This window comes from Leucoraja erinacea, chromosome 9, assembly GCF_028641065.1.
Source record: "Leucoraja erinacea ecotype New England chromosome 9, Leri_hhj_1, whole genome shotgun sequence".
NCBI classification, from domain to species: domain Eukaryota; kingdom Metazoa; phylum Chordata; class Chondrichthyes; order Rajiformes; family Rajidae; genus Leucoraja; species Leucoraja erinaceus.
The window spans coordinates 44,054,064-44,161,309 of NC_073385.1; the positions used below are offsets into that span (position 1 = coordinate 44,054,064).

General features: G+C 43.2%; 3 protein-coding genes across 5 annotated transcripts in view; all 3 read right to left on the reverse strand.

The window, feature by feature from the left end:
* Positions 1 to 5,079: 5,079 nt before the first annotated feature.
* LOC129700311 (uncharacterized) lies at positions 5,080 to 83,396 on the reverse strand. Of its 3 annotated transcripts, XM_055640684.1 has the most exons (16): positions 83,318 to 83,396; positions 77,722 to 77,838; positions 77,344 to 77,430; positions 72,833 to 72,941; positions 68,766 to 69,004; positions 62,743 to 62,886; positions 60,556 to 60,633; positions 37,454 to 37,623; positions 26,782 to 26,870; positions 26,289 to 26,459; positions 22,541 to 23,227; positions 17,992 to 18,265; positions 17,217 to 17,379; positions 15,647 to 15,708; positions 9,342 to 9,399; positions 5,081 to 5,538 (listed from the first exon to the last, which is right to left on the reverse strand). In XM_055640684.1, exons 3-16 carry the CDS (start codon positions 77,395 to 77,397, stop codon positions 5,395 to 5,397), a joined length of 2,442 nt encoding a protein of 813 aa, XP_055496659.1. In that variant the 5' UTR covers positions 77,398 to 77,430; positions 77,722 to 77,838; positions 83,318 to 83,396; the 3' UTR covers positions 5,081 to 5,394. The 3 variants fall into 3 exon arrangements, with proteins under 3 accessions (XP_055496662.1, XP_055496659.1, XP_055496660.1); XM_055640685.1 differs by lacking the exon at positions 26,289 to 26,459; XM_055640687.1 differs by lacking the exons at positions 72,833 to 72,941; positions 77,344 to 77,430; positions 77,722 to 77,838; positions 83,318 to 83,396 and adding an exon at positions 70,488 to 70,653 and having other exon boundaries at positions 5,080 to 5,538.
* A 6,252-nt stretch (positions 83,397 to 89,648) lies between these two features.
* On the reverse strand, positions 89,649 to 96,172 carry gjd2b (gap junction protein delta 2b). Its single transcript, XM_055640688.1, is given in 2 exon segments — positions 89,649 to 91,861; positions 92,684 to 96,172. Coding segments are annotated over 2 exon segments (969 nt in total). The 5' UTR covers positions 92,815 to 96,172; the 3' UTR covers positions 89,649 to 91,023.
* Positions 96,173 to 102,487: 6,315 nt separating this feature from the next.
* LOC129700313 (actin, alpha cardiac muscle 1) overlaps positions 102,488 to 107,246 on the reverse strand; it is a 6,328-nt gene continuing 1,569 nt past the window's right edge. The window contains exons 3-7 of the mRNA XM_055640689.1: positions 106,528 to 106,852; positions 105,527 to 105,688; positions 105,249 to 105,440; positions 103,614 to 103,795; positions 102,488 to 102,825 (exon numbers count right to left, since the gene is read on the reverse strand). Of these exons, the coding sequence (XP_055496664.1) occupies positions 102,682 to 102,825; positions 103,614 to 103,795; positions 105,249 to 105,440; positions 105,527 to 105,688; positions 106,528 to 106,852 (1,005 nt within the window). The 3' untranslated portion in view covers positions 102,488 to 102,681. The remainder of the gene's footprint in view (positions 102,826 to 103,613; positions 103,796 to 105,248; positions 105,441 to 105,526; positions 105,689 to 106,527; positions 106,853 to 107,246) is intronic.

The following is a 107,246-nucleotide window of genomic DNA, read 5'->3' on the forward strand; positions in this document are numbered from 1 at the left end:
TCAATAAATCAATCTTTTATAGGACCTTTAAGTATTAATTACTATGTGGGCCCACACACTCACTCACACAAGCCGGCAACATGATAAACAAAACAAGAATAACCCCACGTTGCAGGCCTGGTCGAAGCTGGAGAGCGTCGCGGCCAAATACAGTTGAAGCCGACAAGTTCACAGTGCAGAAATTTGAACAAAGACAAGGGTGCATAACTTACTAGCTGCATTGAAGTAAAAGATTTAGATGAGCTGGTAAGCTCTATTTAAGCCTATTTAGTCTCCAACTACCTCACCTGAGAATATTGAAAGTGAACTGGATGCTGGGGTTGAAGCGCATTATCCAGAAACAACAAAGGATAAGGATTAAAGATGGTTAGATAGAATTGACGTGCAGATTAGGCAGGGTATCCATACTGCCAGTACTTTAGATCCTTTAAACTGATTTGTGCTATCTTATTTGCTTTATTTCTTATGCAATGTATTTATATTCTGGACTTGGTTAGTTAACTATTCCTAACCTACCCATGCGCCCGGATTTTTGTTGCACTTTGTGATTCATCACACTTTTCATTGTTGAATTTCTGCTAATTCCATGTTATGACAATTTACTTCTTCCATATTTATCAGTAATATTTTGTTTGAGTGCTTATGGGTACAGGTAATATGTTTTCAATAATCTGACAATTAATCATATTGCCAAATATTGGTGTCATTTATTATTCCTGCACATATTGTTTAACTTGCCCTTTTTGCTCTGACTTAAGTTCAAGGACACACATGGGTTAAAAAGCCTTCCTAATACCTTTGACAATAGTCTTGTAGTTTCATTTTTACGATGAAAATTATAATTTGCTCCTCGGCTTAATTTCCCAATGTCTTCAGATTCAAATTTGCATTTTCTTTGTCTTGCTTCTAGGCTTTACCTTGTTGCTTGCATCTTCTGAACTAATACTAGCTATGGTATGTAGGAAAGAACTGCAGATGCTGTTTTAAATTGAAGGAAAATGCTGGAGTAACTCAGCGGGACAGGAAGCATCTCTGGAGAGAAGGAATAGGTGATGTTGTGGGTCAAGACCCTTCAAACTGAGGTCTGAGGAAGGACTGAGATACAAGCTATAGTATCTCAGATTTCACACACTAAGCAAGCACATCAATTGTCCACTAGTTTAGTGATACTGATCATTTTCTGAGTTTGAAGATGCCAACAAAAGTCAAGCAGGCCACATACAAGGCAGCCTTTCCTCGGCCAGTTTTCTAGTCTGCTCTTGCACAAGTGCATTAAATGGAAAGTCTGCCAAGGTGCCGTGGAAATTGTTTCCCTGCATAAAAGATTTTCATATTTACTTTGCACACCAAAATTAATTTGCTGCCATTTAATTCACTTCACATATTATTTTTGTCTATTAGTTTTGATCATCCCACTCAGGACTCTGCGCCTGCCCGAACTTCACTTTCCAGGTAAGTACACACCCTTGCTTTATCTCAGATTAATAATCTATATCTTGGAAAAAAAAAATTGCATGAAAATCACTATCTGATAGACAGGACCAAACAGAAGGGTTGTTGGTGGTATCCTGGTTGGTGTTTGTCACATTTCTGCCTGTGGTTAATCGGAGCAAACACAATGCTGTTGTGTTTGATACATTAATACCATCAGGAAGTCTGTTACTTTCTTTAGAGATGTAAAAGATATTACCTTAATGCTGATTTTTTAATATTAAATCTGGCAATGTGTAGAAGTTAAATCAGACTGTTGAGGTTGGCTGTTTTTACCACTGATTAGTTTTCCTGCTTCACCCGAGCAGGAATGAAATTCTCCAATTGAGACTGTGCCACTGTTGGAGCAGAAATGTGGCAAAGTTCTGCAGTGAGAAAATTCAGATTCAGATTCAATTTTAATTGTCATTGTCAGTGTACAGTACAGAGACAACGAAATGCATTTAGCATCTCCCTTGAAGAGCGACATAGCAAACGATTTGAATAAATAATAATAAGTGTCCAGGAGGGGGGGGGTGGTGATTGGCAGTCATCGAGGTACGTTGTTGAGTAGAGTGACAGCCGCCGGAAAGAAGCTGTTCCTCGACCTGCTGCTGGTTCGGCAACGGAGAGACCTGTAGCGCCTTCCGGATGGTAGGAGGGTAAACAGTCCATGGTTGGGGTGAGAGCAGTCCTTGGCGATGCTGAGCGCCCTCCGCAGACAGCGCTTGCTTTGGACAGACTCAATGGAGGGGAGCGAGGAACCGGTGATGCGTTGGGCAATTTTCACCACCCTCTGCAATGCCTTCCGGTCGGAGACAGAGCAGTTGCCATACCATACTGTGATGCAGTTGGTAAGGATGCTCTCGATGGTGCAGCGGTAGAAGTTCACCAGGATCTGAGGAGACAGATGGACCTTCTTCAGTCTCCTCAGGAAGAAGAGACGCTGATGAGCCTACTTGATCAGAGTAGAGGTATTGTGGGTCCAAGAGAGGTCATCGGAGATGTTGACTCCCAGGAACCTGAAGCTAGAAACACGTTCCACCTCCGTCCCGTTAATGTGGATGGGGGTGTGCGTGCCGCCTCTGGACTTCCTGAAGTCTACAATGAGCTCAAAATTATGGTGGCACTTTATCTGTGAATTCTAAATGCAAAGTCCACTCTTTTTCTGACGCCACACTGTTTACCTCACCAATGTAATGTAGACAGCAGCATTCCTTGAACGTTGCGATTCTGCTTTTTTTTCCAGTCGATTCCAACGAGGCTTTGCACACAAACAACTGGATCCCATTAACGTTGATAAGTTTCATGTTGCCACTTGGAACCCAATTGGTAGATTTGCTGCCTTACAGTGTCAGAGACCCAGGTTCGATGCTGTCTGTATGGAGGTTTTATGTTTTCCCTGTGACTGTATGGGTTTTTTTCCAGTCAATCCTGTTCGTAAGTTAATTGGCTTCGGTGTAAATTGTCCTTAGTGTGTAGGCCGAAGGGCCTGTTTTCACGCTGTATCTCTAAGCAAATAAAATGAAACTCAGCACCAGTTGCCGTTCCATATCTCAAACGGCAATTAAATAATTTGGATGCAAACTGGCATGTAAGTCGCACATTTGTTACATTGTGGTTACACAATAGAATAATATCAGTGCTAAAGCTGTCCATCTTTATTACAATGTTTGGATTTAAGAGGATACTTGTGATTACTGAGGTAATGGGGTCTTGCTCTTCTAGGAAAATTAAATCAATATTGAAAGTGAGGTGACAATGGGTAAAGTGTAATTAGCTTTGACATGGTCATGAAAGGCATTATATGCCACTGGTTCTTTGCTGTGCAAATTTCAATAGTTTTATAATGAAGTGTATTTCTTGACCAGTCTAATGGAGTCGAGAGACAAATATTATTATACTGATACATACCACTTACAAATATTGAGAAACAGCTCAATGTTTAAAAGGTACAGGTACTTGTTAAAATGTTGCCTCATACATTGTTTGATTTTAATTTTATTTTAGATAATTACATTTCTGAAAAACCTACCTTGTATCATTCCAAGTTAATATGTTCAGTCTAGGATTTGGTGGATATGATTCTTACCAATATACCAACTTGAATCATATCTAAATGTAGATCAATTTATTGTAAAAGAACACGGTGTAATGAGGGTCTCCTCGATATCCCATGCTCCCCCTGACCCAGTCACAACAGGGACAGAGTCCCCCTAGTTCTAACCTATCGCCCCATCAGCCATCGCATACAACACATAATCCTCCAACATTTCCGCCACCTCCAACGGGATCCCACCACAAGCCACATTGTCCCATCTCCACCCTTTTCTGCTTTACAGAGAGATCGTTCCCTCCCCACCTCCCTGGTTAACTCGTTCCTTTTCACCCAAACCACCCCCTCCCCAGGTACTTGAACGGAATCCAGGGATATGGAGATTCTGCCTGTCCCGCTGAGTTACTCCAGCATTTTGTGTCTCTCGTCAGTTTAAACCAGCATCTGCAATTCCTTCCTACACTGTTTGGAGGAGTCCTTTATGGATAAGATTAACTTTTTTGTTCCATTTGTCAAATTGTGGAAAGTCATTGAAAGAGGCTTGGTTGTATTTGCTTTTTACGTCAGAATATCTTCAATGCATGCACCATTTCTCATACTTATGTGGTCATTACTTAGCCTGGATGCTCTGAGATATTATGGACCCAATAAGTAGTGTTAAAATGGTAGGAACTGCAGATCTTGGTTTACAAGAAAAGTTACAAAGTGCTGGAGTAACTCAAGCAACATCTCTGAAGAACATGGACAGGTAAAGTTTCAGGTGAGGACCCTTCTTCAGACTTGGTCTCGAGTCCCAAGTCTGAAGAAGGGTCCCGACTCAATACATCACTTATCCATGTTCTCCAGAGATGCTGCCTGACCTTCTAAGTTACTCCAACACTTTGTGACGTTTTTTTAAGATAACAGGCCTGTTAATTCTTTGCATGTTCTATTTAGATTTAGCAATTGAGCTGCTAGAGTCACACTCTTAATATATTTTGCTTAAAGAAGTGTTTCCCAATAGCTGCTGCAGTCTGATGAAGAGGATCGATTTAATCAGATCCGAGGCACTCGCACCAATGGGAAATGTCTCGACTCTTTTCCAAAATGCAAAAAAGGAAGCAAATTTATGTTGAATCTTACAGATTCCAAGACGAGTTCAGTTTATGGTCCCCTCCCAAAACTATAATTTCAAGAGACCAATATACTTTTCACATGGCCATTGTCATGCGGATAAGATTACAGATGTGACCCGTCAGGCATCATACAAGCTGTAGAAAAATCTTTTTATTTGAGAATGCAAATTATAAAGGCTGACATTTCCTAGGTTTTTTGGTTAGAGTATACAGCAAAATAAATGTTTCCATAGACATTGACCAATGGTGTAAAGATTGCCAGACCCCGAGCCAATGGTCCTTGGCTGCAAAATCTATCAGTATTAAGAAATTAATTACTACCTACATGCTGACACAACAGGTTGCTTTTGAGCAGCTGCTTCTAGGTGACATCTTTCCATGCTTGGTTTGTCTAAGAATATCTTAACTGTGGACTAAACACAGAAGAACATAAAAAAATGCAGCAACATTTCAATGATTTAATTATACTTTATTGATACTGTACACGGTAGAATTTGGTGTTAAAGCATCACATTTCCTAGACTGTTGATACAGCAGTACTGAGTGATGCAAAGTGTTATCGACTGATAACAGTGTATCGAAATCCATCCTGACCATTAAGCAGCATTTCTTGTGTGTAGTTGTGAAATGTTTCAAGTGGCAATCTCAGATCTTTATCCAGCAGGACTATTCGATGGATTCTCGTAGCTTTCTGCTGAAGCTTAATTTGATCCAGAAGGATTCTTGTACAAAATTTGAAGAGACTTGTGTCACTCACACGTAGGAGGTGCATCTGACCTCTTGGAGAATACGAAGGCTCGGTCCCAACGGAATGCCAAGTTTTTCCAGTCTCTCCTCCTGAAGGTGAGGGAGCTCTGTGAAACCTATGCCGGCGTTCCTGAAATGTGGAACGTATTGCTGGGAGCAAGAGGCAGAAGGGTTGCAAACACAGGACATTAAGCAATGAAAGAGGACAATGACAACTCAATAAATACATTATATACAATTGTAGTTTGGCCAACAGTAACTGAGGATATTAACTAATGTATATTCCAATAATTGTATATGTGAAATCTTGATGGTGCACTTCCCAGGGTAAGTGTCTTCCTCCCTCCCCAAGCACCGTGAAACCACCAAACTGTGCAAAGAAGATAGACATACTTCATCTATGAAGGCAACCTCTGACAATATGCACTTTCTCTGCTTTAGCTCACCCAAGCTCCTCACGAGAAACAAATGTTGTCCAAAGCACACACACCTCTAAAGCTTTCTTCATAAACACCTGAAACTTTCTGCCTACATTTGGAGAAAAGTATCACGAGCATCCGTCCCATCAGCGTAACATACCCAAGCTTACATTGCAGACACAGAAGTCTTGCAAGTTTGCTGATTGAAATGGGATAAGACAAAACAATCCAGTCTCTGAAGTTATAACTCAAATACCACAGGGGTACAGAAGTCCCCAGGCATCTGCAGCCACAAAGGAAATGTACTGTCATTGACTACCCCTCTCTAAGGCAACAAATTGGTGCAGCATATTCAAGAATGGTCTGCAGACAAAACAGCTGCTGCAAAGTTGCAGACTGGCAGGACTATCACCAAGTGGTCTGGTGGTTGTAGACCCACCACTGGATGTGTTGCAAAGTAGTTCTGCAACAGGTGGTCTGGAACCAGGACGAGAGAATGAACCTGGATTGCTGAGGCATCACCCACTTTCTCAGTGAGTTTCTCCTTTAACACACCATCTCTCCAATTACTCAAAACTACACTCCCTCAGTGTAAAGTACATACTCCAGTAGATTACATTACAATTGGACACTATAACTCCAAATGCAATCTATCCAAGGCTATTTACAAATGCTCCTGTATTAAAGCCTCTTCTAATGAAGATCAATGTACTGTTTACCTTCCTATTAATTTACTGCACTTAGCTGCTGTACCCAGTAACTTATCTTCAAGGACATCCAGGTCTTTTTGAACATCAATAACATCACGTTCTGTTCAGTAACCTTCCACTGTTCTATTTCTGCAACGATGGAAATAAGTTCAGTATTTTTCACATTATACTGCACACTCATGAATGCTCTGAGAGGCTAGTTATGGAACGCATCAAATCCAGTCTACCAAGCTGCCTTCATCCACTGCAGTTCCCCTACCACTATAACAGGTCCACGGATGATGCCATCTCCCTGGCCCAACACTCAACACGGGAACGCCTGGATAAGAGAGACACCTTCATCAGACTCCTGCCTACAATAGACAACAAATTTGCCATTAACACTATTATCCTATTAAAGCTCATCACCAAACTCGCGGGACGGAGTCAAATGGATCCGCAACTTCTTGACCAACAGACCCCAATCAATGTGGAAAGGGGACAAATCATCCTCTACAATAATCCACAACACTGGTGCTCACAGCCCCCTTCTTTACTCCTTGTACCCCCACGACTCCAGCCATGAACAATCTAATACAATTTACAAATTCCCAGATGACACCACCATTATGGGCTGGATATCAAATAATGATGGGAAGGAGTACAGGAAGGAGATTGAGAACCTTGTGACCTGGTGTAGAGAAAACAATCTTTCTCTCAATGTCAGCAAGACAAAGGAGATAGTGATCAACATCAGGAAGCAAAGCAATACACATACCCTGGCTTGCATTGACCATCACACAAACCAACCTCCCTTCCATTGACTCAATTTACCCTGCCTCGGCAAGGCCACCGACATAATCAAAGATGAGTAGCACCCCAGACACTCCCTCCTCCCCCCTTCCCCATCGGGCAAAAGGTATACAAGTGTAAAAAAACATCTCCAAATTCAGGGGCAGTTTCCTCTCAGCTGTTATCAGGAAACTGAACCATCCTACCAACAACCAGAGAGCAGTCCTGAGCTACTATCTACCTCATTAGAGATTTTTGGACTATCTTTGATCAGACTTTACTGGACTTCATCTTGCACTAAATGTTATTCACATTATTCCCTTTATCATGTATCTGCACACTGTGGATGGCTTGATTGTAATGTGTTGCCGTTTCACTGTACCTCAGTAAACATGACAATAAACTAAACTAACTTTTTCCTATGCAACATCCCTACTCACAATCTTACCCGTTTTATTTCTGTCAGCAAGCTTGTAGATAAGACGTGGCCCCCTCGGCCCCATCAATTGTATTTGTCATAATTGCCTGGAATCCACGATCCATGTATACATGACTTGGGAGAACAAAATTGTTGATGGGTTGGCTAGTAAGTTTGCAAGCGACACATAAATTGGTGGAGTTGCAGACAGTGACTGCTGTGAAAAGGATACTGCTGAATATACCAGTTACAGATATGGGCAGCAAATGGCAGATGTCGTTTAATCCATGTGAGGTGTGGCACGTTGGGAGATCAATTGTTAGGGGAAAGTATATCATTAATGGCAAGACTCTTGCCAACATTTATGTGTAGAGGAATTCAAGTTGATAGCCCACTAAAAGTAGCAACACAAATAGAGTGGCAAACAAGGCAAATGGTATGCTTGCCTTCACCAGTCACAGCATTGAGCACAAGAGCCAGGAAGTCATGTTGCAGCTTTATAAAGCTTTGGTTCGGCTACAACTGCAGAACAGTGTGCAGTTCTAGTCACCCTATTGCAGAAATTATGTAGAGGCTTTGGAGAAGGTACAGAAGAGGTTTACCAGAATGTAGCCTGGATTGCAGGCTTTAGCTATTGGGAGAAGTTGGACAACCTTTGATTGTTTTCTCTGAAGCATCAGAGGCTGAAATATGATAGAAGATTATAAAATTAGGAGAGGCATAAGTCGGTTAGACGGAACCTTTCTCTTAGGGTAGAAATGTCAAATATGAGAGTGCAAAGTTTAAAAGAGATGTGCTGGGCTGGGCAAGACTTTTGCACACAAGCTGCTGAGCAGGCTGCATCTCAGCAATCTTTATGGCACTTCCTACTTGAATTCAGTTCATTCCTCAGATCGTGGAAAGTACTGGGCACTCAGTACAGCTCATGGGTCTGGACAACAGCCAATGTGATTCTCAAGACTGCTCCCCATCTACTCATGACTTCAGCAAAGTGAATTACACAACCATACAATATGATAATGTATCTGCACTCGAGTCACCCATGACAAACACCAAATCTAATCTGGTTAATTACTTTTGCATCAGTTGATTTTCATTCATCTGTTAATTCATGTAAGGTGCCATCGATGGCCCAATAATCAAGCAGCCCTTGTGCAGCAAAACCCTGGTCATCGTTACCATTGACTGCGAACTGTGTGTGACTGGAGTAGGCACAAAATCTATCTTTTCAAATGAATGCCAACTCTGGGAATTATTTATTATGGGTCTCACTTCAATGAAAAAGTACAAACTATTTAATATCTATAGCAACATCCAATTATCATTACCAATGTACAAATAACACTACAGCTTATTCACAGTACAACACTCACATTAAACAAGCTGGTTCAATATATCTCTTGGCAAGCAAGTCCCTCAGCTATGCCCATCTCCATAATATCGTTAGAGAGTGACAGTGATTAATGGATTAATATTCGTGAGAACATCTCAGGTAACTCAACTATTCATCTTCACATTGTGTGCACTGTTACCCCTTCAGAAAATGTCCAACATTATTTTAATCGATTCTACCTTCAGGAATTAGCACACAATTCCTCGACTGCTACAGTTTAGTTATAGTTGTTTTGTGATTACCTCATATCCGAGTTTCTTCAGAAATATTGTCATCATTGTAGGACGTTCTCCACAACTCCTGAAAACAAGTGAAAGCATACACATTTAAACACGCAACCTTAAAGCTCAGATGGATGCTACTGACTTAAGCTTAGTTTATTATTATCATGTGTATCGAAGTACAGTGAAAAGCTTTTGTTGCGTTCTATCCAGTCAGTGAAAAGACTATATACATGATTATAATCAAGCCATCCACAGAATAAAGGGAATAATGTTTAGTGCAAGATAAAGTCCAGTAAAGTCCAATTAATGAGAGCCAGAGGGGCTCCAATAAGATAGATGTTAGGTCAGGGCCTTTCTTTAGTTGGTGGTAGGATGGTTCAGTTAAAGGAGTCTGTTAATGAAGCTGCTCAATAAATAATTTCAATTTACATACAAATATCATGGTGAATTGTTTGTAGGATCCAATTTAAACATAAAGAACCAACAGTTTACTATAAAAATGTCAGTCATTAAGATTGCAAATCCAATTAAGTTACACATACTAGTATAAAGCCATACATCATGGGAACAGGCCCTATGGCCAACTTCCACATGCCTCATCTACCTGACCAAGTTTGGGTCATATCACTCTAAAGCTTTTCTATCCATGTACCTATCCAAAGGTATTTTAAATGTTGCTATAGTACCTACCTCAACTACATCCTCTGGCAACTGGTTTCATGTTCTCCATATATTCCAATATAGGGGGATAGAGTCTTTGCAGGAGGCAGGTTGGGAAGAAGTGTGATCTAGATAGTTGTGAGAGTCAGTAGGTTTCTAATAGACATCAGTCGATAGTCTATCTCCTGTGATGCTGTCAAGATCAAGAATGGGGAAGGAGGTGTCAGAGATGGTTCAAGTGAATTTGAGTGCAGGATGAAAATTGGCAGTGAAGTTAATGAAGTCCATGAGTTCTGCATGGGTGCAGGAGGTAGCACCGATACAGTCATCGATGTCTAAACACCGTTCTAAAATGTCACGGCCTAAACATCCTTCCTAAAGCAGGCTGACAAAAATTGAACACAATACTCTAAGCACAGCCTCACCAACATCTTGTACAGCTGATCAAGTTATCAGTGCATTAACAAAAGCTACAGTAATCTTGTTTAAGTCATCTTTACTATGTCTAATACGTATCCACTTAAAAGCACACGACCATATGGAAAATTAGAAAGCCTTCTGGAGAAAGTTAACTCAACCACATTGTCAGATAAGACTGAACATTGGATGGAGTTATGTCTACGCATGGTGCTTATTCTAATCAACATTTAATACCATTGTTTTCTTTCTTGAATTTTGGTCACCACAGAACATTCCCCTTAAACGTTCATAACTGGTCGCAAAGCATACCTTAAAATAACTAATGCTCTTGTAATAAAACCTTTGTTTCATCCAAATAGTTTAGTTTAGTGATACAGCATGGAAACAGGCCCTTTGGTCCACGCCAACCAGTGATCACCTGTACATTAGATCTATCTTACACAGTAGGAACAATTTACAAAAGCCAAACAAACTATACACATTCACGTATTTTGGATGTGGGAGGAAACTGGTGCACGCAGAGAAAATCCACGCGGTCACAGGGAAAACATACAAACTCTGTCCAGACAGCACCTGTAGTCAGGTTGGAGCCTGGGTCTCTGGTGCTGGAAGGCAGCAACTCTACCTTTGCGCCACTTGATTACCGTTGTTACAATATCTATTTGCTTCACCTCATGGTGAAACGAGGTGGTTCCTATTCGGAGAATTGACTATAACTCATAAGATTATGGATAAAATGCAGAAGGAAACCGTAGCCAAAGCCAGATTCCTACTCTCGGGTTTGGATTAGGTTGGAGAGGTGGGCATAGGGGCTGTTGCTGCACTGATGCATCACAAACGCCTGCGCACAGCGTTTTGCCTTGGAATCATACCCAGGATGGAAATGCTGCTGGCAAGGCCGATCTTTATTGGTCATCGGGTGTTGCCCAGATACAAATGATTTAATAGTGCGATAATTGGGTTTTCTGTGGGATTAGGGTCAAGTCCAGTCTGGGCTCAAATATAGACACCAGATATCTCTCCCTAAAGAGAGAAATGGATGGCACATTGGAGTTGCTGCCTTATAGCAACAGAGAGCCGATTCAATCCTGACTACAGGTGCTGTCTGTACAGAGTTTGTAAATTTTCCCTGTGACTGCCTGATTTTCCTCTGGATGCTCCAGTTTCCTTCCACATTACAAAAACATATAGATATAGTAACAAAGGTAATCAAGTGGCGCAAAGGTAGAGTTGCTGCTGCTATCCAGAGCCCTACCATTCACTGTGTAGGTCTTGTCCATGTTAGACTTCCCAAAATGCAACACCTCACATTTTTCTGCAATACATTCCATCAACCATTCCTCAGCCCACTTGGCCAATTGATCAAAATCCTGCTACAAATTTTCACAACCATCTTCACTAACTGCAAAACAACCCACTTTTATACAAATGCAAACTTGCTAATCTTATCGTGTATGTTCTCATCCAAATCATTGATATAGATGACAAACAGAAACAGGCCCAGAACCAAACTTTGAGGCCCACCACTAGTCACAGGCCTCCAATCCGAGAAGCAACCTTCCACCATCACCCTCTGCTTCCTTCCATGAAGCCAATTTTCGATCCATTCAGCTATCACTCCTTGGATCTCATGCGATCAAACCTTCCAGAGCAGCCTACGATGAGGAACCTTGTTGACTGCTACTGGTCTATATATACACAACATATACAGTTCTGCTCTCATCAACCTTTTTGGTCAAAAATTTCAAACAGATTTGTGAGACACAACATCCCGATTCCGATTCAGATTCAGATTCAGATTCAATTTTAATTGTCATTGTCAGTGTACAGTACAGAGACAACGAAATGCATTTAGCATCTCCCTGGAAGAGCGACCATATGATTTGAATAAATAATAATAAGGGTCCGGGGGGGGGGCTGGTGATTGGCAGTCAACGAGGTACGTTGTTGAGTAGAGTGACAGCAGCCGGGAAGAAGCTGTTGATCCCATGTACAAAACCATGCTGACTATCCCAAATCAGCCTTTCTCTGTCTAAATGCCTGTATATCCTTTCCCTCAGAATACCCTTGAGTAACTTTCCAACTAGAGATGTCAAGCTCACCAGCCTATAGTTCCCAGTATTTTCCCTGCAGCCCTTCTTGAATAAAGGAACAGCATTTGCCACTCTCCAATCTTCCGGCACCTCTCCTGTATTTAAAGACGACTCGTAAATTTCAACCATGGCTCCCGCAATTTCCTTTCTGATTTCCCACAATACCCTCGGATATATATGAGATTTGTCTACCTTCATACTGGATAGTACCTTCAGCACCTCTTCGACTGGAACATTGGTCAGACTTGTATTGGTTTATTTGGATCACTGGAGGTTGTGAGAGAGACCTCATAGAACTATTTAAAATTACGAGACACAGATAGGATAGACAGTCAGAACCGATTCCCCAGGATGGAGAAAACAAGCACTAGAGGGCATAGCTTTAAGGTGAAAGTTTAAAGGAGATGTACAGGGCAAGTTTTATTTCCCCACAGAGGGTGGTGAGTGCCTGAAATGCATTGCCTGGGTGGTGGTGCAGTCACGATATTGGCATTTAAAAGACTTTTGGATAGGCATATGGATATACAGGGAAGATCAAGTTCAAGTGAGTTTATTGTCATGTGTCCCTGATAGGACAATGACATTTTTGCTTTGCTTCAGCACACAGAACATAGTAGGCATTTACTACAAAACAGATCAGTGTGTCCATATACCATAGATAAGGATAATGTGCAGACATTGTACATTGTAGTGCCTGTTCTCATGCAGCTTTTTTTCCTCATACTCCTTTTTTTCCTCGTACCTTTCTTACCCTATTCACAGAGGAGATTTAATCATTTCCTCTTCATCCCATCTGAGAACTTGACTGCCTTTGATTCTATTTTTTTACATTTTTCATTTTCCGAATGTGCAGTCATTCCTTGATTTTTAAAATAATATTTTCTCTTGTTACCCATTCCCTCCGCTATGCAGTCCAGCACCAAGCTGACGCAGAACAGACCCTGAAACCCGACTTCCTCAATGAGGCTTGGGTAGGAAACTATCTAAAAACTTTGGGCCATCCAAAGTATGCCATGTGATCAACACGTCTTTGCCTCCAATGTGGTACAAACAGAAGGTGCCGAGATCTTTATTCTTGCAACACATTAATTCACACTGAACGGTAGGGTCCTGGGGAGTGTTGTAGGATCTAGGAGTACAGGTACATAGTTCCCTGAAAGAGGCATCACAGGTACATAAAAAGTAGGGGCAGGATTAGGCTATTCGGTCCTTCAAGCCAGCACCGCCATTCAATATGATCATGGCTGATCTTAAAAATGTTTTTGGCACGATGGCTGTAATCAATCAGGGAATTGAGTACTGAAGTTTGGACGTTATATTGCAGTCATTGGTGAGGCTGCACTTGGAGTATTGTGTTTAGTTTTGGTTACCAGGCTACAGAAAATATGCCCTTAAGTGGGAAACGATGCAGAGAAGATTTGCAAGGATGTTGCCAGACTTGAGGGCCTGAGCTATAGGGGGAAGTTGGGCTTTACTCCTTGAAGCGCAGAAGGTTAAGGGAGAGGTGTATAAACCATGAGGGCAATAGGGCAAATGCCTAGAATAGTTTACCAGGGTAAATGAATCAAAAACTAGAGGACATGGGTTTAATGTGGGGGGGGGGGGGGGGGGGGGTTAATAGGAACCCGAGGGACATCGTTTTCACACAAAACAGTGGTGGGTAATGGAAAGCTTCCAGAGGATGTAGTTGAGGCAGGTACAATAATGGCATTTAAAAGACATTTGAACAGGTACATGAATAGGAAATGTTTAGAGAGATATGTGCCAAAACGTGGACAAATGGGACCAGCTTAGTATGGTCGAGTTGGGCCAAGGGGCTGTATGACTATAAATTTATTTGACCCTCCTGCTTTGGGCAATCAATACAAAAGAGGGTGCAACAGTGATCTCATGATCTTTTCCACTCCCCGCCAAGGGTACGGTGAGTGCATTTGACCACACAGGTTTGACAGGATCTGTAATCCCACCACTACTCTTGGCCCTTGGTATTGTTCATCAGTCAGCAAGCCAGGCTTTCTGGGGTTAGAGTTGTGTAAAGGTAATTTGCAAAAAAAACGAATTTGGAACTATGACAGCAAATACCCCAAAAGTGGTTGATGGTTCCGGAAGAAAGAATTACAAGGTAAACTAAAGGGGTGGCTGGAGAACTAACCTCTAAAGTAACAAATCCGATTGTCAAATCAGTAGTACATGTTAATAAACATAACAAATTGCTTTCCAGCATACGTTCAGCTAGCAATAGGTATGTGCAGGCTTCAATCAAACATCACATTCCAATCAGTTCAACACAATTGTCCCACAGATGTGTTTTGGAACCTAATTGCACATCATGCACCAAATATGAGTAAAAACTTATAATATACTGTTTAAAAACTACTATTGGCATATTTCTGCGGAAAAAAATAAAAATACAGACAGTAAGATTGGAATTAAAACAACGTGCACATGGTACACAGAAGCTGCAGAAACCAAGAAGAGTTTGGAAGCCGTCTTAACCCAAACATTAATCTGACTGAGATGCTGCCTGACCCGTTGAGATACTCCAGCACTCTGGCTTCTTTTGTAAATTAGCATCTGCAGTGCTGATGAAGCCGAATTTTAGTTAAAAATATAAGAAGATATTAAATTGGTTTCTGGGCTATTGCCTTCTTTCTACATTAATCTGCCTTTTCTCTTTTCAGACAGTTTAGATTAGAGATACAGCATAGAAACAGGCCATTCTGCCCACCGGGTCCCTGCCGGCCAGCAGTCCCGGCACATTAACACTATCCTACATACATTAGGGACAATTTACATTTATACCAAGCCAATTTACCTACATACCTGTACATTTTTGGAGTGTGGGAGGAAACCGAAGATCTCGGAGAAAACCCACACAGGTCACGGGTATAATGTACAAACTCCATACAGACAGCATCCGTAGTCGGGATCGAACTCGGGTCTCCGGCGCTGCAAGCGCTGTAAGACAGCAACTCTACCGCTGCGCCACCGTGTTACCCTTTGCCATTTTCTGCATGTTACAAGAATAGCACCAATTCCTAACGAGTTAATATCTCGTGGTTTGTTGGGACCCCCGGGCCACAGAAAAAATGCAGATTCTTATGTTCCTAATTATAGTTATTAGATATTGATGCTCATACAGGTACTCACAGTGAACACTCTGAAATACTGGAAGAATCTTGTTTAATGGACGACCTGCTCACATCTCCAACCTGCCAAATAGCAATATATATTAAATATTCTTCACTACATTCATTGGATTACATTATTCCAATCACATTATTGAAATAACCAGAAGAATTGTTTAGGATGCTCCAAAGAACATTTTGTATCATATTGTAAACTTCAACATCATTAAAGACAAATTGAATGCAAGTTATGCCTAGTTAACTTTGTACCATTTCAATTGTTGCAGAGATTTGTAAATTTCATCTAATTAAAAATTTGTTATAGTTTCCAAAACACATTCACAAAAATGGTCGATGTATTAAGTCTGTTCATCTGATGCAATCCTCGGCAAACTAGCTGCATCTTTTAGTTTATGACAAATTCAGAATAATTGATGAAGGAGGACGTAAATTTACACTGCACTGTTCAAGATTTGGGATCAGTTGGTTATCTACTTTAAGTAAACACCAAGCCAATTTTTATTGCTGGTGTTTTATCACGTCGTACGTTTGCTAACTTACATAACTACAAAATCTCTCAGATTGCTGACCAGTCCAGTCCACGCTCAATATTTAACATCACTGACTTGATTAGTAAGGGTGGCAGAAGTTATGGGGAGCAGGCAGGAGAATGGGGTTGAGAGAGAAAGATAGAACAGCAATGATTGCATGGCAAAGTAGACATGATGGGCCAAATGGCCTTATTCTGCTCCTAGAACTTATGACTTATAATGACCTTACATCTCCAAATAGAAAACCTGTGAAATGACTCATGCCAATAATTGCCAGTATCAGTGTTTTCGTCTCCACACCATCTTCCACACCAAATGTTCTGTGCAAAGAGAGCACTGAGCATGGAATCAAAGGTTGCAGGCTCAGATGCCGTTGTTACAGCAAGTACGGTCACTCGGAGGCTCTGATAAATCTGTGATCCCAAAATTCAAGCACAGCACAGACACTCAAGACTGCTTATGGATCTAAACCCAGGGCACTCGAGACTGCTCAAAACGTCCTGATACTGAACCCACCACACTCAAAACCAAGCCAGCATCTAAACTGAAGGCACGCCAGACTACGGAAAGACACAGAGTGCTGGAGTAATTCATTGCCAGGATAGCATCCCTGGAGAACATAAATATAACAGTCCTGGAAAATCCTCCTTCAGACAGACCCGCACACACCTATCCATGTTATCCATGCTGCCTGACCACCGAGTTACTCCATTATTTTCGTCCTCCTTGGCAAACTAGCAGGAAGGCAGTTTCTGTTTCTGCACCACCTTAAGCCCGAGTTGGCTAAATCTAATCCATGATATTTTAATTCCAGCCAGGATAGCCCATCAGAGTGGCAAATCTGCAATAGTGTCAGAGGATACTTGCATTAAGCTCAGGACACACTTGCAACACTTAAACAGCTTACAGCTTAACACCCCCTCAGTGAGAACACCTGTATCTCAAAATGGAGTATCTTTTTTAAATTCTATTGTTTTTTGATATTAAAGAAAGTGCAGGTAGTTTTTGAAAATAATTATCTTACATAATTGAGATACCTACCTCTATGTTGCAAGCTTGCAGTGTGCTTTTTAATTCGAGTTGGAATGAATGTATTTTCTGCAGCAGGGAATTCTGAGAGTCGATCTCTTCAGTTAGGTGAGCTACATTCCGAACCAGAAGGAGTACATGGGCCTCCAGATGAGCAAACCTTTGCTGCACTATACTGTAAAGCAACAAACACAAATATATTGCAGATGAAAGCTGAAACAGGCTACAAGTCATTCTAGTAATCTGGGTGTGTTACATATTACCATTTGTGACAAAATAATGCCCCTAGATTATTGGTTTAAGACACTCTAACTACTGTTTCACCAAACAAGAGTGATTACACTTCAAATTAATAGAGCTTTAGGATGTCATGTGGGCATGAAAGGTCATATTATAAATGCAGATTCTGGTCCTGTTACCTGTAACATAGCTTTTCCTGGGCATTGCACCTTGCATATTCTGATCTTTGATCACCTGCACACAGCAAATGGATACAATAATGTAGACTAATGCTTAACTACTTAAAGCAAGATAATATTGCCTGAAAAATTGGCAACGCCGAGCCTACTGGGTATACACTTAAGTACCTGATATTTTGGAAAGAACCGCTTATTATACCACCTTGACAATTTGTGATTGCGCTGTTTATATTCCCTATAAATAACCTGGCATAAATTACTGGGATGCAATCGTTACTTTCCATTATTTTCACCTGAGACTTATATTTTAGTCATGTAACACATATTGCAAAATATTTCTTTGTGTGGTTCTTTGTTTGTATAAATACCAAATATCTTTCTGGCGCTGCAATCTAAGCTGTGCCCACAGTTTGCCATTTTTCACTGCATTCTGCCCTTTCTGTTTTGATTTTCGGGTCAGTGGCAAAGGTCTGCTCTCCCGGGAAAGAAGTGCAACAAGATTCTGGTAATCTGTTTCCAGGGACTGTAGATGTTGCCGGATTGCATCGACTTGCGACATCCTTGTGGATCCAGAGGATACAAAGTTAATGCTTAATGCTGGAGCCTGAGACCTCAGACAAGGAGAGCCAAATTCTCTTTCACCTGCATTGAAGCAAACAGAATGAGCGTTGTGAGGTGAAGCGAAAGCCCATTTAACATATTTGTTATATTTTTCTTGGGTTCTCCCCCAAGCTTCTTCCTTGTATTGCAAAGGAACTGCATTGCTGCAGGTAAGTTTGAACATTATCTGGAAATCTATAGTGAGCCTGAACGTCACAACACTGACAGAAAATGATGTACGTTTTCTATGCGCCTTTGAAATGTGGCAGGCAGTGCAGCATGCTGACGCAGCAGTAGAGTTGCTGCCTTACAGCGCCAGAAACTCAGGTTCGATCCTGACCACGGGTGCTATCTGTGTGGAGTTTGTACGATCTCCCTGTGGCCACATGGGCTTTCTCCTCCCACACTCCTGAGGCATGCAGATGTAGGTTAAGTGGCTTCTGGTGCATTATAAATTGTCTCTAGTGTCCACGATAGTGCTAGTGTACGGAGTGATAGCTGGTTGACACAGACTCAGTGGGCCAAAGAGGCTCTTAGGCTGTATCTCTTTAAAAAAGTTTTTGGTTTATGGGGCAGCATATGCAGCAGCTTGTAGAGCCACTGCTTACCTCGTTATATATTTTTATTTATATCATAATATCATTATATCATAAAAGTCACATTGCAATATTCCACTGGTTGTTGCCCTCTTATCCTCTTGTGTTGCTCCACCCTTGACCATAGTGATATTGGAGACAAAACAAAGAGTAGACATTGCAATATTTATTCTAATGTTTTCTCTCACAAACTCAAGTGTTACTCTATACTGAGCTTTTGTACAAAAACACGGCTGTTTCACGCTGCTATTTAATTTTTACCCATCCTGCCACACCGCCAAAACATGTTCACATGTTTAAATGGTTTGGAATTAAGGGACTCCCGCTCGCAAAGAAATGTTAAAAAATAGTGCCTGATCAAAAAATGAGAAACATTGACCTAGCAACTAGATAGTAGGGGTTTAAATGGGAAAACAGAGCAGGTAAGGCATGCACATTCCACTATAATGTTTCAAAGGCATTTGAACAGGTACTTGTACAGGAAAGGAGTGAAAGACTACGGCCGGGTCTAATGCAAGCAGATGGGAATAGGTCGGAAATTCCATCTAAGTCAGCATGGACAAGGTGTGTAGTAAGGGTCCATATCTGTGATGGATGTTTCTCTGATTCCATTGTCTATCATATTTATACACTTATTGCTTAAAATTGCTTTCCACCCACTGCAGTTGCTTATTTTTTGGCGACATTTTTGAACTTTGACTGTCGACAAAATTAGCATGGTGGGAGGTAGTCATAAAACAATGGAAACATGCCCTTCGGCCCTCTGAGTCCATAGTGTGCATCAACTACCCATTTACACTAATCTAATCCAACTTTATTTTATTCAACTCTCCCCAGATTCTACCTTTCACCCAGCACAAGGGGCAAATGACAGCAGTCAATTGACCTACCAACCTGCACATCTTTGAGATATGGAGGGAAATGGGAACACCTGGAGCAACCCCACGCAGTCACAGGCAGAATGTATAAACCCCATACAGACAGCACCTGAGGTCAGGAATGAACCTGGGTCTATGGCGCTGTGAGGCAGTAGCTTTACAGGCGGAAACATATGCCGCCCCATAAAAAAGACTTCCTGCCACATTTCAGAGGCACATAGAAACCGTACATTATTTTCAGTCAGTGTTGTGACTTCCGGGCTCACTGTAGATTTCTAGATCATGTTCAAACTTATCTAAAGCTATCTGGACAAGCAATCTTGCGGTGAGACCTTGTGCGTTTAAAGAACTGCAGCAATGCAGTTCCTTTGCAATACAAGGGAGAAGCTTGGGGGTGAACCTGTAAGTTTTTGAATGTTTGAGACTGACAATTCTGCTAAGTCAGGCTCTATAATCATTCAAAAACTTACAGGATTGTACACAAACGGCTAAAACAAATACAATTTGTATGGACTTATAAACTCATAAATTAAAACTGTATAAAATTTAAAAGCTTCAATTATAAAATAATATGAATCAAATGACACAAAAATCCTCACAGATGTTCCCACCATTCGTTGTTCAAGTGGATACTCCAACATAACTGCTGGGAAATTATGGAACATCAGGAAGGGAACAGAAAATCACCAATTTCAATGCTGCTGATCACCCATCTGCCTGCAAATCGTGAAGGTACTCAGAGTGCAGGGGGAAATGGTAACTGTTATATAGGAATATGCACAAGCCCGGGGTATGTTACTTACTGGAGCAGTTAGTACTCTGTATATATTAGATTACTGCCTAAACATATTTTAAATCCTTATTTTGATATTTACCATGGCAGTTCCTAATATCCAATTACAAACAGTGCCTTGTACAGATGCAGCTTGCACCACCAATATTTATGCCAATTAGAGCCTGAGAAATACAACATGGGAACAGGCCCTTCGACCCAACATACCCATGCTGACCAAGATGCCCCTTCTATACTAGTCCCACCTGCACATGTTTGGTCCATATCCCTCAAAACCTTTCCTATCCAATTGCAGTGACAACTCTATTTGTCCCTGTTCTGTGATGCACAGTTGTATTACTTAAGGGTGAAACTGGACAAGGGTAGGGATATCAAATGATGCTATTGCTTTGGCTGCCCGTTGAACAACCCACAGAGACACAGTGTCATTAACTGTAACGGAGTCAAATACAGTGCCCTCCATAATGTTTGGCACAAAGACCCATCATTTATTTATTTACCTCTGTACTCCACAAGTTGAGATTTGTAATTTTAAAAAATCACATGTGGTTCAAGTGCACATGGTAGTAGCATAATGAATTCTGAAGTCTATAGACACATCCTATCTGCTCGTTCAAACAAATGCCTCAAACCTCATTGGCCGGCGGTTCATTCTACAGCAAGACAATGATCCCAAACATACTGCTAAAGCAACAAAGGGGTTTTTCAAAGCTAAAAAATGGTAAATTCTTGAGTGGCCAAGTCAATCACTCGATCTGAACCCAATTGAGCATGTCTTTTATATTATGTAGAGAAAACTGAAGGGTACTAGCCCCCAAAATAAGCATAAGCTAAAGATGGCTGCAATATAGGCCTGGCAGAGCATCATCAGAGAAGACACCCAGCAAATGGTGATGTCCATGAATCGCAGACTTCAAGCAGTCATTGCATGCAAAGGATATGCAACAAAATACTAAACATGACTATTTTCATTTACATGACATTGCTGCTTCCCAAACATTATGGTGCCCTGAAATGGAGGGACTATGTACAAACACAGCTGTAATTTCTACATGGTGAAACCAAAATGTATAAAAATACCCTTCAATAAAATCTGGCAATGTGCACTTTAACCACATGTGATTTTTTTTCTATTACAAATCTCAAATTGTGGAGTACAGAGGCAAATTATGGGGTCTTTGTCCCAAATATTATGGAGGGCGCTGATGAGAGAATAACCAACTCTGGAACACAGAGGGTAGTTGAGCAGTTCATTGGCTATATTTGGAGTTTCTGCCTTGTGGCTAAGGGGATCAGGGGTATGGAGAGAAGGCAGGTACGGGATACTGAGTTGGATGATCAGCCATGATCATATTGAATGGCGGTGCAGGCTCGAAGGGCCGAATGGCCTACTCCTGCACCTAATGTCTATGTTTCTATGTTGACAACAAGCAGCAAATGGGATTCTGCCTGTTCTGTACTTCCATTCATCTCAGTCACAATTCACCCATCCCTCTTCCCCTGCCATTGCAACGGCATCTGAATTAATTGCTAGAAATACCATTATAAACATATCACAAAATTTGTTGACTAATGTTTGCAAAGCAATCTCCAAAATATGCAACAAATAAACTAATGAGGCTACATAGAACGAGAAGGACACAAGGTTAACCTTTTATCAGAACTAGAAACATTTCTTCTGTCAGATCTTAAGGAGAGCTTGAAATAGGAAGTCTAAAATAGAAAAATACCGATTAAATGCTGTAAGGCAAATTGGGATGAAATCAGGGCAAGTAAAAAGCAATGCATAAAGGAGTTGCAAGTGAAAATAACAGGCAACACAATCCAGAAAATAGTTGAACTGAAACGGTTGAACTCACGAATGAGTCGAGAAGGTTGTCAATGGCTGATCGAAAAGCGAGATGCTATTGTTCGGACATATATTAAGTTTCATTTTAATAGCATAGGGGGCTGAGGAGAGAAGTAAGAACAAAGTGTGGTGTAGAATTCAAGTGAAGGGTGATTGGACACTCATGTTCTTGCTTACAAACTGAAAAGTGAAATTCTATACCGTCATCTTTGAGTTTAGTTAAAGAGTTTGACTTTAACTGAAGGTTTGGATTGCTGTCTTCGGTACTGTTATTAAATGGTCTTTGGATAACTTCATCAGCAGTAGCTCCCCCTGAATTCATTGACTCAAGTTGACTTAGGGATTTCGCTCTTTGTTTTTGGAGTGAGCACAATACAAGAGATTGGAATGGCCTTATCTCTGAATGATCTATGTCAGCAGCAGAGCCGAGTTGGGATGCAATTTGTATTGTTTGTTGATTGGAGGTCTGGTTTATTCTTGGTGTGTTCACTGGAGAGAAAGGAAATGGACCAGGCTTGAGATTTGGATTCTCTTGAAGTACCAGATCATTCAAAGGCACTTTCCCAGAACACACCATTACTTTAGGCTCTTGGTCACGGTTAACTTCACAACGTATCCCCAAATGTGACACACTTTGATTAGCAGACCAATAAAGAGAATTGATTTTATCCTGTGATACCAAGTGAGCCTTTGAAGCAGTGGACTCAAGAGGTGAACCAGCCCCGCCGACTGCAGTGGGTTCATTTTCAATTTCCGAATTTGCAGTTTTTCCTTTTGCAGAATGTTGATTTGCAGAATGTTGATTTGCAGGAAACGTTAAACGGTGCTCATCGGTTGGATTTTCCCAGATTGTTCTGCCAAAAATATCTCTGTGGTTCTGTGGAAATTCTAAATAAAAATAATTGAAAATATTACAGATTCAACGTATGCAGTCATAAATGTTCCATAAAGCCTAGGTTTAATGAATCTTATATTTACAAGGAAATGCTTATTGTCACCCAGGCTCTTTGCAGAGAAGACGTACGTTGAGCCAGAAGATTCATTCTAAATATTCTACCTTCTGTTACCAAGTTAACAGTTTCTTATAAATGACATGGTCATGATACTTCAATTAATCCGATCCAACATTCACCTACTTGATTATATTTTGCTAAAAACATTAATCCATGACTACACTGTTAGTTTTGTTTAGTTTAAAGACACCCATGGAAGCAGATCCTTTGGCCCACCGAATCCACACCTATCATCGATCACCCATTCACATTAGTTCTATGTTAACCTACTATCTCTACCACCCCCTGCACATCAGGTACAATATTACAGAGGCCAATTAACCTACAAACCCGCACATCTTTGGGATGTGGGAAGAAACCAGAGCATCCAGAGGAAACCCATGCAGTCAACAGGCAGAATATGCAAATTTCAAACAGACAGCACCCAAGGTCAGGATTGAACCCGCGACTCTAGCGCTCTGAGGGAGCAGCTCTACTAGCTGCGGCGCTGTGCCGCCCTTACTATTGTATGGAGGGGGGGAGTGAAGGAGAGCGAGGCCAACAACTATATAATAGCTAAACAAACACTAAACATAATGTGTAAGAAGGAACTGCAGATGCTGGTTTTGTAATAGAGATAGTTCATAATGACGATAGACATAAAGTGCTGGAGTAACTCAGCTAGTCAGGCAGCATCTCTGGAGAGAAGGAATGGGTGACATTTTGGATCGGAACCCTTCTTCAGACTGAAAGTAGAGGAGCAGGGGAAACTGGAGGTAGTAAGAGGCCAGAATAAATCAGGACCTGTACAAGATTCATGTACTTTTTGCAATAATATTATTCCCCTAATGTTACGGCTAACAGAACATAAGTTATTGTGCTGAACTGACATTAAAAATACTTGAATGAAGCTGGATGATATAAAGGGTGATGCATATTAAGCAGGTGGAGGGGTTAACAGCTCAAGAACCAAATTCAGCTGGGCCAGCAAAGACAAAGGAAAAGGAATCCCAATATGCAGGGGTAAACTGGGGTGTCTGTGATACTGCACTCAATCCTATTCTGGAATTTTAAAAAAGTAAACTGCAGGAGGGAAATTAATTTGCCAACAGCCATAAAAAACACAAAATACTTGAAATATGAAAATAAAATGACGAGTGGTAAACCTTTAGGATGTGCAAAGATTGCGGAGGTGGGGGAGAGAAGGGGGGCGTTCTGTCTCAGTCTCCCCCAGGACAGAAGGGGGAGGAGTTGTGCAGTTTGATAACCACAGGGAAGAAGGATCTCCTGTGGCATTCTGTCCTGCATCTTGGTGGAACCAGTTTGTTGCTGAAGGTACTCCTCAGGTTGACCAATGTGTCATGGAGGGGTGAGCTGTATTGTCCAGGATGCTCCGCAGTTTGAGGAGCATCCTCCCCTCCAAGACCACCTCCCAATAATCCAATTGCGCCCCCAGGACGGAGCGGTTTCTTCATTCCAAATTGCTATTTTAATTATTGTCCTTTCATATTCACCCAAATTTGTCACAAGATGATGCAACTAATGCAAGCAATTGGTCTGAACTACTACTCAAAACAATGCAATCTATAAAATAAACACGTAAAAAATATATTTAGTCAGCAAATCCAGACAGAAACAATTCCAAGGAATCTACCCATTTAAGACCAGCTGTAATGTTGACAACATTCCCTTCTTTATATTTCAGAGTAAAGTATGCAGTTGATACTAAGATAGGTGGGGTTGCGGGTAATGAAGTAGAGTTTCAAAGTCTACAGAGAGATTTATGCCAGTTGGAAGAGTGGGCTGAAAGATGGCAGATGGAGTTTAATGCTGATAAGTGTGAGGTGCTACATCTTGGCAGGACAAATCAAAATAGGACGTACATGGTAAATGGTAGGGAATTGAAGAATGTAGGTGAACAGAGGGATCTGGGAATAACTGTGCACAGTTCCCTGAAAGTGGAATCTCATGTAGATAGGGTGGTAAAGAAAGCTTTTGGTGTGCTGGCCTTTATAAATCAGAGCATTGAGTATAGAAGTTGGGATGTAATGTTAAAATTGTACAAGGCATTGGTGAGGCCAATTCTGGAGTATGGTGTACAATTTTGGTCGCCCAATTATAGGAAGGATGTCAACAAAATAGAGAGAGTACAGAGGAGATTTACTAGAATGTTGCCTGGGTTTCAGCAACTAAGTTACAGAGAAAGGTTGAACAAGTTAGGGCTTTATTCTTTGGAGCGCAGAAGGTTAAGGGGGGACTTGATAGAGGTTTTTTAAATGATGAGAGGGATAGACAGAGTTGACGTGGAAAAGCTTTTCCCACTGAGAGTAGGGAAGATTCAAACAAGGGGACATGACTTGAGAATTAAGGGACTGAAGTTTAGGGGTAACATGAGGGGGAACTTCTTTACTCAGAGAGTGGTAGCTGTGTGGAATGAGCTTCCAGTGGAGGCAGGTTCGTTTTTATCATTTAAAAATAAATTGGACAGTTATATGGATGGGAAGGGAATGGAGGGTTATGATCTGAGTGCAGGTATATGGGACTAGGGGAGATTATGTGTTCGGCACGGACTAGAAGGGTCGAGATGGCCTGTTTCCGTGCTGTAATTGTTATATGTTATATGTTAAGGGTCTGTTACATGAGCATGCGACTGCATGCAGCAAGCGCGACCTAACGTGGTCGCTTGAGCCGTACGGCCTCGCACAGCCGGTCCCACTTCGATTGCCGGAGCCGTATGGAGTTGTGCGGAGATGGTCCCGACATCGCGCGAGGCTCCGATAAACTGACAGTATTCAAAAATTCCGTGCGGCAACGGCCTGCAGGCCCGCAGCCACCTCGATGCCGTACGCACCGCCTCGACGGGCATACGCAGCGTCTCGACGTCGGACGCAGCGTCTTGACGCCGTACGTCACGCGAGAAATTCCCGCGGACTTCGCTCAAACTTCACGTCACTCACTCGACCTCCGCACGGCCCCCGCTTCCAGTTTGGTCGCGCTCGCCGCATGCAGGTTGCATGCTGATGGGACTGGCCCTGTACGGGGATCACTCGACCTCCGCGTGGCCCCCGCTTCCAGTTTGGTCGCGCTTGCCGCATGCAGTCGCATGCTCGTGGGACAGGCCCTTAACTCTGCAATTAAAATAAAATCCATCTTTCAGATCAGCAACAATGGATATGAGTGAAGAGAAGATAGAACCAAGGAGACCAGGAAAAAAAAACTCTGCACAGGTTGTGCAGGAATACGACAGCTACTGAATGTTTTTAGTCCTTATCATACGCCAGGCTTAAACACTGCTCCTATATAGTACGTGAATTATTTCACCATTACATTTGATCCAATAGCTTTCAAACATGCACGGAAACATGATCAGGTAGGAATATGTATAATAAGGGCAATTATTACTTATAGTAATAAAAAACAGCAATAAATATAAAATCTATATGAAACTACCATTATTTGCAGTGTTCTTCAGAGCTGAACTTCCATGCGCTTTATCAAGAGGTAAGCTCCTTTGCCAAGAAATGCCAGCCTCAGGTACTCTGTGGGGAAAAATGAATACACCTTTATCTTTTATAAATTTGAATTCCAATCCCATAGGCATAGTACCATTCTTTCTTTTTAAGGCGGAGATTGACAGATTCTTGATTGGTAAGGATGTCAGGGGTTATGGGCAGAAGAGAGGAGAATGGGGTTGAGATGGAAAGATAGATCAGCTATGATTGAATGCAGTAGTAGACTTGATGGGTCAAATGGCCTAATTCTGCTCCTATAACTTATGAACCATTCCGGATTCAACACCCAAATCTGCATTGAAATTACGTACAGTAATCAGATAAGACCAGATGCTAACTTTGTATCGCATCTAGACCGTAACAGCAATACTGGTACAAAGCCAAACTATTTTTCACTTAGAAGGGTGAAAGCACTGTCAAGAATTACTGAACAAAATAAGTCAGCATTGCCTATCAGGTACATGGTATTGTGGGCTCAATTAGAATCAATCTGTAATGTAAACTCTTACTCTTTCCACTGATGCCGCCAGACCTGATGAGGACTCGGGATCATAGAACTGTACAGCACGGAAACAGGCCCTTCAGCCCTTCTTGTCCATGCCAACCAAGTCGACATATTGGGCAAGTTCCATTTGTCTACATTTGGCCGATAGCCTTGTAAATCATTCCAATCTACATATCTGTCTAAAATGGTAGTTCCATATCAATAGACAATAGGTGCAGGAGTAGGCTATACGGCCCTTCAGGCCAGCACCACCATTCCATGTGATCATGGCTGATCATCCACAATCAGTACCCCGTTACTGCATTCTCCCCATATCCCCTGACTCCGCTATCTTCAAGAGCCCCATCTAGCTCTCTCTTGAAAGTTTCCAGAGAACCGGCCTCCACTGCCCTCTGAGGCAGAGAATTCCACAGACTCACAACTCTGTGTGAAAAAGTGTTTCGTCATCTAAATGGCTTATCCCTTATTCTTAAACTGTGGTCCCTGGTTCTGGACTCCCCCAACATCAGGAACATGTTTCCTGTCTCTAGCGTGTCCAAACCTTTAATAATCTTATATGTTTCAATAAGATCCCTCTCATCCTTCTAAACTCCAGTGTGTATAAGCCCAGCCGCACCATTCTCTCAGCATATGACAGTCCCACCATCCCGGGAATTAACCTTGTGAACCTACCTCAATAGCAAGAATGGCCTTCCTCAAATTTGAAGACCAAATCTGCACACAATACTACAGGTGTGGTCTCACTAGGGCCCTGTACAACTGCAGAAGGACCTCTTTGCTCCCATACTCAACGCCTCTTGTTTATGAAGTCCAACTTCAATAAATTCGCTTTCTTCACTGCCTGCTGTACCAGCATGCTTACCTTCATTGACTGATGAACAAGGACCCCCAGATCCCGTTGTACAAAGGACAAAGGACAAATCATCTAAATCATTAATATATATTGTAATAGCTGCGGTCCCAGCACCGAACCTGCGGTACCCCACAGTGACGTACGGAGGTCAATGGCTGGGGAGGCACTGGCTAGTATCAGAGACAGATTTACACACATATGAACCCGATAGAGGTAGATTAAATTCACCATTCAATTGGCAGGTTGCACAATGACTATTGGTTAGGTGACCACATGTTTCATATTTCATATCAGCATTCTTTACAACACACACCTACAGGTAAGTTACGTATTCGATTCACGTTTTATAGGCAAATGCAGGTCCACCATTCATACTCAATCAACACAAGTGAAAATAAATATTGCATGGTCTTACCTTTACTTGTAAATGAAGACCATTCGCCTATTCTTCTGGATAAAGGTGTCAGTGACTTTGTTGCAGAAGTCCTCTTTGTTTTCTTTTAGTTTTAAAAGTCTCTGTCTCAATAGAGATGATTGCCAGGGATGATTCCGACTGTATGTTTTTAGTCGTTTTAAAGCAGAGAACGACCTTTCAAAGGACGCTGTTGTAGCTGGTAAAGTGAATACCAGCTAGAGTAACTTTGTTCCCTCAGGAATCGTCTGCATCAGATCATTCTGGGCCAAGAGGCTGAGGAGCTGTCTGGGTGATTTGCATTCGTTCCTCACCATTTGTGAACTATACAATCCGATAAGATCAGCCTTTAGTCTAACAAAGTCAAAGTACCTTGCATATTTTGATAGGCTCTGCAGTTTGGTGTCATCGAACTGTTGTGAAATTTCATAACATTTCTTGCAATCGACCAAACCAAGGAAAGTTAGCTCACCAAAATGATTAAACCTAGCTTTAATTTGAACACTGATATTGTCCAGAATGTTATAAAACATTATTTTCCTCTCATCTCTGATCAGCTGTTTACTTTGGGCATTGTCTGTCAGGCCAAGTGTGATGCATTTCTGCTCGAATTGATCATAGAAACTGTCAAACAAGATCTTGTCTCTGGCGTTCCACAACTCTATGTCCCCCTGAAGCCCAAAAACCAATCAACCTGTTTAACCTTACCCACTGCCTCGAGGATATAAAGTGTTGGATGGCCCAGAACTTCCTCCAACTAAACAAGAGCAAGTCTGAGGTCATCCTTCTCGGCCCCTCGGACTCAATCAAAATGATAGCAGGCAGCCTTGGAAGCCTTACCCCACTACTCAAACCTCACGTCAAAAATCTTGGCGTGATATTTGACTCAGCACTGAAATTTGACAAACAAGTCAATGCCGTGGTAAAAGCTAGCTTCTTTCAGCTTCGGACGATAGCTAAAATAAAACAATTCCTCCAGTTTGATGACCTGGAAAAGATCATCCACACATTCATCTCCTCCCGCCTCGATTACTGCAACTCCCTTTACACTGGCATCAGCCAATCTTCCCTGTCCCGCCTGCAACTGGTCCAAAATGCCGCAGCGAGACTCCTGATGGGCACCCGAAAAAGGGACCACATCACCCCGATCCTGGCCTCTCTCCACTGGCTCCCTGTGCGGTTCCGTATAAACTTCAAGATCCTCCTCCATGTCTACAAAGCCCTCAATGGGCTTTCCCCCACCTACATAAAAAGTCTTCTCACCCACCACTCCACCTCCAGGCCCCTCAGATCGGCCGAATTGGAGTTGCTGAATATCCCACGGTCTAGGCATAAGCTCAGGGGCGACCGCGCCTTTGCGGTTGCAGCTCCTAGACTGTGGAACAGCATCCCTCTTCCCATCAGAACTGCCCTCTCCAACGACTCTTTTAAGTCACGACTAAAGACTTATCTATACTCCCAAGCCTTTCCTGACGTCCTTTGAGTGAGGGCTACATGTATATATGTATGTAGTTTGTTTTGTTGTGCTATTCTTATAACAAATGTAAAGCACTTTGGCCAAGAGAGTTGTTTTTTAAATGTGCTATATAAATAAATGTGACTTGACTTGACTTGACATTGTGTCGCGGATTCGTGCTCAGCAGAATCCAATGTCCATTACTTTCTTCTGCAGCACACGAAAGAGTGCATTGGTTTCATTGAAAATGCCCTCATATGCCATTATGAAGAAGCAGGTTGATGCTTTTGACAGCCAGAGATCATATCCGGCGGCCATCATCAGGGTGTCATTGTCCCAACCATCAGGATTTTCGCTCACAATCCGGAACACAGCACGCAGATCAGATTGGTACATGCTGATCGTCTGCATTAGTCTAGAATTTGAGCTCCATCTCGTGGGCCCTGCTCTTGGAAAACGTCACTTCACAACATCGTCCAGTAGGTGGGGTGCACTTGGTCGACTTATTGAAAAATGTCGCAAGTCCCTCAACTGTTTTAAAAAACGTTTTACACTCAGGCATACGTCTTGCTGAATGCGAGAGCACCAGGTTCAATGTGTGTGCATAACAATGGGTAAACGTGGCTTCAAGTACCGTTTCTTTAATCTTGGCCTGCACCCCATTTAGATCTGATGCCATCACAGAGGCTCCATCGTAAATCTGAGTTACCAGCTTTTCAACGCAATTGTACCCCAACACTCCCAAAACATAATCAGCAATAGCCAATGCTCGTCTGTCATCACTCACATCATCAAATCCCAAGAACGCCTCCCTCACCTCACAAGTCACCTCACTTTTAGCCACATAACGAAAAACTACAGAGACCTGGGCTTTGTTTGTGACATGCATTGTCTCGTCTACTTCGACTGCAACAAATGGGGCTGCATTAATCTCCTCTTTGATATAATTTCTAATAACATCACCGACTGCTTCGATTAAATTGTTCTGTATTCTGTTTGATGAGCCTGAAAACACAGTGGATGTCTCCAAATGTCTAGCTAACTTTTCATCTTTCTCAACAAAGCATGTAATAGCTCCACATAGTTATCACAATTAGAAGAGCTTGCACTCTCATCGTTACCACAAAATGCTAATTCCTGTTTGGCTAGGAAGCAGGTCGCATTAATAAATTATTTTAAAATCGCTAGTGTTTGGTAAAAGGGTCGCCGTGGGCGGTCTGGCGTGATCGCGAGTAAAGAATCAAAGCGCAAAATCAGGATGACACAAAAAGCACGACACAGGCCGAAAATGGCTTCCGCCAGATTGAAGGTTTTTTATTTTGCATGTGTACTGAAAAATTTTTACTTGAATGAGGAGTGGATTTGCGAATGTAAAAGTAAAATCGCTAGTGAAATGGTAAAAATCTCGCCGTTTTTACGTCTGGTTTTCGCGGAGTAAAGAATCAAAGGCAAAATCAAAATGACACACACACACACACAGTTTTAAATTGATATAGATAGACTATAACTTTTTCCATTTTTGCAGCCACTGGAAATTTTTTGCTTGAGGACAAAGGACATTTATTGTCACATATACCAATTGGTGCAGTGGAATTTGAGTTACCATGCAGCACAAAAATAAGATAAACACAACACTTCAGAATTTAACATAAAACATAAAAAACATCCCCCCACAGTAGAATCAACGTTTCCCACTGTGAGGGAAGGCACCAAAGTTCAGTCCTCTTCCTCTGTTCACCTGTGGTCGGGGCCTATTGAGGCCTCCGCAGTCGCCGCTACGGGCCCGATGTTTCAGGCCCTCGAACTGAAGAACACTCTCAGCGGCCCAGAGCCTGCTAATTGGCCGCTTCCTACCGGAGACCGCGGCTTCCGAAGTCCACAGGCTGAGCTGGGTGGAGATTCAATGCTGGCAGCCTCTGTGAAAGATACCAGGGCTCCGCGATGTTAAGGTCAGCGCTGCCCGCGGCTGGAAAGTCAGCGCCGCCCGCAGCTGGAAGCTCCGCAGACCACAGCTCCACGGTGTTCAAAGTCGGCAGTCACAGCACTCCGGAGCTCCAACACGGCGACCCCGCTAAAGCATCGCTCGCTTGGCAGTGGAACAGTGCTACGCCGCCGCTGCTGAAGCTAGCTAATGTGGAGGGAGAGAGAGGCAGCGTCAATTACGTGGGCTGAGCCTACGTAATTGATGCTTGCTCTCCCTCCACTGGGCTCAAGACACGCCCCCCTCAGTGAGGCAGATGTGACAGCTGCCTCCCCTGGTGCTTTTTCATTGCAGTTTTATGACGAGACCAGCAAGCCTAAATTTAATATCTTTATACGTGAAATAAGTTACCTGGACTACGGAAGGCGAGGACAAGTAATGAAGGGGTTTACAAACATTACATTGGTGACATACAGAGAGATAGTAACAGGCACATTCTTATTGCCCGCACTCCATCCAGTTTCTGAGGGATTGCGCAATCAGAGGGGAGGCTCAGCTTGTCGCTGCCTCACCTCTCGTCTCTCCCTGTATTTGCAACGGAGCTCTGCAAATTTGGCGATTTTGACTATAAAAATTGATTGGATTCATAGAGAAATTACATTTATAACACAGCTCAGTGGAGAAATCTTGGAGTATGACAGGTGATGCTCTGCATCCCCTTACCGCACGTCCCTGGCACCCCACTAGTCACTGCCTGCCACTCTGAAAGGGACCCGTTAATCCGTACTCTTTGTTTCCTGTCTGCCAACCAATTTTCTATCCATGTCAGCACTCTACCCCCAATACCATGTGCCCTAATTTCGCCCACTAATCTCCTATGTGGGATCTTATCAAATGCTTTCTGAAAGTCCAGGCACACTACATGCACTGGCTCTCCCTTGTCCATTTTCCTGTTACATCTTGAAAAAATTCCAGAAGATTAGTCAAGCATGATTTCCCCTTCGTAAATCCATGCTGACTCCGATCCTGTTACTGCTATCCAAATGTGCTGCTATTTTATCTTTTATGATTGACTCCAGCATCTTCCCCACCACCGATGTCAGGCTAACTGGTCTATAATTCACTGTTTTCTCTCTCCCGCCTTTCTTAAAAAGTGGGATAACATTAGCTACCCTCCAATCCACAGGAATTGACCCTGAATCTGTAGAACATTGAAAAATGTTCACCAAAGCATCCACGATTTCTAGAGCCACCTTCTTAAGTACCCTGGGATGTAGTGCATCAGGCCATGGGGATTTATCAGCCTTCAGTCCCATCAGTCTACACAACACTATTTCCTGCCTAATGTGGATTTCCTTCAGTTCCTCCGTCACCCCAGATCCTCTGACTAGTACATCAGGAAGATTGTTTGTGCCTTCCTTAGTGAAGACAGATCCAAAGTACCTGTTAAACGCATCTGCCATTTCCTTGTTCCCCATAATAAAATCACCCTTTTCAGTCTCATACTTTATGATAATTTCAACAACTACAAGTAATAATTGCCATATCACCTTCAGAAATATTCCTGATATTAAATAGTTTGCACGTTCTTGTAAATCTATGTGGAGATTTAAACTAATATGACTAATTTACTATTTTTTCATCCAGTGATGATTAAATTTAAGTACATACAAGGCTTCACATTAACCGACCTTTGGAACACACGTAGTTGTTTCATTAGGGTCGATGACATAGAAACATGGAAACATAGAAATTAGGTGCAGGAGTAGGCCATTCGGCCCTTCGAGCCTGCACCGCCATTCAATATGATCATGGCTGATCATCCAACTCAGTATCCCGTACCTGCCTTCTCTCCATACCCTCTGATTCCCTTAACCACAAGGGCCACATCTAACTCCCTCTTAAATATAGCCAATGAACTGTGGCCTCGACTACCCTCTGTGGCAGAGAGTTCCAGAGATTCACCACTCTCTGTGTGAAAAAAGTTCTTCTCATCTCAGTTTTAAAGGATTTCCCCCTTATCCTTAAGCTGTGACCCCTTGTCCTGGACTTCCCCAACATCGGGAGCAATCTTCCTGCATCTAGCCTGTCCAACCCCTTAAGAATTTTGTAAGTTTCTATAAGATCCCCTCTCAGTCTCCTAAATTCTAGAGAGTATAAACCAAGTCTATCCAGTCTTTCTTCATAAGACAGTCCTGACATCCCAGGAATCAGTCTGGTGAACCTTCTCTGCACTCCCTCTATGGCAAGAATGTCCTTCCTCAGATTTGGAGACCAAAACTGTACGCAATACTCCAGGTGTGGTCTCACCAAGACCCTGTACAACGGCAGTAGAACCTCCCTGCTCCTATACTCAAATCCTTTTGCTATGAAAGCTAACATACCATTCGCTTTCTTCACTGCCTGCTGCACCTGCATGCCTACTTTCAATGACTGGTTTCAACACCCAGGTCTCGCTGCATCTCCCCTTTTCCTAGTCGGCCACCATTTAGATAATAGTCTGCTTTCCTGTTTTTGCCACCAAAATGCATAACCTCACACTTATCCACATTATACTGCATCTGCCAAACATTTGCCCACTCACCCAGCCTATCCAAATCACCTTGCAGTCTCCTAGCATCCTCCTCACAGCTAACACTGCCCCCCAGCTTCGTGTAATCCGCAAACTTGGAGATATTGCCTTCAATTCCCTCATCCAGGTCATTAATATATATTGTAAATAGCTGGGGTCCTAGCACTGAGCCTTGCGGTACCCCACTAGTCACTGCCTGCCATTGTGAAAAGGACCCGTTTACTCCCACTCTTTGCTTCCTGTTTGCCAGCCAGTTCTCTATCCACATCAATACTGAACCCCCAATGCCTTGTGCTTTAAGTTTGCATACTAATCTCTTATGTGGGACCTTGTCGAAAGCCTTCTGGAAGTCCAGATACACCACATCCACTGGTTCTCCCCTATCCACGCTACTAGTTACATCCTCGAAAAATTCTATAAGATTCGTCAGACATGATTTACCTTTCATAAATCCATGCTGACTTTGTCCAATCATTTCACCACTTTCCAAATGTGCTGCTATCCCATCTTTAATAACTGACTCTAGCAGTTTCCCCACTACCGATGTTAGACTAACTGGTCTGTAATTCCCCGATTTCTCTCTCCCTCCCTTCTTAAAAAGTGGGGTTACGTTTGCTACCCTCCAATCCTCAGGAACTACTCCAGAATCTAAAGAGTTTTGAAAGATTATTACTAATGCATCCACTATTTCTGGAGCTACTTCCTTAAGTAACCTGAGAGTTAGTTTAGATGAGCACTGATCAGCGTACAACAACCTCTGAATTTGACTCAATAGTTGTCAAGGTTAACTTGAGAACTGATACCTGCCCTTAATGAAGTTTTCATCGACATCCTAAAATCTCCAGAAATGACTACGAGATGAGAATAAAAATGGTGTCCTTTTGTTTATTATTTTAGAATTGATGTATATAAGGGATACAAGTCAAAGCAGACTACGGTCAAAACTTAGTTTTCTTGTTCCATAGCAAGAAAATCAAGAAACTATGGCTTTCTTGCCTGTCTTGGGTGAATTGGGGCAAAGGGCTGTACATGCTGCATGACTCTGTAATTCTATAACTTCAATGCTGCTTTATTTGTCTCATGTGTAAATGCACAGTGACATTATTTTTACACCTGCAGGCGCCGCCATGTTTTGACACCATTCCCAAAGTCAAGTCCGCCTGTGCGCTCAGTCCACCAGAGCAAATCCTGATCCAGCCCACTAACTGACATCCCTCTCCATGCCCGGTCATTTGTGTCCTGGGGGGAACCTCCTGCAGCCAACCCTGAAGGCGCAGGAGGCATTACCACGGTTCAACCTCCTACCGGCCCTTGCTCCTTGCGTCTCACATCTCCAACGGCTCCCTCCTAACTTCTTTTCATGAAAAGTTGCTTGACTGGCTATACTTTTAATTCTGTTTTGTACACCAGTGACTCATAGAGAGATCATGGAAAATAATATTAGAAAATGATGCATTTTGTCATTCAATGCATTAGTGAACTTGATAGGTTTCATTTCGAGGTTACATCAGCACGAGTGACCAACAACAGGCTGCCGTATGAGGAACAGTGAAGGCTAAATACAGATTAACGCCTAGAAAGTACGGTTGACTATGTTAATGATTGAACACTCAGTTTTAACAGCTGCATTAATCCATTTAAAATAAACCATGGTATTTTGCTTATGCGGTGTACTTTAAGCAGTCATCTGCTAATAACACCAGCACTAATCTCTTGTTTTAAAACCCCTTCAAGCCTGTAATAATGTTCTCAAATCAATCGTGGAGCTACACTGCAGCAGCAATGCCGATAACACCCTGGTGTCTCTCAGTTGAGCCACCTCTTCACGCATCCAGTTAAGAAACAAGGCTTTCGTACATATTTTATATATTATTATAAACACAATTATAGAAATAATACATTTTACATCTTTATTCTTAGCAGGAGCTCAAACATTGATGCCACTGAAAGAACCATCTTACTGCACAATCTTTCCTTTACTTTCAGGAATATGTTTCTGTCAGGTATCTGTTTAGTTTAGTTTAGAGATAAAACATGGAAACAAGCACTTTGGCCCACCAAGTCCGCACCGACCTGCAATCGTCCTATACACCAACGCTATTCTACACACTTGGAACGATTTACAATTTTTCTCACTGAAGCCAATTAACCTACAAATCTGTATGTCTTTGGCATATGGGAGGAAACCAGAGCACCCGTAGAAAACCCATGTGGTCACAGAGAGAACATACACACATTGTACATTCAGCATCTGTAGTCTGGGTCGAACCTGGGACTTTTGTGCTTAATGGGAGCAACTGTGCCACCATACTGCCATAAATCTATATTCTCTGTGTTGTATTTATTAATTTGGTTTCAGCAAACACCTTTTCAGTAGTTATTCAATGGGTAGGATCTCATTGGTCGACACAAATGGCTGGAGTAACTCAACGGGTCAGGTAGCATCTCTGTAGAACATGGAGAGGTGACGTTTCGGGTCGAGACCCTCAGACTGTAAGGGGGATGGGGGAGAGAAAGCTGGAAGAGAGCAGAGGCAAGACAAAGCCTGGCAGGTAATAGGTGGGAACAGGCAACGGAAGCTTTGATCAGCAGATGGTTGGAACAAAGGCCAGAGTTGAAAACAGAAGGTGTGAGACAGGATCGAAAAGTTGTGAATTGTGAAGGGATGTAGAAGGGGGAGGAGAGAAATAATTGTTACTTCAGCATTTTGTGTCATTTTGTGTAAACTAGCTTCTGCAGTTCCTTGTTTATACATTCGTTGATGAATCGTTTAGCCTCAGTGAACCAGATCTGAATGCACTGACAAAACCATTTTGTAATGAGGTGATGCACCAACACTAAATGCAGCATAAACCATTTTCCAATAATGAATGCAGATCATAGAATGCTACCTTGGAACGTGGTTGGTTCTTTTCTGATTGAAGGCACTCTTGGGTTCCAAACACCCGGCTTTGTGATATTTGTTCAATGGATTTATTGACAGGTGACCAGTGAGGCGAGACTCTGTAGTTGAATCAATGATGTAATCATTTTGCTCTGGGTTTTGCTTCGTGGATCTTAACTGCAAAAAGAAAGATATGAAACCGATTGTGTCAAACTGATAAATCACAATATCAGCAGTGATATTCATTCAAATCAAACATGGGACAGCACAGTGGTTCAGTGGTAGAGTTGCTGCCTTACAGCGCCAGAGATCTGTGTTTGATCCTGACTATGTGTGCTGTCTGTACAAAGTTTGAACATTCACCCTGTGACTGCATGGGTTTTCCCCAAGTGCTCCGGTTTTTTCCCACACTCCAAAGGCGTACAGATTTGTAGGTTAATTGGCTTCGGTAAAAATTGTAAAATTGCCCCTAGTGGTTTACGATAGTGTTAATGTACAGGGCGATCGTTGGTCAGCGTGGAGTCGGTGGGCCAAAGAGCCTGTTTCCGTGCTGTATCTCTAAAGCCATACCTCTTAATATAAAAAAGATCCCAGATTATCTTTCAGAACAAAAAAAATTGGCAAAGAGCCAAATGATATAGTAGGTCTGTTGACTACAAGCAGTAAAAACAGCGACAACTCTTCAGTTTGATTTCTACCACTCACAAAATATGTTGATTTTTGTGTTGGAGGTTAATCTGCTAAGCTTCGAGTTAAGTTGTAAGAGTCCCTCAAGGCACTATCCAAGTTCAACTATTCTTCCTTCCCAATAATGTACAAAGTAGAAAGGTAAACTCAAGAGACTGCAGATGCTGGATCTTGGAGCAAAAGATACACTCCTGAAAGAATTTAGCAGATTAGCAAAGGGATGGTGGACGTTTCACTTCAAGACCCTGCATCAGGACTGAGAATGTGGAGGGAAGGAAGCCAATATAATGAAATGAGAGGGGGTGATGCGGCAGATTGCTTGGTGATTATGTAGAAGCACATGGGGAGGGATATGATGAACTGATTAACCCGGTAAAGGGCCTGTCCCACTTTCACAACCTCTGCCGAGTTTGCCCTTGACTCATACTCGCAGCATGGTCGTCACGAGATCATAGGAGGTCATAGGTAGGTCGTGATGCTAGTCGTAGGTACTCGTGGCATCAAGTAGGTCAGGGCGTTTTTCTAGCCTGATGAAAAATGGTGACGAGTAAAAAAGGTTGTGAATTAGGTCGTGAACATGGGACAGGCCCTTAAGGGAGAGGGAGAGGAGAGTGTTGATACTGAAGTTGGTACGTGATAGATGAAAACAACAAAAGAGAAAAATAAAATTTTAGACAGATGGATACATGTGGAGGAAGGGAGAGGGAAGGATAGAGGGCAAAAGCTGATCAATGGAACCATACAAGTGAGGAATGATAGTCAGATGCAACAAAGTGGGGAGGGGATCGGAAGGGTAGGCTAAGGAAGAGGAAACCCAGATAGACATGCATGTGGGTGATGGGCAGATGAGGGGAGGGTGATTAGTTTGTTACAAGGGCAAGGGGTGGGGAGGGCAAAGAGCAAAAGGTGAACAAAGGGATAGAGGCCCTTGAGTGGCCTGGTGTAAGTGGGGAAATGTTCATTTCCACTAGCCTGAGCCACATACACCAAGGTCTGCACATGGGCCAGTCACACAAGTATCTTGTTATGACCATCTCCAACAGGAAAATAAAAGAAACAAAGTGATGGAGTAACTTAGCGGGTCAGGCAGTACTTCTGGAGAACATGGATAGGTGGTGTTTTGGGCTGGGAGAGTTTCTTGTCATATTCCCTTGACATTAAAGGATGGAACAGTGGAGCAGCTGGTAGAGCTGCTGCCTCAAAGTGCCAGAGAACCTCATTCAATCCTGACCTCGGGTGCTGACTGTATGGAGTTTGCATGTTCTTCCCATTATTGCATGGGTTTCCTACCACATCCGAAAGATGCACGGGTTTGTAGATTAATTTCCCTCTGTTAATTGCCCCTGGTGTTCAGGAAGTGTATGAGAAAGTTGGATAGCATAGAACAAGTGGATCGATGGTTGTCACGGGTCGAAGGACGTGTTTTCATGCTCTCTCTCTAAACTAATGAAATTAAAGGGTGTCACTATAGTTGCATCACCCCCCCATCAACAGGCTGGGCTAATGATGAGTCACCTTTGTAAAGCCGAGCTGGACCAGCTATATAGTGCTCACAAACCTACAAATTACAAAGCTTAATAAACTGCGGCAAGTGATAACACTGTTCCACCAACCGAGAAGTCGGCAATGTGACAGAGGACACTCTGCTTGCCTGCATGAGCGCACCTTAGAAATTCCCAACAAGCTCAATACTAGACACAAAAAGCTGGAATAACTCAGTGGGACAGGCAGCATCTCTGGAGAGAACGAATGGGTGAAGTTTCGGGTCGAGACCCTTCTTCAGAGGTCTGAAAAAAAGTCGACCCGAAACTTTACCCAATCCTTCTCTCCAGAGACACTGCCTGAGCCGCTGAGTTACTCCAGCTTTTTGTGTCTATCTTCGGTTTAACCAGCATCTACAGTTCCTTCCTACACAACGCTGAATACTATCCAGAACAAATCACTTCACTTGCTTGCCACCTCTTCTACCATCTTCAACAATCACTCCCACCATCACTGGCAAAGCATGGCAATAATAATGTCATCTGTAACAGACATCAGAACAATTCACTAATGTTTCTTCATCGGCACATCTGAAGCATGCAACTTATATCACCCAGAAGGTGGCAGTAGGTAAGCAAAAGCACCTACACTTGCACACTACCCACCAACTGACTTGGAAAACCAGCAATATCCCATACCTGGTAAAAATCCTGGGCTAGGGTGTAAGTAGATTACAAGCATCACATGGCGTGCAGTGGTTCCCAGAAATATATAATCACCAACTTTAGGATAACCATGGATGGATGATAAAGCCTTGCTTTACCACTGACCGATCCCTTGTATAAACTATTACCAAAGTAAAGGAATCTAAAGGAAGTACAAACCAGAAATATTTATGTTGCCCTGCGTTTAAGGGTATTCAATGAGATTACATAATAAACAAACGGATAAATACAGTAAGCAATGTTTCTTTCAATTGTCATGCAATTGTTTTGGCAGCAAGTCTGACTATTCACCTCTAATAGTTTTCGTTTTCATCAAAGCAAATTTGAAATAGTCATTAATCTCAGTACAGGAATTTGATTTGATTGATTTGGAAGTCACTCCAAAGTCACAACAGCTAAAGGATGAACTCTTTCACAGAAATGCATTTAGTTTAATACCAATGTAACAGAGGCTAAGCTGAAGCCAGCCCTAAATCCTGAAAGAAACAAAATCCAACATAATCCTCTCATTTAATTCTGAACAGTGGCAGATTGCCAATATTACATGTAACTATTAGGGGCGGAAGTACATATTCTGTTTTTTTCTGAAAAATGACTCAACGCCCGAAGTAAGGCTCGATATGTTAATTCTGGTCATATATTCCTTACAATATAATACAGTGCTGTGTTCACATTCAGTCCTGAAATAATAAATTACTGCAAGTCCACGCAGACCTACTAATTAATTAATTCATGACACGAAAAGCTACCTTTACAAACTGACAAACCTGAAAAAGACAAGAGCATTATTGTTTGTTAAATAGCCATCCGTGTTTCTGTTCGAGCTTCACATTTAAAATGGATATTTGGTACCACGTGCAAACACTTTTGCAACAACGTCAAATCATCAGTTTTTGCTTTATTAGAAAAAAATTAAATATGTATAAGGGAAAGAGTAAAAGAACGTATAACGCACTTTTAACACTACTCTCAGGACTAACGAAATGGGAGTGTACCTGTATTACAATTAAATTTAGAAATTTGAAAAACAATACACTTAGTGCTCAAATACAAATAAAAGAATGAGTTTGCTTTCATAAAAAATATTCTGATTATACTACAACGTTATTCCTATAGAACATGGCAGGATTTGACCCATATCAATGCCCCACATACAACAGTGGGTGGAATGTGTTTAATCTGTATTTTATGATGTGTATTGAGAAATGTCATGAAAACATGAAAGCTCTCAGATCTTCCTCAACAAACAAGATAAGACCTTTGTTCCTGATGCAACACACCACTATCCATGTTCTCCATGGATGCTGCCTGACCCTGTTGAGTTACTCCAGCACTTTGTGTTTTTTTTGTAAAAAAAAACATCTGTAGATTCTTGTCTCCACAAAACACCTTAACACTTTGGGAGCCTTTGGTTTCATTTATCCTTTAATGGGCAGTGAGGTTAAATCTATAAATTAGGTTTCCAAAGGTCTTCCAATGAACTGTTTCTATTGAAGATTGTGCCAGATTTTATTTTTCCAAAGTGGGAGTAAAACCGCTGCCTTTCACCACAAGCCTTAATTCTCCACTTCTTACACAATAAAAAATTTAGAAAGAAAACATCATCATCAATCAACTAATACATTTTTTTGTGCTTGTGCTGGTGAATCGGAGTATAAATTCTAATACAGCAATTACGGTGTTTACACCATAAAGTATTAGAGGGATTTAGTTCTCATCACATGAGGTATTGAACATGTAAACAGTTCTGAAGACAAGGTATTTTAAAACCTTTAATTTAACAGATTCTCTGGGGTCAAGGAAAGAGCCTTCACATCGCGGCTCTGTTTCCACCAATCTTTCTGCCACTACCCACAAGAAGCGCAAGACGCCATTGTATACAGATGCTGAGAAGCGTGTTAAGGTCTGGCTGAACAATTTCTAATCTTGTGACATGGACTCGATAAGAAGAACTGATTCTCTAAATTAAATGACATTTATATTGAAACAAAATGTGCAATGCCAGGTTCACCTCTTATTATCCTCTTATTATGCATATTCTTAGAAATATAACTGTGATATAGCACATTTTCTTAGCAGATACCCAACCTAGATGTAATTTCTGGCTCAGCAGCAGAAACCTATTTTGACATAGATAGGGTAGACTTGGAATAGATAGGGTAGACAATCAGAACCTTTTTCTCCAGGGTGGAGTTGTCCAAAACTAGGGGGCATAGTTAGGTCAGAGGGATAAATTTTAATGGAGATGTGCGGGATAAGGTTTTTTTTTAGCGAGACTGGAGTGGGCCAGGAATGCATTGCCAAGGGTGGTGGTGAAAGCAGATACAATAGTGGTGTTTAAGAGGCCTTTAGACAGGCACATGGAAGTGCAGGAAATAGAGGGATATGGATTACGTACTGGCAGATTAGATCAGTTGAACCAGGCATCATGTATGGCACAAACATTGTGGGCCATAGGGCCTGTTCCTACACTGTATTGCTCTACATTGTGTGTTCCATTTCTCCTCTTTACTGTCCAACTTGATTCTGCCTTCGCTACCAGCACAATGACACACACTGAGCTGGTGGTTGCATTGTCACATGTACCTAGGTACAGTGAAATTATTTTTTTGCATACATTTCAGTGAAAACAATCTTGCTATACATAGGCACAATCATACTTAAATACAAAAGTGTAAGAACAGTAGATTACACTGAGACAATATACAAGAGTCGCCATGTTTCCAGTTCACCACCAAGCTCAGTAGCTGAGCAACATGTACCATGTACCATGTCCAAAGCAAGCGCTGTCTGCAGAGGGCGCTCAGCATAGGACTGCTCTAGGCACAACCATGGACTGTTTAAATACTACCAAAGGCGCTATAGAACAGCAGTCGAGATTACCCGGCAGCTGTCACAATATACAAAGACGTACCTCGGTGACTGCCAATCACCACACCCCCCCCCCCCCCCGGACACATTATTTATTCAAATCGTTTTCCAGTTCGCTCACAGGGAGAGCTAAAGTATTTCGTAGCTGACTGTACAACATGACAATTACCATGAATCTGAAGAGGGGATGTAAGGGGCTGAATCTAAACTCACCTTTAAAAAGATCCCAAGAGAAACGTCCAGACAATATTTTATTTTAATTTTATTTTACCTAAATGTTTTTAATTAATTGAGGTTAAAGTATTTGAATTATTTATTATCAGTTATTTGTACCATTTTAAATGCCTCCAGTTAGATCAAGTCATGAGTGTTTCTCAGGCAACAGTCCAGATTTAGGATGATATCTCAGACCCTTATGTCTGAAATGTGAGTTCATTGGTTGGTTTCTCTGCCATTCTTGTTGTCTTTTCCCAATGTTTTTTTCTCTATAATGCGTTTAAAGTATGTCAATTCCCATTCATTTCTGAACCTCAAATTTTAGGCTATTTGCAAACTCGCAACTACATCTACCATAAGAATGGTGAACTGACAGAGGGTTAGAATCATAGAGAGAAACAGCACGGAACCAGGCTTTTTGGCCCAACTCGTCCATGCTGACCAAGATGCACCTTCTAACCTCTATGGTAAGTAATGGGAATTGTTCACCCCCGTCATTTTACATAGGTTAGAGATGCCTGCAATATACATAAACTATGTTGCAGTTAAGTGAAAAGGTGGAAAATGGGATGTTGACCATTACTGGGGCTTTAATAATTCCTTAAACCCTGGCAATATTTGTGCCATAATGGACAGGTTTATTTGTTATGTCTCTCAAATGTGCAAGAGCTTGGCAGAGTCTGCCAAACCTCAGTGCCTGCACATCCATACAGTCTGTCAGGAAGCGACTTTCATCCTTGTACTTAGGGTCTCAGAGGCGCCACTGTGCTACCAGTCCTCTGCTAAAAAGAAATTTGCTTTGAATGCACAGACACATAACAAATAAGATTTTAAAGGGAATCAATTTAAGTAATTTAATTATGATGCTCTGGTGCTTTATCTGCTGCAAAATCTGTTCTCTTTTGCTGCAGCCTGGTTACCTTTCCTGCTGCTCTCTAATATCCTATTTCATCAATAGATGTACAGCCATTTAAACTTTCATATCACTTTCCCATCATGGAAATGGAGACCAAGTCATTATGGAGCGTGTAATAAAAAGAACTGCAGATGCTGGTTTGTACTAACACTAGACACAAAGTGCTGGAGTGACTCAGCGGGACAGTGGAGTAGCAGCAGAGCTACTGCCTTACAGCGCCCGAGACCCGAGTTTGATCCTGACTATGGGTGCTTGTCTGTGCGGAGTTTGTACATCCTCCCCGTGACCTGCAAGGGTTTTCTCTGAGATCTTCGGTTCCTCCCACATTCCAAAGACGTACAGGTTTGCAGGTTAATTGGCTTGGTATACATGTAAAATTGGCCCTAGTGTGTGTAAGATAGTGTTAGTGTGCGGGGATCGCTGGTCGGTGTAGACATGGTGGGCCAAAGGGCCTGTTTCCCTGCTTTATCTCTAAACTAAACTGGTCAAGCAGCATCTCTGGAGAAAAAGGATAGGCAATGTTTTGGGCTAGGACCCCTCATCTGACCTTCCTCGTGTCAGAGGAATCCAAAATGTCACCTATCCATTTTCTCCAGAGATGCTGCCTGTCCCGCCGAGTTACTCCAGCACTTTGTGTCTATCGTCAATATGGACCATCTCTATTCAGCACTTTTAAGTTCAGCTGAAGATTCCTGAAGCAAACAACTTTTAAATGACAATTATTTACATATATATTGGATGGAAAACAGATGGTGGATTGGTATATTAACATCTAACGCTGTTTTAGCCATGATCCAAATTGCCCAATTGAGTTTGGACTGGGCATTTTCAATCACCGTTGTGACGTGAGAGGCATTGTGGGGATTTCTCACGCCATTAAATTTCACAACATTAGTTATTTTATCTGCTGCATTTCAACAAAAAGCTACAAGTTAATTTTCATTTTTAAGAGGCCAATTTACAGAATTTAATTCCCAGCCTGACAGAATCCCCCCGCCAGCCCATGCGTCATTTCCAATAGTTAACTTATGGTGGCAAAACTGTCTCCATCCAAACTTGGCCATTAACATTTCACTATCGACTGCATTAAAGTAGTTCTATGTTTCGTGGCCAGCGATCACTTGTCAGAGAGATTGGATGTGCACCAGAGCTATGTTAGATGCCATCTCTCACAGCAAAGTATGCTGGCTAAATTAACATAACTGTCCTGTTTCATGCTTTCCAGTAGGTAAGTCCGTTCATACAGAAAAAGTTATTTCAGTTGTCAAGAATTGCAAAAAAAAAAACGCTTTAAATTTTATGAAGTTTCTTGAATTTGGTTGTGTCTTGCACATTAACAATGAGATGAGCTCCATTGAAATATCAATAGTCCAGTCTGCTCTTGGTGTACTGGAGCTGTTCCTGCGAACCGACATCCCTCCCCTTGCCTGGCCATCTCTGTGTCCCAGGGCGTCTCCTGCACACTACCTTTAAGGCGCTGGAGGTATTATCCCGATTCACCCTCCTACCGGCCCACGCTCCTCACATCCGATGCCTCCAGCTCCCTCTTGGTTAAGTCATTGGACGAGTTTTTGTGTGGGTTACCAGTCTTGCCAACCGATGAGCATTCGGTCAGGTTCCCAATCACGCCAACCGACGTGCCTTAGTTGGGTTCCTGGTCCCTCCGATCGACGAACCTTCGGAAGGATTCCCACTCCCATTGACCACCGAGTCTTCAGACGAGGTCCCGCCGACCGACCAACCTTCCAAGGGGGCACCGCGGCTGTGGCACCTCAGAAAAGCCTCCACCATGAGGCACCTCAAGCCTAATTTACTAAAATTTTCTATTATGTATTATATTTAACAGTAGGTAGAACAGAAAGTGCACAAAATGATTTGCTCTTTTGATAACCACAATTTTTCAAATATGCACATCCACTCAATTTGCAAGGAAGAGTGACTGGCTTTTTATATATATCTAGAGCATTGAACATAAATATTGAGCATTTTGACACAGCATCTACCTATCCCTACACTGTGCTGTTCAGCAGCTGGATACAATGACCGACAATTATCAATGAATTCATTGCTACCAACACAAAGAGCAGTCCAGTTTGGTGCTGAAACCATGTTTTTACAGCTTCAAAATCTTTAAACAATCAGCAGCACTCAGTCAATCACGTGTCGAAATTTGAGATGACGTGTGGAGGAAGGCTATGTGATGGGCAAAAGTCCATCTTCCCATCATCTGCAGCATGTAAACCTAAAATGTTTGGAAGGCGAGGTGAGCCGCAAGAGGATTTTGATGCAAAAATCTCATATTCAGCATTGCTAATGGCCTCACAAAACTCAGCTCATGCTCAATGCCCCCCCCCCCCCCCCCCCCCCCCCCCTATAATCACCCATTCTGCACAACATTGAATGACACATATGCACCATTGTAGCAGGACACAGCGGTAACAGCAGCAAAGAACACCAGATGTACTTGCTGGTCCAGACGCAATGGAATTGTCTATCATTACAATACGATATGATGCAACTTTATTTATCCCTGAGGGAAATTGGTCTGCCACCAGCCAAAAGATACATAACAAGGCATTGAAAGTCATGTGCATTGTCACAATAATGAAATTTGACTAGTTGATGCCCAGCACATATGTAATATTGCACAAACATGAAATTAAATTATCGAGTGGAAAAGCCCAGGATGAGGGATGTGCAAAGAGGGGGGGGGGGGGGGGGGGGGGGGGGGGGGGGGAGAGTCAGTCTACCCCACGACAGAAGAGGGAGGAGATGTACAGTTTGATAGCCACAGGAAAAGTGGATCTCCTGTGGTATTAAGCACCTTGGTGGGACCAGTCTGTTGCTGAAGTTACTCCTCAGGTTGACCAGTGTGTTATGGAGGGGGTGAGATGTATTGTCCAAGATGCTCCGTAGTTTGAGGAGCATCCTCCATTCCGAAACCACCTCCAATTAATCCAACTCCACTCCCAAGTCAAAGCCAGTCTTGTTGATTCTGTTGGCATCCGTTGCCTTCGCCCTGCTACCCCAGCATGCGACAGCGTAGAAGATGATGGCCACCACCAGGCGGCCACAGTGGGCAGCGGTAGAGTTGCTGCCTTTCAGCACTTGCACTGCCAGAGACTAGGGTTCGATCCCGACTACGGGAGCTATCTGTACAGAGTTTGTACGTTTTCACCATGATCGCGTGGGTTTTCTCCGAGATCTTCGGTTTCCTCCCACACTCCAATGATTTAAAGGTATGTATGTTAATTGGCTTGGTGTATATGTAAATTGGCCCTAGTGTGTGTAGGATAGTGTTAATGTGTGGGGATTGCTGGTCGGTGCGGACTCAGTGGGCCGAAGGGCCTGCTTCCGCTCTGTATCTCTAAACTAAACACCGATTGATAAAACAACTGCAGCATCTTACTGCAGATGTTGAAAGAGCGGAGCACCCACAGAAAGTAAAGGCGGCTCTGTCCCTACTTGTACAATGCCTCAGCGTTCTTGGACCAGTCCAATTTACTGTCCAGGCAAACTCCAAGGTACTTGTACTCCTGGGTAACCTGCACATCCACACCCTTGATGGAGACAGGGGCCAGGGTGCATTACAGTGGCTCTCATCGTCAAATTCAAGTCAGCGGCTGTCTTAAACCAGTGAACACAAAACAGCATTTTCATATCGAGACCTTATTGTGTCCCACCTCGCTCACAACCCAAGAGGAACGCTGAAGTAAATCTGCGATGGCAGAGCTAGGTACTGGAGACCATATGACACATGACCTATTCCTACTCCTATCTTTTACTATCATTGACTCCTGCGCTGCAAAAGTCCGATTGTGGGTCCAAGAGGACATGATATACCTACAGAAATTAGAATGAACAGGCACAGGCCTTTTGGCCTACAAAGCCTGTGCCAAACATGATGTCAATATAAACTGATCTCATCTGCCTGCACATAACCCATATCCCTCATTTATCTGCATATTCAGAGAAATGGGTGCTAATGATTCAATTTTGGACCCAAAGTTTCGGTAGCAATAGATCCTGCTTTTTATTATTGGAAGCAAGAAATATTTGTCCATACATAATGTGTTAGAATAACACAGAACATCACACAAACCAAGGTAGGCACAAAATGCTGGAGTAACTCAACGGGTGAGGCAGCATCTCTGGAGAAAAGGAATGGGCGAAGTTTCAGGTCGAGACCCTTCTTCAGACCTTCGATTTAAACCAGCATCTGCAGTTCTTTCTTATCACTAAAACCAACATCCCTTCCATTGCACCATTCACACTGCCTCGGCAAGGCCACCAGCATAATGAAGGGCAAATGTCACCCTGATCACTCCCTCTTCTCCCCTCTCCAATCAGGAAAGAGGTACAGAAGTGTGAAAACGCATATCTCCAGATTCAGGGACAGTTTCTTCCCAGTTGTTATCAGGAAAGTAAACTATTCTATCAATAACTAGAGTAGTCCTGAGATACTATCTACCTCATTAGAGACCCTCGGAATATATTTAAATGGACTTTTCTGGACAGTATCTTGAAATACATGTTATTCCCTTTATCATGTTTCTGTACACTGTGGATGGCTCGATTGTAATCATGTATAGTCTTTCCATTGACTGGTTAGCACACAATAAAAAAAAGCTTTTCGCCGTACTTTGGTACATGTGACATTAAACTAAACTGAAAAGAAGTACAACAGGATCCCACTACTGGCCCCCAATCTTCTCATCTCCACCCCTTTCTGCTTTCCGCAAAGACCTTTCCCTCCCTGGTCAACTCGTCCCTTCCCACCCAAATCACCCCCTCCCCAGGTACTTTCCCCTGCAAAGGCAGGAGATGCAACACCTGTCCCTTTACCTCCCCCCTCGACTCCATCCAAGGACCCCGACAGTCTTTTCAGGTGAGACAGAGGATCACTTGCACCTCCTCCAACCTCATCCACTGTTTCCGCTGTTCTAGGTGTCAACTCCGATACATTGGCGACCAAGCGCAGGCTTGATGATCGTTTCACTGAACACCTCCGCTCAGTCCGCCTTAACCTACCTGATCTCCCGGTTGCTCAGCACTTTAACTCCCCCTCCCATTCCCAATCTGACCTTTCTGTCCTGGGCCTCCTCCATTGTCAGAGTGAGGCCCAGCGCAAATTGAAGGAATAGCACCTCATATTTCGCTAGGGTAGTTTACACCCCAGCTGTATGAACATTGACCTCCAATTTCAAATAACCCTTGCTTTCCCTCTCTCTCTATCCCCTCCTCCCTCCCAGTTCTCCCACCGCTTACTGTCTCCTACAACATTCTATCTCCGTCCCGCCCACTTCTCTGACATCAGTCTGAAGAAGGGTCTCGACCCGAAACGCCACCTATTCCTTCTCTCCAGAGATGCTGCCTGTCCCGCTGAGTTACTCCAGTGTTTTGTGTCTGCCTTTGACAAGAAGCACTGACAGTATGCTAGCATTGAAGTCCATTTCATAAATTTTACAGTGGCAGCTGATCTGTAACACCTGAGCATCCAAGCTCCAAACACAGAACCTTAGAATAAATGCAATTGAATTTTTTTTTAGAATTAGAAAAAAAATAATTTGCAAATTTGCGCAATGTTCTGACTTGCTTCTTAGATCATGTCTAGATGTTTTATCCAGCACAGGATGTTTTAATCAGGGTAATGCTTTTGAAATAATATTAACAAGAACAGATGCTAGATGCCTGTCTTGCATTTGAGGCCATTAGCTGAAGTACACAATAATAATAGGCCCACTGTATCATCAATATACTACATTTAATTTTCCATCTATTTAACTAAGTTTTAGCACAAATCATTTTTCTGTACTTAACAAGATTTTAAGTGGAAACAGCAAAGCCAAATATTGCCCTTAAAAAGTTATTTTTCCTTTAATTGCTCTGTTTGCCTGCCTACTGATTTAAAGATAGGGGCAATTTCCAAGAAGACATTTCTATAACAACCATATAAAACCACCGTGCCATCTATCAAAAAAAACATTTACTGTTTGTCGGTCTGCTTTTTGCGTGTAGTGTACATGATCATTTCTATATTTTGTTCTTTTTTGCATCTTTCCTGACCACTTCCTCTCACGCCTCCTATTTAGTTATTTGATCAAGCTTACTTTCAGAATTTTTAAAAACTATTTTAATGCATGCACATCATCTCCAAAGTTCCTCCTCTCACCTGTTCGCAAGTAGCAGAGTAGTTTACTTTAGTTTAGAGTTACAGCAAAGAAACAGACCCTTCAGCCCACCAAGTCCACATGGACCATCGATCACTCGTTCACATTAGTTCTATGTTAAACCACTTTCTCATCCACTCTCTAGACACTAGGGATAATTTACAGAGGTCAATTAACCTGCAAGTCCGCATGTCTTTGGGGTGTGAGAACAAACTCAGAGAACCCACTTGGTCACAGGGGGAACGTGCAAATTCCACATAGCCAGCACCCAAGATTGGTATTGAACCAGGGTCTCTAGTGCTGTGAGGCAGCAGCTCTACCAGCTGCACCACTGTGCTGTCCCAAAGCAATGGAAAAATATGGGTAACGGTTGAAAGAAACACCCAACTTTATTGAAAAAAATATGAAATAAACAAATTAAAGTGATGTGTCACTGTGTCTCGAATTTTTTTTTTTGGGGGGGGGGGGGGTGGGGGGGGGGGGGGGGGGGGGGGGTTGCATCAAGTCTAAGGTATGGTTGTGGCAAGCAATACTTGATCCATGCCACTGTCCACCATGGTTCTGATTGCTAGTGTAGGCGCAGAGAAGAATACTTCTCCGAATTGGTGGAGAAGTAAAACCACTATGACGATATGTGGCAACATGTTCCATTTAGTTGGTTTACCTGTACCGAGGCACAATTAAGCTTTTTTGTTGCTAGATGTCCAGTCAGCGGAAAGACTATACATCCACCAAGGTGGTGATTTCTGTTCTGCCCTTGTTACAAAATCCCTTCAGTGGCATTTAGCATAAGGAAATCCATTACCATCTATGCCAAGTCACAAACAGGAAAATGCACCAAGCTGATGTTTAAAGTGAAACTCGATGAAAAGCTTTCACCATGCCAACAATCAAGAAAATCACTGATGTTGTGTCCATGTTTTCACTGTTAACGACAACAGTCTGTTTTACTTTCCTTCCATTTTTATTGTGGCTACAATCATAAGTAGAGAATATATTTGGATTCTGTCACATTATAATAAAAACAAATTGAAATTTAGCAGTTCACTTCCCTGGAAACCTGATGTATTTTGAGGGGATATTTCTTTTCACGTTAAACTAGAATATTATTCAGCATCATACGTCTGTGGTACCAAGGGTCAGGAAGTCTATATTACACATTTCAATAGACAATAAACAATAGGTGCAGGAGTTGGCCATTCGGCCCTTCGAGCCAGCAACGCCATTTAATGTGATCATGGCTCATCATCCCCAATCAGTGACCCGTTCCTGCCATCTCCCCAGATCCCCTGACTCCGCTATTTTTAAGAGCCTTATCTAGCTCTCTTTTGAAAGCATCCAGTGAACCGGCCTCCACCACCCTCTGAGGCAGAGAATTCCACAGACTCACAACTCTGTGAGAAAAAATGTTTCCTCGTCTCCGTTCTTTCCTTGGCATACGTTTCACAAAGTTCAAAGTTTCCTCTTATCCATAATTAGATCACTGGTGATTTGCTACATGATGTTCTAGGTCTTGAAAGAAAGCCGTTAGATTACAATTTTATTGAAGGATTTCGCCAACTTTGTCCACTGTAAGATCAACATAAATAAAGAATGTAAGTTGACCTGACCTCTACGAATGTTATTTTTAAAACCTCTGATCATCCGCAAGAGATTTAACTGAAAAAATAATATAGTTAATTTCTGACCGTATCTGCTTTTTAGTCATGATTTGACCATGGAAATGAAACAACAGCATTAACAATATTTGCATAATTAAATGTAAACAGATGGCTAATAGTATTAGAGTTCATTTTAATTCTGGGAGGGTGGGGGGGTTACTGGCTTTAGGGACACGTGGAGGATTTAATTTAAGCCCGGGTTTATCAGTTCTTGGGCTTGTCAATGTGCCACAAGTCAACATTTCATCCAATCACCATCTGGGAGCTATCTACTGGTGAAAATCAATTTTAACTTTAGTTTACACTAAATGTTGGAGTGAATCAGAGGGCCAGGCAGCATTTCCAGCATCTGCAGTTCCGTTAACTACCCTTAACTTTAGTTTAGTTTATTGTTACATGCACTGAGGTACAGTAAAAAGCTTTTGTCGTGTGCTATCCAGTCAACGTTAAGACTATACATGATTACATCGAGCCATCCCCAGTATACAGATTAGTGCAAGATAAAGACCAGTAAAGTCCGATTAAAGATAGTCCGAGGAAATCCAGTTGGGTAAATAGTACCTCTCTAGTTGATGATAGGATGATTCAGTTGCCTGAGCGTAGGGAAGAAACTGTCCCTGAATCTAGAGGTACATGTTTTCTCACTTCTGTATCTCTTGCCTGTTGGGAGAGGGGAGAAGAGGGAGTGACTGATCCTTGATTATGATGGTTTGCCTTGCCGAGGCAGCGTGAAGTGTAAATTGAGTCAATGGAAGGGAGGTTAGTTTGTGTGAAGGTCTGGGCTGTGCCCACAATTCTCTGCATTTTTTTTTGCATTCTTGGATGGAGCTGTTCCCAAACTCTATGTGGGGCACATTTTCCTCTACAACAGCTGTATGATCTACTGTGGAAAATAATAATAAAAGTTCACATCCACCAACAGAATCCCACTAGACACCAAACACGGTATATTCAACATTAATTATTGTCACAAATTGTAGCCACTTTAAGAATCGAGGTAATGAAATCCAATTTTTCTTAAACAACCACTTATCTTTTAAAGGAGAAAATGGATGTGTAATTAAATTAACACACCTTGAAAGAAATGTATATGTAAATCATCACAGAAAGAGAGAAGAAAGAAATCAGGTAAGTAAGATGACACTAATAATGAAGCCAATATAATTTGAATAAACTTAGAAATCTGGTCTAGTTGGAGAGTCTGGGTCACCCTGATGGATATAATTCTGCAATTTGGGTGTGTTTTAACAAAATTGTGGGTAATGGCTCTGGCATCATGGAATGGGAAGGGACTGGACAGAAGCAGCATTGCAGAAGTAAATAAGTATTGCAGAATAAAAAGAGTGTTCTCACAGCAGAAATGTGAGACTGGAAACTCTTTCTGAGCTAAATAAACTAATGCTGATACATTTTTTGGGTACTGTTTAAGGAGCAACAGAAGATAACCAAAAAGGCAATGCGGGGAGAAAAGATGAGGTATGAAGTTAAGCTAGCCAAGAATATACAGGAGGATAGTGAAAGCTTCTTTAGGTATCTGAAGAGGAGAAAAATAGTTAAGACCAAAGTTAAAGACTGAAAAAGGTGAATTTATTTTGGGGAACAAGGAAATGGCAGGTGAGTTGAACACGTACTTTGGATCTGTCTTCACTAAGGAGGACACAAACAATCTTCCTGATGTACTAGTGGCCAGAGGATCTGGGGTAACGGAGGAACTGAAGGAAATCCACATTAGGCAGGAAATGGTGTTGGGTACTGATGGGACTGAAGGGTGATAAATCCCCAGGGCCTGATAGTCTGCACCCAGGGTACTTAAGGAAGTGGCTCTCGAAATTGTGGACGCATTGGTGATCATTTTTCAATGTTCTACAGATTCAGGATCAGTTCCTGTGGATTGGAGGGTAGCTAATGTTATCCCACTTTTTAAGAAAGGCGGGAGAGAGAAAACAGTGAATTATAGACCAGTTAGCCTGACATCAGTAGTGGGGAAGATACTGGAGTCAATCATAAAAGATGAAATAACGGCACATTTAGATAGCAGTAACAGGATCGGAGTCAGCATGGATTTACGAAGGGGAAATCATGCTTGACTAATCTTCTGGAATTTTTTGAGGATGTAACTAGGAAAATGGACAAGGAAGAGCCAGTGGATGTAGTGTACCTGGACTTTCAGAAAGCATTTGATAAGGTCCCACATAGGAGATTAGTGGGCAAATTAGGGCACATGGTATTGGGGGTAGAGTGCTGAAATGGATAGAAAATTGGTTGGCAGTCAGGAAACAAAGAGTAGGGATTACCGGGTCCCTTTCAGAGTGGCAGGCAGTGACTAGTGGGGTACCGCAAGGCTCGGTGCTGATGGATCAAATTCAGTTTTACAAGGCTCAGTGCTGGGACCGCAGCTATTTACAATATACATCAATGATTTAGATTCAAAGTGAGTCAAAGTAACATTAGCAATTTTCCAGATGACACAAAGCTGGGTAGCAATGTGAAATATGATGTTATGAGAATGCAGAATGACTTGGGCGAGTGGGCAGATGCATGACAGATGCAGTTTAATGTGGATAAATGTGAGGTTATCCACTTTGGTAGCATAACAGGAATACAGATTATTATCTAAATGGTGTCAAGCTGGGAAAAGGGGAAGTACAACGGGATCTGGGGTCCTTGTTTATCAGTCAATGAAAGTAAGCATGCAGGTGCAGCAGGCAGTGAAGAAAGCGAATGGCATGTTGGCCTTCATAACAAGAGTCGTCGGGTTTAAGAACAAAGAGGTCCTTCTGCAGTTGTACAGGGCCCTAATGAGATCACATGTGGAGTATTGTGTGCAGTTTTGGTGTCCAAATTCGAGGAAGGACATTCTTGCTATTGAGGGAGTACAGCGTAGGTTTACACGGTTAATTCCTGGGATGGCGGGACTGTCATATGCTGAGAGCTTGTATTCTCTGAAATTTAGAAGGATGAGAAGGGATCTTATTCAAACATAAAAGATTATTAAGGGTTTGGACATGCTAAAGGCAGGAAACATATTCCCGATGTTGGGGGAGTCCAGAACCAGGGGCCACAGTTTAACAATAAGGGGTAAGCCATTTAGAACGGAGATGAGGAAACACTTTTTCACACATAGTTGTGAGAATTCTCTGCCTCAGAGGGCGGTGAAGGCCAGTTCTCTGGATACTTTCAAGAGAGAACTAGATAGGGCTCTTAAATATAGCGGAGTCAGGGGATATGGGGAGAAGGCAGGAACGGGGTACTGATTGGGGATGATCACCCATGATCATATTAAATGGCGGTGCTGGATTGAAGGGCCGAATTGCCTACTCCTGCACCTATTGTCTATTGTCTATAACAGCTGTCTCAGTCACAGCGAATGTCAGTAGTGTAAGCAACAGTACTCTGAAACACAGCTTTGAAAATATCTGCAAAAGATCAATCTTCCACAGTGGATTATTAGCAAAGCTTTTGAACTTCCACAAAAAAAAGTCACTCAGACTTTCCTATTTAAGGAAAGTAATAGCAAAAGCTGAAATAAAAGATCAAATGTGGATTAGGTACATTGTAACCTGCTTAGATAATAATGCACTGAAAGGATGCCCAGGGTCATATTGATAAATTCCAGTTAGATGACTTGCATTCTGAAATAGCTGTATGCAGGTAAGGCCATCATGACACAACCCCAAATTTGGTTTCAGTTCATCGTACGTCTATTTCTTTAAAATAAGAGAAACATTACTTTCAGTTTGTGCTCCCAAGCTTTGAATTTTGTAAGCTTTATGCAATAGATGTTTAAGAAAAATTCCCAAGAATAAATGTAACTTAGCTCAACCATAATTAGTTAACTTTTTGTCATTCTTTTTATAGGGCTAGACATTGCAGCATAAGCCAGCATTCATTGCCCATCAACAATCGGCATCAAGATTGCATTGCTGCAGTCTTTCATAAGTTCATAAGTGAGAGAAGCTGAATTAGGCCATTCAGCACATCAAGTTTACTCTGCCATTCAATCATGGCTGATCTTTCTTTCCCTCTCAACCACAATTTCCTGCTTTCTGCCGTAACCCTCAATACACGTACTAATCAAGAATCTATCAATCTCTGCCTTAAAAATATCCATCAACTTGGCATCTACAGACTTCTGTGACAATTAATTCCACAGATTCGCTACCCTTGGACTAAAGAAAATCTTCCTCATTGCTTTCCTAAAGGTACGTCCTTTTATTCTGAGGCTATGGCCTCTGGTCCTAGACTCTCCCACAAGTGGAAACATTCTCTCCACATCCACTATCTCGGCCATTCACTATTTGGTAAGTTTCAATGAGGTCCCATCTCATCCGCCTAAATTCCAGCGAGCACAGGCCTAAGTGCCGTGAATCGTTCATCATATGTTAACAGAATCATTCTTGAGATCATTCTCGGAAACCTCCTCTGGACTCTCTCCTGTGCCAGCACATCCTTCCTCAGATATGGGGCCTAGCAGCGCATTAGTTTTTTCAACTTTTTTAGTGTGTCCTAATGTATGTTTTTGGTGTCTCTCTGTGTGTCCTGTGTGGGGGGTGGTGTGGGGGGGTTAAGGGGAAACCGCTTTGGTCGCCTCCTCCACGGAGAGGCGACTTTTTCCATGTCGCCTCCCACGTTGTCTAACAGCAAGGATCGTTGCGGCCTTTCCCGGAGAAGCGCCCGGGACTTCAGCGGCGGGAGCAGCGTGGACTCTCGTCACGGAGCCAGCGAGCCCTCGCCGGGGGTCACCGAAGGGGAGTGGTCCATTCGCTGGCCCGCAGCAGCCTGAAGTCATGGTCTGCGGAGCTCCAGCTGGCGCGGCGTCCGCAGCAAGGGATCCCTCGTTGGGGACCTGGGAGGAGAAGAAGCTCCGACCGTCGGCCCGCGTCCTACTTCTACCGCGGGCACGGCGGGGACTTACCATCCGGACCGGGGTCCCTCGCCGGGAACCCCTGGAGAGGAGCTCTGACAGCCGGCCCTGCGGTCTGTGGTGCTTCTGGTTGCGGCGCGGCGGGGACTTTAAATCTTCGTCGCCGGCCTGCGGCCACGCCAACCTGAAGCCGCGGTCTCCGGTGGGGAAGCATCGATTGAGAACTTACCTGGACTTTATCTGGACTTACCTTGTCTGAACATCTGGACGCCCGCAGCGGTGGCTGCGGAGGGTTGAGGTCCCGGCCACGGGGAAAAATGGAGGAGGACTGGGCAGATTTTGTGCCTTCAACCACAATGATGAACGCTGTGGTGGATGTTTGTGTTAAATTTTTATTGTGTTTTTTGTGTTTTCTTTTTTCATTGTACCGCTGCTGACAAATTAATTTCACTTGCACTTCACGTGCAAGTGACGAATAAAACTGATATTAATATTGAGATTAAATTGCTTGCAATACTCCAAATGCAGTTTGACCAAAGCCTTATAAAGCCGCAGCCTTCCATCCCTGTTTTTATGTTCTTGTCCTCTCAAAATAAACGCTGGCATTGGATATGTCTTTGTGGTACAAGCAGTGGCATACTGGGTGATAGGAAAGGTGTTGCAGGATTCTGGCCAAGTGGTGTTGAAGGACTTATAATAGTTGGGGACTTGGAGATGGTGGTTCTCACATATTCCTCCTGTCCTTGTCCTAGCCATGGAAAGAGCAGCTTTGGATATGGTAGTGCAGGACAAATAATAGATGATACACACAAGAAGGGAGGGGTGAATTAGCATTGATGGTTCCAGTGCCAATTAAACAGGTGACTTTGACTTGCTTTTTTGGAGCTACACCCAAGCAAACATATTTCTTTCATATAATGTCAAGCAGATAGTGGAAAAGATTTGTATGGTTAGTACAAGCAGACTTCTGGCCAAAGATGATCATGAGGATATTTATGATGAGCTATTCGGCAATGCTAATGTTTTAGTTTAGTTTAAAGATACAGTGTGGAAATCGGCCCTTCGGCCCACAGAGTCCATGCCAACCAGTGATCACTCATACACTAGTTCTATCCTGCACACTAAGAACAATTTACAGAAGTCAATTAACCTACAAACCTGCACGTCTTTGGAATGAGGGAGGAAACCGGAGCACCCGGAAAAAAAAACCCCACACGATCACAGGGAGAATGTACAAACTCCATACAGACAGCACCCATGGTCAGGATCAGGCCCGACTCTCTGGCACTGTAAAGGGCCTGTCCCACCAGCATGCGTTTGCATACGTCTATCACAACCAAATGTGGTGGCTTGAGGCATACGGTCTCGCGGGGCCGGTCCCACTGCCAACCACGGAGGCGTATGGAGTTGTGCGGGGCGGGTCCCAACATCATACTCACCAATCAGCTGGGCAGGAGAAAGGCCGACTGAATTTGGACTTTGCACGGAGTCGGGCGGTGACGTCATCGTGCCATGGCACGCCGGGCAGTGATGTCATCGCGCAACTCCACGCGCTAGGCGTACGCTGTCAAGACGCTGCATACGCCCGTCGAGGCGCTGCGTACAGCCTCAATGCGGCTGCGGGCAGACAGGCTGTTGTCGCGCGGGATGTTCGGACAGTGCAAGATTTTTGGAGCCCCGCGCGATGTCGAGACCAGCCCCGCACAACTTCATACGCCTCCGCCGATCAAAGTGGGACCGGCCCCACGGGGCCGTATGCCTCAAGCGACCATATTTGGTCGCGCTAGGGGACGCATGCTATCGCATGCTGGTGGGACAGGCCCTTAAGGCAGCAATTGCACCAATGTGCAGCACTGTTGAGGGTCATAGGGTGGTGGCAAATACTCCTGTGGGTGATGTTCATTGCTTGTTAATGCTGTTAGTATTGCCGGCCACTGATCACTCCATTCCCAACATCAAGGCTTGCTGAACAGTCATCACCTGTTTCATTATGAGAAGAGCCACAAATGGAACTGAACTCCGTTATTGTTAGCAAGTATTCCTTCTGATCTTCTGATGGAGAGGGATCAGAGGAACCATTCTGAGGCACCTACATTTGAACACAAGTAGAACTTTGTTCCCAAAATATACCTGGGGCTGAGATAGCTGCCCTCCAACAACACAGACCTATATTTGTGTCAGATACAACTCCCCTGATCACTAATCATTTTAATTTTGCTACATCCATCTGATAATCCACTCAATCAAATTCTACCTTGTTGTTGACTTCACATCTGCAATTCAGGAGCGATGGTCCAGTCCGAATTTATCTATCAACAGTACACCAGATCCAAGGTCTTGCATACACCAGCTTAACACTATGGGATTTACAGTAAGTCTTTTCCTCCTCAAACTCCGCCAATAATAGAACTCAGAGAAGTCATTTATGTATAATTGATCAGGGAGAAGATTGTGGAAAGTAAGGTAAAGAGCAAGCTATGGAAGATCAATGGGCTGAAGTTCATAAGTGGAGAATAGACAAGGGAAAGCACAGAGGGATGAACGCAGTCATGGTCAGAAATGGGACTGATTATGCAGATGATTATAGACACAAAATGCTGGAGTAACTCAGCAGGTCAGGTAGTATCTTTGGAGAAACGGAATAGGTGATATTTCTTCAGTCTGAAGACTGAAACATCACCTATTACAATTCTCCAGAGATGCTGCCTGACCTGCTGAGCTACTCCAGCATTCTGTGTCTAAATTCGATATAAACCAGCATCTGCTGTTCCTTTCTACACATGCAGATGAAGATGATAGGTGGGGTGGGTCAGGATCAAGAGAACTTGATCAGGAGAAATTGAGAAATCAACAGCAATATTAGACGGATGGGAACCATCACCGGCGAAACACGCCAGGAAGCATTTGCCTTTGATATCCCTGCAACAGCCTAAGTAAAGTTGTTCTCCTTTACAATTATACCAAAGTGAGCGTCAATCTTTCTGTTAAAAGCTTTCTCGTCGTTCTGTTAAAGAAGCTCTCTTCGCGGGCCTCATCAAACCAAACCAGAATAGGCTTGCATAAGTGGCATGAAAACAAATATTACATGTCATCTGCTGTCACTTCACTTCTCCATCAGCAAGCACACAGAGAGATGATCCAGGGCTCAAGTCGTGAAGTATATTGAGTCTGGTGTATTTTTCGGTCTGATAGAACTCGACTGCATTATTTTTTTAATGTAATTAAGAGTTGCCATTTGTCACATCTGGATACAAAGACTATGGAGTCACAATTGCAGACACCCCCCAGAGTGGACACAGGATTTGTCATACCTAATTAATCTGTTCATGTTGCTTCTGATCCAAGCTGCACATCAACTTTGTGCTGCCTTCTCATTTCAGCTCAGTAAGATAGTGGGGGAGGGGGAGCAGGGTGGAGAAAGTTCCTTAATTGGTTGGCATTATTTATAACTAGCCTGGCCCTCTAGGAGTGAGTGATGGTGCAGCAATTGAACAATACAGAAATCTTGGACACATACCTCATTCTCTTCCTGGTTACCAGCGTCCTCAATCAGCAAACATCGCAGTCGCTCTTGCAGGGTTGGCGATGTCTTTTCCTAAAATCAAGAAGAGGAACAAAACAATGTGAAATTAGTGGCAAGAAATTGAGGCACCATTAAATACCTTAGGCCTGGCATAGATAGTCACAGTAAGCCTGGGTCTAGCTTATTCTAACCTGCACTCCTGCATAGCACTCCACAATTACCACATGCAAGAACACACCACTTAAACACCACCTGTAAGATCTAGGAAATTTAAGAGCTCTGACTTTTCACTAATCTGTCACGATTGGTTTGATACTTTTACACAGAAACTTGACACTCCATCGCACAAAAATGAAGTCAGCAGCAATCTCAAAGATGGTATTGTGTGAGAAGGAACTGCAGATAGAAGAAGGGTCTCGACCCGAAATGTCACCCATTCCTTCTTTCCAGAGATGCTGCCTGCCCCGCTGAGTTACTCCAGCTTTTTATGTCTATCAAAGATGGTATCAATGGTCTACTTTTGTGGCAACTTAAAAAATTCCATCCCTTCCATTGACTCTATTTACACTTCAAAGCCACCAACATAATTAAGGATGGGTCTCACCTTGGTCACTCCCCCTTCTCCGTTCTCCCATCAGGCAAGAAGAGAAGTGTGAAAACGCACATCTCCAGATTCAGGGACAGTTTCTTCCCAGCTGTCATCAGACAACTGAAGTATCCTATCAACAACTGGAGAGCGATCTTAAGCTACCATCTACCTTATTGGAGACCCTCAAATTATCTTTAATTGGACTTGACTGGACCAAATCTTGCACTGAATGTTATTCCATTTATCCGCTATCTGCAAACTGTGGACGGCTCGATTGTAATCATGGATAGCCTTTCCGCTGACTGGATAGCATGCAACAACAAACCTTTCGCTGTACCTGGGTACACGTGATAATAAAAAACAAATATGGCTATCCACTAATAATGTTTTTCATACATCACATACAAAAAGAACACAGGGAAATAGCAGAAGTAGGCCACCATGCCCTGCCATTTTAATATGATCATAATGGACCTACTCTGGCCTCAACTTCTCTTATGTGCCATACAAGATCAGAAGATCATAGACTTAGGAGCAGAATTAAGCCAATGTTTCTAATGATGCAACTTCCACGACCTGCAGGGGATAAAGTTTCAATGATCCACCACATGAGAAGAAATGTCCACGTATCTCAGTTTTAAATGTCCACCATCTTGCAGTTAAATCCGCTCCTTTGAGACTCTACCACTAATGAAACTATCCCTCCATCTATCCTGTGTAGGAAGGAACTGCAGATGCTGGTTTATACCGAAGATAAATACAAAATGCTGGAGTAACTCAGCCAATCCGGCAGCACCTCGGGAGAAAAGGAATAGGTAACGTTTCAGGCTGAGTCTGAAGAAGTGCCTTGACTCAAAACGTCACCTATTCCTTTTCTCCAGAGCTGGTGCATGACCTGCAGAGTTACTCCATCATTTTGTGTCTATCCACCGTCTACACTGTCATGGTCCCTTAGGATTTTATAAGTATGAATAATGTCATCTTTCATTCTTCTAAACTTTAAGGAATGCAATTATTTAGTCTCACTTGATAAGTCAATTCTGCCATCCCAGGAAATGTCCTGGTGAATTTCCTTTGTACTATCTCCAGTATTCCAGGCGAGCCGCAGGAGATGGCACAGTGGCGCAGCGGTAGAGTTGCCTCCTTACAGTGCCAGAGACCCCAGTCGATCCTGACTACGGGTGCTGTCTGTATGGAGTTTGTACATTCTCCCTGTGATTGTGTGCGTTTTCTCCAGGTGCTCCGGTATCCTCCCTCACTCTAAAGCCGTGCAAGTTTGTAGGTTAATTGGCTTCTGTAACGTGCCTCACTAGAGTACGGGTTATCGCTGGTCGGCGCAGACTCGGTGGGCGGAAGGGCCTGTTTCCACTGTATCTCTAAACTAAACTAAAACTAAACTCCTACGTACAATTGCAACAAATTATACCCATTTTTAAAACTCCAGCCCCTTGGGCAATGAAGGCCAAAATGCAATTTGTTTTCTAAACTACTTGGTGGATTGTTTTTTTTGTGGAGATTCATACACTCAAACACCTAATAATTTATCTTCCGGAGATCCCTCTGGAGAAAAAGTTATTAACTGAACACCTTACCTTAACTTCTTTAGAAATTGTTTGCCTCGAGTCAAATGGTGAGCACCGAACCGTCTCACAAATGGCCTGATAGAGACCAATCAGTTGTCTTCTTTTCTCTACGACAGGGTGCTTCTGAATTGGACCAAATCTGTTGCACTCTGACTATAAGTAGAAATAAAGTACAAACTGCATTCTACTTCAATGATTTATATAAATGATAGACAAAGTATATTATTTACATTCTTTTAGTTAAAATATGAAGTGTTAATAAAAGGTAACAGATGTTTTGCCCTTAAATGTGATTAAAACTATGGGGCTTTACATAATTACATAGAACAGTGCAGTGGAAGGGGCCTTTCGGCCAACAATGCCAATGTCCCACATGATGCCAAGACCAACTCTTATCTGCCTGCAGGTAGTCTATAATCTACCATTTCCTGCATATCCATGTGCCTATCCAAAAGCTTCTTAAATAATATCATTGATATCTGTCTCCACCACTACCACTGGCAGTGCATCCAGGCATCCATCTGTGTAAAGAAAACTTGCCCTGCACACCTCCATTAAACTGCCCTTCACAACTTAAAGTTATATCCTCTGGTATCTGTTATTTCCAAGCTGGGGCAAAGATTCTGACCGTCTACCCTATCTATGCCTCTCATAATTTTATACCGTATACTTCTGTCAAGTCTCCCTTCATTGGCTATTGGCTGCAACCTTCCCTCCATTGACAAACTGTACACTGCAAGGGCCAGGAAGCAAGTGGGTACGATCATCTCTGACCCCTCTCACCCTGGCCACAAACTCTTTGAATCACTTCCCTCTGGAAGGCGACTCCGGACTGTCAAAGCTGCCACAGCCAGACATAAAACAGCTTTTTTTTCCACGAGTAGTAGCTCTACTCAATAACCAAAAATCTGTAGCCTCCTTTTGCTCTGGTATTTTATTTAATTCACGTGTTTAATACAATAATGTTTTATTATTAATGTTTAATGTTTTATGTATCATTCTTAACTGTCACTGTATTTCATGTTGTCACTTGCGGGCAAAGCACCAAGGCAAATTCCTTGTATGTAAATACTTGGCCAATAAACTTATTCATTCATTCATATCATACATTATTCATTCATTCATTCAACTTCTGACATTCCAAAGAAAACAATCCAAATCAGTCCAAGTTCTCCTTGCAGTCAATACCCTCTAAGTAACTAACAGATATCAATATTGGTACTCTGCTTCAATGGCCCAGATATTATGATCAGTAGCAAACAGAACTTGGTGTTCATTATAGCTCACAACAGATTTAAATTGTAGATAAAGAGTGTTTCATGTGGTTCACAGGGTGGGATATTGCAACCTTCACGTGGTCCACCATGTTTCAACTAATGCAATCAACCCGACGTGCACAAACAAAAGATCAAATAGAACAAGTTGACCTACAACTTTAGGCTATGCATGCCATATGCAAGAAGAAGAAGAATGTGGTGAACTGCTCGAGAGGGCACCTGTGCAACACATCTCTTTAATCAATCAAACTGAAGAGTCTAAAGGTGGGTCAGGCAGCATCCCTGGAGAACATGGATAAGTGACGTTTTGGATCAGGACCCTTCTTCAGACTGATTGCAAGGGTGTGGAGAAAGAAAGCTAATGAGTGGAGGAGCAGGACAAAGTCTGGCTAGTCACGCCCCTAGTGACAAAAATTGCAACATTTCACCTGGCCATGCTTATATTTCTTCCAAAACCAAGAGCTCCTGAATTCTCACCAACTGGCCTTCAAACAACTCCCACAACAGATATAGACTTAGCCAACAAAAACTGCTTCTGGTCCATTCTTCTCAGCATCCACCTAACACTGTTCTAAGTAGCCTTTCCCCAATTTAGCACTTTGCCCCGATATCCAATCTTGTCTTTATCCACAAATATTTGTAAACTTATGAGGTCATGATCACTATTCTGAAAATTATTTCCCAATGAATCACTGGTCACCTGGCCAGGCTCAAAGGTTTCAAAGGTTATTTCAAAGGTTATTTTATTGGTCACATACACCTAGGTGTAGTGAAATGCTTCTTGCCAATGCAGGACATAAAGAAAGAATACAGACATAACAGTAATAAAGAAATTTAAACATAAAAACATCCCCCCCACAATGGTTCCCATTATGAGGGAAGGCACAAAGTCCAGTCCCCATCCCATATCTACCCATAGTCGGGCCTATTGACGGAGGCCCGATGTTCCAGACCCTTCTCGCCGGGTGATGGTGCTCCGGAATCGGGAGAATCCTCTCAGCGGCATGGGAACCTTGGAACGGCCGCTTCCCTTACCGGAGACCGCGGCTTCCGAAGCCAACAAGGCCGCGCCGGATGGAGCTCCACCATTGGCGATCTCGGCGAGAGATCCCAGGCTCCCGATGTTAAAGCCAGGGCCGCCGCCCGCGGTTGGCCACTCCACAGTCCCGCAGCTCCACGGTTTTTCTCGGCGGTCTCAGCATGGCGACCCAGGCAAGGCATCGCCCGCTCCGCAATAGCGCTCCACCGCTGTGCCGCAGCCGAAGCCGAGGTACTGGGCGGTCCCCTCAGGAAACCTCGCTCCAGGCCTGCTGGTAGGCGGCGAGGACGGGTCGAAAGTGCAGCCCAGAGAAAAGCTGCTTCTCCGACCAGGTAGGGACCCTGAAAAGCATGTCAGGGTCCCTACCAGGGTCATTTCCTAATGCAATGTCTACCATGGCCCCTTCCTTGGTTAGATTATCTACACACTATGTCAAGGAACTCTCCAGAATGCACCTAACAAATTTTGCCCAATCGAAGTCTCTGGCACGTAGATAGTCCCAGTCAATATGGAGATTAGTCACACACCACAACAACCTTATTGCTTTGTAATCTTTCTATTATCTGCCTGCAGATCTACCACCCACTATTTATTGGAAGGCCTAGAGGAATCATGGGTACATCAGGCCAGTAAGGTACATTATCCGAAACTGCCTGGCATGACCATGACTGGGATACAAAAGAGGTGGGAGTGTTCCACAGCTGATCAGGGAGAATGTCACAGTCCTAATGCCTGCACATTTGTTACACACATATTGCCTCACTGAATGAGCTTTGCAGGACATCCTCTATCAGGGCGACTGTGACGTTCCTCCAGACCAGTAGTTCAACTCCCTCACCTCTTTTGCATCCCAATGATGGTCACACCAGTCAGTTTCAGATAACATAACTTGCTGGCCTTTTGTGCAATTATTCCAACTGGAACAACTGAGTGGCAATAGAGCTCTCCACAGTACTAACTATGAAATGCCCCTGAAAGCTTTGACAGCCAACAAAGCTTCATAGAACATAGAAAAGTACAACACAAAAACAAGCTCCTTATAGAGTGATACAGCATGGAAACAGGCCCTTCTGCCCAACTTGCCCACGCCGACCTACATGCCCTATTTACACTAGTCCCAACTGCCTGTGTTGAGCCCATGTCCCTCTAAACCTATACTATCCATGTACCTGTCCACATGTTTCTTAAACATGGTGAAAGTACCAGCCTACACCACGTCCTCCAGCTGCTTATTCCATATACCCTTTGTGTGAAAAAGTTGCCCCTCGGGTTCTTATTAAATCTTTCCCCCTCACTTTAAATCAATGATCTCCGATTCCCGATTCCCCTACTCTGGGTAAAAAAGCTCTGCGCATTTAACCTATCTATTCCTCACTTGATCTTATACACCTCTACAAGACCACATCTCATTCTCCTTTGGCCCACAGTGACCATGCCAAACATGGTGCAATTAAACTAATCTCTCCCCCCTAACCAAAAGCCTCTAAAATGCCACTATTGTATCCCCACTCCTAGCTTCGACAGCTGGAAAATCTGCAAGTTTATATTGCCCCTTCTTATACCATCCAACCAAATTGTAACAATTGTGTACCTGTAACAATCAATGTTTGTCAGTATTAAATTTAATCTGCCATATTTACATCTGTTTGTATCACCATGAGTTATTACTAAACACCTACAATGCACTGCACACCCAATTATTGTTTCCACTGGCAATTTAAACGTGTGCCCTATACACTCACATTACAAGTCATCAAAGATAGACGCAAATACTGGAATAACAGCAGGTCAGGCAGCATCTCAGGAGAAAAGGAATATGTGATGTTTCAGGTTTAGACCCTTTTTCAGAAAAGCTGTGATCCCAGCAACAAATCTATTCATAACCTATGGACTGCAGCAATGACCTTAGAACCATTTCAACATTGGAGGGAGAATGGTGTGAGGGGCCAGCAAGTGATTGCAAGACCAAGGAGGAGTGAAGGGTTGTGGGCAGATGGAACCAGGTGGGGAAGACGGAGGAGTGGAGTTGGCAGAGAATTTTGACTAAATACATTTCTCCTCATCTTCTTCCAAGCAGAAAGTCCTTTAATTCTGAGGCTATGATCTCTAGTCCTAGACTCTCCCACTAGTAGAAACATCCTCTCCACATACAGTCTATCCAAGCCTTTCACTGTTCTGTCTCAATTAGGTTCCCCCTCATTCTTCTAAACTCCAGCGACAACAGGCCCAGTGCTGACAAACACTCATCATAGGTTAACCTACTCATTCCTGGGATCATTCTTGTAAATCTCCTCTGGACCCTCTCCAGAGCCAGCACATCTTTCCTTAGATATGGTGCCCAAAATTGCTCACAATATTCCAAATGCGGCCTTACCAGCGCCTTATAGAGCCACAACATTACATATCTGTTTTTGTATACAAGCCCTCTTGAAATAAATGCTAGCATTGAGTTTACTTTCTTTACTACCCATTCAACTTGCAAATTAACTTTTTTGGAATCCTGCATGAGCAAGTCCCTTTGCACCTCTGATTTCTGGATTTTCACCCCATTTAGAAAATAGTCTACAAAAGTATACATAGAAAAAAGTAAGCAACATCTACTGACTCTCTTTTGTCTGTCCTGCTATTTGCTTCTTCAAAGAATTCCAGCAAATTTGTCAAGCAAGACCTCCCCTTCACAAAGCCCTGCTGACTTCCGCCTTTTCCAATCTCCTCAACTCCACAAAATAGCAAAGACGTACCGATTGGATTTTCCTGCTCCTTTTCTTCAGGACTCATTCTGACCTTAATTATCAAATGTCAGTTCTTAGCCATCTTATTTGCAATATTGGCATTGTGACACAAGGTGTTATCAGAAAATGCAATCAAACAAGAACTTTATTTCCTTGAGACGATCCTCCTGTAATATAAATAATAAATTATAATTTTGGGACTGCATGTGACAAAATGAAAACATGGTGGAACAACTAAGCCTCACTGAGCAAGACTCTTTCGTACTTAACCTTAGTTAGTAATCTACTCAGTGCCACAGCCAAAAGAAGATTAACTCATCATTGTAGAATTTCTATTTTGGTCGCTTAAGCAATGGGCTGCTATTTCACATCTAAAACTCATTGCTATGTAGTGACAACATCCTTTTCTACACTGTAAACATTATGAACTTGAAATTTTAGGTATAACAGACTGCAGAAACAAACAATTACCATCTGGGGATGATATGCCATGGGGATTCTCTTTGTGGATTCTGCATCTTTTAAACTGGCCTTTTGAATTCCAATAAACTTGAGGTCAGGAAGAACAGTTTTGATATAAGCAAATGCCGGATGAACCAAATCGCAAGCAGGTGGAGTAGCGACGGAGGCACAGTGAAGGACACCACAGTCATGCTTAGCCAGGCCGACGCTGCAACGCCACCACGGCAACGGGCCTTCATGGTCAGGTCAAGAACCCTGTACTTCCAAGCGGAAACACAAAAATAGCACCTTAACTGGCCAGTGTGTATACTGGCTTAACGTGCTACTGATATACACTTGTAATGTATCTGAGATGTTTATCTAAGATATATCTAAGTGCTTATGTGATACTTGCATTGAACTGTATACAAAAATGAATGTCACTGTACCTCAGAATATGTCACAAATAAAGTACCATTGTATTGTATGGTACATAACAAGCACATTTTGTAGAAGAGGTCTCAACACACAAATAAGTATTACCTTAGTTATTATAATTTCTGCATTTTCACCATTCTTCAGATAATGACCAGGGCCTTGGACACCTTCCATGATACTGGAGCCAGCTGTATTTGGGTTGTGTACTTTCAATGTGGCTGGCATTTTGCCAAGCTTTACTTTCTCCTTTGTGACCGGCACTGATAACTTCATGTGAGATTCAAAAAACGCCTTCCTTTTGCTCACGATAGACCCTAGATGAGGTATCTTGAAAACATGTGTATCTAGCAGAGGTGGATAAAGAAGAACCACACCGAAAGATGTTTAAACTCCTGTGACACATTACCTCATATAGATTCTTCCCCCCCCCCCCCAAAAAGTTACTTATGGGCCTGTCCCACTTAGGCGATTTTTCAGGCGAGAGCCGGCGACTGTCAAGTGGACACACACACGCACACACAGCTTCCTTCACCAACCCGTTATGCAGGCGGGGGACAGGGCAAGCGGTGGGAGCGCTGCCTTACGGTGCGAAGCCAAGGTGATACAGATACACACCGCGATGAACAGGAAGTTTGGTGCTATAATTAAGACTGCTAAGATCAGTGTACGGTAAGTCCTTTAAAAGAGGGGGGAGAAGAAGGGAGAAGGAGTGGAGACAACTTTTAAGAAGCCAGAGATACACGGCTGTGATGCTCGGCGGACATTTAACATTACCGGTCGGTTATCCTTGGTTCTGAAAACTGCTTACGTTTTTTTTCCCAATGAGCCAATGAAATTCACCGGTCAGCACCGGCTACAACCTACGATAACCTTCGACCTCCTGGCAACTCACTAGGACCTCCTGGCGACCCACCTACGGCACGAGAATTCCCGCTACTCACCATGGCGGCTTAATTCTGGTCGTCGCTAATTTTTCAAGATGTTGAAAAATTTGCGGCGACCATAATGAGCCCGCGGGTAGTTCCCAGAATGTGGGAACTCCTCACGACCAGGAAGGCGACTCCCTGGCAACCACCCGCGAACATGTCGCCTAAAAAGTCACCTAAGTGGGACAGGCCCATTAGTCCCCTTAGTTAACAAAACATACAACACCAGTCCGTCAACCTACAATATCTGGGCCAAACATGGTGGCAAGGTAAACTCCTCTACCTGCAAGTGATCCATGTCCCTCCATATTTATGTGCCCAGTTTAAAGCCTCAAACTCCACTATTGTACCTGCTTCCACCAACAACTCTGGCCACACATTCCAAGCACCCACTCTCTGCGTACAAAACTTATCCTGCACATCGTCTATACACTTTTTTCCTCTGACCATAAAAATATGCTTTCTTGTCTTTGACATGTCCACCTTAGGAAAAAGGTTCAGACTGTCTATCCTATCTATGCTTCTCGTTATTTTATATCTTATCAGGTCTCCACTCAACCTTTGTGCTTCACAGAAAACAATAGAGGTTTGTCCATCCTCTCCTTACAGCTAATACTCTCTAAACCAGGCCATATTTTGGTAAACCTAACCTGGACCCTCTCCAAAGCCTCCACACCCTTCCTATAATGCAGTGACCAAATCTGCACATAATACTTCAAATGCGACCAAACCAAAGTGTTATAAAATGTGTAGGAAGGAATTGCAGATGCTGGTTTAAACTTCCCCATGCTAACCAAGATGCCCCATTTATGCTCGTCCCACCAGTCCACATTTGGCCCATATCCCTCTAAACCTTTCCTGTCGATGTACCTGTCCAATTGCCTTTTAAATGTTATAGTACCTGCGTCAACTACCTCCTCAGGAAAGGGATTTTAGGTGAGATCATGTCAAGAGATCTGCTCAAGTAGCAACATGTGGGTCATTCAGCCAGGACCTGCACTGAAGATGAAGGATATCCTAAGATAGACACAAAAAGCTGGAGTTACTCAGCGGGACAGGCAGCATCTCTGGAGAAAAGCAATGGGTGACGTGAGTGGGCCTGGCACGTGCCGTCAGGGTAGGCAAGGTAGGCAGTGCCAACCCTGACTAAAATTATAAAAAGACAATTGTTAAATATAAATAGTAAAGATTTCCAATTAATTTACTAAATTCAGTATTTATTTTTAAATGGTTATTATTTTAATAATCAATCTTAGGTAGGCATAATTCTCCCGTGCCTTTCATCTGCAGTACGCGTAATACGCGGAACTATGTTCAACACGTGTCGTGGACGCTTCAAGCCTTCACTTACAATGGGCAATAAAGGCAGCTGAAATTCTGCCTTTACACCGTGGACTGCGTGCAAGGTGCTGCACATGCCCACAGGAGCGACCAATCTGCGAAATGCGTGTTTTTTACGATTTTCTGCGCATACGCAGTTTACAATTTTTAAAAGTCGACTGACTGCGAAGCGCCTACCCTGTGTAATTACTCACGGCACGTGCCTTGAGTGGGCACATGAGTGGAGACCCGAAACGTCACCCATTTCTTCTCTCCAGAGATCCTGCCTGCCCTGCTGAGTTACTCCAGCATTTTGTGTCTATCAAAGTTTTATAAAGCTGCATCATGACTTCCTGACTCTCAGACTCAATGCCTCAGCTAATGAAGAACTTCCTTACCACCTTATCTATTTGCGTTACCACTTTCAGTGAGTTACAGTCCCTATGACTATCAATGCTGTTAAGAGTCCTGACAGGTGTGGTATGGTGGAGCAATGGTAGAGGTGCTGCCTTACAGTGCCAGAGACCCAGGTTCGATCCTGACTACGGATGCTGTCTATATGGGGTTTGTACGTTCTCTCTGTGACCGCGTGGGTTTTCTCCGGGTGCTCTTGTTTCCTCCCACACTCCAAAGATGTACAGGTTTGTAGTTTAATTGGCTTACGAAAATTGGAATTGGCCCTAGTCTGTGTAGGGTAGTGCTAGTGTATGGGGACCGCTGGTTGGCAAGGGCTCACTGTGCCGAAGGGCCTGTTTTCGCACTGTATCTCTAGACTAAACAAAAGCTTGTTCTGGTTAAACTCCATCTGTCATTTCTCCTTCCATATCTCTAGCCAAATCCCACAATTTCCTTTAGTTGTCAATTTATAAACAGCGGGATCACACACATGGCACTGATTCCTCTGCCCTGGCATCAGTCACAATATCCTATACACCTCCTATTCACCCACCTCTCTGGCATGATCAGATAATTCTATGTAAAGTCTCTATACTCATTTTATGTAAAATACCTTACAATTGACAAAAAAGTATTAGTTTATACATTAGATGCACATTATAACCAAATGTTTCTAAAATTTTCTCAGCATTTTCAAACATTTTGTGTTTGCAGGCTCTACAAATCAGTATATTAGAAACATAGAAATTAGGTGCAGGAGTAGGCCATTCGGCCCTTTGAGCCTGCACCACCATTCAATATGATCATGGCTGATCATCCAACTCAGTATCCCGTACCTGCCTTCTCTCCATACCCCCTGATCCCCTTAGCCACAAGGGCCACATCTAACTCCCTCTTAAATATAGCCAATGAACTGGCCTCAACTACCCTCTGTGGCAGAGAGTTCCAGAGATTCACCACTCTCTGTGTGAAAAAAGTTCTTCTCATCTCGGTTTTAAAGGATTTCCCCCTTATCCTTAAGCTGTGACCCCTTGTCCTGGACTTCCCTAACATCGGGAACAATCTTCCTGCATCTAGCCTGTCCAACCCCTTAAGAATTTTGTAAGTTTCTATAAGATCCCCTCTCAATCTCCTAAATTCTAGAGAGTATAAACAAAGTCTATCCAGTCTTTCTTCATAAGACAGTCCTGACATCCCAGGAATCAGTCTGGTGAACCGTCTCTGCACTCCCTCTATGGCAATAATGTCCTTTTTCTAGTAGAAACAAGGAACTGCAGATGCTGGTTTACACGAAAGGACACAAAGTGCTGGAGTAACTCAGCGGATCAGGCCTCATCTCTGGAGAACAGGGAGCATGTCCAGTGAATTGCAAAAATTGGATTAACGTAGGATTAATCTAATTTGTGCTTAATGGACAGTGCAGATGCAACAAGTCGGGACTCTTCTTCAAATTGTTTTTTTTTTAATTTCTTCATTAATTGCTATTTAAAAGGTGCTTATTAAAATATGACAAGAAGTGATGTTGTATACCCAATTTCATTTCTTCAGGATGCTGTAGCTTGATTGAGTTATTCCATTCCTGCTGCAAGGTTGATTTTCCGGTATCATTCAGTGACCACCTCTTACGGATAACATCATTCTTGAAAAACAAAGCAATGCAATAAAAATCTAGCAATTTTTTATGTTATACTCCAGTGTACTTATCAATCCACCAGCAAAAAGATGCAAGGAATTTTGTGCTAAAATGATTGAGTCTAATAATATTAATCTACTAAGAACTACACAAAGAAACATGTTACGGAAAAGGGCTCTGCAGCTCGTGAGTCCGCACTGTCCATCAAGCACATATTTTAGATTAATCATACATTAATCTGATTCCAGATTCAGTTCGCCTCCAGATTTTGATTTAAATCTTTTTATTTGAATTTCACAGCAATTTGCATACAGACAGTGACAGTCAAGGCATAATTGTGCAACAGTATGTAAGCGACCCTCAAAGCCCTTACCCTTACCCACCCGAATCAGGTCGGAACCAAACGGGGACAAACAACACTCACATACATACACATCCACACAAATATGGTAAGATAAACAAAACAAAAAGTACTTAAAAAAAAAGGGGGCACTAATAACAGTAAATAAGTAAGTAATTAAATAAATAAGTGTGGGGAGGGGGGGGGGGGGGGGTTAAGGGGAGAGCAGCTGCAGTAGAGCAGAACAATGGTGGAGAGCACTCAGTCCTCTTCCGAGTCCGGGGACAAGTTGAGAGTTAACAAGTTCCAAGAAAGGGTTCCATGTATCTAGGAATGTCTGGGTAGAGCCTTTGAGAGAGAACCTAAGTTTTTAAGCTTTAAATTGTAAAGCACCTCCTTAATCCAGCGGGTGTGTGTCGGGGGACAGGTGAGCCTCCAGTTAAGCAAGATCAGTCTCCGGGCTAACAAGGTTGTAAAAGCTAGTACCCGTTTCATCGCAACAGAGAGGTTGGTATTGGGAGGGTTACTGAAAATGGCTGACAGTGGGTTTGGAGGAATAGTCTGGCCGTAGGCTCTGCTTATCAAGTCGAAAGCACTCCTCCAAAAGGCTGCTAGCTTAGGGCAAGACCAAAACATATGGCTATGGTTGGCAGGAGATTGATTACATCTGTTGCAGGTGTCCCTAACAGCGGAGTAAATTCTAGATAATCTTGCATTTGTGTAGTGGACTTTGTGAAGAACTTTGCATTGGATTAGGCCATGACGGGCACATATGGAGGAAGAATGGGTCAAGTCCAAGGCAGAGTCTCATTGCTGGTCTGTTAGTTTCGTATTCAGCTCACCCTCCCACGCAGCTTTTAATGAGGTATGAGGTTTCAATATAACCGACCCTAACAAGTTATACATTTCTTTTGGTTGGGATCTAGAGCTAAGATGGTATCGGTCAGGGTTTCAGGGGGGCGATTTGGGAAATGGGGGAATGTCTTCTTCACAAAATCCCTAATCTGGAAAAAACGAAAAAGGTGGGAGTTTGGGAGGCTATAGTTGGACAAGAGCTCCGCAAAAGACGAAAAGATGCCATCCTTGTACAGGTTTTTGATACTACTGATACCGTTGCTATGCCAGGTTTTGAATGCGTAGTCTGTACTTGAAGGTTTAAAGATGTGGTTTTTAAGCAGTGGGGTCAAGATGGAAGAGCCTTGTAAACCAAACTTTTTCCTGAGTTGACTCCATATCTTGAGCGAGAGGGACGCAATTGGGCCTGCACCCACAGATGTTATAGGAAGGTGGAGTTGGGAGCATAGGACAGACCGCATCGGGAGATGTGTACTCGCCTTTTCCATGTGTACCCAGGTCGGTAGGTGGTCGCAATCATCATTTATCCAATACAGGAGTTTTTGCAAGTTGGCTGCCCAATAGTATCGCCTAAAGTCAGGAAGTGCCAAACCGCCGTCACTCTTAGGAGACTGCAGTATCGCCTTTCAGATTCTAGCCGGTTTGCTACCCCATAAAAATTTAGATATTGTCCTTTCTAATTTATCAAAAAAAGATTTAGTGATAAGTATAGGGACATGCTGGAAAAGATACAGGAATTTGGGTAGGACGACCATCTTGACCAGATTTATCCGGCCCACGAGGGATAGCGATAAAACTGACCAGCGGTCAAAATCTCTTTCAGCTTTCTCAACCAGAGGCAGAAAGTTTGTGCGGAACATATCAGATAAGGGTGTTGTGATAAAGACGCCGAGGTAGCGAAACCCGTCCTCTGCCCATTTGAATGAGGTTAAAGAGCGAGGGAGCTGCTTAGCCAATGAGTTAATCGGTAATAACTCACTCTTTTGGTAGTTAAGTTTATAACCAGAATACGCGCCAAACCGTTCTAAAATATTCGTAATCACAGGGAGAGAGCTGACTGGGTTTGAGATGTACAGGAGCAGGTCATCCGCATACAATGAGACTTTATGAGTTGTATCGAACCGTGTAATACCTTTAAAGCCCTTCTCTGAGCATAACCAGACCGCCAAGGGTTCTATCGCGACAGCAAACAGAAGTGGTGATAACGGGCAACCCTGTCTGGTACCTCTCTGAAGGGGGAAGTGAGGCGACAGTGTGCCGTTTGTTTGTACTGAGGCCACCGGGGACGAGTATAATAGACTGACCCAAAGAATAAAACTGTTACCGAGGCCAAACCTGTCCATCGCCTCATATAGGTACCTCCACTCGACCCTGTCGAAAGCTTTTTCGGCGACGAGGGAGACCGCTATCTCCGGGGTCTCACTACTCGGTGAATAGATGATGTTAATGAGACGCCTAGTATTGTGGGAAGACTGTCGGCCTTGTATGAACCCTGTTTGGTCTAACGAGATAATAGAGGGCATCACTCGTTGAAGACGGAGCGCAAGGGCTTTAGAGAGGATTTTGAGGTCCACATTCAGGAGTGAAATTGGTCTATAGCTACTACAAAGCAGGGGATCTTTCTCCTTTTTAAGAATTAGGGAGATAGTAGCCTACGACAAGGTGGGCGGTAGGCGACGATGTAAAAACGCCTCATTGTACATATCTCTCAGGACTGGTGCGAGGAGAGCAGAGAAAGCTTTGTAATATTCTACAGTGAAGCCGTCAGGGCCAGGTGACTTTCCGCTTTGCAGCGATGTGATGGCTGCTTGGACCTCAGCAACAGTTATGGGACCACCCAAGTCTCTCGTGGCTTCATCGTCAATTCGGGGAAATGTCATACTACTGAGCATGTCACCTGCAGTGGGAGGACAATCGGAAACGTATAGTTCAGCGTAGAATTTAACAAATGCTTCATTAATTCTAAGAGGATCAGTTCCCCTCCAGATTTTACCACTCACCTACACACTTGGGGCAATTCTCAACAGCCAATTAACCTACCAGCCACCATATCTTTGGAGTGTGAACACTGGAGCACCCAGATGAATCCCACCCGGTTATGAAGTGAACATACAAACTGTACACAGACAAGAGAGAGTCAAGAGTCAAGAGTCAATTTAATTGTCATTTGGACCCCTGGAGGTCCAAACGAAATGCCGTTTCTGCAGCCATACATTACACACAAATAGACCCCAGACACAACATAATTACATTTTACATAAACATCCATCACATAGCTGTGATGGAAGGCCAAAAAAACTTATCTCTCCACTGCACTCTCCCCCCCCCGATGTCAGAGTCAAAGTCAAAGCCCCCGGCTGGCGATGGCGATTGTCCCGCGGCCATTGAAGCCACGCCGGGTGGTGCGAGGTCGCACACCGGGTCTTGGTGTTGGAGCCCCCGGTGTGCGCTCGCAAAGTCCCGCGGCCATTCCAGCCGCGCGGGGCAGTGGTGTCAGGCCCCGCTCCAGGAGCTCTTCAACCCCGCAACACGGGCGGGAGAATTCGCTGTTGCAGGAGCCCCGAAAAGCGGTCTCCCTCCAGTGACCCGCGGGCTCCCGGTGCCGCCGTCCGCAGACCCGCAGTAGCAGCCTTCGCATCAGCAGCAGCAGCAGCGGCATCGGCAGCAGCAGCAGCAGCAGCAGCAGGCAGCAGCAGCAGCAGCAGCAGCTCCTCCACCGCTCCACCCGCTCCGGTCTCGGCCAGCTCCGCGACGGCAACGGTGAGTCGGCACCAGAGTCCCCGGCTTCTTCCCGTTGGAGGCCGCTCCTCGTTGCGGCCTCAACGACACCTGAGACCCGACGAGAAAAGGTCGGGTCTCCAGTGCAGGGAGAGATTCAAAAGTTTCCCCCCCCCCCTCCCACCCCACCCCCATCCCCCCACACACACACCCCAACATAAAATAACAAAAACTACATAAAAACAGACAAAAAATAATAAAAACGCGGACAGGCTGCAGAGGCCGCTGCTGGCCAGAGCCGCGCCGCCTACCAGCACCCAAGGTTAAGATTGAACCTGGGTCTCTCATTCCACTCATATCTTGTCATGATAAGCAGTTATTATTAATAAAGGTTCACAGGTTAGCGTGATCCTCGTTAATTGATAATGGAGAAAATAGGAAAAATTACAATATAAAACACTATGAAATGTAATACTGCATGGTACATGGACTTACTACTGAGATCCAATGATTAGCTGTAGGTACACCATCCACCAAGACTTTATCCATTTCTCACAGATATTTACCTTTCCGAGGCATCCCCTATCAAATGGATTATTAATTGTCAATAATGCTCAACTATATATTGTCAAAATTTCTTGTTCATTCTTTACTCAACGGCAACAGTGATGAAGAAATCAATTTACTTTAGACGACTTGAAAGAATGCAAACAATTTGCAGTATTTGAGATAACATCTATTACACTTACAAATTAATAAATAATGTTATGAAAAATATTAAATGTTATGAATATGAATGCATTTTTTAAACTTTCCTTATATCGTAACATTATATTTTGTTCACTGGAAATCAATTTATAAAAGAATGATTACCAAAAGTAAAAATAAAGGTTGATGGAGATCCACTTATTCCTCCTTAAATTGTGTCAGTCAGAAAATGGTATTGATTAATCTGTGCAGTGATGAAGGGAAGCATGCAAAGAGCAGCACCTGCAATGAAGATACGGAAAATATCAAAAAATTATATTATCACTACCTTGATCAGTAATTTAAAACATATAATTTGGTGCATCCAACATTTTATAACTGAAGCCAAACAGATAGTAAACAGAAGCTTAATTTAGATTAAAATACTCCATAAATTTTAATATTTACTTTTTTGTTGAGCAATACGTGACTGATCCTTGCATCAATTGGGCAGATTTCTGATGCCAATGAGCTGCCTATACTTCCCATTCCCCCACCTATTTTGTCCACATTTGCCAGGAATGGGATTTCCTGAATGCCTTTTTCCCCCAAGTCATGTCAGGTCCAGGGTGGTTGGCGACTCCTTTTTATCATGGGATGTTTAACTCGTGAATGGAATCTGATGTAAAAGGTCTGAAACAAGTCTCATAGAAAGAAACAAAAACTGAAAATGATTGAACTACCTTGGCTGCTTTCAGGGACTGCTGGGCATCACAGGTGCTTGTGTGCTACTCAGATGAAAGTAACAATGATTTGGTTTGATACTTATATGTACATTCCCCATTTTAGATAGATGTCTCTGTATAGTAGTGTTTTCATTGTAAAGGGGCTGTCCCACTGCGACGACTAATTGGCGAGTTTGGAAGAGTTTGCCCAGAACTCATACTCGCCGCATGGTCGACAAGGTCCTAGGAGGTCTTTGTAAAGGGCCTGTCCCACTATACGAGTTTACCCAAGAGCTGTCCGGAGTTCAAAAAAAAAATCAAACTCGTGTTAAGTACGTAGAATGTATGTAGTGGGTACGTCGGAGCTCGGGACGTGTCTTAGCGGCTCGTAACGCTAACTGCAGGTACTCGTGAAACGCGGTAAGCTCGTGAAGTTATTTCAACATGTTGAAAAATGTCCACTAGAGCCCCGAGTACCTACGAGCGTCTATTACCGTAATTCTCCAAGTTCGAATCAGGGGAAACTCGGGAGAACTCTTGAATTACCTCGTACAGTGGGATAGGCCCTTAACTCTCCTTCATGCTCAAGAGTAGTCCCTGCGTACTCGAGGCCTCAGCTAGGTCGCGGCGTATTTTTCATCGTGCTGAAAAATGCCCGCGAGTAAAAAAAGGTTGCCATGGAAAAAAATCGATATTTTTTTACTCGTAGGTTTAGTCGAAGTAGGTTGCAGTAGGTCGGAATGTTATTCATAGGTAATCGAGGGTAGTCGAAGGTAATCAAAGGTAGTCGAAGGTAGTCGTAGATAGTCTTCAACATAGTCGAAGGGTGGTTAAAGAAGATCGAAGGAGGTCGTCTTCACTCTCCACTATTCGGTGTCCAATTTTCCCGAAGCTAGTTGAAGCTAGTCAAAGCTAGTCTTCAACATAGTCGAAGGAGGTCTTCTACAAAGTCGAAGGAGGTCTTCAACATGACACTTTTTCAAACTCTCCTAATCTCTTCTAAACTCGCCAATTAGGTCGCTGCAGCGGGACAGCCCCTTAACTTTGCATTTGTAAATAAACTTTGTAAAAACAAAATGCTGTGTGAGACATATCCTTGGCTGTGGGGTTTAATCTCTCTGAATAAAGCATAGTCCAGTGGGGATTGTGTCCGGTTGGAAACCTCCACTCCCGACAGTAAATCACAAACAATCTCCCAGATGTACTGGGGGACACAGGACCTAGGGTGACGGAGGAACTGAAGGAAATTCACATTAGTCAGGAAATGGTGTTGGGTAGACTGATGGGACTGAAGGCTGATAAATCCCCAAGGCCTGATGGTCTGCATCCCAGGTGTTGTATACATGTAAGACTGTCCTTACAGTCACCACTAGAGGGCTCTGCCCCTATATGAAGGTTTTTCTCGGAATCAGTCCCGCAGCCATCTTGGCTTGAATAAACCGACTTACTGACAAGGTACAACATGAGTCGATATTGAGTTATTATCGGTCAAACACATCTGGCGACAACGATGGCTAGTTTAACTCTCGCTACCCCCTCTCCATTCTTGGAAAGTCCAGGAGAGCCTCCTGTACAATGGACATGATGGTTCGAAAGTTTCACCACATACTTCATCGCAAGTGGCCTGGACGGCGAGGCCATATCGGACGCTCACCGCCGAGCGATCCTGCTGCATTGCCTCGGAACAGAGGGACAGCGGATCTTCACGCAGTTGGGCAGTGCTGCAACGAGCAAGTACAGTAATGCTGTTACTGCACTTGGCAAATATTTGGCCCAAAGACAAGTGTGATGATAGAGAGATACTGTTTTTGTCAACAGGGACATGACGAACATGTGAAGCACTTTGTTTCTTCATTGATAGAACTAGCTACAAAGTGTAATTTTGGGGCGCTGACTGATGAGTTGGTGAGAGACCAGCTGATAGAAAAGACTTCTATCCCACGGAGCAGAGAGCACCTTCTAATGGAGGATGATGATCTCAAAACCGAAAAGGCACAAGAATTAGCTGTGCAAATTGAAAGTGCGATGCATGATGCCAAAGTGCTCAAACAACATTCGATGGCAAGCACTGAGGGAGCATCTAGTCACTCATCTCATCAGATGAACACAGCACCAGTGCAGGGCATTCATAAACAGTCGAAAAACAATCGCTCAAACAAGCAGTGTCCAAATTGTGGCCGGACACATGCTCCCAAGGAATGTCCAGCTTACGGTAAATGGTGCAACGTGTCTGTCGGTCGTCGAAAAAGAGAGCGTCATCCGTCCGCCATGTAAACGATGAATCTCCGGGTGTACATGACGTATACTCCATAAAGAACAGGGCTGACCAGGATGTTTGGTCAACAGGTGCTTTCAAAAACTGCAGGGTCCAGACCTTTTGAGCGTAGACCTCTACAATAGGTCTTTTTCGGACTACCCAGTTGCTCTCCCGAGGGACACTCTTCACTCTTATGATGGTTCAACCATAGTTCCTGCTACAAAGGAGTCAAGCTCGATCGCTTCACATTCTACGTCACAGAAGGAAAGAGTCTGATGGGAGTCAATTTGTTTGATCGTCTAGGATTCAAGCTTCAGGACTCAACCGGCACGAACATCAATGTGATCAGCGACGCGAACTATAGACATGAGGATCCTTCCGTTTTCTCTGGTTTTGGGGTAGTTAAACGGTACTGCCACGCACCTCGTGTAGACACATCAGTCCTGCCTGTTTCACAACGCCTATGGCGTCTAACATTTTCCATTCGCTCGACAGTCACAACTGAACTGAAGTGACACGAAAATGATAGTATCATTGAACGCAACGTTTTATCCCCTTGGATATCGAATCTTGTCATCATGTGACGGAAGAACGGTGAACTCAGACTTTGCATCGATCTCAAAACGGTCAACAAAGCCATCATTCCGGACAAATACCCTCTGCCAACAATACAAGAGCTTTCTACGTCGTTCCATGGTTCAACAGTGTTCACAAAACTAGACATGTGCCAAAGCTACCTTCAGGTACCACTAGCAGAACGCAGTCGGCATTTGTCAGCATTCATCAACTTTCATAGGACAACAGAAGGAAAGAAAACAGGCAATACGGGCTGAAAAGATGAAGTACAAGGGGAAGCTGGCCAGGAATATAAAGGAGGACAGTAAAAGCTTCTTTAGATATGTTAAGGGAAAAAGAGTAGCAAAGTCAAATGTGGGTCCCTTGAAGGCAGACACGGGTGAAATTATTATGGGCAACAAGGAAATGGCAGAAGAGTTGAATAGGTACTTCGGATCTGTCTTCACTAAGGAAGACACAAACAATCTCCCAGATGTACTGGAAGACAGAGGATCTAAGGGGGTTGAGGAACTGAAATAAATTTTCATTAGGCGAGAAATAGTATTGGGTAGGCTAATGGGACTGAAGGATGATAAATCCCCTGGGCCTGATGGTCTGCATCCCAGGGTCCTCAGGGAGGTGGCTCGAGAAATAATGGACGCATTGGTGATCATTTTCCAATGTTCAATAGATTCAGGATCAGTTCCTGTGGATTGGAGGATAGATAATGTTATCCCACTTTTCAAGAAAGGAGCGAGAGAGAAAACAGGGAATTACAGACCAGTTAGCCTGACTTCGGTGGTGGGAAAGATAACGGAGTCAATTATTAAAGAGGTAATAATGGGGCATTTGGATAGCAGTAAAAGGATTAGTCCAAGTCAACATGGATTTATGAAAGGGAAATCATGCTTGACTAATCTTCTGGAGTTTTTTGAGGATGTGACAAGTAAAATGGATGAAGGGGTGCCAGTGGGTGTAGTGTATCTAGACTTTCAGAAAGTCTTTGATAAGGTCCCACACGGGAGACTGGTGACTAAAATTAGAGCACATGGTATTGGGGTAGGGTGTTGACGTGGATAGAAAATTGATTGGCAGACAGGAAGCAAAGAGTAGGAGTGAACGGGCCATTTTCAGAATGGCAGGCAGTGGCGAGTGGAGTGCCGCAAAGCTCGGTGTTGGGGTCACAACTGTTTACCATATATATTAATGATTTGGAAGAGGGAATTAGGAGAAACACTAGCAAGTTTGCAGATGACACAAAGCTGGGTGGCAGTGTGAACTGTGAAGAGGATGTTAGGAAGTTGCAGGGTGCCTTGGACAGGTTGAGTGAGTGGGCAGATGCGTGGCAGATGCAGTATAATATAGATAAATGTGAGGTTATCCACTTTGGTGGCAAAAACAAGGGGGCAGATTATTATCTCAATAGGGTTAGGTTAGGAAAGGGGGAGGTACAGCGAGACCTGGGTGTCCTGGGTGTCAGTGAAAGTTGGCGTGCAGGTACAGCAGGCAGTGAAGAAAGCTAATGGAATGTTGGCCTTCATAACAAGAGGATTTCAGTATAGGAGTAAAGAGGTTCTTCTGCAGTTGTATAGGGCTCTGCTAAGACCACATCATGGCTTGAATAAACACACAATACTCCAGGTGTGCTCTCACCAGGGCCCTGTACAACTGCAGAAGAACCTCTTTACTCCTATACTGAAATCCTCTTGTTATGAAGGCCAACATTCCATTAGCTTTCTTCACTGCCTGCTGTAAATGTACTACCTCAGTAGATTAAGTGTTGACAAAATATAGTCGGCCTGAAACTTAATTGCATGTGCCATTTAGTTTCTGAGTATTTGAAGTACTTTGGCTTTTGCCATTAAAATCCACGGCAGGAACCATTGCCAGTCTCTCAAGCATCCACTGATTGGGGGGTGGGGGGGAGGAGGTGCTGCAAGGGTGCAGACTGGGATGCCCTCCCTGTAATGTCAGTCATGGTTTTCTGGTTGAGTAAATCCCGAAGGAACTGGAGGAAGTTTGCATGAAGCAGAGGGGGGGAGGAGGAGGATGAGGAGGAGAGTGAGAGAAGAGGGGAGAACCTCGCGTCCGTGTATCTGGAGGGCCGGGAAGTCCATTGTAAGCTGCAGAAACAGCAGACCACCTCACAAGCTATACTCTTGTCCATCTCATAAACCACCCCGGGCACCAGAAGTCATCCTCCATCCCGCCCGCTCGCCGTGCAGAAGACGCCAGAGGTCCTCACCCCTCGGGAAGCCGCCGCCGCCGCCGCCATCGCTCCCGTCCCCTCTCCGCTCCTCTCCCGCAACCGGAAGCGAGGGCACGAGGCACGGTCGCTCTCTGATCTTTGCACGGAAGCTCGCGCCGTTGCCAGGGCGACCGAGTCACGCGTTGCCAGGGCGACCGAGTCACGCGTTGCCAGGGCGACGCATCCACCCGCCCGCCCGGGACCTCGCGCCGCTGCATTTCTCTTTGCAAACTATCATCACCTTTTACGGATTCTCGTCAATTTTCCAGTTAACCATTTTAAACCTCTTTCGTGTTATCCTGCGTGTATTTTCCCCACTTCCTTTATCTTGGCTCTGCTCGTCCACAACGTGTAGAGAATCAGCATGGAAACAGGCCCTTCAGCCCACAAAGGTCAAAGAAGACCATCGATCAGCAATTCACACTATTCTATGTTGTCCCACTATCCTATTCTTTTTTCTGACCACCCCCTCAGTCTTTGCTGAGACTTAAAAATACATCAGGGGCAATTTACAGAGGTCAATTAACCTGCAAACTCACACGTCTTTGGGATGTGAGATGAAACTGGAGCAGCAGAGGAAACCCCTGCGGTCATAGGGAGAGCATGCAAACTCTGCACAGATAGCACACGAGTTCACGATGGAACTGGGTCTCTGTTACAGTAAGGCAACAGCTCTATCAGCAGCACTATGTTGGCCACTTTAGCACTACAAACCTTTACATTTCTCTGAAATCCTAAAAACTAAAAGATGAGCCGTCTGCAAGGTTGATGCATGACAGGCTGAACTTTCCACCATTCCTTTGGTTTTACTTTACATTTCCAACATCCGATGCATATTTATTTTCTACCATTATGAACCATCTTTGTGAACACATTGCGTTTATACATCCATTATCTTTGCATCTGACATAGACTTGCACTTCACTCTTCAACAAATGTTTAGGGCAGCATAGCGGTAGAGTTACTGCCTTACAATACCAGACACCCGGGTTTGATCCTGACTACGGGTGCTGTCCGCATGGAGTTTGTACGTTCTCCCCGTGACCATGTAGAGTTTTTTTCCGGGTGCTCCGGTTTCGTCCCACACAAATATTTTTTACAGGTTTGTGGGTCAATTGGCTTCAGTAAAATTGTAAATTTTCCCTTGTGTATAGTTGGATAGTGCTAGTGGAGGTGATCGGAGCGGCCAAGGTGGGCCGAAGGGCCTATTTTGCGCTGTATCTCTAAAATCTAAAAGTCTAAATGTCCTGAATGTTGCTCACCTCAACCTTCGTTTCAGGCTGGTCACCTTGCATCAGAACTAGAAGAAAATATGTAGAAATCAAACATGTATTTTTCAGTCTCAGAAAAGACCGAGGGGTGGACAGAACAAAGTTTCAAGACCGAAGAGGGGAGATCAGGAGAATCCTACAATTGGCACAAGCTGATATTGGCCACAATGCATATAGCAAACAATCTAACCAGAATCAGTCCTAAAGTGATGAAAGCTGGTTTGTTGGCCCTATGTTTGTGCATTCAAATGACCTGAAGCACTCTAGCTGCCCAGCTGTAGGTTCAGAAGGTTACTGAGGCCTCAGTGAAGGTAGAAAAGCAGCAGTTAATCTTATCCAGTGTTACCTCGGCTGGAGGTCACACAATTTACCATGATAACATTCATTGTTTGATTCTTATTTTGTTCTGAATAAAATTTTATTTATTTGTGGTGTAATATCGATAATATATTGTAAAATATTCACCTGGAAAAAATGCAATAACTTAAACTTCACTATTACTGCAGTAAAATGGTACCAGAGTTCCACAAGCCTTAATATTAACGCATATCGTTTGCTGAAGTCTGAAGAGGGGTCTCGACCCCATACATCACCCATTTGTGTTCTCCAGAGATGCTGCCTGTCCAGCTGAGTTACTCCAGCATTTTGTGCCAATCATCACAAGTAGCAAAAGTTATTCATTCCAGAAAGCATTTCATATTCTGCATAATATATTCCATTCATTTTGATGCATTAGCCATTTGTCATTACTTGCCCGGCTCAAACATGATTGAAATAAAATTGAAATAAACATAATAATGTTTCCAGGAAACAATAATTAGATTATTGTCTGAGGTGTGTTCCCTCTCCATCTTTCCACGTCATATAATGTTGACATTGTTTTATTCTGATATCAATTGTGTTTTTTTTATGTTCTTATCATTTCACTAATGGCAGCATCATTTTTTTTTTGCTGTCCAAATTGCTACATCTTTTTTCTCAGTAGTTTCTTTTATTTCAAAAATAGGAATATTGTTTTCACAGCTGTTTGTGGTTTATATCAACGATTTGGATGAGAACGTAGAAGGCATGAATAGCAGGTTTGCAGATGACTCTAGCGTGGGTGGTATCGTGGAGAGCGAAAATGGTTATCAAAAATTATAACAACATCTTGATCAGTTGGGCAAATGGGCTGAGGAATGTTCAATGGAGTTTCATGCAGAGAAGTGTGAAGTGTTGCATTTTGGAAAGTCAAACCGGGGCAGGACCTTTACAGTGAATTGCAGGGCCCTGGGGAGTATTCTGAGCAGAGAGATCTAGGCATACAGGTACATAGTGTCTTGAAAATGGCGTCACAGGTAGACAGAATGGTCAAACATTCAGTACATTGACCTTCATCAGTCAGGATATTGAGTATAGAAACATAAAAAATAGGTGAAGGAGTAGGTCATTCAGACCTTCGAGACCTCAGTCAGGCGAACGGCAACAAACGGAGACAGCAACAGCGCCGCAGCTTGGCGCCAACCCAGAGCATGTGTCCTTTTTAGGGCAGGCACCTATGGATGTCGAACAGGATGGCATCACCCTGCTGCAGACTTCTACTGCCTTAAACGCAAGAAGAAGTTCCTGCTTTTCCCCCATATCCCTTGATTCCCTTAGGCCTAAGAGCTAAATCTAACTTTCTCTTGAAAACATCCAGTGAATTGGCCTCCACTGCCTTCTGTGGGAGAGAATTCCACAGATTCACAACTCTCTTGGTGAAAACGTTTTTCCTCATCTCAATCCTAAATGGCCTACCCCTTATTCTTAAACTGTGACAACTGGTTCTGGACTCCCCCAACATCGGGAACATTTTTCCTGCATCTACCCTGTCCAATCCTCTAAGAATGTTATATGTGTCTGTAAGATACCCTCTCATCCTTCTAAATTCCAGCGAATACAAGCCCATTCTTTCATCATGCGTCGGTCCCGCCATCCTGGGAATTAACCTGGTGAACTAACACTGCACTCCCTCAGTACCAATAATGTCCTTCCTGAAATTAGGAAACCAAAATTGCACACAATACTCCAGGTAACTAGGGCCCTGTACACCTGCAGTACGACCTCCTTGATCTTAAACTCAAATCCTCTTGCAATGAAGGCCAACTTTACTGCCGGCTGTACCTGCAAGCTTACTTTCAGTGACTGATGTACAAGCACACCCAGGTCTCGTTGCACCTCCCCTTCTCCTAGTCCGACACCATTCAGATAAACATCTGCCTTCCTGTTCTTGCCACCAAAGTGGATAACCTCACATTTATCCACATTATTCTGCATCTGCCATGCTTCTGCCCACTCACCCAAGTCACCCTGCTCGCAGCTCACATTGCCACCCATCTTTGTGCCATCCGCAAAATTAGAGATGTCACGAGATTCCCTCGTCCAAATCATTAATATTAGGATATTAAATTGGGATATTATCTTAAGAGGATAAGTAAAAGTGATTTGATACATGAAACATTTGAATCTCTCTGTTCAACAGAATCTAAACAAGCATTTCATTTACAAAAGTTTATTTTGTATTACAATTCTTACAGGCAAAATTACAATGTGCTGCCAGTAAATGAGGGTCAATATCAGAGAGTGTATTCATCCTAATCTGGAAATTAGTAGCATGTGCCGTATGGCATTCACGGAGTGTCAGTATCAGTTTGATATTTCTGAATTACCCCCCCCCCCCCCCCTCCCCCTCCCTAAGAGAGTAAAACAACCGCATATTTACTTAGTGGTGTTCCAATGTAAACGATTGAGCACTCTGTAGTATAGCTGCGGTTGTAACCAGAAGTTGTATCAGCCAAAGGGCTACAAAGTGCTGGGGTAACTCAGCGAATCAGGCTGCATCTCTGGAGCACATGGGCAGGTGACGTCTCTTCAGTCTGAAGAAGGGTCCCGATTCGAAACGTCAACTATCCACCTCCTCCAGAGATGCTGCCTGACCCGCTGAGTTACTCCAACACTTTGTTTCCTTTTGTGTAAATCAACATCCGCAGTTCCTTGTTTCTACAGTTATATCAGCCACTTTGTGCAGGGCAAAATCTACAAACAGAACCGAGACAAATGTGAGCGAAATAGGGTGGTAAATAAGCAAAGCACTCCGTGACCAACTCAGTTCCACTAGCGTCAACGGAGCATTATCATGAGTATCCTAATATCCGAGATTCCTAATATGTTGGAACAAAATAACATAATTGAATAAGACATACCTGATGGGTTCCTTCCAACCCTAAAGTCCTCATTGTCCCAAGGAATTGTCCCCTCCGCTCTCAAAACTGCTGCTGTTACACCAATCTTAAAGAAACCTGGTCTTGATCCCTCCTCTCTCATTAACTACCGCCCAATCTCAAACCTACCCTTTCTTTCAAAAACACTGGAGCGTATCGTTGCGTCGCAACTTCATTCCCACCTCCTTGCGTATAACCTACTTGAACCCCTCCAATCTGGCTTTCGCCCGCTCCATAGCACACAAACTGCTCTCCTCAAAGTCCTCAACGACCTCCTCACCTCTGCTGACACTGGTTCCCTCAACATCCTCATCCTCCTCGACCTGAGCACAGCCTTCGATACAGTGAACCATAACATCCTGCTCACCAGACTCAAAGACCTCGGCATTGAAGGCTCTGCACTCAGCTGGCTCCGTTCCTACCTTTCCAACAGATCCCACTTCACCTCTCCACAACCACACCTCTGCTACGGCCACAGTCACTCAAGGCGTTCCCCAAGGCTCTGTACTTGGCACCCTCCTCTTCATCATCTACATCCTCCCCCTTGGTCAGATACTCCGCCACTTCAATCTGAACTTCCACTGCTACGCTGATGACACCCAGATCTACCTTGGCACCAAATCCCCCCACAACCCCCCCCCCCCCATATCAACTCCTGTTTGTCAGCTATAAAAACCTGGATGCAACATAATTTCCTCAAACTCAACAGAATTCCTCCTCATAGGCTCCAAAGCCACGCTCAGCAAAATCAATAACCCCACTCTCACCATCGACGGCACCACTGTCTCCCCATCTCCCCAGGCCCGCTACCTTGGTGTGATCTTTGATTCCACCCTCTCCCTTGAGCCGTACATCCGCCATGTCATTAAAACCTCCTTCTTTCATCTCTGCAACATCGCCAAAATCAGACCCTCTCTCACACCGCCCGCTGCTGAAAGACTCATCCATGCCTTCATCTCCTCCCGACTGGACTACTGCAACTCACTTCTCCTTGGCATCAGCTCCACCTACATCAACCGACTCCAACTGGTCCAGAACGCAGCCGCCCGACTCATCACCCACACCAAATCCTGGCATCACACCACTCCAGTCCTCAAACAACTTCACTGGCTTCCAATCTCCCACCGACAAAATCCTGATCCTCACCTACAAAGCCCTCCACCATCTGCCCCCCCATATCTCACTGACCTCCTCTCCCCCTACCAACCCTCACGGTCCCTCAGATCCACATCAGCTGGTCTCCTCTCAAATCCACAAGTCCAACCTCCGCAGTTTTGGGGACAAAGCCTTCTCCAGGGCAGCTCCCAGGCTCTGGAACTCCCTCCCCCAACTGATCCGCAATTCCGTGTCCCTCACCATCTTCCAGTCCCGCCTCAAGACCCATCTCTTCACCTCTGCCTATCCTTAGCCCCACGTGCCGTCCCTTTTCATCTGTGCATTAATTGCCTCATACTGTGTTTTGTATTGAATTCTGTATTTACTTTGTGTACTAGTCATGTCTCTACTATTTATTTCATTCCCCTTACATGCTTTTCCTCTACCTGCTAATTTTTTGTAAGGTGTCCTTGAGACTCTTGAAAGGCGCCCATAAATAAAATGTATTATTATTATTATTATTAAACCACACTGATTCATGTTCTCCACAGATGCTGCCTGACCCGCTGTGTTCCTCCAGAACTTTGTGTATGTTTTCCTTAATATGACACACCCCAGCTTTGTCAAATGAATGTGTAGACTTTAGAGATACGGCGTGGAAACAGGCCCTTCGTCTTACCGAGACCATCCCGACTAGCGATCTAGAAACCAAATAGCCTACAAACTTGCTCGTCTTTGGAGTGTGGGAGGAAATCGGAGCACCCAGAGGAAACCCACAGGGAGAACGTAGAAACTCCGTACAAACAGCACCAGCAGTCAGGATCGAATCCGGATCTCTGGAGCTGTGAGGCAGCAATTCTACCGCTGCGCCACCGTGCCACATTTTAGCCTCCGGCCCATACATGCACTGGCCTAATATAAATTTCATTTTGAGCAGAGTACCTTGGATGAAATGCCTTTCTTCGAAACTCATTCCCCGATTGAAGTTTAGAACTTCAGATACTTTGGTTCATTTACCATTTGTACACCGAATGAATCAGAACATTGAAAATAAATATGTGTTAACTTCACACAACCTCTGCATGTCGAGGGCGTTTAATATCAGACGCGGTGTTTCAAGTAGATACAAAATTGTACGACAAATTAAGGTTAGCGGTAGGGACATGTAGGCAAACACAGGAGAATAATTCCTAAAAACTGTAGACATTGGAACGCTCTGTACGATATAGGTTTTCAATATAAATTATAAGATTAACCCTATGCAATTAGTTGTTATTAGACAGCGTCAAAAGTAACGGTATTTTAAAAGAAAATATACAAATTTAGTCCATCAGATTTCTGTCCACGGCATTCGCCAGTGCTAAAACGCACAGTTTCAAACAGAACGTGTCTTCTATCTCGTGAAGAGGAAAAATGGCTCAATTATTAAGTGTCTTTAAAAAGGGGGGTAACATTCACATAAGGGTTTCGACCCTCTCATTCAGCAGCCGTTTTGATTATACCATGAATGGTAATAAAATGTCAATAATTCTACACAAAATACTCCATAACGACAGTGTAAATAATGTGGGCGCAGGAATGAATTAGCAGGGGTTTGTTTTTGTATCTTCACGCACAAATCCGAAAACAAGCAACTTAATTCTTGATTTGTCAGGGGTTATAGCGAGAAGGCATTAGAACGAGGTTGGCAGGGGCAGATAGAACAACCATGATTCAATTGTGGAGTAGACTCGATGGGCCGAATGGCCTAATTCTGCTCCTAGAACTTACGAACGGTTTCGCGTGGAGTTTTCGCCAGTTCGTTGGGTCTCAAAGTCTCGAAGGAGCTCGGTGGAACATTTTAAAATGCACAACAGAATTGGCGAGGTGAAACAGCATGCAATGTGTAAGAATGATTCGACAATGTGTAACGCACGCTGGGCTCATTCTGATTTTCGGTACGTTGTAAACTCCACCGGACAGATTCCGAAACGAAGCGGGTAGCGGGGCACCCCGTGTCCACGGGAGCCATCCCTGGCGTGCTTGGGTCGGCCTCGGGCAGCTTCACCTTCGAGCCGAGCACAAGAGGAGAATAGCGAGCCTGCCCTTCCCTCCCATCTCACACATAAGCAGAGTCGCTGGACTGAGTTCGCCCGAAGTTGGGCACCCCGATTCTATGCGGCGAGTCCTTGTTCCTGATCTCGTATATGGATTTGCGCCGCTCCTGCGCCCCTCTCACCGCCGTTTTGATCTTCCTCCAACCCAAGTGGTTCAACTCTGCCAGATTGAGGATCACGCAAAGACCACTCACGGCGAACATGAAGACGAGGAACACAGTCTTCTCCGTGGGCCTGGACACGTAGCACTCGACCATCTTCACGCACGGGTATCGGTTACACTCGTACATGGACGGCACCTTGAACCCGTAGAGGAAGTACTGTCCCATCAAGAAACCAATCTCCAAAGCATTCCTGAAAACAACCTGGATGATGTAGAAACGCGAGATCCCTTCCTGCCGTCGAATCTTTGACATTTTGCTGTTCCTCGCAGCCGAGTTTTGCATTTCTTTAACTTCTAAAAAGTCCGACTGCATCTCCTTGGTGAAAAATTCCGAGTTCTGCAGCACCCCGTTCACTGTCGTGTTCTTGATCTTGTTGTCTTCTCGCTTCTTGTCTTTATCCAAGGTGATGAAGACGGTGGAGTACTGTCTCTCTCGCTGTTTGGAGGACTGGTGCACCGAGTACGTTATAAAGCAGAGGCTGGGAGTGCATACCATGATGATCTGGAAGACCCAGTAGCGTATATGTGAGATGGGGAAGGCTTTGTCGTAACAAGCCTGGTTACAGCCGGGCTGGAGGGTGTTGCATACAAACATGGTCTGCTCGTCATCATATACTGTCTCGCCCACGATGGCCACCACCAAGATTCGGAAAATCACTACCACTGTCAGCAAGATCCTGCGAGGAGAGAAAGATAATCCGAGTCACCCAGTCTCTCCCATACATTACTAGACATCCACAATTCTGCTCTGCGAACCTTTGCCGCACACTCTAAAACCCCTTTTATAAACCTCCCCCCCCCCCCCCCCCCCGAACCAGTCAGAACTAAAAAGCACCAATAATCGTAAAATGTAGACACGAGAAACTGCAGGAAACTGCTGAAATCTTGAACAAAACACAAAGTTCTGGAGGAATTCGGCGGGTCGGGTAGCATCCGTGGAGGGAACGGATCGGCGACGTTTCGAGAAGACTTTTCCCTTTCAAGATGTTACCTGGCCCGCCGAGTTCCTCCAGCACCTTGTGCTTTGACCAACAGTTGTTAACTTTGGAGTAGAAGCTTCAAAGGACAAAAGGACACAAAGTGCTGAAGCATCACGGCCGAGACACGAAACATCGCCTATACACGTTCTCCAGAGATGCTGCCTGAGCCGCGAGTTACTCCAGCACTGTGTGTCCTTTTGTGTAATAACCAGCACCCGAAGTTCTGTGTGTCTACAGTGTTACACCGCAATGTACATATCCATCGATCAATGTACATATCCATCAACGTATATTTGCACAAATCCGTACAAATCCATATTTGGCGAAAGATAACTTACGCAATCGCTACCATTCGCGTTTCTACTTTTACCCTATCTGCTTGCTACAAGGTACCTTTGAAAATTCCTGGATTTGAGACGTTCGACTACGTGGATTGAAAAGACGCTACTGATAAAGTTAACCGTCATTATGGATACATAATAATGGATTAAAGTCTTCGGAATGAATGCTACACCCGACGGGAGTTCGCCGCGTTAAAGGTTCATTTGCTGATTTTGCAGATCTTGGCAATCCGCTTACCTTCCTATCATTGTCGAATGCTGTTGAACAGCCGCCTCCAGCAACCTCTCTAGTATTGTCCATTCTCCCATCTCTGTGCATCCGGCGAGACGAACGGTGACTAAAGCACGGCCGTGCTGGTAGATTTCACCCTCCTTTTATTCTCTACGAAACCACACCAAAAAAAAAAAAATCTGTCCAAACCGTCCCCTTTAGCACGGCCGGTCGCAGTGTCAACGCAGACCTGTACCTGGCATCTCAGCGCCTTCCCGTCCTTAGTCTGAAGTGCCGATTAATTTAATCTCATTCGCTTTGGAGAGGAGGATGAAACGGTCGGAATGGGGGAAGGTGGTATTTAGAGTCATGCGGGTTTTAATCTTCCTTTAAATACTTTCGTCCTGCGTCACGCACAGGCAGGTTTTATTTTGTGGACATCAGCTAAATGAAGAAGGATCTTCACCATTTCATTATTTTGAAATATCCCAGGACAGATTAATTTGCTGTAACATTTGCATTGTAATCTTATATTCCCAAAATAACTGGCATGCACACTGCACGGTTTAAACAAGAAGTCGTCAGCAAAGCCAAATGCAAAAATCGTAAACCCGAGCGGCTCATTGAACACAGCGATCGCTCCCTGTGGTGACATATCCCCTACTTGCAGCCTGAAGAAGGGTCCCCACAAGGGTCCCCACATGCTTTTTCTTCAGCGATGCTGCCTGACCCGCTGAGTTACTCCAGCACACTGTTTACATCTTTGATGACACTATCAAGACGTGTTTGAGTTAATATTAAACAGAGAGAGAGAGAGATACAAAGTCATTGGAGTAATGGGACGCTCTGATTGAAGCCCCCGTTGTGGTCTGAAGCCTGTAAATCAACATTCAAATTTGGGGGGAAAACACAAAGAGATGGAGTAACTCAGCTGGTCAGGCACCATCTCTGGGGGGAAACGACAGGCGATGGTTTGGGTCGGGAGCTCTCGCCAGCCCGACCCCGAAACGTCACCTATCCATGTTCCCCAGATATGCTGCCTGGCCTGCTGAGTTACTCCGGCACTTTGTAGTTTTACTCAAGATTCAAACACCTGCAGTTCCCTGTGTCTATGATGTTCAAAGTATCTGGAGTGGAAAGGAACTGCAGATGCTGGAATAGTTTTAGTTTAGTTTAGAGAAACAGCGTGGAAACAGGCCATTCGGCCCACCGAGTCAGCATATGGTAGCGATCATCCGTTCACACTCGTTCTATCCTGCACGCTAGGGGGCAATTTTACAAAAATCTTAGAGGATTGGACAGGCTAGATGCAATAAAAATGTTCCCGATGTTGGGGGAGTCCAGAACCAGGGGTAACAGTTTAAGAATAAGGGGCAGGCCATTTAGGACTGAGGTGAGGAAAAACGTTTTCACCCAGAGTTGTGAATCTGTGGAATTCTCTGCCACAGAAGGCAGTGGAGGCCAATTCACTTGAGGTTTTCAAGAGAGAGTTAGATTTGGCTCTTAGGACTAAAGGAAACCAGGGATATTGGGAAAAAGCCGGAACCGGGTACTGATTTTAGATGATCAGTCATGATCATATTGAATAGCGGTGCTGTCTCGAAGGGCCGAATGGCCTGCTCCTACACCTATTTTTCTATGTTTCAATGTTTAGTTTAATTCAGAGATACAGCGAAGAAACGGGCCCTTCGGCCCACCGAGTCCGCGCCGACCAGCGATCTCAGTTACTCTATTCTACACACACCGGGGACAATTTTTACAATTATACCAAGCCATTTCTCGAGGGGGCTTTGAGAACATCAATGAATCATTTTCTCTCTCTACCAGCAATCTCTTCCCATTACAGAGCTTGGAATCGAATGTGTTAGGATTATGAGCATGTTTGATGCTAGATTTCAAATACATTTACGGATTGAAATAATTTAAAGAGACAAATTAGGATCTAGATTAGGCCACTTGGGTCTTCTAGTCTGCACTGCTATTTGATAAAATCATGGCTGCTGGTTGAAATTAAAAAAAGATGTTAAATAAATGCAGGTGGTTTGTACTTCTGGAGCCCTTTCACTACTCTTAGTGAAATTAATTTATAAATTTGCTTTAGCTGCAACAGAAACCAAAAATTGGTTCAGCCATAACTTCCAAAAGATTGCCGCATTACCCATCACTTTAAGAAATATCAACCAAATCTTGACTCGTACTCATGAAAGGGATATCTTCCAGGGATGACTCGGTTAAGATATGATGATTGTTTGACAGCATTGGAACTGCACTAGATGGTGTTTGCAAGTCATTGGGTGTTTCTAAAGCAGAGATTGACGGATTCTTGATTAGTAAGGGTGTCAAAGATAGATCGGCCATGATTGAATAGTATAGACTCGATGGGCCAAATGGTCTAACTCTGCTCCTATAACGTATTGACATATATTTTGTCTAAATACAACAATGCCACTGGAAATAAATGTTTTTTTTTAATGTGGCAACCTTTTGTGTGATTAGAGCAGGTCACAGGAATGAAAACTAGGCCAATCCTCCATCTGTGGTGTTATGTCGCGGAAATCACTATTAAAATATCTAGAGAGCTTTTCATTGTAACTGGATTAACAGATATGAAAGTATCAATGAACAGTTTTTCTCATTCATGAGTTTAGATAACAATTTGAATTAATTGTCAAGACACAAGCACAATAATCAAATAAGCTGCTTGAAGCCAAATCTTCTCAGCCCCAAAGTATGAATCCAGAAAGCTTTTAGGGTGGGGAGTCAGGCACAGCCATCTTCAATTATATCGCCAGTGACCTTTCTCTGTTATTTGGTCTGAAGTGACCATGTTCACTGCATGATGTTCAGTTCCATTCATATAACTCAGATATCAATGTGATTCCTGCAGCAAAACCCAGACACAGTCTCCTAATATTGTTGGCCAATTCATCAATGGTTTTCCAGAAATTCTCATATTCCATTCCCTTGCCAAATATGTCACAAACTCTTTTATTTGGGGCTGGTATGTGGCAAGTAATGATATGCCAGCTAAGTTTCAGGCAATAATGGTCTATGAATAGAAAGAGCAGAACATCGCCTGCCGATATTCAATGGCACTGCCATTGTAATAAATCTCCTGCAACATCCTTGGCAACTAAATGCTGTGTGGATGCAAGTAGAGATTAATTTTGCAACCCCTTTGTACCATCTACAAGACAGAGAAGTCAGCGGAGGTGCATGGTAGCAATCTTGTCACTTGCCTGGGGAAATGCTGATCCAACAACAGTCAATAAGTTTAACATCATCCAGCACAAAGTAACCTGCACAACTACTGTGGGTGGATTTGTCGTTCATTTCGGCATCCTCCTTATATTCAGTCTGAAGAATGGTCCCGCCCCGAAACATCACATCCATATTCTCCCGAGATGTGTTGAGATACTCCATCATTTTGTGTCTTTCTTTGGTATAAACCAGCATCTGCAAAATGAAAATAAATTATAAAAGTATAAAAATGTCTGAGAAATTAATTAGGAGTGTAATTCATTCATTTCTCTTTCATACCTCCCCATACTAATTCAACAATTAAAAAAAAGTTGCTTTAGCTATTCTGCTCAAACAGGATGTTGAAGAGGAGGACACCTCTAGTTGCCCCACATTGATGGAGATAGTAGTAGCACCCTGAGCATTATGAGCGGGGATGAGACATTCACTTCCGTTTTATCAGTTGAGAATTACAGTCAGTTCATTACTATTCAATTCGCGTGTTCATTTCTCAGAAAGTGAGATCTTTTTGAAGTTTTGTAATTTTATTTTGTTTTCATCCAAAATTCCCTAGGGATGACTAAATCCCCAAATCACCTTCATGAGAAATAGAATGATCTAAAACACAACAGCTTAGTTATGTTTGTCCTCATTTCTAACCAAGTATGTGGGTTAATATATATTTATGTTACTTAAAAACATTTACTTTGGATATAATTCCAATCCATAGCTCCGAGCTTAAATTTACTTTAAAACTATAATTTCAATGAATTCCATCTTTATAATCCTGCACTATTGTCTTAGTTACTTCTAACTGACCAAGCATGGAATTATAACTAATACTTTGCTTTGTATACTTCTACATGTAAACCAACTCTAACATAGTCCAGTGATTATACAAATAAAGAGGAGAGACAATTGCCAGTAGAGTTTATCCAGAAGTTCATCCGTTGAGAAACAATAGTGTAATGGTTACTTTATGCAGCTTGAAGTGTACAGTTTGAAAACCATGGTGGTTTTCATGAAAGCAAAGAAGATTTATGGTGCTGGAGGCTATTTAGCCCATTGTGTCTGTGTCAGTCATAAAAGAGCTACTTAATCTCATTCCACCTGCATTGCTAAAACCCATAGCTTTAGGGCCTGTCCCACATTCACGACCTAATTCACGACCTCTGCCGAGTTTGCTCTCGACTCATACTCGCAGCATTGGCGTCACGAGGTCGTAGGAGGTCGTAGGTAGGTCGTAGCAGGCTGTGATGCTAGTTGTAGGTACTCGTGGCATCAAGTAGGTCGAGGCGTTTTTCTAGCATGATGAAAAATGGCCACGAGTAAAAAAGGTCGTGAATTAGGTCGTGAAAGTGGGACAGGCCCTTTTACAAGTCATGGAACTTCAAATATAGTTTAGTTTAGTTTAGTTTAGTTTAGTTTAATTTAGTTTAGTTTAGAGATACAGTGCGGAAACAGGACCTTCAGCCCATTGAGTCCACGTCGGGCAGCGTCACCCATATGCTAGCACTATCTTCCACCCTCGGGACAATATACAATTTTTACCGAAGCCAATTAACCTACAAACCTGCACGTCTTTGGAATGTGGGAAGAAACCGGAACATCCCGAGAAAACCAACGCATTCACGAGAAGTATGTACAAACTCCGTACAGACAGCACCCATAATCAGGATCAAACCCACGTCTCTGGCGCTGTAAGGCAGCAACTCTACCGATATACCACTGTGCCGCCCCCTACAACTATGCATCTGTTTAAATGTGAACATGTCTTTTGGCTCAACGATCTTTTCTGGCTGTGAGATTTAAATCTCCACCACCCTTACCCCTTTAACCAATTACATGAAATCTATGCCCTTGGTTTGTACCCCTTGAAATAAGGAAACAGGTCTTTCCAATTTACTCTATCTAGGTCCCTCATCATTTGACACAGCTGAATTCAGTCTCCCTATCTGTCATGAACAAAGTAGCCTGGGCTTATCTAATCCTCTGTCACAGCTGAAACTATCCAGTCCTGATAACATCCTCATATCCCTTCTGCATCCTCTACAGTACAATTCCACTGTTCCTGTAGTGTATAAACCAGAACTGTAACCAGTGGTTCATTCAGTATTAAGTTCACAAATTATTGGAACAGAATTAGGCCATTCAGCACATCAAGTCTAATCCGCCATTCAATCATAGCTGATCTATGTGTATTGTACACAGTTTAAATCGAAGGTAGACACAAAATGCTAGAGTAATCCAGCGGGCCAATCAACATCTCTGGAGAGAAGGAATGGGTGATGTTTTGGGTCAAGACCCTTCTTCAGACTGTTGTCAGGGGAGGGGGTGGTACAGAGATAAAATGTAGTTGGAGACAGTACTGGGAAGGGGGAGGGGACGGAGAGAGAGGGAAAGCAAAGGCTACTTGAAGTTAGAGACGTCAATGTTTATACCACTGGGGTGTAAACTACTTGGCTATGAACATATTAACATATGAATGGTATGAACATTGACTTCTCTAACTTCAAGGAGCCCTTGCTTTCCCTCTCTCTCCATTCCCTCCCCTTGCCAGTTCTGCCGCCACTCTTACTGCCTCCGACTACATTTTATCTGTGTACAGCTCACTCCCCATACATCAGTCTGAAGAAGGGCCTCGACCCAAAACGTCACTCAATCCTTCTCTCCAGAGATACTGCTTGTCCTGCTGAGTTACTCCAGCATTTTGTGTCTATCTTCATAACCAGTTTATTCAGCTGCGAGAATCTGTGGCTGTTCCTCCAAGGACCCTATGTTCTTCCACCCCACTCAATACTCCATTCTGCTTTTCACTTCCCCTAATGCATAACCTTACACATGATTAATTTAAATAGCTCATCTGCCTCCATCAACCTTTAGACCAGAGCTGCCCTCGTGATTACTGCTGCTTGCTGAGGGGCCAGTTCCTGTACTATACTGTTCCATACGAAGACAGCCACGTCAAAGACCAGGGGAACTACTGTCCACAAAATAGGTGAACACTTTGGCACCCACGCGAGTTATTTCCATAGACTCAGCCGGCTGCCAGGCCTGCAAAAAGGCTCAAAACAGATATTCAAATGTTATTAAAGGATAATAAAATAATTTTTTTAATGTATTGTCATAAAAACAGTACAAAATTATTATTTTTTAAATCATAAAACACAAAGCAATCATGAACATTTAACACAAGTTGCCCAGATACAAAAACTGACTAAAATGAAGCTTAATTAATGCAAAAATATGTTGTTAACCAACTACTTGCCTTTATCCTTCACTATGTGTTCATCTGGCTGAAGACGCTGTTCCTGTTCTAGGTCTAACCTGCCCCTGATGGGCTCTTTGGGGCAGGTGCAGGGGGATCACTGCAGCACCGCACTTTGTTGCTGTATATGTCAGAGAAAGGCTGGTGAAGAATGAAGCGTGGTATACAGTATTTACATGCTGAAATGCAGTGATCCAAAACAGTGGAGTTCCCGCAGGGATCAGTGCTGGGGCCACTAGTCTTTATGTTGTACAGTAATGATTTGGATGAGGGGATTGAAAGCTTTGTGGTCAAGTTTGCAGATGATATGAAAATAGATGGAGGGATAGGTAGTGTGGAGAAAGCAGGGATAGACACAAAAAGCTGGAGTAACTCAGCGGAACAGGCAGCATCTCTGGAGAGAGGAATGGGTGATGTTTCGGGTCAATACCCTTCTTCGAGCAGGGACTCTGCAGAAGAACTTGGATAGGTTTGGAGAGCGGGCAGAGAAGTGGCAGATGGAATATAGTGTAGCAAATTGTGGAGTAGTGCATTTTGGTAGTAGGAATAAAGGCGTGACTATTTTCTAAATGGGGAGAGAATCCAGAAATAGGAGGTGTAAAGGGATTTGGGAGTGCTGGAGTAGGATTCCCAAAAAGTTAATTTGCAAGTCGAATCGGTAGTAAGGAAGGCAAACGTCATGCTAGCATTTATTTTGAGAGGACTAGAATACAAAAACTGGGATGTAATGCCGATGGTCTATAAGGCACTGGTCAAGCCGCATTTGGAGAAATGTGAGCAATTTTGGGCACCATATCTGAAGAAAGATGTGCTGCCTCTTGAGAGGGTCCAGAGGAGGTTTACAGTGATTGGATTTGCATATGATGACGTTTGACGGCATTGGGCCTGTACTCGCTGGAATTTAGAAGGATGAGAGAGGACCTCATTGAAACTTACCAAATCAAATAGTGAAAGTCTTGGATAGATGTGGGGGAGATGTTTCCACTCGTGGGAGAGTCTCGGACCAGAGGTCATAGCCTCAGAATTAGATGATCTGTTCCGAAGGAGATGAGGAAGATGGGTTGTGAATCTGTGGAATCTTTTTGCCACAGAAGACTGAGGAGGACGTCAATGGATATTTTTAAGGTGGAGATAGATAGATTCTTCATTCATGCAGCTGTCACGGGTTATGGAGAGAAGGCAGGAGAATGGGGCTAGGAGGGGGAGATAGATCAGCCATGATTGAATGGTGGAGTAGACTTGATAGGCCAAATGGCCTAATTCTGCTACTATCACATGATTTTATGAGCAAAATTATTACGGTTTCTATCAAGAGGTAGAAACATAGAAATTAGGTGCATGAGTAGGCCATTCGGCCCTTCAAGCCTGCACCGCCATTCAATATGATCATGGCTGATCATCTAACTCAGTATCCAGGTGGGCCATTGATAACGTTGGTACCCAAGCCAAGCTACCCACGTCAAATGATACCATGTTTAAACTGCCACTGAAAGACAATGGTAACTTGACATGGTGTCTTCATTTAAATTTACTTAAAGCACTACATTTCATCTGCACACATCATGTTGGAAAATTCAATGGAGTGCTATTAGGTCAATTTAGATTTCCTCATTTAACAAAAATGTATGCCTTTGCTTTACTCCCTCTATACCCATGACTGTGTAGACGGGTACAGTGTGAACATCTTCAAGTTCGCAAGCGACATCTCCATTGTTGGATGATGATGACAGAGTATAGAAGGAAGATCGATCGACTGACCAAATGGTGGCAGCACAACAACCTGGCTCTCAATGTCTGTAAGACCAAGGAACTGATTGTGGACTTTGGAAGAGGAAGGACGAAGACCCACAACCCTGTCTATATCGACAAACGATGGTGGAGAGAGTCAAAAGCTTCAAATTCCTGGGCGTGCATATCTTTGAAGATCTTTCCTGGACCCAGCCCACTAATATTATTATAAAGAAAGCCCATTAATTACACTACTTCCTGAGAAGATGGTGGAGATTTGGTATTTCAGAGATTACTCTCTTGAACCTCTACAGGTGTACAGAAGAGAGCATATTGATTGGTTGCATCACCGCCTGCTTCAGCTACTTGAAAGCCCGTGAGTGAAGAAGGATGCACAGTGGTGAACTCTGCCCAGTCCATCATGGATTCTGACCTCCCCACCATTGAAGGGATTTACCGGAGTTGCTGTCTCAAAAAGGAGCCAGCATCATCAGAGACCCACAACACCTTGGCTACTGAAAGGCAACCAGCATCATCAGAGGCCCACACCACCCTGGCCACAGGTTTATTATATTGTTTACAGAGTACTATGTTTACATATTCTGTTGTGCTGTTGCAAGTAACAATTTCATTATTCTGTGCGGAACATATGACAATAAAGCACTCTTGACTTGACTCCTGCTAATTTCAGAGAGAATTTGAAATATTTGATTTCATCTTTTAACGGATATTTATGTTTTTGTTAATTTCTAAGGGAACAACATTTCACATTAATTCTGCACAATGTGTGGGTGTTTTATTTTACTCCCCTTCAATGGCTTTAAATGATCACAGTATCTGTTATAACTTTGTGTGCAACATATCAATGCCCCATTTTACTGCATTTATTTGTGCCCACGGATACATTTATACTGTTATACCAGAAATAACTACATAAATACTGGAAATATTCAGTAGGTCAGGCAGTATTTATGCAGAGACAGCGAGAAAAGCTGAGTGAATCTCGGTTTCATAAAACATTCACCATTTCTCTTATCTGGGCTGCTGCTAACCTGTTGAGAATTTTCCACATTTTCTTTCTTAGTTTGCAGTTTAATATTTTTGTTTAAAAATGTTTTGCATCAGCAACATTATATGGCTTCTTGGCTTTTACAGTAAGGCTAAATTAAGTTACTATCACCTATTCAACATCACCAGTTGTCTGAAGAAGGATCTCGACCCAAAACATCGCATGTCCGTGTTCTCCAGAAATGTCGCTTTACCTGTTGATTTACTCCAGCATTCTGTGTCCCTTTTGTGTATTAACCTGCATCTGCAGTTCTTTGTTTCTACCCATTCACCTAGGGACAATTTTGCGTTGGAGAATGCTTCCATAATGCTAGATACATATGTGAGCAGAACACTTAATAGAAACTGTTTAAAAATTGAACAAGTTTTGAAAGTAGTTGTGGGAGGCCTTTTCAAGGGCAGTGATGATATTTTTCATGCATGTAATCCCCATAACTTAAACCCCAAATCAAGACTTTAATCATAAATTGCAAGTCCCGGTCTTGTTTTATTCATAGATCAATAAATATTATTGTCACAAATAAATTGCACATGTGTAAACAAACTGTACAATGCAAATAGTTTAAATACTATTTTGTGTTTCCCAATGGCCTGTTGATTCAAAGTAACCAGAGGCACAACCTTGTTAACCTGAGATGAAACTAAGTTAAAGTCATGATGTTTAGAAGCATTTGCGATGGACAATGGAGGGGCCAGCTTCATCGTACTCCTGCTTGCTGATCCACATCTGCTGAAAGGTGGACAGAGAAGCCAGGATTGAGCCTCCGATCCAGACGGAATATTTACGTTCAGGTGGGGCAATGATCTGAAGTATTAAAAATAAAGTCATTATTAGTGTGCAAAAGTAAATTCTTACACAATGCATGAACACTTCCAAAATCTGAAACTTCACAGTAAGAGTATTTTGCACAATGTATTTTAGCTTAGTTTAGTTTAACTTGGTTTAGTTTAATTTAGTTAAGTTTAATTTAGTTTTGTTTAGAGATACAGCGTAGAAACAGGCCGTTCGGCCCACCGAGTCCACGCAGACCAGTGATTGCTCACACACTAGTTCTATCCGACACACGAGGGACAAATTATAAAAGCCAATTAACCTACAACCTGCATGTCTTGGGAATGTGTGAGGAAATCGGAGCACCCGGAGAAATCCCACTCGGTCACATGGAGAACGTGCAAACTCCATACAGACAGCACCCGTAGTCAGGATCAAACCCAGGTCTCTGGCGCTGTAAGGCTGCAACTATACTGTTGCTCCACCCTGCCACCCCTTAATGAAATGTTGTAAAGAATGATGACTCATGAATAAATGCTTTCATATTATTGTGCGTTGTCCCATCTGTTCAGGGATACTGAGCGGGTTATTCCCTTTATCATGTGTCGGCACACTGTGGGTGGCTCGATGGTAATCAAGTTTTATGTTTCCGCTGACTGGTAAGCATAAAGCAAATGCTTTTCACTGTACCTCGGAACACGTGACAATAAACTAAACTTCAAACTTATCTCTTGCAGTAGTCATAATGTGTAGATTTTGCTGATATGAATTGTACGTGGATTTAAGTTTGCATTTATTGCTTGATGCTTTGTATTAGTTACCTTGATCTTCATGGTGCTGGGGGCCAGGGCAGTGATTTCCTTCTGCATGCGGTCAGCGATACCTGGATACATGGTGGTACCACCGGACAAGACATTGTTGGCATATAGGTCCTTACGGATGTCAATGTCACACTTCATGATGCTGTTGTAGGTAGTTTCATGGATACCTGCAGACTCCATACCTGTAGTACAAGTAGACCAAGTCTTATGAATGAAAAGTCACAAATGGGTAACAGGAAAATGATGACACATGATCTGGAGTGCAAACAGTACCGTGCACTTAGAAAAAAAACGACACAAGGTGCTGGTGTAACTCAGCGGGTCAGGCAGCATATCTGGACAACATGGATAGGTGCATTTTTGGGTTGGGACCTTTCTTCAGAATGATTGTAGAGGTGGAGGAGGGGGGGCTTGAAACTGGAAGAGATGAGAGGCAGGACAAAGTGTGGACACAGGTGAAGGGCGTTTGGATAGGGAGATGGTTGGAACATAGGCCTATAACAGCAGAAAATGTGGGACAGGGTTGAAGAGTTGCGAATTGTGAAGCTAGAGGAAGGAATGTAGGAAGAGGGGGTGGGGGGAGGATAAGTAGATAGCAGTCCAGGTGTAGCTTCGAGGAGGAGAGGGGGGAGTGAGAGAAAAAGGGGAGGGGGATGTGACGAATAAAATTGACTTTGACTTTGCACATGCTTGGATTTGACGTGTGAAGCCAGAATTAGATATCTAATCACTGATGTCTGCCACATCAGTGGGACATCATTAAAAGTGATGCCTGCCCTCCAATACATGCCTTATCAGCAGGTTACATTAGCAGGGTGCTATTGCAACTTCACATATAACCTCAAGGTTATGATTTTTTTTGAGAGATTTGACTGAAATGACATTAGCTGAATTGACTATGTTTTGTCAGCAGTTCACAAAGGAAACATCAGTTGTGTCTTTCCACCGTTCAGCACGTTCATAAATTCTACAGTGATATATATATATATATATACACATACTGCTTGAGGCCTAGATGTCACCTGCGGACTGCACCACTTTGCAGAGAGGCAGCAACAGCAAGGCCCGGGGCACATCTCATAAACGTTAGGTGTGACAGCAGCAGGTATTCCTGATCAATGGACAAACGTACCGATTGTCTTTAATCGAACTTTATCTTGCACTAAACGTTATTCCCTTTATCCTGTATCTGTACACTGGGGATGGCTTGATTGTAATCATTTAATCATGATTGTAATCATGCTATCCAGTGATGCCGCTGACTGGATAGCATGCAACTAAAACAAAAAAAAGCTTTTCACTGTACCTCGGTACATGTGACAATAAACTAAACTAAAGTAAACTAAACTAAACTTATGTGTAGGAAGGAACTGCAGATGCTGGTTTGTACTGAGGATAGACACAAAATTCTGGAGTAACTCAGTGGGTCAGGCAGCATCTCTAGAGAAAAGAATAGGTGATGTTTCAGGTCAGAACCCTTCTTCAGACTCCTGACCTCACTTGCCTGACCCGCTGAGTTACTCCAGCATTTTACGTCTATCTAAACAAAATCCATGTTATATTTCAAAACATCCTACCAAGTAGCACAGAAAGTCATAAATGAGTTGATCAATGTGAGTAAAACAGAATAATTACCAATGAAAGATGGTTGGAAGAGAGTCTCTGGACAACGGAAACGCTCATTACCAATGGTGATGACCTGACCATCGGGCAACTCGTAGCTCTTCTCTAGGGAAGATGACGAAGCTGCAGTGGCCATTTCATTCTCAAAGTCCAGGGCGACGTAGCATAGCTTCTCCTTGATATCACGGACAATCTCACGCTCAGCTGTGGAAAATACAAGGAGATCACTGAGAGAGTCCCTGGCGGGTACAAATCTGTGGGATGTGCTTAGCAACTTGGTTACCACGTACCGGTTGTCACAAAGGAATAACCACGTTCAGTGAGGATCTTCATGAGATAGTCGGTCAGGTCCCGACCAGCCAGGTCCAGACGCATAATGGCATGAGGCAGCGCATACCCCTCATAGATTGGGACATTGTGAGTGACACCATCACCCGAGTCCAGAACAATACCTGGAAAGGGAATGCACCTTTCATTAGGAATCTTACAAGAGAGAGAGAGAGAGAGAGAGAGAGAGAGAGAAAGAAGAGAAAGAGAGAAAGAGAGAAGAGAGAGAAGAGAGAGAAGAGAGAGGGAGAAAGAGAGAGAAGAGAGAAGAGAGAGACAGAGAGAGAGAGAGACAGAGACAAACAGAGACAGAGACAGAGAAAGAGAGAGAGAGAGAGAGAGAGAGAGACAGAGAGAGAGAGAGAGAGAGAGACAGAGAGAGAGAGAGACAGACAGACAGACAGACAGACAGACAGATTTATTGATTGATTTAAAGAAACAGTATGGAGACAGGCCCTTCATCTCTACCGACGATGATGACTCTCTCAGCCTAGATTTATAATTACAGAGATGGAGTGTAGGTCAATTTTAATAATAAAAAAACAAAACCTAAATGTTATAGGTTTGCAGATATGATAGTGGGCTCAAGAGTCTTTAGAAAGTGCCAAGAATATAGTGATATGGATCATGCACAGGCAGATGGGATCAGTTTAACTTGGCACCATGTTTGGCACAAACATTGTGGGCCAAATGGCCCATTCCTGTTGTATACTGTTCTATGTTCCATGTTCCAGTGTCCATTGGAAGTTCACAAAAGTCAGGTGGTATATTTAATCTGCATGCACTATTGATAAGTCTTATTGGCATGTACAATTAAATATAATAAATTAATATATTGTATTAAATGCACTATTCTTTACATTCTACTATTCCATCAACATTACATTGCAAAGTTTGTTCTGTGATTGTTCAAGGTGCCTGCTATGTCACAAAGTACTATCATCCAGGTGTTTTTGTGGCTTACCTGTGGTACGTCCAGATGCATACAGTGACAGGACGGCCTGGATAGCCACATACATGGCTGGCACGTTAAAGGTCTCAAACATGATTTGGGTCATTTTCTCACGGTTAGCCTTGGGGTTCAGAGGAGCCTCAGTAAGAAGTGTTGGATGTTCTTCAGGTGCCACACGGAGCTCATTGTAGAAGGTGTGATGCCAGATCTTTTCCATATCGTCCCAGTTGGTGATGATACCATGCTCGATGGGATACTTTAGAGTCAAGATGCCTCTCTTGCTCTGGGCCTCATCACCTACATAGGAATCCTTCTGACCCATACCCACCATGACACCCTACCAAAGGTAAAAATAAACATTAGCAGCTCGAATAGCACCACTATTTTCATATTGTTCACTGTATGTTGTAAGATGTTGATCAATATATCAATATTTGCCTTAAAAAAAAAGCCTTTTGCCTAGAATTTGAAGAGTAATTCTTCGGTCGGTCTAATGCTTAAAATGCAACTTTGTAAATACTTGTGTATCAAGACGGGGAAAGTTTGTGCAAATGTGCAAAATACAACAATTAATAATAATGCATAAAAAAGGAACTGCAGATGCTGGCTTATAAAAGGAGACACAAAGTGCTTTGATAGTGGGTCAGGCAGCATCTCTGGAGAACACGGATAGGTGATGTTTCAGGGCGGAACCCAGGTAAGATTGTGAGAAGGGGAAAAAGTGAGTTTTA

Bases quoted from the DNA above. Each gene is read 5' to 3' on its own strand.
- LOC129700311 (XM_055640684.1), bottom strand. From the start codon at position 77,397: ATGGATAAAGTCTTGGTGGATGGTGTACCTACAGCTAATCATTGGATC. The intron at 60,634-62,742 runs GTAAGGTGTTCA...TCTTGATTTTAG, and splicing joins CAATTTCTAAAGAAGTTAAG to GAAAAGACATCGCCAACCCT. The intron at 23,228-26,288 runs GTGAGTGACGTG...ATTTTTATTTAG, and splicing joins GGGGGCCGTGCGGAGGTCGA to AATTTCCACAGAACCACAGA.